This window comes from Taurulus bubalis (assembly GCF_910589615.1).
Source record: "Taurulus bubalis genome assembly, chromosome: 10".
Lineage (NCBI taxonomy): Eukaryota > Metazoa > Chordata > Actinopteri > Perciformes > Cottidae > Taurulus > Taurulus bubalis.
Window position 1 is genome coordinate 19299512 of NC_136598.1, and position 144179 is coordinate 19443690.

Genomic DNA, 144179 nt, shown 5'->3' on the forward strand with positions numbered 1-144179 from the left:
CCACAAATGTTGTTTCATACACGTTTCTCCTTTCCTCTTTTTGCTCAGGATATGTGTGGGTCCCTGGTTGCTGTTTTGCTGGTATGTGCCTGCACTGCGTAGTGAAAAAGGGGTGCTGTCAGTTGTCAGTGTACATAGGTGTGTCTGTGTACATGCTGGTGGTATATGTGTGTTCAATGGGAAACAGAGAGAATGCAAGACGGACAGATAAACTAACAAACAGACATAGTATATGTCATTGAGATGGCTACATTGCTGCCATGTATTTCTGTTCTCTTGTTTTTCTCTGCTCTATCAGTGTGTGTTTGTTGATGGAGAGTCTTAATTAGCTAAGACATGATTTGAAATGGCACGGCATGAATAGCAAGAAAAATAAAAACAAATGGAGAAAAAGACATCAGTTTGAGAGCAATCTTGATAGGAGGGCGAGCACAGACAAGCGGCTTAGGGAAGGGTGAGATAACATGAGTTGTCAGTAGAGGATTGTGAAGGATGTGCCACTTAGAGAAAGTAGGGTTTTTTGTGCTCTTTTGTCAGTGAAAGAATCCATAATTGTCCAATTAACCAAACTGAGAGTCCAAAACCGAGAGAGCGAGAGCATGTTATGAAGGCACTAAGAGAGGATTGTGACCATTATATTTGCCATCATATGTACTCATGCATGTGTGTAGCTGGGGTGTATGCTTTCTCCGTTTGGGAAAGAGGGAATTATCTCCAGTGTGCTGAAAAAGCCAATCTGTCTCTGGCCATGGTGCTGAAGTTGCAGTATACTGCAGGTGCTGCACACAGAAAGGCACGTTCCACTTTGTGTGCATGTGTGTATGTGTGTGTGTGTGTGTGTGTGTGTGTGTGTGTGTGTGTGTGTGTGTGTGTGTGTGTGTGTGTTGGGAAACAGGGGAAAGGCCTGTGTGTGTGTGTGTGTGTGTGTGTGTGTGTGTGTGTGTGTGTGTGTGTGTGTGTGTGTGTGTGTCTGCATAAGAGCTTATTTGTGTTTTGTGTGATTATGCTGATGGTTCAACTAACTTTTGGTTTTCTTTGCGGTGTCATAAAGTGCTGTGTGTATCTTGCGCAAAGACAGGAGGGTGCAGTTTTTCTGTTAAATGCAGGCACCACATTTGCTATTGGTGCTGTACTGAATACTGCATCAATTTGACAACTTGGACTGTGTCAACTGGGTTAATCCTCAGAGGACTCACCGTCACTTGACAGATTTGCCACACTTAAGCCTAGGTGTTACTAAAATTATGCTGCAATCAATTAAAACAGGCACAAATGGTACATTACAGCCTGCGCATGTGGAAAAATCCCTCAAAGAGACGAGAACCACTCCAACTGGTACATTTTGAGTTTGTCATGAGATCATGAAAAAGCCTTCAACACATCACTCGACAGTGCTGCAGTGCAGGAGCTCGACTGACCCAGTATGTTGAAAAGGAGAGTTGAGGGAGAGGAGAAAGAGAGAGAAAGGGGGGTGCAGAGGGAGAGCTAAAGTGAGAGTGAAAGAGAGAAAGGGAGATTCTCAACCCTCTGCTACTTCTGCCTCCGCCTGCGCTTTAAAGCTCTGCATTCGTATTGTTTGCCTCGCGGATTTTGGTTCCCTGGAGATCGTGGCCCTCTCTCCGATCTAAAAAATACTGCAAGTTTGGGAAAAGTTGCAGTTATTTTGTGCTGCTCAGCAGTACGCTACAGACCTTGCTCTTGTATATAAGAAAGATTAGCAATTTGTGTCATTATCACTCATTTAGTAAAGGGGGGGTGGGGGAAAAGGAGTAAAAAATAAATAATAATATGGAGCATTGTGTCACTTGCTAGTGTTCTGAATGGACCATCTCTGTCTTTGTTCCACAGTGTGGGCCTTACTTTGTGCTTTAGGATGGCCAGAAGTTAATTTTATAAGGACTGTCTACTGTCCTACTTATCATTCCATTTCTTCTTCTGTGTCTTTTTTTCTTTGCCAATGATTATTATTTTCACATTAGCACAAAGTAAATCATCTATATCCTCCCTTAACTCCTAGCCTCATGTTTTTCTCAGTTTTATTCTTCTTCTTTTCTACCTTCACACTTGTTTGTCTTTCTCCCTCCATTATTCTGCTCTGATCTACATCAGTACATCGTCCCATCCATGTATCTCTAATTGAGTACACTTCTATCTCTGCTAGTCTCTGTGTGGTCGGCGGAGTAATATCCCACTGACACCGTTTTAGTTCATGTACTAGTGCTTTGCTTGAGCTTACATGCTACAACTGCTTTTGCAGCTATCTTCAGGAAGGCGAACGTACTGTATGATGTGTGTATGTGTGTGTCCATCTGTCTGTGTGTTACCCAGTTGCGTTGCTTTTTAGAAAGTGCTCAATGACATCTTCAAGTGACCGGAGAGAATGAGCAAAACTGGTTGGAATAACAGGACATGTGTTTATTCTGTTATTCAGTTATGAGACTGTTTTTGTATTTACTTATAAGATATCGAGTCCCTGCTGTTAAAAGGCGTCTCTGCTGGCAACACCATTGACAGACAAAAAAGGACCGCTTTGAGGATAAGCATATTGACTAGTTAAACTGATTGCTTCACAGTTTCTAGATACAGGCTTAAATATTTTAACTGCTCTTGAGGTCGTATTTAGAGAAAATTAAGCTCAAGACAAAAGAGGCCGATGTCTCTTTTGTGTCTGCGTGTCGTGGTTTGACTTTCAGCTGCTCTGCTCAGATTGCAAATGGTGTAGTTGGCCAAGGCCATCTGCTGGTGGCTGGTGTAGCTTATGTGCCTGCTTGTATAATGCCTCTTATGTATATATATATATAAAAAAAAAACGCTTTCAGGGGGTTCAGTTCAGTGATGTTGCAGATTTAGGAACGTTTGGTATTCAGAGATTTAGTGAAAGCAAGATCAAGCTTTCGATTTAGATATAAAAGCATGTTAATGTTTATGCCAGCTCTGAATGGCCTAGTGCGGACTGCTGTGCCAGCACACTCTACACATGAGTGACATTGAAATTGTGAATGGAGAGGAAAGATTAAAAAAAAGAGGGAAGCAGAAGAAAAGACAACAAAGAGAGAAAGAGAAAAGATGAAAGAGAAAAGATGAAAGAGAAAGATGCACACCAATGCTTAAAAAAATGCAGCACAGACTATAGCAAGGTGTATTAGCATGTGAAATAAATTATTCATGTTTCAACAGGGTCATCATGATACAAAGCTGAATTTATGAGGTCAAGTGAGGTGTCACATCAAATTGTATCTTGAGCTATATACATCTTGCTTTCACGCATGGTTGTACATATGAATAAAATATATGGCATTTGCTTACACACAAACACTTCTCATCCACAGGAAAAACAACAGGGTTTTAGACTTAGTAGACCTGATTCTTTTTGCAAAAAAAAAAAGTGCGTATCACCTCTCTATATGTGTGTGTGTGTGTGTGTGTGTGTGTGTGTGTGTGTGTGTGTGTGTGTGTGTGTGTGTGTGTGTGTGTGTGTGTGTGTGTGTGTGTGTGTGAGAGAGAGTGTGTGGCTGGTTCTGGCTGTTCGATCAGCTTGCTGACTTCCATTAGCCCCCGGCTACGGCACGAAGAGAGGTCAGGTTGAGCAGGAGGAAGCAACTGAGGAGAAAGAAGCAGGGAGGAGTGATTAAGGACATACGGTAAAAGACAGAGAGGACGAAGGTGCAATTAACCGGGCCGCATTGGAGAGATTACATTACAGTACACAACACTGACCAGATTATTGCTTGGAATTTCAATTGACATTCTTCAGGTTTTCGTCCTCATCTATGCATTTATTTTTAGTGAAGCTTTATATTTGTTTTCGACCCAGTTTTAGTTCAGATGAAATTTTTCATTGGTCCTTCATGCTCTTGTTGTTTAAACCCTGTTGCGGCTGATATTGTTTCCCTTTGAGTGTCATCGTAGTAAAATGCGATTCTGGAGAAGCCTTTAGCAGGAACAACCACAGAGGCAGTATCTTTGCCAGGTATCTGGACAGATTTCGTCAATACAATACTGCAAGATGCAGTCACGAAACTATACAGGAGTGTAGTTGAAATCAAAATGAAGGCCAGGTTAAAACATTTGCATGATCTGCACCAGGGCGCATTAAGTAGAGGGGTGACGGTAAAGATTGGGAGCATTTATATTGCCTATTGACACCTCTAAACATAGCGAAATCGAGACATAGCAGCTCATAGCTAACGCTGCTAACAGTGTAAGAGTGACTCAATTCTTTGCTCAGGTAGACATTACTCCACCATATCTTCACATAACCAATAGTTGTTTACTGCTATATTTATTTTCAGAAATCTTAAAGTGTGTGTGTGTGTGTGTGTGTGTGTGTGTGTGTGTGTGTGTGCGTGCGCGTGTGCGTGCGCGTCGGCAGTTGTGGCCTATCAGCCCACCAAGACAAACCAGTGCCATGTCCTCGTCCACTAACACTGACCTGAAGTTATTTCTGCTTAGTTAGTACGTGTAATGATGCACAATGTGTGTCTATACTGTATGTGTGTATGGCCGTGACTGTGTTTATGTGTGCGTGTGTTTATGTTAAGTGTGAGTAATGATGCGGATCCTTTCACGCTAGTGAGAGTGCTCTGTAACTACTACTACAGCAGAGAGGGGCAAATATTTTACGGAGGTTTTTGCCTAATGAGCAGGGATCACTTGCATTGTTAGCACTAGTACCGAACGATACAGGGATTAGCTTAATTAAGGCCTGACTGCTTTTCGAGGATCAGCACTCACACACAGAGGTGCACACACAAACACATGCCTCTGCATTTCTACCCTGTAGGTAATGAGTATCTTAACAGTCACAAAAAATCCACAGCTACCTCATAATTTCTATTGCCAAACATTTACGAAAAAAGGAATTACTTTAAAATGTAATTTTTCTTTAATTGGTCATATACATAGTTTCTCGATTAAGTGGTGTTAGACTGTGATGTGTAAACATCCTGAATGTATCACATAGGACTACGTACAGATGAAACCTGTTATAATAGATACGACCATGACTGTCGCCATGTAATCTGCAATACCATGAACACACTTTGTTTGTAATTTATAGAGCTCTTCCTGCAACAGTGAACGTAGGAAGAGCATGTGCTTCTTCTTGCCACAGCTATGCGATTGCATAATTTCTGGAGCGGTGTTAAATAACAGTCTCACCAACGGGGATAAATTGACGTTAAGTACCTGTTTTTTGTTATTTAAAAGATGTCTTACTGGTGTCTGTTGGTGGACTAGCTACGGCTGTTTGTGCGCATATTTGTTTGTTTCTCGGAACAATGTCTAGAGAGTACGTGGGTTGTGGAGTGAATCCATAATGCAGCCCTATAATTCAGACAGAATGCTGATTCACAGCCACCGGCAGGACAAAAGCAGCAGGTTTGCTTTAGCACACTGCATGGGTGGAGGCTTGTTTTGCAAATCAGCATGTGCCTTACATGTCGGCATTGCTGGAAAGTGTTTATTTTATGTTTGATGATATTTTCTGTCAGTGTCTATTTCTGTGTTTCCCTGCAGGCGTATGTGAGTATTTGTATGTAGACAGGCATGCATGCGAGTGTGTGAGCAGCACGTATAGCGAATGTCAGGCAGCACCAGGCAGATCTCAGCTGTGTATGAGTGAAGCTGAGAACTAGACAAGGAAGAACAGAGATCCCTGCAGTGTGTATGTATGTGTGCGTGTGCGTGGGGGGGGGGGGGGGGGGGGGGGGGGGGGGGGGGGGGCGAAATGAGTAAAAGGAAGGGAGAGCTAGTTGGATAGTGAGGTATAGAACCCGGGAGGGGAAACAGCCCCCACCCATTTCCCCGTAAACTGCTGTCACTCTCCTCTCCACTATCTCCTCTTCCACCCTGGTCTTTTCCTTCTCCCGCTCTCTCCATCTTGCCCGGAGAGGAGAGGGCAGAGTGTGATAAGGAACCAGGAGGGAAGTCTGATGAGATGGAGAGCTGAAGAGAAGAGAGGATGGGAGATAAACAGTATAGACACGGCAGACAAGTGAAATTATAGAAACCTAAAGAGACGACTAGAAAATGAACGGGGAGAAGGGAGGGAGAGGAGACAGTGCGGTAAAGGGGTAGGAACTATTTTTAAATGTCTGATGTATGAGCATGTTTAACTGCTTCGACTGAGTAATTTTCCGGGGTCCGTGAATAATGCAGTTTGGAGAATGACAGAGCGGTGAAGAGGAGAGTGGAGCAGGTGATGGACAGGCGAGTGAAGAGGATGGACTGTAAAATGTAACGCTGTAACACTGTGCCTCCTATCAACAGCGAGTCAGGCAGTCATTTGGACTGGCACTCAAGGCAAAAGCCAGGGGGACTAATCATCATTTTCACTGGTCATTACAACAAATTATTTTTGTCCTAAAAAAAGACGTCACAGAGGATTTGCACTGAGAGATTGCTGCTTTGTTTAATTGCTGCATTTAGCATATTTTGCGAGCATCAGTTGCATCCGAGTGCGTAAAGAAATGGAGGAAGATCAGTAGTCCGGGAGATGGAAGGAGGAGGAAGGGTAATAGTGAGAGTGGGAGAGAGATCCCACGGAGCCTCTGTCAGTTCCTCCATGGTTTCAGAGGCAAAAAGTAACCCAACCTACGGCCCACATAATATTTTGTTGCATCGGAGGTGGTGTCGCGCTTTCTGAACAGGGTCACTCATTCACTCTCTTCTTTCTCTCCTTCTCCTCCCCTCCCCTCCCCCAGCAGCAGCACCAGCAGCAGTTGATGGATCGTTCAGGTCGAAAGGGTTGACAGGCAGGTTGATGTAAGAGACAGAGAGACTGAAAGACGCAGAGTGCAAACGTGTGTGTTAAAAAAAGAAAGAAAGAAAGAAATAGAGGGAAAGAGTTACCCTCACCCTCTCTTTGCCCTCCCGTGTTGCCCCCATCCTTTGAACTTCCACAATCATCTGCTGATACTTTGACCGCGTCTATTGTTCCCATCCCTCTCCCTCCTTCTGTATCATGTCATGGATTTACTGCGGTGTTTAGGAGCAGCAGTAGCCTCGAGGCTGGAGTAGCACAAGCTGGAATTGCTGATACAAATCTTTGGGCAGGCAGGGAAAACATTAGTGCAATGTGAATGAGAAACATATGTACTCACTAATTACACATAGGTTAACATAGAAAGGACGGGAAATGCCCTTATTCGCTTCATCACACAGATAAGATTGATACCACTCTCATGTTTGCATATAATTGGTTAGGGACACACAAATATTTAAAACGGGGTAAAACGGATAGTTTGGCAAAATGTAAAATAAAAGAAATATACCTGCCATCCTTTCTAAAGCTCTCAAATGAATATGTGAAGTTTGTTGTAGTTAAACAGGGGTTTATGTGCTGGAATATTTCTGGCAAGCCGCAGTTACAAGGGGAGGCTATAGAATGCTATGTATAGAGGTATATGGTCCCCAGCTTGATTAACTCTTTATATGACTCATTGACAAGTCCAGTGTCCCATGTTGTATGTTCTCAGCAATGTATGTTTCTCATACATTTCACATGCAAGAAAGTTTTCTTTTTTTTTAATTCCAGGCATTGATATGTCATCAAAGGTTGTCACCATTTTCAAATAGCTTGAATAGTGCTTTCAATTTCGACCATTGAGGTGAAAAGCAGGATCAGGAGGATATTTCTCTCCACCGCCACTCCTTGTGCGTGTCGGAAAGGGAAAACACCAACTTCACAGCGTAGGTTACCATGTAGCCTGCAGCGGAACTTGGAGACTTCATGCCCACTGCCAACGTCGAGATGACGGACAAACAATCCTCCTGCTTCCCTGAAGTCACTAGCGTGGCATCGTTTTGACTTTCTCGAGAGATATGTGAAAAAGAACACGCAGAAGAAATACAGTTTGTCGGCTGCATACGATTTTCAGACTGCAGCAACCAATGGATCCGAGAGAGAGGCGATCGTTAATCGCCTCTAGGGATACTTATGTCCAGGTTTTCGGACCTGAAAGAGAAAATAGATCTTTCACTTCATAGAATACTCTAGCTTCTCAAGTTCATATATTCAGTTTGTCCTAATATATCACAGCCCATCACGCATGAGAGAAATTATCCCGAGTGTGGAGAGGGCAGAAGTCCCAGGACAAACAAATTAATAATATGTTTTTATGCATGTTGAACTTTTAACTGGATGAATAAACTCAAGCAATGAATGAGTAAACAAAAGCCAGGGTCATCAAGAGGTTGGAGAGGACTGACATTGAGGTTGTTGCCAAAAGCTGGAGGCCATCTATAGCAGGCAGAGGGAAAGTACAAGCCATGCTACAGTGGGTCAGAGAACAACACATTTGCTTTGCATCTGTTATTCCTCTATTTAAAACAAAAGAAAATGTAAAATCACATGACGGGGCTCAAAAGTCCCCGAATCAACGTCAATTCAGTGTGCTTTAATGTCATCATTGCACCCAATTTGAAGATAAGACACAATACATAATATGATAACAATGAGTTTACCTTGGAGCTGAGACTCAGCGGATCCAACTCGGTGTCACACATGATTGCATGCATTTTTATATCATAGTTGATTCTCAATCCTGGATTAAAGGACTGGGAGGGTATATGTGTGGAGGTAATAAGTCTAAACTGTAAAGGGACTGTCTGAGAGTCACTCAGTCATGAAATGTGCAGACCTTGGTGATTGGAAATGGCGGTTTCTCAGGTTTCAGCAAAGTACTGATTTGGGACCACGGTTTGTGATTTTCTGTTTATACTTGGCAGTGTGCCAGCAAACTAAGTTATTGCCAGTGTTCTCAGAGGGTGTTGGAACTAAAGAGGCTTTGTATTGTCCATACACTTTTAACGTTGTAGTTATCTTAACACTGCTCAAGTGGTTTTGCATGATTGCATTTAAAAAAAGAAAAAAAAATATATATACAGTATATATATATTATTTCCCCTCATTCTCAAGTTTCATCTCTGGCCTCCTCCGTTCATGTTTTGCCAAATTAATTGAAATGAAAAGATTCCTCCTCCTAAGAAGAACAATTGGATCAAGTTATTTTGTGACAGTTTGGCTCACAAAAATGAAACAAAGAAAGTCACTGAATAAAAAAGAAAAAGGTGAAGAATGCTCAATACTGTCGCATTGCTCTTGTGTGTGTGTGTGTGTGTGTGTGTGTGTGTGTGTGTGTGTGTGTGTGTGTGTGTGTGTGTGTGTGTGTGTGTGTGTGTGTGCATGTTGTGGGTCTCAGATTAGATTGGTCTTGGGGGACCTGATTGGACCACTTCTCTGGATTGAACCAGACATCAGTAAAGCCTGACATAGCAAAGGGCTACTGCTGAGCTCGCACTGCTTTATTTATCACCCCGGAGTGAGTGAGCTTGTGTGTATGCATGTGTTCACATATTTGGGGCTCTCACAAGCGTGTCTGCGTTTCAGTGTGTGTGCGTGCGCGCATGTGTGTGAATCAAAGAAAGTAAGAGAGGGGGAGGAAAGCGTGTCCACGCACACGTGGGTTTCGGAATCTGGACTTGGTCCAAGTTTTGCGTTTTCCTCCTTCTCTTTTTTTATACATGATATTTATACCTCCAGGACAGCGATGGAGTCAGGAACGGAATTTCGATGAAGTATGCATGTTTATTTGACTTTGTGTGTGTGTGTGTGTGTGTGTGTGTGTGTGTGTGTGTGTGTGTGTGTGTGTGTGTGTGTGAGGGTGTGTGTGTGTGCGTGTACGTATTTATAACACAAGGACAGTGATGCAGAGAAGAGCTGCATACTGATTAAGTGAAGTTGAAGAGAGAGCCTCTGTGTTGGCAAGCAGAGCCACACAGCAACAACAAGTCATTCACCTAATTTAGGACACACACACACACACACACACACACACAGAGAGAGACACACACGTTCTGATAACTCTGCATGCAGAAGCTGCGCCACAAGATGTTTTGATCGGAACATTTTTGTCTTCAGCTGCCGTGCTGTATGCGGTTTAACTTTCACTGGAGACTAATAGTATTTTCTAATTATCGTTATATAGAAATAAAGATATGCCATAACTCTTCATGGCCTCTGATTCAGCAGAAAGGTCATTAGGGATGGAGGGAGGAGGGAAAAGGAAAGAGCAGAATGAAGGGAGGATAATGGATAGAGGGAGCGGTAAGAGACAGAGTGAGAGTGGACAGGGAAGATCAATACAGTCTGTACTTTGAGAGCTGAGCATCTGCATATCATGGAACAGGGCGAGGGAGGAGAGTAGGTGTGGAGAAAGTACACTGCAACTTTTCATGTTGTGTGTCCTTGTGTTCGGAAGGGAGAGAGACATGGGAGCAAGTGAGGGCAGAAGGGGGATGACAAAAGTTGTGGAGTCCCTTTTAGTCATTTTAAGTGATCAGGAGAAGTGTGCAACAATGATGTTTCTGAAGCAATTATTATGGAAGATACAGAGATTGAAGATGAGAAAAAAAGAAAGAAAGAAAGAAAGAAAGAGTCACGCTGCTGGAGGAGTGAGAGTGACAGACCGAAAGGGGATTTGCAGTCTTTCTCAAAGATAAGCACACTGTTGTCTTTCTATCCTGCTAACCCTCACACACACACACACACACACACACACACACACACACACACACACACACACACACACACACACACACACACACACACACACACACACACACACACACAATCAACACTATTCCATTGCAGCAAGCTCTTGGCACCTGACAAAAGATCACCCGCGCAGAGTTGCCATGGCAACGGGGAAATTCGTTGTTGCTACCCGTACAGCCTGATTCACAGCTTGATGAGAGAAGAGCGGATAGCGGATGTGAGTGTGTGAGTTTGTGTGTGTGTTTGTGGGGGAGGGAGGGGTGAGGGGGGCCTGGAGGGGGGAATAAAACAACTAATTTGACTTTAAATGAGGACGTTAATTAATTTCATGGTACAAAAACTTCATATTTATTTGTTGAGTGGTTTTTATTTCATGTTTGACCAACATGCTGATATTTTTGCAACATCAATATACACAGCAGTATGTTCCTGTTAGTCAGAACCATTCATTATTTATTAGACTATTGTGGTGCAGTGGAAACAGAGGTAATACCAATGCAATCCATCATTTTAATAATCAGTTATATATTTGAAGTATGTTTAATAGTACAATTGCAATACTAATACTGTAATAAAGTAAACACATATGTATGTAAGATGATTCTTTTGAAGTCAAGTTATCCTATTAGTAGTTATAAAATAGGTTAGACATCCCTGTGTAATGAAGTTAGAGTTGATGAATAATCTAAAACGTCATATTCACATTTTCCAAGTATGTGTAGATTGTCTGAGAAAACCTTCAAGAGACACACCTCCTATAAAAACACACATGCAACCAGAGTGATTCTGTCTCAGCAACTCGTCTAAACACCAAGATACGAGGTGAAGCTTTTAGTTTTTTCTTTTTTCTTTTTTCGTCTTTGAGTTTGCTTGACAGGCAGAAACATAATGAGTGAATACAGTGACTGTGAACGATCCACCGGGATGCAACTGCAAAATGAAGCAATGCAACAAAAACATCAACTACTACAAGATCTTATGCGCGCACACACGCACACACGCACACACGCACACACGCACATCTCCATGTACAAGGAAACAACATGGGAGAAGACATAAAGTTGCCTGCACAACCATCACCAGAGGAAGGTACTGTCTCCGGGCCGGCTGGAGGAGCGGATGAGCTGCACAACAGCACCTCTGGAGGGAAGACTTCTGACTGCCAGCCTGTCACACGGCTAAATGCAGGTACATCAATCATTACACAAAAACAAGCCTCGTCCATTAGTGCCCCGTCAATTATGGCTAATGTTACCTTCCATACCTTTGCCAACAAAAGGTCAGTTTACTTTTACAAAAAAACTCAGCACCTCTCATTGCTCCACATGAAGAGGAATGTTGAAGAGTTGATCAGTGTTTCTTATAGACCTCTTTCTGAATGATTGCAATGTATGTCATGTTGCATTGGGGATATAGGGGAAGAAAAAGTGCAAAGCTAACAATGAAACAATCATCTATAAATGACTGTGAATTGTGTTGGTGCAGTGTTTATCCTTCAGTGGCATGCCATCTTCTGCACACTCAAATTAAGATAATTAACTGTCAGATCATATTATCTTTGTAATCTGTATATGGAATCTGAAAGAATGGGCTAAAGTGAGTAGTCAGTCTTTTTTTATATATCTGCACATACACAGAGAGAGAGAGAAAGAGAAAGAGAGAGAGAGAGAGAGAGAGAGAGAGAGAGAATGTGCTCCTGTTCGCACACATATGATATACTGAAATATTGATACTCCACAGACCTTGAGACCTCAACACAAAAAAGAAGAGCGAGAAGATTCATTTCATTTTTTCTTGTTTTCTCCTTTTCAGATTCACGTGCAATACTCTCATTACAACTCCCGTCTGGGCTTCACAAGGTCACTGCCAGGTTTCGCAACACAGCTGATGTAAAACAATGAGAAGGAGCCAAAAAAAAAAAAAAAAAACATACTTTGACCTTCTTTCGAAAGATAGTAGCGACTGGATGAGCTTTGCACCGAGCCTGAATAACAGCACACGCAAATAAATAGTGGTTAATCATCAAATCGGATTTAGCACACAGTGCATTGAAAGCAACTATGAAAGCTTAAAACTGACAGTTGTTAGCTTACTCTCATTATTTAGAGTGCGTCTGTGTGTGCACATGCTTATGCGACTGTGTATGTGAGTCTATGTATTTCAAAACATGCAGAGAGTAGCAGCGGGGATAGATGATATTTCCTTTAGAAATTATGCAGACTACGGTGTGTGTGTTTGTGTGTGTGTGTGTGTGTGTGTGTGTGTGTGTGTGTGTGTGTGTGTGTGTGTGTGTGTGTGTGTGTGTAAAGTTGTGCATATGCAATCCCCTCTTCATTCAATATGCTGTTTCTCCCCCATAGGGGTCTAACATCTGTGCCATGCTTTTTGGGAATGCTGCATAATGGGAACACTGAGATAGGCCACCTGCATATTATGGCTTGTGCAGTCATTGGTGATCTAACAGATACAAACGTGCACACAATCACACAGAGTGAACAACTGCAATAACCCAAACTAATTGCTCGATGAATTTGTCTCCTAGGAGGTTGAATGGTGATATCAACATGGACAGTTCATTGTTATGTTGCCATTTCCTGAGCTTGATTTCTGTGAGGCTGAAGGCAAAGATAATCATTTTTCCACCACTAAACTTAATTGCGTGGCAGCAGTTTAATATAAAGGAAGGGGTTATCCCTTTGCTCATCTCAAGCAATATTACAACGTGTGGGTGATGCAGTCGGAACCACCCCAGCACAATTTAATGGAAATCAAATGCCAATAAAAGCTCAATTTAGCAACGCTAATAACTTTATTTATTATTCTCCAAAATTGGGAATGTATAGATTTCATCCATACTCTTCTACCAAGCTTACGCACCAACCTTCTTTTGTTTGACATACAAAAGCCTAGGACACCATAGTTGCAGTAGCAGATCACCTAAAGCGGTTACTGTATGTAATAATACAATGATGTATATGGAAAACAAAGTGGGCTGGTGTGCACAGGACTCTACAGATGAACTGTAGAGGTCCAGAACCGTTTGAGATGAAACTCCAATGTGAAAATGTGAAAAAATGAAACAAAAGGAGAGGCTGGAGATCAAACACATTAAGAGGAGCACTGAACCAGAAGCTAAAACTATCTAAAAGAATGATAAGTTCTGTGCATGAATTGTGTCATGAATCAGGCAATTCTGTGAAGAAACTGAAAGAACAGAATATGTTGTACGACATACCGCTGTGAAAGGGTTAACTGCCTAAACTCATAGTACTGTATTGCATCGCAGTCTAATTTAAACTCAATGTGTCTGATCATCTACATCTTCCTCGACTTCCCAACTTTCAGCGTTTATTCCTCACTGTTTTGCATAGCAGCGTTTGGGCACTTTAGCCAGCACAGAGCAAACAGTGAGTGTGGGAGAAAAATGTCTATTTAAAAATGTATGAGAAGGAGAGTACAGGGGGGACATGTTCAAATTGATTGAATCCAATAACTATAATTATTAGGTTGTGGAAATTGAATCAGGAATTTTAAGGTACCTCTACATTTAAACACAGCTGCAGGCCAGCCGCTAACACTCTGAGATTTTGAAACAACCACAAAAACCTTTAACTTCTGTTTCTGCTCAGACAATTTGACAGTACTAATTTGTGTGAGTGGGGGGGCTAAGTAATTTAGCAGTTCGAGGGTAGTAATTACTGAATCTTGCAAATTAATCATTACAAAATCTGCCCTTATACATGACAGAAAAGCAAAGAGTTTTCAATTCCGTGTAGCGTTGTTGCTGGAAGCAGATTTGTTATTATTTCTCATATCCACACAAATTAAATGATTAAGTTCTTCATAAATGAAATATTTATTGGACTAACGACATAAGTAAACAGAAAATAAATGAATAAACGATCAAATAAACAAAATGAAGGCAATGAATAAAGAATTAGATGAAGAGTACAATGAATAACAATGAACCACAACAATTGAAAAACATTGCATGTCACCAAGTAGAATCAGTGACTCACATCATTGATTAATGTATATCAATTACATTTGTTTATTGGTGTTTTACATACAGCTTTGTTCAAATTATATGTAGATCTATAGGTGTAAGATATTTTTAATGAAATATTGCTATATTATTATCTAGCTTAAATATATTTGTACTGGGAATATCAAACTAAATGTACATCTGTAAATGGTATTGTTTCACCCGACGGCTCTAATGGGAGATGGAAGTTAAGATGTATGCAGTCATGGCTGTCCCTCTGTGGCATCTTGCATGATTAGTGTCATAACTTGTAGAGAGATTTATTTGGATAAATGTTTATTTAGAAGCTGGAAATGGCATGACTGACTGTGTGACAAAAAATAATAATAATGTACCTCATGGAAATGTGTCCTGTCTCAAGCATTAGGCTGGGAGTCTGCATTAGTAAGGTAGTCTTCCTGTTTGAAGATTTGCTGTACCTCCATATGGTCAATTATTAATAGACCTGGTATTTATCACTGGAGAGAACAATTTAGTTTACAGGCACATTTACAGACAGAAGGCCAAGGCCAGATAAAGATCAGTATAAACACCTTAAGAGAGGGAATGTAGATACACAAACGTCATAAAATGTAATCAAAAAGAACCATATGATCCGGCATTTAAGTCTAAAAGTATCTTAAATAACTCTGGTTTATGCAGATCTGATATCAGGTAGACAATCCAGGCATTGATTCTCCAGGATCCTGGTGAGGGTTCCCAGTCATACCCACACACAGAAACACACTCGAATGAACACACATATATAATCATGGTTGGTTGGCAGCTCTCAATGTTGAGTGCCTAGTCTTAAAGTGACTGGATCGATACAGGAGAGTGAATTGCCAATTTCAGTTTGTTCTATTGAAATCGGCTGGCGCTGCATTCGAGAGGGAGAGCACCTGGAATTGGCAGCGGCGGAGTGGAATTGGATGTGTAAGGAGTGAAAAGGAGTGAGCAGAATGATCAGAGACCGACTTGGACGCCTACATCTCCACGCTCTTATACACACACACACACACACACACACACACACACACATACAAGACGTTCTTCAGTCATCGTTGCACACATGGTATCTGAGACTGGTTGCCGTTATGAAAGCCTGTTATTGTCTCACCTACATGGACCCACTCACACTAGACAAAAGGTCATATTGGCTTTTTAAATCGTATAGTCCATGGCAATCAAGCTCTGTGTTAAAGGAGCCGGTGATTGGGTCTTTAGATAGTGAATAACTCACTTGGTTGATCCTCTTCATTCTGATTATTTGGATTGCATGGACTAAAGCCATCACCAAACTATAGAGTGCATTGGCATGGATGGATCTCTGGCCAAAGCAACAGTAAAACATTTAATCCATAGCTTTGCAGTCCTTTACATTACATTTCAAGCAAGACAAACAAAATCAACACTGGGCACTTCACATACTAGACCCAGGAAACGTCATGCTTGTGGCATCATGTTCTGAGGAAAACCCCCTTTGAAACAAAGGGAGATTGCATCCCGTACAATTAAATCTCTGTTAGCGAAGGCTAACAGTGGAACCATTTGCTTCGAGGCAGAAAGTCAACCGCACGCTGTGGTTTTCTGTGGATCCCTATACGACTCCCACATGTGTGATGGCCAGAGAGGAGGTGAGTGTTGTTCTTCTTTGCTGCTGACCTGCTACATGATGATGATTGCGGTATTGTCTAAATGTCACAGCAGAGGGTGCAGTCATCTGTCTGCAGCCCTCGAAGCCTGGGGAGCATTGTTACAAGACAAAGGTGGTGGTTACACATTGCGACTCTAGTTCTGTGATTTAAAGCACTGTAGCTCAGTAATTTTGTACTTCATTCCCTTTAAAGCTCAAAGAATGATTTAACAGAGAGTTAATACTGAATTACTGTGATAACTCATTCATTGTTTGTAATATTTCTAGGAAAAATGACAAAAAGGAATTGGTTCCAGCTACTCAAGTGTTAGGATTGTCTACCTTTCTTCATTTGATGTAACTGTCAACTAAATATTGTCGGGTTTCGGACTGTTGGTCGGACAAAACAAGACATTTGACAGACATTTGACAGCACACTTTGGGCTTCAAGAAATTGTGTCAATTGACATTTTAAAGGCCACACTCAAAGGTGAGTTGACAACCAGGTCTTTATAGGCACCATGTACACTTCAAGTATCTTCTCTAGATAATCCACGTACAATCTAAATGAGATTTGAGACACTTTCATTGAGCCATAAATTTGCCAGATGAAAGATCGAATTGCAGCCAGTGTTGCAGCCTGGCTACATGCAAAGCAGGGTCTGCCCTTTGTAACACACCTATAGCTGCTCAGTAACTGCCAAAATGCCGGAAGTAGAGTAACCTCTGCACTTAACAGTTTAGATAAGAACCATCCAGTATTACACAAACTTTATGGACTCTAATTCACACTTGAATTCAATGGTGGAACTGATCAGGGCATACTTTCTGTTCGATCAAATGAATAAAGGTTGCTGGAGCAGTTTTTTTTTCTGCCGGTTTGAATGGGACACAAACAATGTCAATTTCAGTGCAGTTTTAGTGTAACTATGGTTGACTGAGGTCACAGACCATGTATGTAATCAGACAATGAAGCGATGATTGGCTATTTCCAAACAGGCATAATTACAGACGGGAGGTTGAACGGCTGGTCCCCTGGTGTGGTGAGAACAACCTGGAGCTGAACAAGCCCAAAACTATAGAGATGATAGTGGACTTCAGGAGGAGCCCCCAACACTAAAATGTATTTTAAATGTTTTAACATATGGCTGAGGTGCAGCATGACAGTTCCAGTAGGTGATCTGCATGTAATCACACATTTTACAGGCTAAACGGTGGCCTCATATAATAATACAGAGAGTCCAGTATCATTTGTGTTATGCTCCTGTTGTATGAAAATACAACAATACCTGTTCAGCTTTGATCACAGTTGATTCATTAGACTGAATAAACACCATATTATGCATAATATATAGTATGATTACTCTACTGAGTTGCTTGTATCGACCGCAACCTGTTAACTAAATACTGCCAAGTGTGTGTGAGTGTGTGTGCACAGACGTGTAGAAGTGTGGTGATAGCAGTGGGGTAAAGATTACCTGTCCTGAGTCACAGCTTATATAAAACAAAAATACACAATCGTTGGGTGAATTACAAACATCCACACAAGCACACACACACACACACACACACACACACACACACACACACACACACACACACACACACACACACACACACACACTCGGTGGAATTAAACATGATTGTGGGATTGATTGTAACAAGCTGATTTGGGGATTTTAGGCTGCAGTTGTTTTCTCACTCGAGACGGTTATCTAACTTTTTATAGCTTTGGGGTCTGCATGCTCAGACTGTAAAACACACACACACACACACACACACACACACACACACACACACACACACACACACACACACACACACACCGCAGTAAAGGAGTGGTGAGCCCCTATGACCACAATACATCTTGTGGATTATAAGGTGCTATCTCACTTGAACTCAAAAGCACTTTGCCCTGAACATTGGAGAGCGCCGAGGTAAGACTGCAGCTGCAGGCTGTCTACCTGTTCAACTCAAAAACTAATCTTTATTTTATATTACACTTCTGGCATTTGTTGATGATACACCACAGTTTAAAATATGATAGTGGGATTATTACTGTGACGCTAGTGTGATTCAATTTCAACAACATCGTCGTATTAATATGATGAATAAATAAAACCTAATGCATTAGAAATCCTTCTTGTTACATATACAGACTCTCTTTCAACCTTCTGTAGCTTGCAGATGTTTTTTTTATTATGCAGTAGTATCCACATTCCTGTGGATAGACTGAACACATTTATAAATGATAATGTTGGTTTTGTGTAGCTCTACAGTTTTTTAATCCAATCTAAATAATCCAATGCATATTGCAATGCAGCCCTGTGGAACATATTTCTATGGAGGGGTTGGAATACTGATGTGTCGACAGATTCTTTTATTCAGATGTACACTGCACTGATCCACTTTTTTTTATGTCAGTCTTGAACATAATTACAGGTGGCAAACCTCCTCTTGGGCTGACATTAACTTTTAAAGATGTGTCTTAAAGTAACCAGTGAACTAAAAGTAAAAGTTCAAAACGCAATATCAGATTATACTCTAAACTGCCTGCACTCATGGAGACCCAAACACTGGAGCCAAAAAGTGACACTGCTTCTTTTTTTTTTTGGAGTGTGTGTGTATCTGCACCTATCAGAGTGTCTGTGAGTTGGGAGAAGTAAAGTGATATGCTGTTATGGGTGGAAGCTATTTTTAGGCACTTAGTGGAAGCTAAAGGGAAGAAGAGAGAGGCTAAAAGGTTTGTACTGAATGAATGTGTTTGCTGGTGTGCCTCTGTGTTGCATTGCATGTTTGCAGGTGATTGTCGGTGCTTCTGTATGGTGGGCAGGGGGGCATGCACACGTTTGACTCTCTGTCTCTCTCTTTGCCCTCGCCTGCTCTTCACAGTACATTAAACAAGAGGGCTATGAGCCTCTCATTCACGCAAATAGACACATACCCACACACATTCACCTTGTTTTTGTGTCTAAGAGTACATTGGAGTGAAGCCTCATCGCTTGAATGATATGATGGGTGCCTTTGCAAGATTAGGCCCAGCTTGTCGGGCAGTTGTGTCGACTCCCTGTTTCTCTTTTTTTTTATTATCTTAATTTATTTTTCCCGCTTTATTGTGTTTTTTCAACTTCACGAAGCTATCACTAAGTCCAAGGTTAATACAATGTATGTGTGTGTTTACTATAGTTTGATTGTTTTGTGCATGTGTGTGAGTGTGTGTCCTGCCAATGGGCCTCATTAGGCAGGGAAGTTTGAGACCTTCGAGACCTTGCCTTTAGTAAACTTGGTGTCATTATTGGGTGTTAATGATGTTGGCCTTTGTAATCACTCTCTGTGTATGTGTGCATTTGTGTTAGATGGGGAGAAGGTGGTTCTCAGGTTTGGAGGTGGCCCTAATGGTCATGTTCGCATTGATGTCTGTGACAGCCATCGCTCTTATAGTTCTGTTCGCCACCGGAGAACCTGGGGTCGTTGAAGACGGTAGGTGAACATGCTTACACATACATGAAGATGCATCAGTCAAATTTAACACAACTAAAAAACATGAGCCCAAAGCAATCACCATGTTGGTAGATACCCCTATATTTGTAAACAGTTGATGCTAGATAGCGTCTGGAAGCATAGACAATCATGCCAACGTGGATTTATGCAGGCTAAGTACCACCAATATATCCTGGAATCACTTGAGTCATCTTCAGAGTAGAGACTGTGAGGACAGGACTGTTGCCATGTGGTCTCCTGCATAGTTATGGAACCAAGAGAGGCTTGAGTTTATAAAAATCTATCTTTCCTCGAAAACCAAAGCTCATTAAAAGACGTATTTTAAGCCTTAGTTCAAGAAAAAAAGTGCCCTTACGTTTTTAATTATTTTTTATTTGACAAAATGTTCCTAATTATATTCACTTGGTTATGGTCAGGTAGTACCTAGGGTTGAAATGAGAAAAGAACAATGGTGCCCCGTTCAATGTTAGAGTTTTTGACCCATTGACCTGCACAGGATGTTGTTCTATCATAACATTACCCCACTTCCTCCTTTTCTCCAATCATAACTACTACTGCCTAGGTGTCAAACTCATTCGGCACCCCACGTCATTTTATATGGCCCACGACATCTTAAAACGCATAGGATAATTAAACATTAAAAAGGCGACGCTGCTTTGACCATAGACTACATCTCCCACAATGCATGTTGATTTTGTGACCCGCGAATGACCCGCGAGAAAGCAGTGTTTCCATATCGGCGTTTAACTTAACTAAAGATTAACGTTACGTTGAAAATATAATACTCCCAAAATGTCCAAAAAGAGAAAGATTGACGCGGAGGGAAGGCCATTTAAAGAAGATAGGAAAGCGAATACATGTTTGTGCTTCAAGGAGACAAACCGGTAGATCTTATGTGTTATGAGGCAGTGTCGATGATGAAGGACTACAATTCACGTCAGCGTTTTGACGCCAAACACGGAGCCAAGTACGCTAAATTTAGCCTCCAAGAAAAACATTAAACTGTCCAAGAATTAATAGACATACTGCAGTCTCAGCAGAATATATTCACAAAAGCTACAGCCAAAAAGGGTGCCGCTGTGAAAGCTAGCTTTTTGCTGGCTGAAGAAATCGCACGAGCTTCCAAGCAGCGCATGCTAGTGCGCTGCAGGTATGTGAGCAGGTGTGCCCATGACCACATCTGTCACACATGTTCTTAGCAGCTCACGGTTATTTGTTGTACCAGAGTTATGTTCTTCTCAACTGTGACAAAAAAAAGCTTTGAACAAAGTTAAGGTAATAGCGTGTGTTTGATCTTTGTCTTTGTTATTTTCTTCTTTTTGTTTGATAGAGTAATGTGGGTTTCTTAACCCTACATTAAATGGGTTTATGTTATAACAAGAGAGAAATTTGCTGACATACATTTTTACATTTATATAAGTTTATGTACACAAAAGTCCAGAAACTAATTTGTGACGCCACAACAACTATATCCACTTCCTATACACAGTCTATGTTCCAAGCAGATAGTTTGTCATAGTAAAAATAAAGAGCAGCTGCATTTATTAACATAAAGGATGGCTGCATTCTACTCGGGTCGTCCTGGTATTGCACATGAAGGCTGACAGGAATAATAATGAACACATAATGGAACCGAGCCATCGCTAATGTAATCAGTTTCACCTGTGCTTTTCAAACTATGACATGTCAAAATGTCTGCTGTGAAAAAGGTCTACTGGTGAGTGCCATCATCAGCCCATTGCTCAAATGACTATACATTAATAAGCAGCTTAGTTGGCGCATTTCATTTTTGTTTCAAGTAAACATTTCATCTTTTGGCAGAAACTACTGAAGTATTCGTTCCTCAGTGTCCCACAATTTCTCTGGCTGAACGAGTTGACTGTTTCCCTGATGCTGGAGCCTCAAAGGTATGAGTCACTTCCATTTCCAAAAATGCAAAGTAATGTTAACCCCCTTAATGAATGGTTTCCTTACAACTCAATTCCTACTCGAACCATTGCCACAATTGAAACGGTGTTGTTCATGATGATTTCTGTTACCCTGGTTATGATGCTTACTAGAACAACGGCAATTATGGTGGTAATACGACACACATTGTTTAAAGTAGCAGCAATGACACTGCGTATGATGATAATGATAACAGCATAGACCCCCCTCCTACTTGAACAGCTGCGATGTGAGCAGCGTGGATGTTGCTGGAAACCACTGGACGAGAAACTTGTTCCCTGGTGTTACTTCTCAACCAACCATGGATACACAGTGGAATCGGAGGATCCACCGGATCCTTATGGTAAATCCCCATTTCCCCTCTCTCTATCCTGCTCTTCCACTCATGTGGTCTCAAAGCGATGGAAATATTTGGCTTTCTATTTAGCTTATTTTCAAATTCTAAATGCTCCACATTCCTTCAATTTGTCCGTCTGTCTTCCTCACATCGTTTTTTCCTTTTTCACTGCCTTCGCCTCAGGCAAGCTTTTCTGTGAAATATGACATGGATGGCATATCAGAAAACATGATTGACTTTGCAGCATGTAGGTTTTTCCATTTTCTGCTTGATTTCACTGCCTTATGTTAACTCAGTTATTGTGTAAAAGCAGGAAGAAACATTTTACATGTTATATCAATATTTCTGGTGACATCATTTGAATAGCAGAAGAACATCTTATGAAAAGAAAAATATATATATGTTCCCAATATTCTTTTTTTCTTTTTAACAGAAGTTGGTTAGATTGAAAAATGGCAAACGCTTATATAGACTTAGAGAAACATTATCCAAAACAATAATGTATCTTGCTCTGCCTGAGTGTTTTATTGTTATTCAACAGGGACTTTAACCGTTACAGAAACAATGAAAGCATTCCTTCTTATATACGTTTAACGGTCTTCTCATATTGTTACATTCTTCATATAAAGCATACTGCACCCTTTGATCAAACTGGTAAATGTATAACCAGGGAATACATCAGTGTTTGAATATATTCTTTTCCAAGCTCACCTGATGAGTTTTATGAGTGCAAAAACTGAGGACTATTGCAGTTTATTCTCATTGTTGCAGTTCACTCATCACTGTAGGGAATGATATGTTATTTTATGATGGATGGGGCACACCTCATCCAACAATTGTTCCCTAGAGCTAAGATGCCAGAAGGGCGTTTTGTGGCTCACGTTGGCTTTATATTTACTGGACAGACATGTGAGTGGTATCAGTCTTCACACCCTTCTCAGCAAGAACGTGAACATTATGATTTCTAACTTTCCTAACTTGTTTGTGCTTTGATTGAAATAATAGCTGTAAATACAACCACTAGAGTTCCACAATGAGAGTACTATGTTTGTGTAATTCCATCTATATTAGAAGTTAAATGTGATAGATTTCCTAATATAAATAATTTTAACTGTACTATAACCCTTCCCCTCCTTTCCCCATGTGGTTCATTTTGCAGTGATGAACGCCCGACTGAAGCGAATGGCTTCTCCTTCCTTATTTGGGGCTGATATACAAGAGCTGTCATTTCACGCAGAAATGCAGTCAAACAATCGACTCCGATTTATGGTACACAGCATTAGACACCACCTCTGTTAAACACCTTTTTACTTGCACACCATCTCACACTACATTCTCATACACACACACACACTCACACACTTAGACAGCAACAGAGGGAATTGTGAGATAAATCTAGTTTAGTCGAATTCATTTATAGTTTTCATCAAAGCATGTTAAACATAAATGCTGTTCAGAACAAAAAGAGGACAAAAATAGCGATGTACACAACAAAGTATGAACATGACCGTGAAATATGAGGCCACCCTCACACTCCCTGTATTGTTGTTTCTCTTCTCTCTCTCTCTCCTCAGATCAAGGATGCCCACAGGGAGAGGTTTGAAGTCCCCCATGAGCACATCAGCAACCTCACCAGTGACCGCTCCAGCCCCATCATTAACACACTGGAGATGACACACAAACCCTTTGGTATTACTGTACGCAGGAAGGAGAACAAAAAAGTCCTGTGAGTGCTCCGTAATCCTACAATATCACATTGTTTTCCATCTGGACTGTGAAGGAAATACAATAAACAGCAGAACACACACACACACACACACACACACACACACACACACACACACACACACACACACACACACACACACACACACACACACACTGTGCATATTTAACATGATGTGTATCCAGGCACGTACTATATTACTCTGCTATTTGTTATAATGTAGTCTATTACATATACTGTGTGTGGAGATATATACAGTACTACTGTATGGCTGTAGCTGTCGAGAGGACTGATGGTTGAAATATTTATGGTAGCAGGGGATTGTTATGGGGAGATGTATTAAGAGGATACTGCAAGCCATGTTCACAGTTGACTGTGTGGATATATTTCTGGGGACAAAACACAGCCTGTGCCTGTGTCCAAAATGTTACTAGAAGACGAACTGAGCTGTTGAATATTTTATTCAGTGTCAAAGTTTAATTGTATTGCCTGGATTTTTTGACTGACCTTGAATTGTAGGAAAATTATTTCAGACAATTATTTGCTCCACTGCAGTTTTTGCATCACTTTGATCCAATGGTTTTGTTTTGTTTCTTCTTTGGCGGCTGTTATCATTATTAAAAGTTATTAAAATATTTGTATAACCATTTGATAATCAATTCATAATCACCTGAGCACTGCATGACCACCATCATAAAGCGATAACAAGGTTCATAAATCACGTACAATAAAGTCATCTTTTAAATGTTTATTTAGGTCTCATTTCTCCAGAGTTCCAAAAAAAGAAAAAGATAGCAAGCTCAGTATTTTAACTACCAGTGTTTGTCTTGTTTTAAAGGCAAGAGAGATGCGACCCAGAGGGCTTATTAGAGCTTGATGGGATGGTCTTTCTTTCCATTTTCTCTCAACTTTTCAACACGTCCTGGTCTTGTTCCCACTCCCATTCTCTCGTATCACTGCATCTCACTCTCACTTTCTTCTTGCGTCTTTGTCTCTCACATTTTCTCTCACCTATGCTTTTTTTTTCACACATTCCTTTGCTCTCTGTCTGCCCTCTCACTTCCCTGTGGTGACCAGTTATTTTGTTTGTCTATCGTTTTCCTCTCTTTTGTTCACACACATTCAGGTTTGACACTACAATGGCTCCACTGGTGTTTGCAGACCAGTACCTACAGATATCTGCTAAGCTTCCATCCCATAATATTTATGGTTTGGGAGAGCATGTGCATCAACAGTATCAGCACAACACAAACTGGAAAACCTGGCCCATCTTCAGCAGAGATGGTTTCCCGAATGGGGTGAGAATAAACAAGATATTAAATCAGCAAATCACTTTTAATGCCACTGAACTTGACGTTATGCATGGTTTAAAATGCACTTGTGCATGCATACAATATGTATATACAACACATTTGAGATACAGTATGTTTAACCCTATAATGTGTTTTTTTTTGGTTGCTGCATCAGACAGTTTGTTATCTAAAAGGCTTGCACAGGTCTACCAAGGGTGTGTGTGTGTGTGTGTGTGTGTGTGTGTGTGTGTGTGTGTGTGTGTGTGTGTGTGTGCGCGTGTGCGCGTGTGCGCGCATGTGTTCAAGTGTCATGTTAACGTGTGTTCCTGACGTGTATGTTTTTGAATGCCTTGTAAGTCGATTAGGCAGTGAATTCGCCCCCTCAGTTTCAATGAGTCTCCCACTTCCCACCTCTTTCCTGTCTCTCGTCATCCGCCTTTCCCTCTGTCTCCCCCACAGGGAACACATAACCTCTATGGACACTATCCCTTCTTCCTCTGTCTTGAAGATGCAAGTGGACAGTCATTCGGGGTCTTTCTCTTGAACAGCAATGCTATGGGTGAAGATGCGCACACGCACACAGCAATGCAATGACACTGTCCTCAGGGAAGTTGACAGACTCAAAAACATAAACACAAAAAGAACATATAGTGTAATACACGCACACAGGCAGACAAAACATTGGGAAATGAGAGCCATTTGAAAATGGTTCAATGGTTCAAGGGCATGAACCATCAGTTATGCCTCACCCTACTAACAAAAATGGATTTACTGTTGCCTCAATCAAAAAATTGTGCTGACGAATCAAAGAGAATATTACATGACTCTTTATTATATAAAGGAGATAACTGAAAGTGATGGTAATGCCCGCTGACATGTTTCTCTTGCTCATGTCTATAGCCTCCTGATATACAAACTCTTTTTTGCTTCTCATGGATTGTCATGACAGATTTTTGTATCTCAAAACAGAGGTATAGCCAGTTCACACTAGCTTGAGAAGCCATGTTTAGGGTTATGATTTATAGTTAACTTAAGAAGGTAATAGGAATTAGTTTGTAACATTTCCATTTTTTCACTTTTTTCCAGAGGTGACTTTGCAGCCGGCCCCTGCTGTGACTTACAGGACAATTGGAGGAGTCCTTGACTTCTACATTCTCTTTGGAGATACGCCAGAACAAGTGGTCCAGGAGTTTACAAAGGTATACACTGTACATAGGAATATACAGGCACAGTCTGTTGTGCAAAAGAAGTGTTTGAGTTGACTGGGAACATTAATTGCAATAACATGTCCAACTTCTGTTGTCCAGCTCATTGGCAGGCCTGTCATTCCTCCCTACTGGTCCCTGGGCTTCCAGCTTTCTCGGTGGAACTATGGCAACCTGACTGAGGTCAAGAATACCGTGGAGAGGAATCGGAACGTGTCCCTCCCATATGTAAGATCCTGTCTGCTTGTTTTTCTTCCTTTTTTCAGTTCATTTTTTTAGGCTGTCTATATGTAGTATGGATTTCAGGTGCATACATTTACACTTTCACACTCAATGTTCTCAGCTTTATGCTGTACATCTCCAGCATAAACATTCTTGTCACATTTTGTTTGCACAGTGTTAATCATCACATATTCCTATCAGGCTAGGTGTAAGGTGAGGGCGCTCAAAGAGGAATCAGTAATCTGTTAGAAAACTACGTGACAAAATCCAACCAAAGTATGAGAAGCATGCAATGATTATCAATCAATGACATGAAAACAAAGCAAAGAATGCAAATTGGGGATACAAATGTTCGCAACTCTTTGAATTTGACCTCAGATGACAACATGTTGAGATATTTAAAAAGGAAGCTGCTGATTCTTCTTTTCTTGACTGTCTGAAGTCATGTTGTGACAATGCATACATGGTTTTAGATGCTAGCACAGTATAGCTTTTGGGATGGTGGGGGAGGAAAATCGATACTTCACCTTAAGCACCCCTTGTTAAATTTGAACCGCTCATGCACTACTGTGTGGTTCCAGAGGCAAGAGCCTCAACCACTACACTATATGTGAAGACGTGATATGAAGGTTGAAGCAGGAGTTCGACAGACAGTCAGAGTGATAGGGATGGCCTTTAGTTTAGACGGGGTAATCCAGCTTTCTGTCAAATAATGGAGAGTCTAGGTTCAATCCCAGGACGACTATTTTTCGAGCGTCACTGAATGTTAGCGCTGATCAAAGATCAATCGACCAAGTTCCTTTCATTATCTCATTCATCCTGATCTGAATGTTAAAACTACTCCAACACCTGAGACATTTGATAAATACCAGCTCTGGTTGACATTTTCTTGGGAATGAGTCTTACTGCTTATCTTCGCCTGAGCTTGCGAATAGTAACTCTATGAAGTCCTTTCCACACAGCGCACTGTTGTTTTATGCAATTTCTTTTCCTTAATTACGAAGGTTAATTTCTAATCCAAATCTTTATATGTCCCCATAAAACACTTCAACTGTATCACAACTCAGCAACGACTGCACCAATCAAGGACACAGTTTGAACTCTTATTTTAGGATGAAATGCAAACAAATTTCTAACCTGTCTCAATCTTTAATCTCTATTTCATATCCGAAGACATTAGCATGCAGCTGCTTCCTCTCCTGCTGTACTCAGGGACATATTTGATAACCATTAGATAGACCACAGAGGGCATTATCACATTCTCCCTAATATGTCTGGAGCTGATTACCATTAGAGAAAGGATCTGGCAGAACGTTCCAAACCATCTGCTCTATCGATATGAAGTAGATTTTGGCAGACAACAGAGCGACCGAGCAAGCATGAAGTCACACCCTGGAAAAAAATAAAAATAATGGGCATTCCCATTGTCCTCTCAAGGTTTAGCAGCACATTAGCCAAGTTGTTAGCACTCACGTCAGGTCTACAAAATAAAATCTAGCATAGGTAGGTCAGGCAAGATAGCAGTGAAAATGTGTTTTTTTTTAATTAATTTTTACAGTACTAATGGTTTTGTATTTACTATCCATGCTTAAATGGTAATATAGAGTGTAAGGAAGACCTGTCTAAGTAATATTGAAGATGTTGAATGTGTTCAATTTATGCACAGAAGTGGAGGCATGAGTGGGTAAATGTAAGAAGCATTAGGAGTCATTTTTAATTCATTACATTAATGCAAGATGCAAATATTATTTTATTACATGGAATTCATGCCATCATTTTAGCATTTCCAATTAAGCTTTGACTATCTAATGACATCTAACCTATTTGAAGTAAACTTATCAAGGTATTCAGAAAACATGCAGATTTATTTTTTTATATATTTAGATTTAATTTTTCATGAACTGCATATTAATAAGTTATTGCCTGTACCTGAAGTGCGCATACACTAAGCATGTCTTATTCTACCCATGCAGGACATTCAGTACACTGACATTGACTACATGGAGGATAAGAAAGATTTCACATATGACAAAGTCAAGTTCAGCGAGCTGCCTCAGTTTGCCGACTACCTTCATGCGAAGGGACAGAAATACATCCTCATCCTGGTAAGAAGCACTTTGTGTGAGTGATGAAAACTGTGGATACGTACATTACCAGTAAATGTAGCCTGTACACATCTCTGTCCAAATAATGAAATTGTTTTCCTTCCATTTCTGGGTCCTTTATGGTTTGGTAGTACTGTCTGTCTTGTATTACTGGCCAAATATTGGCAGCTGCGACGTCAGGTTGATTTAATCTAGCTGTAATATGTATGTGTGCATATATATATATATATATATATATATATATATATATATATATATATATATATATATATATATATGTATATATATATATATATATATATATATATATATATATATATATATATATATATATATATATATATATATATATATATAACATGAGTCTGCAACACGTTAACACTTATTTTCAAAAGGCATTTGTGTTATGTCCTATTCTCAAGTCTATTCCACTGCTCCTAGGACCCTGCAATAGCTACCAGTAAAAGGGTAGGGAATACTCCATACGACGCCTTTGACCGGGGGACTGAGAAGAACGCCTGGGTCACCGATTCTGATGGGACAACTCCCCTGTTAGGAGCGGTAAGCTGCATTTTGGTGAAATAAATAAATTAAGCATTCATAGAGATGAGGCTATACTCTTAGTGGCTTTTAAATAGATACTCCAAGATTGACATCCTCCTGATGTGAATGCCTCTTCAACACTCAGCTTCTATAACATGTGTGTACAATGTCTGCAGCTTGTGGACAAGACTCATCACAGTGATATTCTAACACATTCCCATGCCAATGCATCAAATGACGCAGCTTGGTCAGTGCTCTTCATAACCTTCCTGAGTCAGTTTAGGTCTTGTGAGTGATTACATGAAGCTAGTTACATGCATTGTGTATTTTCACAATAAACTGCTGTCTTCAGTTAGGTCAAGGCACCAAAACCACTTAGGTAAGGCTAAGGTTTAGGAAAAGAGGGTGGTTGATTTGATTACATACGTGACTACTGCATGCGAGTCAACTCATGTGACAAAATGTCAACTTCACTATTAAAATTGGAAGCAAACCGAGGTTTCCTGGATGGAAGTCCATCGTTTGTTTGACCTATCCATCTCCCCTTCTACTCGCACATTTTGGATTTAAACTACATCAGCAAAAGGTACACAAGTTTGAGAGGTTCACTTTCTGTTCTACTTAGCATTACAATTGACAACATACATGATATAAACAACCTTATCATGGCATTATTGTTGCCAGAAGTCTGTCATTTCAAGAACTGCCAAACTGTTGTGAATGGCGTATACTACAGCATATGGATTTTACTCAGAATAACGTAGTTAACAAAAAACACATTCAGTCAGCTGAAGTCCCAAAACAATAGTCTTAAAACAGCTTGTGCTGAGACTAAGTAAAAAATAAATGGAAAAAAAAAACAATAATCAGACTGAACATGGATGTAGGTACATTTTTCAAGATTACATTACATTAAATTCATTAATATTGACTAACTAGTCTATGCAATATGTGGTTGCATGGCAACTACAACATGGTGTTTGAAGACCAATGTCGAGGTTAAGGAAAAATTATGACTGGGCTTCTTTGTGTAAATTATATAACAGTGGTATATAGATGGTCTAAGTAGGGAAGGAGCATCACTAATCCATGCTTCCATTCCACTTTACATCAGTTGTAAAGGCAGGTAAAAGTGTTGAATTAGTATGTGAAGTGTTTTGTGGCTCATGTTTGCACCTGAGTACCAATTGAACCTTATATTGTCCAATCTTGTTCTTGTGGTATACGGTTCAAGTATAGTTTTTTTTTTTATTAATACTCAAGATGATTCCAGGAATATAATATTAACCTTAATCTGAGACCCCAGAGGTATACTTACCATCTCACAGGTGCTTTATTCTACATTCAAATGTTTCATGACTTTGGCAATCAAACAAAAGAAATAGGCAGTAGTGTCAGCCAAAGAATCCATGTTCAGAAGGTGTTTCTTTACAGCCGGCACACATGGCTCATCATCTGATGATGCACAGCCTGAAAAACAAAGCAACAGGACCCAGACCCCTAGTGGAAGAGAGGGGTCGTCACAGAGGCAGATGCAGAGATGTCCTCAAACATCCCATGTGCAAATCAAGAGAGGAACAATTCATAATCCGTAGCGGAATCAAGAGTGCAAATTGAAGTTTGCAGTTTTTGACCATTTGAGGCTCCATACCAGCCAGTGAGGAGTCAATGGAGGTATAAACATACCTGCAAACTTGTCACCTTTTAGCGAAATTCACCGTTTTGAAATCAAAATATGTCATCCACGTGAATCATGTAGATCCGAAGAGTTTTTGTTTTTGGGAGGGGGGTCAACTGGTCGCCCAGCGTTTCTGAGATTGGAGTGAGACACGGAAAAAAAAAGCTGAGGTTGTGATCTTCGCAAATAGAACATCTCTGATGTGTCGAGTCTTGGCCAATCAGCGTTAAGATGTCTACAGCAGCTTCATTTCCCTCCCACCAGTTTTTCAATGGCAAGCTAGTCAGCTTGCTAACACGTTAGCTAACGTTGTTGGAGAGACAGCGAGTGAGATTACTGGCAGCGGCGAGTCCGCGGCAGCGTGTGGCGTCAGACAGGAGAGCGGCGAGTCAGCGGCGCTGCAGTTCTACCTACCGACACCTCACTACATATAAGGAGAGGACAATGGAGATTTTATCCAACTTGTATTTTAATTAAAAAAAAAAAAAAAGTTTCCTCCGTAGGGTGGCCGGGCTCCTGTTCATAGTTATGCGGTTATAATCACTGTCACACTGGAGAGAGGTGTGCATGTTTACCTGGTTAGGTTTACCTGGTGGAAAGATTATTCCAGACTAACAGTGACATCTCCTCAAAGTAAAGTGGTATAACAGGATGACATAATATGGTCAAATAAAATAAAAAGGCTGGTACATTATACATATTATGGCATATAAGTGTAATACTATGAAGTGAAATGTAGTAGTAGCAAAACAATATTCAGTATAGTACAGCAGTATTGTAAGTATTAAGTCTACAAAATACATTTTGTAAAAGGTCCATTTTGCCATTTAGTATTTGAGCCTTTGCATTATGCAATATTGCATGCAACATAAGCATAGATATATGCATTTGCTGTGTGTATGCAAGCACATGTTTAACTGGTTCTCTACAATTCCCTAATGGCAGTTCAAGCCTCCCGTCTGTTATTTTTGTATCCTTCTCCCCACAGAGCACATGTTTAAAAAGCTCTCCCTTGCAGAGACAGGTGGAGGTGGGAGGTTGAAGTCTGCGGCTCCTATGCTTTTATAGTGTTGCTTTTGATTATGCACACGATTAGGCCCAGTCCCTCGGCTAATCACCTTTTCATGCCGTTTATAACAGGTCAAACATATGCATTGATTCCGCATTAGTGTTTTATCTTAAAATGTTCCGCATCGACGCACCACAGATTAGGTGTGCAAGTGTGTGTGGAAGAGATGAAGAGGGAAGGAAAAAGTCAGTCTGTGTGTACATTTATGTGTATCAATTTCTCTAAACAAGACGCTATTCTTGCTCGTTTGTGCTTTATTTGTATGTGTAGGATTATAATTGATTCTAATTTATTTCCATATGAAGTATGTGTCCTGGTTCTAACAAAAGGTGGGGTCTTTGCAAAGTGACCTCTGCGATAGATGTGTCAGTGACGAAGGAGATACAGAGACAGGCTGTTATTTATTTTGCTCTTAGGACGGCTAATTGCTCGCAAAAGGATAAAAGCTTTTTCTGGTGGCCCATATGTTTCAGTGTGCGAGTAAAATCACAGCAGGACCTAGCTCACACAATAAACAAAGCAGCAAGGAGACAAAAGAGTCTACGTGGGTTCAAATGTAGGAATGACAGACAGTAACATGGGCTGAGAAAAAGGCGGGTGCAGGAAAACGGACACAGTCACGAATACTAGATTAGAGAGTAATGTACAGAGATACAGACTGGCTGTCTTTCTGAGTGCTGAAGTGACACGGAGGTACACTGGAAGTCAGTCACTTGAGAGACAAGAGGCAAAAAGAGATTACCGGGTAAACACAAAAAAGGGACAGACTGGATGGACGTCTTTCCACTTCCCATCTTGTCTGTCCCTTTTTTGGAGCAGATGCAGGCAGAGGGACAGATAGAAAACAAGAGAGACAGGTAATGATGACATAGATTTGCAGACTGGAGAGCAATAAAACTGATACAGATATACAAAAACTAGAGTGAGATATGCTGCGATAAAAGCCAGCAGGTCTGTTAAAAGTGGGCTGTAAGCGGCTAAGGGTCAGAAATCTAGAGATAAAAGAAGGAAGTACTAATTGGAAAAGGTTAGATTGCAACTGTGAGGCACTATCAATAAGATCTGACCTTGGAGTTCTGACCACCTGCCAAAAACAGCTGCCTATAAATCTGTGTGTGTGAGAGCATACATAAGCGTGATTCATGTCTTTGCTACAAACTGGGTTGTAAAGTCATTGGCAGTGGAAGGAAAAAGTAGAAAGATCGCTAGCGTGGAGCAACCTTGAGATTTAATATCTACTGTGCTTTACAGAAAGGTTTCACACACGGAAATACACTCACTCACACACACACTCGCGAAATCTCTGCCTTTCTCTGTTGATTAATCATTTTTCTCAAAACATGTCATTAAGGACGACTTCTAATACACAGTCACGTCTAGAGATTTCTATTGCATTATCGATTCCTCCTCTCCACTGGTCTCTTCTTCAACTCTCCTGTCTCTCTATCCCCGTTCTCCATTTCCATCTCTCGCTCTCTCTCTCTCTCATCAATTCCTTCACCTCCCGTACTTCAGCTCTATTCTGATCTTTAGTCTTTGCCACTTCCACATATTTAAGCTGTTTCTCAGACATTTCCATGGGCCTAGTTTTTGCTTCAGGGGAGCTCTCCACACCTACGCCATCGTGCTCGTGCTCCTTCATATTGTTTACCTGTACGATATTGTGGAGGCTCGCTTCTCACTTAATTAAAGACATGTTGCGGGTGCTTTTTGAAATGGATTAAAAAAGGAGAGCAAGAAAAAATGATATTGTCCCGTCAAAAAATGTACAGCATTGTGCTTTTGCAAAACAAAATCTGCAGTAGGTACCACCAGTAGGGGAGCTCACATGCCAAACCAATGTTCTCAGGGTTTTGCTCCAAAACTCTTAAAGTGTGCTTGTAAACACACCTCTCACGTTCTCTCCCTCTCAGGTGTGGCCAGGAGAGACAGTATTTCCAGACTACACCAGCCCAAACTGCATCGACTGGTGGGTTGATGAGTATGAGCGATTCTCCAAGGAGATCAAACATGACGCACTCTGGATCGTAAGTCAATGTTAAATACATACACTGAAAGTGTGTTTCCACTGATTAGATGTCCGCCAACCCAAAATCTTGACACTGACATTTTACTGCAGCCAATTACACACACACAGACACACACACACACACACACACACACACACACACACACACACACACACACACACACACACACACACACACACACACACACACACACACACATATGTGTTATATTAATATATTCATGTCGTTCATTTACGCTGAAAGTCGCTCAAAATATAAGCAGGCGTACGCTATCTATAAATATATATATAGAGTATATCTATAAATGTTTATTCTTTTAATCAAACTATTGTCTCTAATTAATTTGTGTCAAGGTATACTGTATGCTTTGGAATTCTCATTGTTAGTTTAAATACTACATCTTCTCACTTTTTCATGTATACACTGAGATTTCACAAAATGTTTGATCATGGAAATTTGGTTTAAAGTCATGGAAAAGTCATGGAAATCTATTGGTCAAAATGGGTATGAACCCTGCATTATGTTGTTAAAGGGTCTGCAGCTTTAGTAATTCATTCATTACTACTTATGATTGCTGCAACACACTGACTTCAAACACTATAGCACATCCTAGGTCCCTTTGTCTATCCAAGAGGTGAAATGTTTGTTCTTTTTTTTTTTTACATACAGAAAATATTCTCCTTTTTTAGTATATGATGATCACCTAAATGGAAGCATGTTGCAAATAATTCAAACTATAGGTTAAAATGATTTGAATTGTACTTTATGAAACCATGTCCTCTGATGCGCTTGCAGGACATGAATGAGGTGGCTAATTTTGAGAAAGGATCAACAAAGGGCTGTGATGATAACAACCTCAACTACCCTCCCTACACTCCAAGTAAGACACTTTTCTTTATATGTTCCGCTGCCATAATAGTACTATGTATTTTCTTTTCTTGCACAGTTTTGATATCCACGTCTATGCTCCATTAGAGACGTGGTTGAGTCTCAAAGCTTTGTCATGGCTGCATTGTTTGCAAGTTGGCCTTTGTGTACAGTCGTAAATCTACATATCTGCAAAGATACAGAGGATGTCACAGGCTTGCATTTGAAGCCCAGCTGGTGTGCACAAGTTGATAAATCCGTCACAATAGCTCATAAAGTAAGTTCAGGTCCAGAGGAAAACTCATCTAAAATAGCGGGTCCCTAGTGAGGGATTTTGAAAATGACTCTTCTGCCATGTCTTTTATTCCGACTGTGTCCCAGACAGGATGATCATAACTGGAAAAGGCAGGCTCCCCTGATGCCACCTTTTTATTGCACTCCTCCTTAGTCATCCTGTTCCTCCATTGCTCTGGCTGTCTCTCATTTCCTCATTGTTCCCAGTTCCTATTGCTGTATATATCAATGTCTCTCTTTCTTCTGTGCCCGTTTTCCTTCTTTCCTCTTCCATCATCACTGCATCCTCTATTTTGTATTCATGCCGTGCCTCTGCTCACCTTACTCCAATCTCTTTACCTCTCCATCTTGTCTCTCCCCACAGAGATTCTGGATGAGGTGATGTACAGTAAGACTCTGTGTATGGATGCCAAGCAGTTCTGGGGGAACCACTATGATGTCCACAGTCTGTATGGCTACTCTATGGTGCTGGCTACTGAAAAGTAAGTGCATTCACAAGGAGTTTGGACGCCAACTTGCTGCCACCCCTCCAGAGCAATGAGGCCATTGGCAAACTCAAAGTGTGTTGTGTAATGTCAAAACAGTGCGACACACGGGATCTTTAGCGTTAAGTGCAGTAGAATCAGTGGCTGTTGAGAAATGGCAACATAGTAATGGAGCTGAAATGGAAAAAGAAGAAGGTGCAACGAAGAAATCTGTCAGTTCAGCGCAGCCCAGTGAATTATGCCCTCGGCTAAATCAATGGCTGTGACTCTTGCAGACCATTTCAAGTTGTATCCCATGTGATAAGTGCAGAAATATGTTTTAATGAGCTTGAATCCCAGGGTGAGGGAATGAATTTCTCATCTGGGTCTGGCGCTGAAACTGTTTTTAAAGGGCCCATTACTACAGAGAGGCATCAATGAGATTATCGCATATAGTAATAATAATTATTATTATTGAAATATGGAAATTGATGGAGCTTTAGGCAGGTTAAAGTTGAGTTATGCTTTATTTATAGATATAGATGCAGGACACTCATTAGTCAGTATTATTATAGTCAATTTACATTTGATAGTTTACGGCGCACGCTAATTTGAGTACAACCACCAGTTTGTGTATATCCTGCAATCAAGTTATGCAAATGCATGTAAAGACCATTTAGCTAAATAAAGTATGCTGCCTAAAGTTCACCATGCCTCTGAAACTGTGCTTTGATGCCAAATTATATTGAGATGAGTCAGGTGTGCCTAAAATGCAGCTAATCTCTTTTTGTTTCCATCATGAAAACAAGCACAGAGCAATTTGAAAATAAGAGTAGCAGAGGAGGTTCACAAGAGCTCATCAGGTTCATAATCCAAAATACTATGAAAATTGTACAATCATGGAAGTCAGCCTGGCACATGAGCAAGTGCTGCACAAAACACAAACCACTTAAATGTCACAGAGGTATAAAGGCTGCAGTCACATTTATCTTGGTACAGGAATTTATTTAGTCTCCAAGCCCCCAGCTAGTCATTTCACACAAGGATAAAGTTGGCTTCAGTTGCCGGAATCCTAATATGCACTAATGGTGATGGTATGGGAAATTGCATCAATTAGAACGCAGCACACACCTGCACTAATGGCTTTTTCTGCTGATGGAAAATAACACCCTAAAACACTAAACAAATACAGCTATTGATGCAGAAATATATCATATACTGTATGTTGAGGTCAAAAAGTAGCAAGGAAGTGTTAACATGTCTCACGTCAGTGCTACAAGGGTTCCCTCACCTTTTCCCTCCACTTACTGAGATTTTCTGCCGATTCATCACTGCTACACACTTTCAGATGACAAAAATGAAATACTACTCACTGCATTTGATTAAATGCTACTGTAATGTTTCAGGTGTTACTGTTTTCCTTACCACGTCGGCAGAGGAAAAGTATTGTATTGTATTTCACAATACAATTATTATGGCACAGCATTCAGTATAATATTTAAAGTTCTTTGGGACATCTTTAAAGGGAGAGGATATAGGATTTGGTGGCCTCTAGCAGTGTGGTTGCAGATTGCAACCATCTGAATGCCCATTTGCAAACTCTTACTCTTAGATATTCGGGGGCCTTCAGGTAATGTAAAAATGCAAAAGGCTCTCGTTAGAGGCCGTTTGGTTTGTCCATTCTGGGCCACTGTAGAAACAAAGTGAAGCAACATGGCAGACATAGTGAAGCGGAACCGCTTCCTATTTAGATACAAAATGGCTCATTCTAAGCTAACAAAAACACACCAATTTCTAGTTGTAGAAAATGTAGTTACACACTGGCCCTTTAAAAGGTTGTTGTGATATTTGAATGAGAGAGTGAAACGGTTTTCACATTCACATTTGGCTCTCACATAAAGACATTCATTGCACATTAACAGGAAGGGAAAATGTGTGTAGTCTACATTAACGGACCTTACATTGTTGGGGCTTCCTCTTGCTGCTATTTTAAGCGTTTAAGAGTTCCCTAGGTATAGAAAATAGCATTCACTGCAGCCCACTTGGTAAAGAAAATTGAACTGAACGAAAAATAAATAAATTGGAACAGTATAACCCTTCACAACCACACAGAGGCCTCTCTCATGTCCCAATTTGGACATCGTCGATTCCCTTTCCTCACCTCCTCTCATCATGTCTTGGTCTCACCCGGAGATGCGAACGGAAGTGGTGAGGGAGAGAGGCATTTAACAAATTAGAAAATCCTCGCCTCGGAGCCGTTATTTTAAACCGACAGATGAGCATAACAGTGTTTGTGACATCTTATATATTTACTATGAATTCAATGCACAATCAAGGCATAATATGACAAGACTGTAGAACATAAACTCCACAAAGTGAAGGGCAGATCATTTGACTGCGCATTTGATCATTTTACAATTACAACTTGTGAATACAAAAAGAACACATTCGTAGAGTCCCGCCACGGTTTGAGATTATTCCAGCTGTGTGTCACGGCTCTTTCACATGCCACTGGTGACGAACAGAATACGCCGGTGTTTCCGCGTTCATAGCTCCTGCGGCAAGCCTTACACGCTCCTCGCTCTTCAAGCTGCATTTCAGGAATTGTGACGTCCTTCAAGATGGAGCGCCAAGATTGATTTCTGGGTCACAAGCCGGAGTAGTGAGCAGGCAAATATCGAGAAATGAGAAAGGCCCAGTAAACACAGCTGCACAAATACACACACATTGTATGCATTAAGGGGAACATAATACTACCACACACATGGTAAACACATACAAACATAAGGGAACATACACGTTAGCCGGAGACCATGAACTGCAAGCCCTCTGGAGAGCAGTTGCTGACTCACTCCTTTGGTATTGACGCTAGCTCATCTTTGCTTTGTCCACTTCCTACTTCTTTTCCTCCCTCTGTCCACACATTAAAATGTAGTATTGGCAAGAGACACATTTCATAAACATCATCAGGGTTCCATATTTTCATGGAAATCAATGTGGCTTTGATTTCCCTTTGCAAACTATAATAATAATCATGTACAATGGGGAAGTAAAGTACAACTAGCCCTGGCTTTGTCCCAAACTAATCTCTTTCATACTACCCGTGAGCATGTGTGTGTGCATAATATTAGTCTCTTCCTTGTGCTGTTGGAGTCATTCGGTGCCAATGTAACCATGTCTTTTTTATCTTAACAACCTCTCTTTCTCTTTCTTTCTCCGACTTCCCCCCCCCCCGCAGAGCTCTGCAGCGTGTGTTTGGAGGAAACCGTACTCTGATGTTGACCCGCTCCTCCTTCCCAGGTGTGGGAAAATATTCGGGTCACTGGCTGGGGGACAATGCTGCCAACTGGAACGACATCAAATGGGCCATCCCTGGAATGCTAGAGTTTGGGCTCTTCGGGATTCCCTATGTGAGTAGTACACCTCCACAAGGGCAAATACTGTTCATATTATGCTCAAGGTAAGTGAGTTTGACAGGAAAAACACTTTCTACCTGGATGCCATGACAGGGCTTAACAGGACTGCACAGAGTAATCCCTCTTCAGCTTTTCACTTGGGCTACAGATTTAGGCATTACGTCATACCAGTTTAATGTGGACCTCGTTTCAAGCCTTTTTACTTCTATTGTCACCACACACTCGCAGAAGAAAAAGTCTTGTTTGATTGATTTGATGCGAGTAAAAGAAAAACTCGAGGCAACCAAGAGCTCCTTGCAGTCGGTTCATTTTTAGCAAATATCCATTAATGCAGGAACATTTCACTTGAGGCTCAGACTCCCTTCCGATAGTATTAATGAAAGACAGAAACGCTGTTCAGTATGTAGAGCACTTGTATCATACAAAAAGGCCTTGTAGCAAATCAATTTGGCTTGAGCCAGTCGTAGGTCTTATTACGCGTTTCAGTTTAGTTAACATGTAGTTCTGGCATTAGGAACTTTCCCTCTCTTGCCTTTTTCAAAAGAGGATTCAGCAGCTAATTGAGATCCATGTTCAGGCGTAAGCACAAAGACAGGAGGGCAGGCAAGAAAAAGTGTGTCTGGAATGAGATCCATTAAAATGTGGAAGAACACCGGTTCCCTTTGTGGGAACACCACGTTGAAAAGACAAAAAAAGAATAGAAAACACACCACTAGTCAGTACCCATGTGCGCTCTATGTACTTGCATGCAGTGCAAACACAGGTAAGAAAACAGCAAAGAGTCGAACGCACACACAAACGCATACATGCACGCACACACACCTCCAGCTGTGCACATCAGGTGGTCTTATAGATGCCAACTACATCCAGGTGGGACTGTGTCAGGCAGATTACACACACACACTCACTCACACACAGTTTGGATCGATTGCCTCCCGTTGAGTCCGTTGTAAATGTGGCCAGTAGTAAACAAAAGAAAAGCAAGCAGTCTCTGTGGACTGGCCTTTGACGGAAGTCTCATTCTTGGCCTCCATTGTGCAATTAATGCAAATAAAGATCACTGCCCACATCTACTGTCTGCCAGTACATCTTGACTATATTGAGCGGACGTCAAGAAAGCCATTTTAAAAGACAAATATGTGTTCCGCTATCACATAAGTGCCCCTTTTTCACAACTGCGGGAGATTTGTTGACCTCGGATGCAGTTTATTTTCTTCTCTAAAGGCGCCTGGATTGACATTTATAATAAAAACAGAGCTACTATATTTTATTTTCAGTTCCAATACACATTCTTCTACTGGAATCCAGAGCATCATCTTCTTCTGAGTTTGACAACTGCAGCATTCAAATACACTGAATGTAACATTTAAGACATTAATAGAACTATAGTGTAGGTTCTGGCTGAATGTCAAGCTGTCGTCCCTCCTGTGTTTCAGATCGGGGCTGACATCTGTGGATTCTTTGACGACTGCAGTGAAGAGTTATGTCGTCGCTGGATGCAGGTGGGAGCTTTCTATCCCTTCAGCCGGAACCACAACGCTGAGGGCTACAAGGTACTGTGAAGGCATTTTGTTCTGCAATTCTTCGATTAGACTGTCAATTTTAGACGTGTGTATCACACGGCCATTGTTTGGTCTAAAGTGCTGCAGGGTATACCCTTCATTTCATAGCATTGCATGAAAGGTGCTATAAAATGCCAAGTGGTTAAAAATATAAACTTATTTCAGTATCCATGGTGATTGTCATCATACCAGCACTGGTACAGCTGTGCAGTGGGACCACTGATTTTGGGTTTAACACCAGGGATGTTATTTATTGAAAATCCATTATAGCTGCAGGTACTCGAACATCTGAGCCTGAAGTAAAACAAAGCCTGGTTGGTCCATACAAGGCAGATACTGCAAGACTTTAGTTACAAAATAACATGATGTGCCATGTGGCGGATACATGGCCAATGTTTTGTAAAATGGCAATTTCAGCTTAGGTGGCCCCAGTAGGCATCAGGGCAGTGTAGTCACTCTCCACTCATACACAGCGCCACCTCCTTCAACTCCGGCCTTGGGTCTTGGTGTATGTGTAGTAGGGCAGTGCGATAATAACACATTAATGCATATTGTACATTTATTTTATTCTGTTATTGTAATTTTCTCATATTCTACTTTATATTTCTTGATTGTCTTACTTTTTTTTATTTTATTTCAAACCCCAAACTTTGAAAACTACTTGGCAATAATAACACTAATACTAATCATGGAAATCAAAATGAGGATAGAGTGATATTTACGTTTATCTTTAGGAAGCACACTATAAATGTAAATGTCAGATTTAAAATGTCACAGAGAGACACAGGATAAGCACCCACTGAGCCCATAGTGTTTATATTGATCACACATACTGAGCTAGACGAACAAATAACCCGGGCGACAAAGTCAATCTGCAGCATTGAATAGCGTGAAAATGTATCCTCTGACAACATTCTTCAAGTGACATTTCAATGCTCATCACCGCTGCAAAAATAGCACAGCATAGATGAAGGAAGGGAGGGGGTTTATATGCTGGAGGACAGAGACATGATGATGATGATGAATCTGAAGTACGATTTCCACTAAACGAGACAGCTAATGTGTGACCTTTGCTTTGCCCTAATCATGGCTCTCAACACATGGCCATGCAGGCCAGTCCCCCCACACACACACACACACACACACACACACACACACACACACACACACACACACACACAATCCTCATCACACTCTCAGAGGTGCCGAGGGCATAAATGATTAGCCAGATGAGGGGAGCACGGCCTGTTAGCAGCTAATCACCCTCTCACTCTCCACTATCATCGGAATTAAATCATACTTCTGTTTCTTTCTCACACACTTTTTCTCCTTTTATATCTTTTTCTCAAGTTTTCTTTTGCTCATTCACTTTGCAAACGCTGCTTTTAGATTAGTCCTATGTAAAGTTAATTTCCATTTTGATCTGTGTAATTAGTTAATGTCCACTTACTCATGAATGATTTGGCGACGTAAAACGAATATAGTTCATTGTTTTTCTTCTTTACCTTTCTCCCGTCACACCTTTCTGTCCTCTTACTCCAAATCCGTCTCTCCATTTCCCTTATCTCCCCTCCAACGTATTTCTTTTCTCATTCAAACAAGCTCTCTTTTCCATCTCCCCATCTCTTTCTCTTTTTCCTGTGTGGATAAAAGACAAATCTTTATTTCCCATTTGCCCTTCTTCTCTCCCGTTCATCAACCCCATCCCATTAATCCATCTGTCTGTCTCAAGCCCCAGGATCCAGCTGCCTTTGGTCCCAACTCAACACTGGTGAACAGCTCTAAACATTACTTGACGATACGTTACACACTTCTGCCTTACCTCTACACACTCTTCTACAAAGCCCACACTACAGGGGAGACTGTTGTACGTCCCGTCATGCACGAGTAAGTAATTTAAAAATATTGTATCTACACAGTCCTCATGATATCAGACAGGGACACTCAAGGAATTGAACATCCATAGGAAATGGTTATACATTTAGGTGGAAACAGCTCTGTTGTTTGAGGGAGTTATCACAGATTTGGTTAAGTGACAAGGAGTCTGCTGATGGAGCTAATAATGCTAATGTGACCATCAATCTTAGTTAAGTCAACAATATCACATGTGAGGAGTTTGGGGTGGTGGAGTTAGCTGTGGCAGTAAATTACTTTGGGAAGACAGGCCTCCTCTCCACACAAACCAAATTAGCATGTAGCAGGACTTTAGCTTTATATGCCATTATGGTATGAATGACCATAAAATTATATTTGATAACGTATTCTCTAGTGAACATTCATTTAGCATGCATGAGGAAAAGCACCGTCAAACTGCCGGGGGAAAACGTGCCCAAAACCAATTCAGCTCATACAGAAGTTATATTCACATTATCATTTTGGACAACATCTCCAAACAACCACAAGACATTTACTCAACTGCTATATGAACTTCTTGTTTTAAGGGAAGGTGTAGACATACATAACAAATGAACACACAAAGATGCCAGCTGAAACCGCACATATTCAGCAGCATAGCAGATGTCAAACTGCCAGCTGCAAAACATCCCTTGCAAACACACAGAGGCTATAAATGCCAATAATTCATTCACATCATGAATTGAATCATAAACAGCAACAGCAGTGCAGCAAATCTGAACCCAGAAATAACCCACAACAATGCAGCCACGGCCAGCTACTGGCACTGCCAAGCAAACACAACCATGAAGCAAACAGCAGTACAGCAGCATGCTTACCTTTGACCCTGGTATAGTGGCGAGACGAAATCCGGTGAGTAGTCATCCATAAGGACACGAATAGACTAAGGTAAACGCATTGACATGAGCATAATGAATAGTTAATGCCTTAATGTCCACACAAAAGACCTACATGACTATGAATGGACGTCACTGGACACGGTTGGGAATGAGTCCTTCTTTGTAGTACATCACAAACCATTGAAGTCAATCAGCCAACACAACTAGAACTTGGGTGCTTTGCTTGAACTGACTTTATGCTCAATGTAGCACTTCTGAATTATATTAGACTAAGAAGAAAGATTGTTTCATTTATTATTATTATTTTCCATTATTTTATTTTTTTACAATAAGTAATTTACAACAGGATTGTTTATCTGTTAGGCATTGGAGAAAATATATTTTGTGCATATTTAAATGTAGGAGTCATCTGAGAGATGTAATCCCCTGAATAAACACATGCATGTATATTAATCGTAGTTAAATCAGCAATATAACATACATTTAAGGAGGTTGGAGGGGAGGAGATAGCTGTTAAAGGAAACAGTGTTGTCAAGCCAGGCCTCCTCTCCTCTTCACACAAAGCACATTAGCGATCAGAAGGAGTTTATTGTCCAACCACAGCATTCTCTAGTAATCTTTTTTTTTTACACAATTTTTTCAAACATGTCCAAACGTGTTTTTTGTCACATGTTTGGGCATGTTTTCACACGAAAACATGCCAAGTTGCCTATTCTTCTTATCATCTTGAACATTAGCGCCAAGGCAAGCCTTTGAACTTCATGTTACACATCCATTGCAAATGAACACACAGATTTGAATGAAAACGCACATCCTAAGCAGCATTGCAGATTGCAAATAGCCAGCATCACAACATCACGTGCAGGCAAGCACAGGCCATGAACGGCAGTAAGGAACAACAACAGCAGAGCGACAAAGCTGAAACCTGAACTAGCCGAAAACAAAACAGCCAAATCTAGTTTACTGGCATTGTCAAGCGAGCGCAATTCGAAGCAACCATAAAGCCAAAAGCAGCTCACATTTGACCGCAGTATAGTGGCAAGTAGAAATCCGGTGACTGGTGGGAAACAGGAATACTCAGCTTCCCGGCATCTGAAGTGACAGCTGTCTGACAACCAGCTGAGCGTGTGCAGAGAGCGGCAGCAGAAGACACGCAGTGCACCGCCATTATTTACTCATTAAAACAGTCTTCCAAGTGGAGAAGCAGGGACTGTGAGAGGTAAACTGTGTGGCAGCAAACGCATCAATGTGGGAATAATGAGAAGACCAGTGACAGGTTGTAATGCCCGCACTGTACACCTGCATGCATATTGAGTGGACGTTTTAGCTGGAAATGAGCCAATCAAAGTACAGTACAAACAGCTGATGCCAATCAGACAGTAGAAGGGCGATTTCTGTGCTCTGCCTGAACAAACTTCACAACCTAAACTATCTTTATTTAGCACTTTTTTTTCAGTAGCGTGTTAATGAAGGACTATATTAGTCTAATTAAAAACGTTAATTCTCTCACCTCATATACAAAGGTAAACCGGTACTTGATAAGATACATCATGTCTTTACACAATGACTTTAGTCTAAAATGTGTTTTTATTTGCAGAAACAGGATTACAAATATATCTAATTGATTCTATACTCTTCTTTGTCACTCCCAAGATTCTACTCCGACAGACTCACCTGGAAAGTGGACCAACAGTTCCTCTGGGGAAAGCATCTGCTCATCACACCTGTACTACACCCGGTCAGCAAAGACACCCAAATACAAGACATAAACATGCTTTGGTCCTTCAAATGCATGTGCTCACTTTCATGACTGTACTATATCACATCTGGACATAACCTACCACCAAATACAGCTACAGTAAATATGGAAATGTACATGTCAAACATATAGAAATGTGTCTCACAGATGATGCAGATGAGATGATCAGTCACACACACTCTCACACACACACACACACACACACACACACACACACACACACACACACACACACACACAGTGACCTCCGCTGGGAAAACATGACATGGGATTTTCTTTGTTGCCATCCCCTCCTCTCATCCCTCTTTCTTCTCTCTTTCATATCCTCCCTCTTTTCTCTCAACTCTAATGAGAGCACTGACCTCATTACCAGCAGATTAGAAGTGTAGATAGAAGTGTGTGTTTGTGCATGTTTCTCTCAGTGTGTGTGTGTTTGTGTCTGCACCTGTGTGTACTAGGAAATGTGCGTGGCTGTATGTGCATGTGTATGCGTGCATACACAGTGATTGCGGTCATGTCAAAGTGGCCTGATTAATAAGCAATTTAGCATGGCCTCTTGTGAATTACAGAATAGTGGAAAGCAAATTGGATTCATAGTGGGGCCAGGGATAAAGTAACTTCAATCAGTGTGATTGTGGAAAAGTTTCTCATGCAAAAAGTGGAGGGTTTATGCTTGCAGGGCCTCATGGCTCGAGTTGGTCTGAGGGGAAGGGACAAGGAAGGGCCACAAGGTGACTACATAGGTTATAATTTGAATTTGGAGCCAAATGCAGACAGCCACGGGGGACGGAGAGGGATTTCAAACTGTGATTTAATAAAGAAACATCCAAAATAAAAACTTGTGTCCAAAAGGGAGTAACTCAAAATCCAATAACTAGAACGGTCAAAAAAATAAATCAGGCCGCTCAAACAACTGCACAAGGACTACAAACAGGAGACATAGCAGATGAACGGACAACAGACAGGACGATAAATACACAAGAAACTAATCAGACAACAGGACACAGGCGGGCAGACATGAGGACAGGCTGACAGGTGGAAGAAACATAAGGGAACAGAGGAAGGCTGACGAGACAAATCCAACACAGGTGATTTATAGAAAAAGGATAAACACAAAGACAGGAAGTTAAATAAACACAGGACAAGAGGCAGAAAACTTCAAAATATAACTGGAAACCAACTACACCAAAACCAAGATCAGTGACTGATAATTCAATAGAGATAAATGCCTTATATAAAAATTAATCTCCGTGGAGGAAATGTGTGACCTTGCTTGTAATGGTGCAGAAATGTCACGGATGAATTCACTGTGGAACATTATGAGTGACATTCTAAGCAACTGCATGGTTTGTTTATAGGGAGGCATAATATTGCAAGTCCCCGCCATGTACAGATGACGCATTCAGGCCTACAATTCTCACTTAATGCATCATGACACATTTGGACAGCTCTGCGTTTGAGACCAGTCGTTCACACCACAGCACACGTGTTCAGTGTACAGAAAAAAGTTTTGTTTTCTCTGCTTGAGGGTGTTCACTATTCAAATCAATTTGTCCAACATATCCTAGACAAATGTTCCACCAGTGTTTGTAAGCTTTTGAGTAACATTTGTTCAAGTGCCCAGAATTTGCGTTGAACCAAACCCAAGCAAAACACCAAAGATGCTCCTTGCTGCTCGATCCACTCTTACGATCAATACTTACAAGACCTCATGTGAATCTCCCCTCCCACTTATGCATACTGAAGTTCATGGCAGGCAGAAAAATACCAAACAGGTCCAAGGTAGCAAGCAGAAAAAACTGGATCTGACAAAAATGCAACATGAATGGCATAATGAAGCCAATATGGTCACAATGGCCCCAAGGAACCCATTGCCAATTAGTGTGAATGTGGCTTTGAGCATTTTTGACACCATTTTTTCAAATATTGTTGTTATTTTTACCAGAGAGTAACTTTAATTATTATTTTCGTCTCCGATGTATTACGTTTTTTAATTATATATTCATCTCTTGTAGAACAATAACAGCAGCACTGTGTAGTGCAGTGGCATATGCTTTAGAAACACTTCAGGCCTTGGTCAGTGCCACTTTAAAAGGACCTCGGTCAGCGCTACTTTAAAAGGACTGTCAGATCCGGTGGGGCTGAATATTCATCTTTTTCCGGTGACAGTGTGCTGCTGAGCCTGCTGTGGTTTAAGACCGGGTAAGGGCAGGCATTAAGAACAGAGCGCCAACTATCAGTTTCAGATGCATCAGGCTGTGAAAGGGCCACATGAACAGATCGTGTCAGCCACTTGAGTGAGGTCACAAGCCGATCTCTAACAACCCTTCACATTCTGCCATCACTTTTCTTTTTTCATTATTCTCATATCTCTCTGTCTCTTTCTATTTATCGCTCCGTCCGCCTGCCTCTCCTTTTCTCTAATGATGCTCTTGCTCCATCATTCAGATCAGTCGATGCTTTAACCTTGATCTCTGTGATAAACTCGGGAGATCTCCTGCTCTCTCTCTCTCTGTCATCCCCTCTAGTCTTCATCCATGCTTCCAGTCTCGCCCATTGCTCCCTTTACTTTTTTAGCTCATCATTTCATCAAGCATTGGCTCCCTTATCTCATCCGCATTCTCTTAATCAGCTGCTGTCAACTCATCCTTATGATCCCATTTCATTTCATCCCATCTCTCTTTCCTCCCCTCTCTCACTCTCACTTCCTCTCTCATCTACCTCAGCTACCATCTGATCATTCTGCCAGTATGAATCTTTAGCCCACCTGATCAAATCTTACCCCATGGCTAACTGAGCTTTAGTACTCCAAATGAGGATACAGGCCTCATGCCTTGTCCTTCTCAATCGCAGTTAGCAGCCATGCTAGGTCCTGCAGTCTCTACCCATTAGTCAGCGTGGTGATTGATAGGCGCCGCGAGCAAATCAGACACCAGAAAAAGAGGTATAGGGGGAGCATCCATTTCCCCAGGCTGTCGCCCCACAGGCTGTCGCCCCACAGGATGTCACCCAACATGCTGTCACCCCACAGGCTGTGTAGCAGTTGTGACAGTTGATCTGCCCCAAACTGCAATTGTGGACCCCAGAGAGGAACATGAAGTCATTTAATATGATTGAATTATACATTTATTGCAATATCTTTCTATTTTATTTTGTTATTTCATTTGAGTTCCACATGTACTTGGGGGTGTTATGCATTTAAAATGATTTGCTTCTGTTTATTTATCCTTTGTTCCGCATCTTCTTCCCTGTTTGTTCTTCCTTGGCTTCCTGTCAACCCTCTTTCTGGTTCATTAACAGGCCTCAGAGGGCCATGCTTTCTTTCACTAAAAAGAAAAGCGAGTTAGAGAGAGGTGCCATCCGTGCCTTTGACAGACGGTCTAGGCCTACACAGCTGACATGGTGTATTTCACAAGTTGGTGTGTTTTGAAAAGGACCGAGTTCGCTCTTTCTTTCGCTGCGCTCTCGGTGTTTATCTCTCCCCCTCTCTGTCCTGCCCTGTCAGAAAGAGCAGAGAAGTGACAAAGCTATCAAAGGCTTGGTGCTCTTCTATTGATTGCTCCTGTCTGTCCACCACCTTAAGCTATCAAAGGCTGTTACCTATCAGTCGTCCCTTGATGCCGTCTTTTCCATCATCTGTTGCATTATAGCACTGTAGACTGAAATGTCACAAGGATTTTGCGGATACTTTATATCAGATGGTAGGCAGTTTTGAAATAACTCTCCTTGATAGAAACATTTTATCTTCTTCTTTATAATTAAGTTGCAGTGATTTATAGCAGCAAGAAATATCCATGCTTCCGTTGTTGTTTATTGTGGCTTCTATACGGTTTAGGCCTGTATGAGATTAGTGTCAGGAGCAGAAGCAGGTGTTACTGGCTGCAAACACAGGCATGCTTTCACACAGAACACAAAGCTGACACCTTTTTATGTCTACATAACAAATCAGAGGTATATAATGTTGTATTCAACGAACATTTAGATTTGTTCAAATACACACAAATGTGATGACATATTTTGTTCTTGTTTTCCGCAGGGTGTGGACAACGTGCGGGCATATGTCCCGGATGCTGTGTGGTATGACTATGAGACGGTAAGACAACAATCTGCTCTTGCTAAAAAAAGTTTCCTCAAAAGCATGAGAAATGGGCAAAAGTTGTTCGACATGTAAATTACATTAAAAATACTTGCAGCAGATATTGCAAACACCACTTCTTTCAGCTGAAATTGTTGCGGAAATAAATAAAAAATGTAGGTGAAAAAGGAACTTTACCTGCAGTGCACAACGTCTCAGTGAAGTGCACATGGCATTCATTTATTAGTTATTATGGCCATACAATTATATACTTAAAATACTTAAAAATACTTAAAAATAAAATATGTGAGAGGAATTTGATCCATGCTTTAACTAGACATTACGTGTGGGTGTCCCCCATGTTTTTCCTATCCAATTTGCAAACAAGAAGACAGAATATACAAAACACCTTTCACTAAAATGCAATCAGACTTGAAAGTGATTTTTATATATATATATATATATATATATATATATATATATATATATATATATATATATATATATATATATATATATATATATATGTAACAGAAGGGCACAGAGGACACCAGAGTTAGGGCAGCGCAGCAATCACAGGCAGAGTCAGTTCTGCCGGTTTCAAAAGGATTTTAATTAAACAAACATAAAACAACTCAAAACGTAGCTCGGTCCAGAGCTGTATCAGTTATCTACTGAACTACCGTCTCTTAGCCGGGCCGCTAGTCGACTTACCGGCTCAATTCTCAACCTTCACAAAGAGGCGACGCCTCTCTTCTCCTCTCGTCGCATGTCCTCCTGCTCCGTTCCTCTCCTTGGCTTTTGTAAGCTTCCTTGACGAGGGGGATCTGGATCAGGTGTGTCTCGTCCCACACCTGATCCCAATGCTCTCCTGACGAGTGGGTGGAGCCTTCTGGCTGCAATGTAGATTCCATCCACCACACCTCCCCTCAGGCCCTTACTATATATATATATATATATATATATATATGTATATATATATATATATATATATATATATATATATACATATATATATATATATATATATATATATATATATATATATATATATATATATATATATATATATACATATATAGTATATACAGTCTTAAGAAACTGAACATCATAAGCTTTCAAAATATGTTAAACAGAAAAATGTATGACAAAGAGGCTAAACAGGATTAATTGAAGGGTTAAATAACCCTTCTATTAATCCATTGATTATGCATCCATGCATTATTTTTTACAGGTGGACCTGATTAACTGGTAACATAACTGTGCTCTCTGAAATTAAGTGCTCTCTGAAAATGATTGCAAAATGGCTTATAATCATTATGTGGAATTAACACAAACATGTATCGCATGAAAGTTTTTGCCTCAAGATCTTTATTTTATACCGAGAGATGAGAGGGACAAGACATAGTGAGGACAAAGATAGAGTGAAAGAGGGGACAGCGAAGAGAGGAGAGAGACTATCTCCCTGACAAAGAGATAAAAGAGGTGTTGAGCTCCTTTGGGACCTTATTTGAGCGTCACAGTGGCGATGTAAAGTGCCCACTGATCAGATGAACGATTAGATTGGCGGTCTTGCTGCCGGCCCCTTGTCCTGGTTGGTCCCCTGTGATTATCTGGGCAGGAGGATGGAAGGGTTCGTGGGGGAGTATTGATGTAGTGAAAATGACCATGAAAAACAACTTATGGAGGTAAGAAATAATGGAAAAAAAAGGGACGCAGGAACAAAAACACACAGGATGTGAGATGAACTTAGAGAAAGCAAGTAAAAAAGAAAGAACAGTATGTGACATGAAGCCAGAGGAAAAGCAGGGACAAGAGAAAAGATGAGAAGAAGAGAGGGATGACAATCCTAGTTTGTAGAGAAGCTGGAAGATGTGAGGACGGGCCTGCAGGAATAAGGAGAAGAAGAGAAGACAAGGCGAGAGAAGACCTCCTTAAGGCAGACAATAAAGGGGTGATACGATCTGAAATTGGTTGTAGACGCTCCACTAACTCCAGCCCACACACTCTCCAATACTCCACTGTACTGCATAAGAATGTACACACACACACACACACACACACACACACACACAAACACACACACACACAAACACACCCACACACACACACACACACACACCTCCATGGGAATGGAAGAAAATGGGATAGAAAAGAAAAAAGAATTAGAGCACCACAAGAGAGAATAGCATGACGTGGAGAAGGAAGTAGGTAGAGGAGATGGAGAGAAGAGAGCTTAAAATTGTTTTAGGCTGTGCTGATAATTCAGTCCTCAGGAGATCAGAAATTAACTGTGCTCTAGCTGGACCCTCAGAGAAATGAGTGGAGGGGGAGAGTGAGAGAGACTCAGGGATGGAGAGATAATGTGTTTCCTCGTCTGAAATAAATCCTTCTAAGCTGAACAGAACAATCATTATAATATTAATAATAATAACATATTTGACATTGTCCTCAACTGACTCAGTCACTGCATTTCCTAAACTTTATTTTATACAATTTAATTTTGATCCAGCTCATTTTCCAAAATGAGTCTTAATTTGATAATTATGAGCTATAGTTACATGCAGTATTTAACTGTTTAATCAATTACTTATATTAAAATGGTCAATTCACCCAAATAAAAAAAATACATACTTTATTACTTACTTAGTTGTTCTTACTTCGTTATATAGCCATGTACTGTAGATGGATTTAGCTTTTATTCACTTGGTTTTCAGATACTTACTCAGATAGATTTCTGCCGCAACTGCAAAACAATGGCGGTGAATGGAATTTAATTTGTGGAGCTCACAGGTTGAAAAGTAACAATAGAGCATAATCCACAGATATCATAAGCACCATTTTTTTCTGTAGAAAGTAGCTCCATTGAAAATAGTCCACATTGATGTCTATGGATTATCCAGAGTAAACACAACAAAGTCTATCCGCATAGCTTGATACCCGAGGGTGAGAATATATTTATTTATACACTTTTTTTTGGTAATACAATCCTTCAAAGCATTTCTTTATTATGAACTGTTCTGTAACAACTGATGAAATCAGCTTCAAGTATCTCAAGTATTTCAAAGAGTGTTTCCGTGTCAGTGTTAAAGGGGCCTCAGAAAAGGTTAATTCTAGGGACGCCAATATCACACCAGCCCAAAGCCAGTATTTTGCAACCCGGACTTGTGTGCAAATGTATGGCCACTGTTGTGACTTTGAAAGGGACCACAAGTAGGTTTTCTTGCACACAGAGCATCACAGATATTTAGGTCAGTTTTTTGTTTGTTTTACCAATCAGATGGAGCAACTGGCAGACCGCAGAACTTATGTTAATATGCATCTTCCAGCTGACAAGCTTGGTTTACACATCAGAGGTGGTGCGATCCTCCCAACTCAAAGGCCTGATGTCACCACTACATACAGGTACACACACACACACACACACACACACACACACACACACACACACACACACACACACACACACACGATGTTGAAGGATTATCACACAAAACAGTGGGAAAAAAATGTGTTGTACATGAATAGTCAATCATGCACATACTCACAGAAGCTCATACTCATATCAATCAACATATGTTCACATCATGATCATAATTGCATCAAATGGTGCTATATTGGATTAATGTGCACTTGCTTGATTCATTGAATTGTGATATCGTAACATGCGCATGGTGTATAGCGTTTGTTTATGTGTACGTCTTTAGTCGGCGTCACCCCATGGGTTTGATCGTCGCTCTCGATGACAACAACCAGGCAGCTGGGGAGCTATTCTGGGATGATGGAGATTCCAGAGGTATTGTGTGCAAATGTGCTGATGTGTGCGTCAGACAGGATCATCCGCATCTTGTTATTACCACTCATTACAGGCATTTAAAAAATAAATGTATGAGCATCCAATTGAAGCTCTTATCTTGTTAAGTACAAAGCATCACATGAGTCAGGGTGACTGTTCAAACACTGTCAGTCAGCTCACACACATAAACAAATGAAGGTCAGTTATCTTATCTACAAAACATTAACATCTGCTGTTTTTTTTGTGTTTTTTTTTTACAGAAACGGTTCAATCAGGCAATTACATCCACTACAATTTATCCGCTATCGATGTAAGTTTCTCGCATCTATGTCATCTTCTAAATCTGGCCCACATATTCCCTCTGATCTGAACATAAGTTTATAGTTCAAAACCACTAGAGACTTTAGATTCCCCAAGTCCACAACACAAAGCATAATCAATCCATGTTATGCCGCTGAGGCTTTGTTGGACCAACTACCCCGTGTTCCTGCTTTACAAGGCAGTGAGAATTGCCTTGCATGTATAATGTATGACGGTGATGTTCTTCCTGTATGTTGGCATTACTTTGAGCTAGCAGGGTTTACAGGCAGGAAATCGATCGGATTAGCTGTTTGACACAAGAGTTTGGGGAGTTTATAAGATGGTGGTTTAACCAGTAAATGTGATATAAGGAAGTGCTGCATGCTGGGAAAATACACTATCAAGATTGTTCAAAACAGAATTAAAAGCAAAAACTTTCAGAATGAAAGTTATATGTTTCTAAATAATCAACATTTTGAGTTTGAGAGCATGTAATGAATGTAATGAGTTCAAATAAGGCATACAATTGTGTGTCTTCTGCCTTATAGAGAATGCTGACGATGCAGGTGACACGTGCCGACTATAAGGACCCAAACGTTCTTAAGTTTGAGAACATTACTGTCCTCGGCTTACCTCATCTTCCCATCTCCGTCTCTGTGACTCACGTTATCAGCGCAACAGAGCGTAACACATCCACCCTGCCGACCTCCAACATACAGTACGATGAAGCAAAGAAGGTAAACACACGTAGACATTGTCATGCTATGTGAAAATTACCCTGAAGGAAAAGACATTCAATTGTTATACACAATGTAACAATACGTACGATTTAAAAAAACAAAATGAGCAGAGCCAAGTAGACAAGTTATTTCCCTCAGGAGTTGATAGAGACGAGATCAAAGATAAACAGTAGGTGAATATTGGACTATCAGGTACTTAATGTATAAATAGGTCACCATTTGCTGACAAGTTTGCCATATCAACTTCATACTAAGATAATATAAAAAAAAAATGCTGGAAAAAATAATTGCTACAATTAAATAATAATGTCTATATAATATTTATAATACTAGATATATGGCAAATTGCATATAACTACAAAGCAAGGAATCTCTGACTCTTTGTGAGTCAAGAACCATTCGTCAGACCTACCTTACACTTCATGTCAAATTTGACACCTAACACATTCAATAATAGCCGGATAAACATTGAATATACAAGCCAACGCAGCCATGTGCAGCAGTGGGTGCGGAGCTTCAGGGCTCTGCATAGCTGAGCATGTCGTCTGCAGCGAGCCTTTGCAGACAGCAGCCCATTGACTGGAGTTCAGCTGCTGAATATACTGGTTGTAACATCAATATACTGATGTTTCAACCAAACTCTTCCTCACTGGAGTCGATGGGCGATTAGTTGTTGTCGACGATCTGCCTTGTGGCAGATACAGGGTTGCTGAGGACTACCGTAGTTACTCTTGCAGGTGCCCACTATTTGTTTCAATAAGACCAGGGATGAAACCATTACTGTAAATTTCAAGGTTAACCTCTAAGTGTAAGAAATGATAACAATTTACATTAGGTGAGGATCATTGAAGCTTTTGCCTGAGTGTGTGTCAAAAGGGGTGAAAAGTAATGACTGAGTAATGGTCCTACAGTAAGTGCTCAGGGTTATAAGCAACTGGCTAGAGTCTGTAAAGTGTCAAGAGGTTCAGTTAAGTATTACTATAGAGATTTGCTTTGACACACACACACACACACACACACACACACACACACACACACACACACACACACACTTATCTGTGTGTGGCTAGGAGCTATGCTTGTGTAAATCCTCAAGGACTCTCTGGTCACACACACAAGCAAGCCTTTATCAAATGACTCTTAGTGGTAATAATTTCCTGGGGGTGAAGGGCAAACATACTGTTAAACCTAAACTTTGGCTTGTCATGTCCATCGGTCTTTGTACGCCTAGTCGGACTGGGCCTTGAACGTAGCTCACAGTTGCCTAGCATCATTAGTTCCACATGTGCTTGAATAGAACATAACTTTACAACGTTGGCTCCCTGTATTATATTTAGTTTTTTTACTTGATTGCCTTGTGATTTTTTTTATTTAAACCATGTCCTGCCTGCTGTATAGCCTGACTGCCTTTTGCTTTGTTCACAGTGTCTATCCATGTGCCTGCTTTGTCTCTTTTCTTCTTGCTAAACTAAGACAAGAAGTACATTATTGTGTACTTGTATGTCCTGTGAGATGCAAGTTTCACAATTGAATTGCTGAAGCATGATTCCAAAATAAATTGATACAATGAAGGCAGACTGATAAAGATCCCGGAAGTCACCTAACCAGCAGAGGATGTATCAGATGGTGACTAGTGACTAGCGTGAAAGGGTCTCCCCGAGATGTGTTGTGAGAATGACTCATAATTCCCGACAGAGGCTGTTGAAACAGCGAGGGAAATTAACAGCTGTGTCTTAATTGATAGCACACGCAACGTCAAGCACACATTCTGTCTCAAGGAGGCCTGTCTGGGCATGTGCTTACTCTGGCATCCTTGGATTTATTAATCACTACTTTCTCCCATCTTCATGCTCCCCTTCACTTCATCGCACACGCACATATAGGTTATGTTCCTGAAAGGCCTCTCCCTCACACTCGGGGAGAGCTATCTGGTGCAATGGGAACTGGAGCTGGAAGTGAATCGACGCTTTGACTGCCATCCAGAGGAGAATGCAGATAAGGCTAAGTGCAAGGCCAGAGGCTGCATCTGGGAGGTGAGGGGTGACACAGATGAGAATAAAATGCATTTATATATATATATATATATATATATATATCATTTCTGTATTATATTGCTAAACAACTAGAAAGGAAAAGTTTTGTTTTCAAACAGCTGCAAAATTCTGATATGCTTTCTGTCCCCATTCAGACAAGGACCAATGAACGTGCTCCATGTTGCTTCTATCCACAAGACTTTGGCTACACGGTTACAGAATTAAACGACAGCATCTCAGTCATGAGACGTGCTATCACTCGGAACAAGAAGTACAGGAGCAGTGGTCGCCCAGATTCACCAGACATTGACACTCTCCATGTTGAGATCCGTTTCCACAGCAGTGACATGCTGCAGTTCAAGGTGTTTCTTTTTGGTGATGCTTTCTCTTGCATATCATGTCATATCATTTCAATATTTTTCTTTATTTCAAACACCAATATGCATTCCCTCCCTGTTCAGATCTGGGACCCGACCATGGAACGTTATGAGGTTCCAGTGCCATTGTCGGTTCCCCTTACTCCGGACACTGTTGAGATGAAGAGGCTCTACAAGGTCGAAGTTACCGACAACCCATTCGGCATCCAGGTCATAAGGAAAAGCACAGGAACCAAGATGTGAGTATTTCAGTTGTATAGGTGGTTCAGTTGGGATAACGTTGCTGTTATGTGTTCTCAATGTTTTATTTGGTTTTATGAGTTGTGGGTTCTTACTATTGGTTTTGGGTACCTTTCAACTGCCTTTCTAAAAAAATATAGTCTTCCAGAAGTTTGCTTTTCATGTCCTTAAATTGCATTCCACTGCAGTATTTGCTATTAGAATGTCAAACCCTCTCTATTTTAACCAATTAAAACCTACAGCTCTCCAAAATATTTACCACCGCAGAAATTCATGAATTCCCTCAATTTCATAGTATCTTTATCTATACTGTTACATTAACAAGCTTGTTCAACTTAAAATGTTTAGTCACCTGGCGGCCTTAAAATGTTGAGTTAGGCAAGCTAAGAAACTTTAGTTCCTTAAACTTAGAATAGTAGTTGAGGTGATAAAGGTGAAGCTGGCAAAAATAGTTCCATCAACTTTGTACTTTCAATTTAATCAACACGTTTTTTTTTGACAAAGGTCAATGCAAAGTTGTCTTACATCGGCAACAGACCTTTGAAGTTCCAGTACAAATAGAAAAGAAGGAAACTCATATTTTTCATTAATTCTGATGTGTCTATTTAATATTGTTAGCCTCATGTAACTCCTCGTTATTGCTGTCTACCTTGGCCAAGAAGCTCTTATAAAAAAGAGGATTTTAGTAAATAAATAAATGATATACTGCCTTTGTAAAGGTAAATGAATATGCATTGCATGCATTTTGTTTCCACAATCCCTTCCTGTTGTCCCTCAAATTGACCCCTTTCCGGTGGAGATTCATCGGGCAATTTTGAGCAATATAGATGCTCCCATTAACAAATAATAAGGTAAGACATGGGGTGAGAATTCCAATCAACTATTTCCAGGCAAGAAAGTTCCTTTGTTTCCCTGTGAGATTAAAGTAACAATGCTGAGTCAACTCTGCTGGCGCTGTTACCCAATCAGATATGCTCAGGAAAGTTGCCCAGTGTATCAGCGCCTAAAGTAGTTTCCTCTTGTTCAGCAGTCGAGATGATGTCACATGAAGCAGGCGAGAGTTGGAGAGTCTTTTCAAAGCATATCTCCAAGCAAGGGTGACATTATTTTATAGTTAAGCCTTCCGTGTCAGTTGAAATTTTACTAATTAAAATGTATGAACTATGTTGAAGGGATGCCTGCTGTTCCTGCGGGTTATTATGCTTATTTGTGTCAAACAGATTGTGAATAACTCCCTCTGACAATAATTCCCTGTCCCCCTCTCCCTCCATCTCTCATTGATTTAATCCTCTGTCATTTTCTCAGTTGGGACTCCTCTGTGCCAGGTTTTACGTTCTCAGACATGTTCATACAAGTGTCTACTCGACTGCCATCAGAGTTTGTCTACGGCTTTGGAGAGACGGAGCATCCCACCTATAAACACAACCTCAACTATCATACTTGGGGTATGTTCTCCAAGGACCAGCCTCCTGGTGTAAGTATCACACTGAAGCACACATATGCACACGCTAATCAACAAATGTAGCACTTGTTGTAGCTGTTATTTCACCATGCTGTTGATGCATGGCATCTGCTTGAAAGAATGTTTGACTGGTAAGGATTTAGATGAAAAAAATGTCAAATTGAACTAGCAATATTTTTCTCCTCTTTTTTAAAGCATTCATGTTCCATCAAAACCAATTTTGCTTGTCACGGCATAATAACAGAGCACCCTGCACTGAATGTCTTTAACACCCCACCCTATGATTGCAGAGGTGACTTGAAATCAACCTTCCTGCACAGTATGTAAACTTGTCTTCCTCACATTCGTGTCACTTTGATGCAGTGCTGTTGATATGTGTGGCGGTTATAGAGTGTCATTATGTTTTCCCCCTGGTGTCAAGGTCAGACAGGATGAGGTTTCCACCTGCATCAGCATTATCAAGCCTAATTGCTGAGCTGTCAATACAGCTCCACAGGGTTCAGACAAATGTTATGGGGCCCCTTGGAGAGCAAGGGAATTAGAGTTGGGCCGGGGGTGGGCAGATGAAATGAGAATAAAATACAGAGCAGACAGGGTGACATGGACCCTGTCTTTAATATACTAATATTAAATGGGATAAGGCAACCTTTTTAAGGAATGTACCAGAATAAAATATAATTCAATACAGTATCATAAATACATTTTTTATTAGCTTCATCTAAATTTATAGATGGAGTTCGTCATAGCAACATTAACACATAGAGCAATAACCTTTAGTCACATAACTTAAAGAATAGCAAAATTCACTTTTTTGAATAAGTAATTTCTGTGTAAAGTTACTACAAGACAAGAAAGAAAAAACATGGAAAGAGTGTGCAACTGAGACAAGTAGTTATACAGATACTACTTATACTACTACTGAGCTAAGCTAGTAGTGGTGATCAGTTTTAGTGTCCGGGACACTCACTCACCCTCCAATAGACTGACATTTCTCAGCCATTTTTCTCGGTCTGCAGCTTCAGGGCCTTTCCTTGGCATGAAAGCCTCTTTGCACTTAGCTGAATCTGCTCACCTTGGGCCGCACGTGGGATGGTCTTGGGGGGGTCTTAGCCGAGGCAGGCTGGTGGCTGCTCAACACCTTTCTCCACCTGCTCCCTGCCAAACACTCAAAGCAGGCGTCAGAACAGGCGTCCAACAGAGGGTGGAGCCTGTGAGAGTTCAAACCAAGTTGCATAGATCATTTAAAAGGAGCAGACAAAAAAAAGAGACGCAGAGAATATCATCTGCTTCTCCCTCATGGGTCTTTTTTGTTAAAAATGTGCACAGACATAGCCACAAGGATACACAACTGCAGCAACATGAACGAGAGATATGTTTTGAGGTTGAATACGTGATAGTTGAGGGAAACTCTGAAGGGATGTACTCTGGAGGGTATATCTCCACTCATTAACTAGGGTGTTTGCCATAGAAAATAAAGGAGAATGTAAATATTAGGTTATTAAGGCACGAAGGAAATTGCCTATTTAATTTCCTCTCTATTTCGAAGAACATCCATAGTTCCCATTAAAATGTACCATTAAAAGTACACAGCGTGTGTCCAAACATTTTCATTGTCAGAGAGAAGTCAAGAAAAGGTCCAAAAAAACATTGTTAGCTGTCCCTCTTTGTTATCGAACAAGTTAATGACCTGTCTTCTTCCTGAGTCAGGCCATGATCACACCATGAAGCAGGGCTACACTGAAACAAGGACACAAGTAGCAAGAAAAGCACACATCCAGACAAAGATGACAGAGACAGTCCTAAGAGCCATTCTATTACAGCTTAATAACGTCTTATGAACCAGAAGTGCAGGAGGCTGATGGAGTGTGACGCTCCCATGAGTCTTAGTTGCAGGATGGTGACATCTGTAAGTGGCAGATGTCCTATCCCAAGCCACCTTTCTATCTGTTCTTCTTAGTCCGGTCTGTCTACTTCCATTATTGTCTAAACACTGAAGACAACAGTGGGACCCCCACAGTAGTAACAGAAGAAACACACTCTAAAACTCAATTATTCCCACTAGAACAATATATTGCGATGCACATTTACTGCACACTGCAGTGCATGTGTGTGGAAAACAAATGCAAGCGACTGCAAAACATGTTATATATAAATTATCACAGGAAAAAGAAGAATAGTATATGTCTGCCAACCACCAAGCTACAGCTTTGTGATTCATTTTTAATAATCTGTATGCTACATTTAGGACTTCCTTATTTTTTTTATAGCACCCCACAGTAAATGAAATCCCCAAATAACATCCCAGTTGTTCATTGATGTTATTAAACTCAAGCAAGATGAATTTGGAGTATTATTGGGTGCTATAACACATAACGTTTATATTTAAATTTCTGTTCAGTTTACTTTAATTTCTTTAGAGGATGGCTGATAACTTTCTTTCGCTACTTTTGGAAATGCCGTAGCCCATTACCCATTATTGTTGTCGTATATACAATGAGAAATGCCCTGTCAGGTGTTAAGGAAAATGGTCTTGAATAAATAAAGAGACGCAGACGCATTAGCACACGCAACAAAACAGACCAATTATTTCTCCAACATTCACCTATTTCACACGTTCTCCTTCATTCTTTCTTTCTGTCGCTCTGCTTCAGTACAAGATGAATTGCTATGGAGTGCATCCTTTCTACATGGGCCTTGAGACCACTGCTGATGCTCACGGTGTGCTGCTACTAAACAGCAATGCTATGGGTGAGAGAAATGCACACAAACACACCTGCACAAATCAATTGGCAGTACATGCACATACACCACATGCTAATGCGACCAACTGACCTCCCGTGCACTTGATCACACTCAATTACATATGCAAGGAGAATGTATGTATTAATGAGTGAGGCAGTTCCTCATGTCTTAAGCACATGTCCATTGAAGAGGAGTCTTATGTAAGGCCGAAACTGCAAAATAAGCACTTTCTTCTCATGTCTACTTTTGTATATTTGCATACTGAACAGTAATTCACACTTACACACATGTACTTCTCTATCCATTTTTCACTTTGCAAGAGCTAGTCATTAATTCTGCACCGATGTCCTTCTCAAGGCATTTCATACTGTTCTGTCTTCTTGAACAGGTAAAAAAAATACCTACTTTTCAATATATTACAACCAGTTTATATGAAGAGTCTCAAACTGCATACAATATGTGGTACAAACTGTTTCAGTTGTTTCTTGTTCTCCCATGCTTTTCTTCCATTCCTGCACTGTTTCCTAAAGTACTGAAACATGCATAAGCCACACACATTAAGTGAGCAGGGACACATACTGAACACACACACACACACACGTACTTCCTCTACATTTTTAAGAGACATAAATGTTTTTATTTCCAGATGTGACTTTCCAGCCAACTCCAGCTTTAACCTACCGTACTATTGGAGGCATCCTGGATTTCTATATGGTCCTGGGACCGACGCCTGAAATGGTGGTGCAGCAGTACACCGCAGTAAGTCTTCTTGGACTTCTTGTCTGCTTTGTGCGTATCTGTGTGCATGTTTGTGTGCTTTTACACCTATGTGTGTGTGTGTGTGTTTTGTGTCTGGCCCTGGGCCGCTGTTGATGGACTGCAGCAGCTGGGAGTTCCTCGCTTCATTGCGCTCTCTCATTTAGCCTATCTAAACACACACACACACACACACACACACACACACACACACACACACACACACACACACACACACACAATCAAATAAACACTTTATGGACGCCATCCCGTTTTCCTGCAAAACAACTTTTTCTGTGCTGAACTGTTTTGACTTCCTTGTTTGTTTTTCTTCTCAACAGCTGATTGGACGACCTGTTCTACCTGCCTATTGGTCCCTTGGGTTCCAACTTTGCCGCTATGGTTACGCCAATGATACGGAGATAGCAGATCTATACAAAGACATGAGGGCAGCGGGTATACCCTATGTAAGTTCCCAAGATAATGGCAGGAAATAATATTGTCAACATTTTATTTTTTAATATAAGAAAATATGTACTTTATATATGATGAAAACAATATCAAAGCTCATGTATCATAACTTCAGAAATGTAATTTAAAGACAGAATGTCAGACTACACAATGCTGATGTTGCTCACATATATCGTATCCAATCACAGTTCCAGTATGTTTGCCTGCCTCTGCCAAAACATTGATTTCATTCAATCAGTGTCTTAACTCAAGGATTCATTGTATCGCCCTCAAAAAAACAAATGCAATCTGAAAGCTTCTTCTTGTCTTCTGGGTTGTACAGTACAGTGTACAAGCACTCAGTGTAATGCACTAAGCTCAATCCAATACAGTACCTACCCATGTTTTACAATAGGATTTACTGTGCGCATGCAATAACATCACAAAGCGTAATAAATTATTAGTTTGAAGCACAATGGAGACGGTGACTTTATGGATTACATCAGGTATATGCAGTTTAACCTAATGAAACGTGACCTCTATATTTATTTGAAATCCATTACATTGTAGATTTCACAGCCTCTACATGTTTCCAGTTTTTACCAATACCAGTAATTGTCTCTGATAATGAAATCTGGGGATCACATTGGACTAAACATAATAAGGAATGCTCAACTGCGAGAGCACTGTGTTTGAATGTGGCAAGATGTGCCACGTGAAAACAGGCCAGGATCCAATCCTCTTCATCATGATCGAACAGAACACAAGAGTTTGCATAAATAATCAAGTGATCCCCTGAATATAATTTCACAAAGCCAAGTTGCTGACGCTAGCCAAAAATAATCCTCCATCAATTGAAATGAAAGAGGACGAAAGCACAGCTACTACATTGACTAGCTTTACAGACAAACCAACCATAAACTGACACTGACACACCAAGCAACCAACGCAGATTAAGTGTTATTCACATTTTAAAAGTGTGACCCTTCCTTTTGCTCATATCTCAGGTGTTGCATGCCATATGTTAAGACAGATTTCCATATGTATTTAGTCAGAATCCCAACATTTCACACTACTGTTGCAAAATGTGTAATTCCTTTTTGCTCACCTGATGACAAGAGCGTTGCTTTTTTATAAAATGGATGTTATTGTTATTTATGTATTCATTCAAACTTGAATTACATTCACATAGTGTACCAGCTCTTAATGGGGAGTTTGAATATGCAAACAAATAAACAGTTGAATAGCGCTGGAATGCATTCTCTAAACTTAAAATTAGCTATGTATTTTGCCGTGATTGTGTCATGCTCACAATAAAAGACCTGAATGTAATACAGGGAAATATTGTTCTTTAAATTACTGTGTTGTTTGTTGTTTTAATTTCTGGTGTCTGGTTCTGATATCTTTAATGAGAACCAAGTTTAACTTCAGTTAATGTAAGCTTTAATTAAAGTTTCTCGAAACAATATTCAGAGCATCAAATGACTATTTGCTATATAAAGATAGTAATGTCTAGCTAATGTTATAGCAATATGAAGAGTAATGTCTCAACTGAGCAGAGAATGAAGGCATACTCACTTTTTGTGTGTTGTAATGTGAATTTCTCAATGCTTTGTTTCCATTACCAGCCAGGTACACGTGCCTTTTAATGCCTTCTATACTGCGCTCATGCACATGGCTAATGTATTAACTAATTAATAAATTACCATGTTGAGAGTTGTGCGGATACAAAGATATGCTCTGAATTCTCGAATTTAGCAGCTTTCATTTCTGTCTGCTGCAGGATGTGCAGTATGCAGACATTGACTACATGGACCGTCAACTGGACTTTGTTCTGGACCCAGAGTTTAAAGGACTGCCTGCCCTGGTTGACAACATGAGGGGAGAGGGCATGAGGTTCATCTTTATTCTGGTAATGCCATTTTATCATAAAGTATTGATAATGTACAAGTTTGGCCCTCCACCAATCAACAATCCATAAGGCATGTGCACATATTATATACAGCATGTTATATGTATGAATCACTAACCTCTGCTCTGCTAAATACACAATAATGGTGTGTATTTAATTCCAGGATCCAGCCATTTCTGGAAATGAGACAGTATACCCTGCTTTTTCGAGAGGTGAAGCAGCAGATGTTTTCATCAAATGGCCCAAAAACATCAGTGATGAAATTGTGTGGGGGAAGGTAAGAGGGAACGAAAGGCCAAACAAACAAGTGGGAAATCACACAAGCATGTATTAATAAAGAGAGTTCGAAACCAACAGACATGTTCATGTTTTTGAAAGGTCTGGCCAGATTATCCCAATGTCACAGTAAATGAATCTGAGGACTGGGATACCCAAATAAAGGTACACTATTTTTCGTATATTTATCCCTCTGAAACATATCACTTTTAGCTTCCAACATTTGTATAATATTTGTAATATTTAATATATTTAATTTCCTGTCTCATTACCAGAAATACAGGGCATTCACCGCATTCCCCGACTTCTTCCGCGCTGTAACAGCAGCATGGTGGCAGCAAGAAATACAGGATTTCTATAATGAAATGAAGTTTGATGGCCTCTGGATTGTGAGTGAGCCAAAAATAAGACGTTTTAATAAAATCACCTTATTCCCTCATGAGGCCTGATTTTCTAACCTTCACTTCCTGCACACTGTCTTCATCTGCAGGACATGAATGAGCCTGCCAGTTTTGTCCACGGCACAGTTGGTGAACATTGTCTTGGTAATCCACTTCTAGAGAACCCTCCATATATGCCACGTAAGCCACACCTGATTCTATTTTTATTGTATTCCTCCCTATGAAGTCAACATTAGGAGTATGCTTTTAACACATTATTTGTGTTTGTTTTTATTTTTTTCTCTACAAAAGCACTGGAGTCTAAACATCGAGGCTTAAACCACAAGACTCTGTGCATGAACAGCGAGCAGATACTCAGTAATGGAAAAAAGGTCAGGCACTATGACGTCCACAACCTCTACGGCTGGTCCCACACAGAGCCCACCTATAAGTAAGTGATGTATTTATATGTGTTTGTTTTTGTGGATGCAGGCCAACTTCTATATTTCTGGGGGGTCAAAATAGTAGTACATGTATCACCTGAAAGAGTGAAGATTAAATATATTATTGAGGAAAAAGTATGAAACAAAATGCCCATATGAACACAGATGACAGTAAATAGTTGTTTGGGATATTTTAAACACCGCAAATAGGAAAGATTGTCTGGGAATTGCTCATGATTCCAAAGATATTTCTATGTATTGCCGACCAAACCAGACTACATTTTGAAGTATGCAAATTCACATAATTATCCCAATTGTACATAATCTGAACACGGTTAATTCAGATGTAAGTGAAGAGAAAAGGGGACAGGAAGAGCAGAAACTGAAATTGCAAACACATTTCAGAAGAAAATGCAGCCACAAGGGAAATGCAAAACTGCATTTCTTCCAGCTATCTGCAGAATTACAGTCGAATCAAATGTTCATTACAATAATCACCTATGTGAAACTTCATTGGTCAATCTGGAGGGAGTCCAGTTCGCAAAATTGGCCACAGAAGGGCCTGGAGGTGCTCGGCACCACTGCCCAGATGCTTTAGCGTAGGAATTAGCTTGTGTTTAGCCCCGCGCTGAATTCAACAATAACAATTAATTGGCTAATTTACTTCCAGAATGAATGTTCATTACTTAAGGGGAAGAAACTTTTACATTGTATTTGTTGCTTGTTTATGTATGTAAAAGAAATCCCTGAGCCCGACTTCTCTGTGCAGAGCCCTGCTGAACGTGACGAATAAACGAGGCATCGTGGTGACCAGGGCCACTTACCCCTCCAGTGGAAAATGGGCTGGACATTGGCTGGGAGACAACTTTGCGAGCTGGGACCAGCTACCCAAATCCATCATAGGTGCATAAAGACATACTGTCAATACCTTTTTTGGATAAAACTTCAGTAATCTTACACTATTAGAGTTTTGCACACTTAGATGTAGATGTGATTGATCCCGCCGGTTGCAAACTGTGAACCTTAGAGAAGGGAATTTCATTGTCTGTAACTTCCCATTTCTCATTGTTCTACAGGCATGATGGAGTTCAGTCTCTTTGGCATCCCTTACGTAAGTATCTTGGTTTTGACAAGACATAATCTTATTGATGTGACCTTGTCCTCTCTAAATAGATTAGAGCAGCCTGAGTGATGTTATTTTGCTTGCCAGACCCTTTCATCAAAGGATATCTGGAGATAAAATGTGAAGCATGCCATTACAAGCCCCACCCCAACCAAGAAGCCAAACGCTATTCCGTCATGACCTATAAAAACTTAAATCAAACTTTAAAACATCCTTACAATCTTGTCCTGCTCTGACTTTGTATGTTTGCCCCGCTGTCTTTTTGTGTTTACTTCTGCCTCTCTCTCTCTCCATCAAACGCTGTCCTTCTATTGTCTCTCATCTCTTCAGTGCATCTAATAATAATTGTAATCTGACACCTCATCGATCCCAATATGGTAAATCATTTGCATGCCCCAGTCAGCCAGAGGGTCAGATAGACAACATCGCTCACTCTTGCGGTGTCGCACTCAAGGACATATAAGAAATGTGATGCGTGCAACAAAAGTAGAGTGACCAGGGGCATAAATATAGACAGTGCAGGATGTGCTGTTGCACTGGGGCCTGTGGGGTGGGGCCCCGCAAATAAAGCAGGCCCTCAAACAATGTGTTAGTACCTTGGAAATAGCCTGTGTACAAATAAGAATTCCTCTTAAATGCCAATTAGTAAAATAGTAGCAATCTATAACATAGTAATATTCTTATTCTTCATAAACTCTAAGTTGATTATCAATTCAATAATCTTTATGGTCACATCTGCACCCTGGTCCCCATCGTTCTGTCCATCTGTCTCTCCTCACACACATACACATACATACCAACACTTTTTGTCTGTCCCTCTCTTTCAGACTGGTGCAGACATATGTGGGTTCTTCAATGCCGCTGAGTATGAGATGTGTCTTCGCTGGATGCAGCTGGGTGCCTTCTATCCATACTCGCGCAACCACAATGGCAAGGGTAACGAGGTGGGCAAGATAAACACTCACAATTTAGATGCACGCAACTGTAAACTCACTTAAATTAAGCTTTCTACCCTAAAAATACTTATATTTGCTCTTATTTGTGGTTGCTTGTTTCAACCATGGAGCCATATCTTAAATATTGTTGCACGGGTGCAACTACAACTAGTGTGTTTTCTAGGGTTTTCTAGGGTTTACTATAATGCTGGCAATTGGTATCTTGAAAATGCCGGAGTCTTCAAACTATAGAGCAATATACCACAATGTCTGCATGCCAGTTCACACAGAACAATGAAAACCGAGAATGGGATGATGTCACTATATGATCTCCATTGTGTTCTCTCTACCTCAAAGATAGAGCACTTTTAAGTCAATTTATTCTGATGACAATAATCTAATGAATATGAAAAAAAACACACCAGATAAGTAAAAATAAAGATCATCACAAATTATGCAACACAGAACACTCGTTGCATTCCAAGTGTGCATTATCTGCTTTACAAATGCTTTCACAAGGTATGAGAGCTGATTTCACTCCTAACTGATAGAGTTGACCGTAACTCTGCTCTAGCTAGCATGTTATTGTGCTATGCAAATAGAGGCTCAAGCTTTATGAATGTAGTATACAAAAGAAAACACATTCATCATCAGTCTTATTGTCTGTAAAAAAAAACAGGTGTCTTTCTCAACCCAACTCTCTCTTAATCTGCGTCTGACATACACAAACACACACAAAGATAGACCTGTTTGGTGGTGTAGTGTCGGTGGCATTCATTCTAGCGGTAACCTTTAGCGTTGGAACACATCTGAAAAATCCAATAACGGCCGTCCGGAGATCAATCCCACCGGGCGAACTTTCTCTGCACCGGAGTCTGCAATACCAGACAGGACACAGTTTGTGTGTGTGTGTGTGTGTGTGTGTGCGTGCGTGCGTGTGTGTGTGTCAGTTCCTGTGCTTTTTAACAGCATGGGGTAGAGATATAATTGAATTCTCAAGGTGATCTGGGCATCACTGCACACCACCTAACCTCCACTCCATACACACACATACGCCCTGTGATTCCAATCATTTAATAATGGCTTGCAAATAGGTGTTTAAACATGGAGAAAATTGACGGGAAAAAACGCACACACACACACACACAGATACACATGGTAGCCGAGGGCTGCACATGACAATTTGAAAAAAGTATGACAGATGGAGAGAATTGGTGGAAGAAAAGTGTAGGTACTGTATATACACAAAAAACAATAGGATCAAAAGGTGAAATACTGACAAGAAAATACAGATAAAGAAATAGGGAGTGCTTGAAAAGTTCAGAGAGGGAGAAAGAAAAGAAAAGAATTGAGGGATAAAATTGGCGGAGAGTGAAACAAGATGGCAATTTAGCAACAAGTTAAATGGTGGAGACAAAGGGTAGTGACAAGGAAATGAAAGCTGGGACCAAGCTGAATAAACAATTTGCACATTTTGAAACACCTGTGATCAAGGGAGAAAAGGAATGTGAGCGAGGAGGATGCTTGGCAATGGGAGAAAAACCAATACACAAACCAGGACAATGGAATCAAGGTCAAAACTATTTCTGTAGTCTACTGTAAAACCTGTATTGTTTTTCAGGTCCGCCACATAAAATCCCAAATCACCAGGCAGTTAGTGACTGTAACCCTCCGCAGCTGCTTAACAAGGCATTTGACAGCAAAGTATTACCACCACAAACCAGACCGGAGGGCACACAAGGTCAGAGACGGTGGAGAGAGAAAGAGGGAGGATATTTTTTTGCAGAGTCATTCCCAGAGCTCTGTCGCGGGTAGTGTCTCTTTGCCCTCAGACAACTTTCAATGTTGACCTTGAGATAATTTCACTGCACTAGCATAATATGCTGCCGTGTCCACAGTCGTATCAGAACAATGCTAAGTTAATTAAACAAGATATATATTCCCAGATATTCTCAGCAGTGTAGTCATATTTGAGCCGTACATATTGTTATTCTCCCAAAGGGACATATTATTGTTTGTCTAAATATTCTCTTTTTAAGATGTGTGCTCTGCAATGCAAAATAGAAACTCAAAAGGTTTATGAGGTGGGGTGAGAGACTAGATTCCAGACAGATAAATGAAGAGAAAAACCATGCAGAGGAGAGAAAAAATGTGAACGGCTGACACGGCCAGATAACCTCATTTTTCCTCGATGCCGTGCGCGCACACACACACATGCATATCTGTCTACAATCGGTGTGTGTCACAGGGCCTTTTGCCACTATCAATGTGACCATAAATTAGGTGAATTCATAAGATGGATTCTCTGTCTGCTTCTTACTCCTCAGCACTCCCCACTCTCATCTTTTCATCAATCCCTTCTCTGGTTTTCCACTAATGAAAAGTCTACCTTGAGGGCCCAAGAGACAGTGGTGTAACTGCCAAGTCATGTAAGATTTGTGTGACTGAATGTTAAAAAGTGTCAAAGTCTTCGGGAGATTATCCTGTTGGTGAGCGCACTTCCTACATGATGACAGCAACTACACCGATATGTATCTTAATGAGATGATACGATGATATCAACGATGAGGGCAGAACTAGAGTACAGGGCTCAGGATGGACATATACAGTAGGAGAGCAGGGTACTGGTCACTCATTTTAATTCTGAGCAGGAAATCCAAAATATGAGGCAACACACGTTTTTTTTTCTTCTTTTTTTACAAATCTACAGACTGCCTTGATTGAATGTTAGGGGGGAACACAAACTCAAATGGCTTTGTATCGCTGCAATGTGGATGGTATGTGCGAATAAACAATGTTCGGCAGCGTGTATTCGGGGGTCCCCCTTTTAAACCAATAGCCCAAATCTCTATCAGGCGATACCTTGAGTAAATGTCCACATCCACCAACTCGAGGACACTCTTGATAGTATGTCCGTTGCCTTGAGAATTTATTAACGACGTGGATGAGTTTACATTGGAGGGACTTGAAAGTCCGGTGCTTCTCATACAGACACTAAAGGATGCCCTGTGTGTCAGTATCAAGAGGTTTCAGGCCACTTCCCATCCATCGGTATTTCTCGCCCTGGGAGTGGGACCAGGATGAATTTCCAATATGTCGCTAAATAGATAATGTGTTTTCTTGCTATGTCAGAGTAACACTGGAATCTCGACACTGCTCTTAGCCAGTGGCATAATTATCAGTTGTCACTATAAGGTTAGACTGTTTCCATAATGCATTGTCCGACACCGAATGATTGAGTGTTTTAAGATGTCTTTCTTCCAGTACTGATTAGCTTTACAGGCTAATTCAATGCTACACTCAGTCTCTCTTCCTACCTCCCACCGGGTATTGCACATCTACTTGCAACACATGACACACATTGAGATGATGATTGGAGTTGAGATGAGAGAAAAAAAGAGCGGAATGTCTTAATGAATTACACTTGAAAATAACCCAACCTGACTTGAGCCTGAAGCTTTACACAGCAAAACCGTCCCAAAGGCGGTCCTGGTACTTTGTTTGGACTCATCCGGCTCGGGTGGAGATGCTAAAGTGTATATACTTTGCATCAACTGTATCTGTCCTCTCTCTAATTAAAATAAGATCTTACTCACTCATTTTGATTAATTCGAACCTACAATGATAATTACTTCCCGGTGAACACATTTTATTATCATACATGGGGGCGCAAAGGAGGGTTGGTGAAAAGGGAGACCGGTAGAATAACTCCTGGGTTTCCAGATAATTACAATCTTGTAAATGTTCTCAGAAAATGAAACGATAATCTGGTAAACTCCTTGGGTCATAAAATGGAAATCCTCTGTATTTAATCGTGTGCTGTTAGGCTTATACTTAGTAACCACTGGGCTACAGTTAATAACTATTATCAAATCTGACCCAGTGATATTGCAGCAGGGAGAAAAATCTTCACTTTTATTGCTCGCTGTGATATTTTTTTTCTAAAAATATCTTACGATTATTGTACTTTTTAAAGACAGGAGACACATATGCACAGATTTACACTTAACTGCATAACACACTGAGAAGCCCATACGCACACGGTGGTATGCATATAAAGTAGCCACCAAGACACACACACACACACAGTATCATGGTGTGAGAAGCATATGCTGATGACACGCTTCAGTGTCCTCCACTGTGTGTGTGTGTGTGTGTGTGTGTGTGTGTGTGTGTGTGTGTGTGTGTGTGTGTGTGTGTGTGTGTGTGTGTGTGTGTGTGTGTGTGTGTGTGTGTGTGTGTGCTTGACCAGATTGATGATGGTCCTCACTACAACTCCAGAAAATGAGCCAATACATTTAGATTGGCCCATATCTATAAAATGACAGAACACCGTGTCCTCTGTTTCTGTCCTTGTCTCTTAAGGGGACGTTACACTTGTTGGCAATTAAAAATGAGGTAAATGCCAGTACAGTGTGGGGCAGAATAGTTTGGGCATCATTTATCAGTATAACTGCACGCAGGCCATTTGAGTATTTCTGGCATGCTACAAACTATCGAGTTTTCCGGTCAGTCTCTCTTCCCCTTGTATCATTTTAAAGATAATAATTTTCAGCATGTTGTGAAATCCAAACAGGAAAGAGTCAACACTTGAAACCCGGCAGCAAGATAAGAAAGACGCAGCTGTGTGCAATGAACATTTATTACATGGACACGTTTGAAATGAATATGTACACTGCTGGCTTTTTCCTGTATCTGTGCTGTGTAACTGAGAGGAATGATACACAGGCAGAGCTTCTGAAATGTATATCTATAGAAGCAGTGAATCCGTTTGAGCGCTTTTCTCTTGCTGCACGTAAACAAACTGAGTCAGAGGATCTTGAACAGGTATTTTAACATTTTTGCATTTGGCACACCATAAAACAGATTGTCTCAACTAGGGCAGTGTTTCTCAAATGGAGGTACTTGTACCCCAGGGGTTCTTGGAAGTACTGCAGGGGATACTTGCAGTTATTATTTATATTTATTAAAAAATATATATATATATTTAGCTTAATTAATAACATAAATATAGGTTACCTTAATTCATTCAATAAAATGTATATTTATGTTTGGTAAACCATATTTATATCAGATTTTATATGTAATCTTTAACTGCCGTAGACATCTGTCGCAACAAATACAATCACGTTGAAGATAACATTTGTTCAGTGTGACCAGGAAGACCATTTGGATATTGAGTGATAGATATTGAATCAAGATAAATGATTCGTGGTTGATTTGTGACTAAAATGTAACATCAATGCAACTTTTTTTAACTACAATGACGTCTTATTCGTATTGCACGATGATATAGAATGTTTGTTTTTTGTTACATGGTTGTTGTTGTTTAGTAAATCACACAATGATGGTGCAACGCTGTGGTGTACCTCTTTATATCGGATCTTATTCCTACCAAAAAGGTGTTTACGCACGGTAGGGGATACGTGGCTGAAAAAATATTTCAAAGGGTTTACATTGGAGAAAGAAAGTTTAAGAGCCACTGAATTAGGGGATCCCCTGAAGAGCCACTGAATTAGGGGATCGCCTGATCCCCTAATTCAGTGGCTCTTAAACCGAATGATTCAGGGAATGTCACTTTATCGGATTTGGGGTTTTGCAGACTAGAAACAAACAGCCATTGTTTCCATTCATTTTGGTTAACCTGTCTTTAATCACCATGTACATTATTTTTCTCTCAGAGACAAGATCCTGTTGCCTGGAATTCCACATTTGCTGAGGCATCCCGGGACGTCTTGAACATCCGTTACACCCTCCTGCCTTACCTGTACACACTGATGTATGAGGCTCATGCCAACGGAAACACAGTAGTCAGACCGCTCTTGCACGAGTAAGCACGGACTCATGGCCCACATGGGTCTTATCTTTTCTTCTTACATCGGGGCTCAAGCATGTAATCACTTCACCAAATCATGAAGTCACAAAAAAAAACAGTGCCAACACGTTTTCAGAAGAACTGTTTAAATTCTCAATTAATTTTCAACCAGGAAGTATCTTTCCTGCCACATAAGCTGCCATTAAACGGCCCTTGAGCAAGGCACTTTCTATTTCAATTCTCGTGAGACAGTTAACCATAGAGTGTGGCTATACTTTGCAGCTCCTGTGTGTGTGAATGTGTGGAACTGTATGACAAGAAAAACATATTTATTCATTTTAAGAGACTCTTATACAGTCACAGATGGTATTTAAGGAGCTGGCAGGGTGAGTCTGGCAGGGATATTTGGCTTAATTCTTCAAACCATTGAAATTTGAATGAGTACTTGAGCAGTCGTCTGGGCTGACGGCACAGGAGAAAGTGCTCGTAATATTTTTTCCAAGTCAAGCTCATTGGCATCTGTGCTGGTGTGTCACAGGTTTGTGAATGATAATACCACATGGGACATCTACAAGCAGTTCCTCTGGGGACCTGCCCTGCTCATCACCCCTGCTCTCGATCCGGTAAACACACATACGCACACAGTTTCTTCTTTTGTTCCCTTCTCTTTTGTTTTTATCGCTTTGCATTAATACATATATCACACATGCAACTTTTTAATAATTTCAGGGATATAATCAGTCTATTTCCTCTGCCTGTGTTTCTCTATGATTTGGTGGGATTTGTTCTTTTGATTGACTAACTTTGTGATTGACAGGGAGCCAGGAGTGTGGATGGCTACTTTCCCAATGCACGCTGGTATGACTTCCACACGGTGAGTCCCAGTAGCAGCCAGAAAACAAAGTCTATTGTCTAATGCATTGCAACAATCCTGCAGATGAAAATGAAGCACTCCTGTTACACTTGCTGCAACAATACAGCATAATGCTGAACAGTAATTACAGCGTGTATTATGGAAATAGATCTGACTGGCTGATTAGTGTAGATGCAATAACAATGCATACCATGTGACAATTGGCGCGTGCATAATATCGTTTGTCTAGCTGGAAGATGCTCAGCACTGCATCAATGCTTTATGTCTAAAAAACTATTTTTACAAAAACAAATATGTCGGCAAACCAAGTCAGAAGAAGATACCGAGAGCACAAAAACCCAAATGACATCTTTGACAACATTATTACAGACGTGCAGCTCAACAACGGCAGAAGGCGCCTTGATGACAAAAACAACATCCAGTCACTTCGTCTCTTTGTAGCAAGGGGACTCCCCATCTGTTAGACGGCATCATAAAGCCACACGAAACTTGAGAAACAATTTAAACTGGGGCATGGGATGGTGGGGAGGAGTGATTACCTCCATTAAACTTGTCCATTAAGCACATTAAACACGCTGTAAGAGAAGGGACTGGGGACCAGGAGGAAAATACTGGAAGAAAGAAGTTTGCAAAGAATTATTTTGGCATGTAATAAATTACTGAAATGTTTCAGATGTAGCCTTTATAGATGTCACATATTTTACTGCGTGCTTTGTGATTTACCGGCGCACAAATGCCAATTTCCCACAAAGGAACTGTTGAATAAAATGAATCAAAGTTAAATTACTAATCCTATTTATAGTATTTTAATGGCATGGAATTATTGCTGCTTTCATCAGGGCAAAGAACTTGAAGTGCGCGGCCAAATGCATAACATGGTCACACCCATGGACCATATTAACCTTCATATCCGAGGTGGATACATTGTACCCTGGCAGAAACCAGAGAACAATACATATTACAGGTAAGCGTGGACACATCATGGCTAGTGTGAAGTGTGTCTTCCATCTGTTTGCGTGTAAATGCCTGTACAGAGCTTTAGGGGGCCTGGGGAAGGGTAATACACGTGTGTGTGTGTGTGTGTGTTTTTGTATGACCAACAATCATCAAATTGAATGCCATCTGTGATTGGTAGCATGTGTTGAAAAAGGGAGGTGGGAATGAGAGTGAGCGAAAGTTAGTGGGTGATGAATGCTCCGGCAGAGGTGAGATCAGGTGGATCTCCCAGCAGAAATGTTAATGTGTTTGTCCTCAGCAGCAGGTATAAATAGATGCCGTCCTGTAGCAATCTGCTCTCACCCTCTCTGCCCATTTTGTGTCAGTCGGAAGAATCCTTTAGGACTGATTGTTGCCCTGAGCGACAACGGGACTGCTAAAGGATCGTTCTTCTGGGATGATGGAGAAGGGATAAGTAAGTGAAAGGTCACCCTCGAGCACCCATACAGAGAGAGAGATAGAAACAGAGCGAATAGCATGTTTTATGTTCATAGATATGTATTAATGGACTGATTATTCGTGATAGTTACTGTGTTTTATGTGTCTTTCTGTTGACCTTTTGTGTCTCTTCTGTCATTTGAAGTCTCTTTGTGGTTGTTTTGTGTCTGTTTGTTTTTTGCCCCGTTTCAGAGCCATTTGTCAGTCTGTTTGCATATGTTATGCATGTCTTTGTTGTTTTTGTGTGTGTTTTGAGTCTCGTGTTGTTGGTACGTGTCTCTTTAAGTAACGTTTGTAGGTCAAGGCTAGAGGGGGGCCTGACACTCGGGCCCCTCGGCCTCTGCCCAGTAGGCCTGTTGGGTAATTAAATAAAAAAATAAGGATAGTCACATTGTATTAGCTGATTCCAGTTTACATAGAATTTTAATTGAATGTTTTCAGGAGCCCATTGTGATAGACTTAATTACTGAAAATGGTGAATGCTCATGTGAGGAAAGATTTGACTAAGTACCATGATTTAGTTGACCTTGAAAAGTAGCTGGTAACATATCACACAAACCCTGTAGAAGTTAATTCAGCAAAAGCAATAACACAAAAAAAAAAAAAATCATGTTTAAATTGTTCAGTTAGTAATTGCATTTATGTTTCTAAAACGCATATACAGTTTGCGAAAGCACATGGAGTTATTTTTACTGAATGTGAATACACACAAACAACTACAACATATTCTCCCTCCACTTTCTCTCTTGTCTTCACACACACACACACACACACACACACACACACGCACGCACGCACACACACACACACACACACACACACACACACACACACACACACACACACACACACACACACACACACACATACACTGGGAGAAGTTCACTCCTCTGTGAAGGGCGTGTTTGTGTTGGGACAAAGAAAAGAGGGAGAGATAAAGAGAACGAGGGATGACAGAGAAGGGGACTGACAGAAACTATTACAGTAATTCCCCGTGTCGCTGCCTGCAGATATGCTCTCCATCATTCCTCGTGTATCTGCTCCCTCGCTCCTCTCTTCTGTGTCTCCCTGTCTGTCTGCAGTGTAGCCCGCCGATGTCTTTCTAGTTTTCTCTGCTTCTCGCTGTAGCGTCTGCTTACCTGTGTTATCTCTGCTCTTCTTGAATCCTGCATGTTAGTTTCACTTCCGAGGGATGAGCTATTCACTCCACTGTCAATTCAGGCTGACTCGTCTGCATTAGTTACAGCAGCAGCTTCGTCCAAACAGTCCAACGTTTACTCATTCATCCAACCAATGAATTATTCAGCCTCTTATACAGCTAAGCAGCATAGCTTCTACTGCCCTAATTATATTATTTCCTCATTTAATCAACCAGTAATGCTTTGTGATGAGTATATTAATGAGTAAGTACTCCATGTTAACTCATCCATCCAGTCACTTGGCCAGTTTTTTTATTTATTTTATTTTATCCATTCATGATGCTGCTAAGTGTTTTATTCACTCCTGAATGCAACCCTTCACTACAAGACACACTCATTCAAGGTGATTATACGTAGTATTTGTCCATCCAGTTAGTCAGATGAATACAAACTCAGTCTTGTGGTCATTATAAATGCTCCCCTTTCCACACAGTTTCTCATCTCTCTCTCCTATCATTCATTCAGGTAGCCGCACTTCTACTTTCTCTGTCCCTCCATCGTCGCCATGTGGTTCTGTGTGTAACTCACTCTTATTCTCTCTCTCTTCAGACACAGTTCAGAAAAAACAATATCTGCTGACCTCCATCACAGCAGAATCGGTGAGTTCAAGGGCCAACTGCATGTCACGTCTCTTTTTGTCTTCATCAGTTTAGCTATTTATACAGAGAGACTGGACAATGAGCCCATGCTTCGCCATGCAACAGGGCCGTGGTAGCTGGATGTCAAAGGTTAACTGTTGGAAACCATTAGTGCAGAATTCATGTCGAACTCAAAGGTGGTGATTTAAATGTAGCCTTTGAGAAAAAGTTCTCATTGTAAAAGTTCTTTTGACACATCTAACTATGTAATAGCATACATATACTTTAGTCAATGAATCACTTCATACCAGCATATAATCATCTAAAAGTATACAGTAGATTCAATTTCATTTCAACTTTAGTCACAATATATACAAACTTTAACAATGAAGATTCTACAGTCTTTAATATAACTCAAATGATGAGGTAGGGGAGAGGAATACTATAATTGTATTGTCGTGTTCTCCGTGTTGCTTTTGATGTACAATTTAGCATGTCAGGCTGAAATTACAATAATTTTACAATTCTTAGAAGGTGGAATAAATTCTTAGAAGGTGGAATAAAAAAATAGATACTGTTAAATGAACATAGTATACAGAGTCCATTTTTGAAAATTTTATACGGAAGGTTGATGTTTCAAAGGTAATAGGTAAGAGTGTTGCCCCATCAGCAAGCTGACATCCTTAATGAAGTCACAATGTCATCTTCATCAGATGAAAGGCTTTTGTTGTGCACACACCTGGATTTTTCAAAAAGATGCGTGTTTGTGCAGAGCTGGTTGGAGTGGAGCAGCTGTGGTTGTGTTTATGCAGATCACAGTGTGTTTCTGGTCCTTGTTTTGGCATGAAATTGCACTTACATGTCTGCCTGCACAGGAAACCTCTTATCACAAACACAAAGAGTAATTGTGTGGCTTCAGTTTCAAAGTAAGAAAAAAAAAAATATATATATATATATAATAATCTTGTCTTGTATGTTGCACTTGCCTTTTTTTCACTTTATACAGATTGATGGGTGTATCAAAGTACAACTTTCAGTGTGATGAAAGCAGACTCGGTTCTGTTCATATTAATGAGTGATTGTTTTCAACAGATGCTTCCCATATGCGCCTTAAGTGGAGCCATGACATTACCAATCAGTTGAACAAATGCATATTTATAGATGGACAATAAATATGAAAGTATGTCTTTGTTTGCACCAAAGAGTTTGTTTTGTATGTGCACAAGTCAAGGCTAATTTCTGCAAGAGGAGAGTGGCCGCAGTTTGATCACATTTAGAGTCAGACATGACAGAAACCCCCTAATCACTGGGACTAATGGGGCTAACCAAGCTAGGCAAAGGCACACAATCACACACAGACACACATTAACGAGCACACGCTTAACCACAAACGCACAAATATACATATACGCACACATCTACAGTATACACATACCCACATGGAGCTACCATGGCCAAACATCTGTGGCTGTCCTCTGCCTACCATCAGGCTCATTCCAAAGCAATTTCACACAGCGATAAAACAGCCACACTGTCTGACAGCCAAAGGGGGGAGAGAGGGAGTAAGTGTGTGCGTGTGTATGTGCGTGTGTTTTTGTATTTGAATGTGCGTGTGTGTGTGTGTGTGTCTGTAAAGAGGCAGATGTGAGAAGATGAGGATAAGTTGGGCAATGAGGCCAGTGCTGCCTGGCAGATTAGTAGATCGTATGCCATTTTGGATGTGTGTGTGTGTGTGTGTGTGTGTGTGTGTGTGTGTGTGTGTGTGTGTGTGTGTGTGTGTCCCTATGAGTTCTGGACCTTTAGTGTGAGGCCATTATTTACAAAGTAAGAACATCTTAGCCTTCTTTAATTTGAAGTAGCCACACTTAACCCGGGACATTCAACGTGTGTGTGCCCAAACACATGTGTCCCTCACAGTGTGAGCATAATAAAGGCACACATGTAAAACAATCCGAAGATTATCTACTCAAAGCAAAGCAGAGAGTACACATTATAATATGGTGGATATAAAACCAATGACGTGGAGAAAGATACCCAAATATTAAATCACTCTCGGTAAAGAGATGAAGCATGGCGGAGAATATATTTCACTTAATATGAATCAAGTGCATGATTTTCTTTTTATCTATTTGTAATAACCCTGTGTCTTTGTTCCTCCCGTCTCCGACACTTTCACTTACAGGAAACCTTGTCAAGTCAGGTCGTCCACAGCGGTCTGAGCCCTGCTGACTTCCTGACCCTGGGTGAGGTGAAGCTTTGGGGAACAGGAAGTGGTACGATGACAAACGTAGCCCTGACAAATGCGGCTGGAACGACATACCCGCTGATCCCGGAGATCGACCCCGACACTCTGGTCAGTAAATGTAGTCAGAGTACATTTCATGAAATATCTATCGAAATAGCTATCTGTATTACATTGCAAGGTACGGTGGTATAGTGCAAGTGGGATCAGTTATAACACATAGTGCCTTCTTTTGCCCAGGTTTTAAAAAAGGCTTAAAATGATGTGTTCTGCCATTGTGCAGCTTCATCATGATTAACATCATCAACATAGGACATGGTGCTGTGACCTGCAAGTGCAATTTATGGTTATTTCTGTGGACATCGTTGCAGACAGAAACTGAATGGTATATCCTGTTTATTTGTTTTGTTGATATTTTTCATTTAATGGACAAACCACATTATACTGCAGCTTCAAAGCCGCAGGAAAACCATTTAAGAAGACAGAAAAATGTTTTTAGTTTCCAATTCACCGTGAATTGCCTCGCAGCATTAGCTTGAAATCACCTGTTTGTTTTATTTTTTTTTTACAAAGTCTCATTCACTGATCATTAGGAACATAACTATTAGACTGAGGCACCCCCTAGCAGCGATTGGAAACTTTGTTGTTAATGGAACACTATTAACGGATGTGTATACAAGCACACATATTCCATTGCATCCCACAAATGCGTTCACCCTCACTAATGCTCTATTAACCTCAAAATAAACATATTAATCACTGTCCAACATGCAAACAATCAGTGTCATTGCATTTCATAGTTCACTTTGAGCATTACTACACTGGGCTCAGTGAGCCTCCTTCATCATTACGTGCACAAGCCTTCAAGTTGATTGATCATTTTCCCCTGCCAGTCAAAAGCTGTCACGACAGCAAATAGGAAACAACCGTCAGGTGCACAACCCCCTGCTGTGCCGCACCATGTGACCTGATAGCTATAATCAACGCTGCATTCCCCACCTGACACTGTTGTTTTGTAATGAATACAGAGCTCAAAATTTGACTGAGGACAGCAATGTTAAAGCCGCTCGTGTAAAATGATTGTCACTTCCTCTCGCCCACTCCATCATCTACTCCAATGGTTGAGCGGAAAGAACTGTGATAAAGAATCAGGCCGTAGAGCCAGTTACAGTACTTCAAATGTGGTGATGAATGAGTCACATCTTTAGTGGGCACTGTGAGAACACTTGCATTTTGTCAGTTGTTTTACATCAAAGGAAATTCCTTCAGTGTTTTGTGTGTGAATCTCCTCTGTAGTCCTCAATAGAGAGATCAGAGGGTGAAGGTCGATTACAACATTCAGCTGGAGCTACAAGGTGTCACTTTAATCAAGGTTATTCAACTAAAGGACACCGTCTTTAATCACGAGAAGAGTTTAGAGGAGACACTGTAAAGGAGGGGAGGGAGAGTATAGGGCCACATTACAGTGTCATTTGAGGTGGAGGATGGGTGATGTAGACATTTACTGCTCCAAGAGTGTGAAGCAGTAGAAAACGAAAACCAAGGCCAAGTTTGAGAAGATGGCATGTGTTTCCTCTCGTCATTTGGTCCGTGATAAAATATTCCTGTCGAGGTTGTGTACTGTACTCAGTGCACTTATCGGACGATGGAAATGATAGCTACAGCAGCTCCATAAATAATCGTAGATGGAAAAAGCCCGGAAGCCTTTGATTTATACTGTTCTTGGAGAAGACGGACAGCAAAGAGCGAGAAGAGACGGCAAGAATTGCAAATGAAGAAAGTCAGAATGACAGAGGGATTTTGTGCGTGTCTGTCTGTCTGTGTGTGTGTGTGAGGGATGCAGGGATGGGTAGAGAATGATGAAAAGTCAGTCCGTCTTTAAAAAGGAGAGAGGGAAGGAAGGACAGACAGCGCTGGAAAGAGAGAGAGAATGCATCACAATAAACAGATGGAGAGAGGAGAGGTGAAGGAGATAAACAGGAAGAATGAAAGATGGGCCGAGGGAAGGAGGAAGGACAGAGAGGATGGAGAGAGAGGGAATGAGGATGACACAGTATGCGTATGGTAATAAGTGTTTTTTCAGTGCAAGACAATCCATTCATCTCCTTAAGTATTGTCTGATAGGGTAACAACTTGAAAGAAACAGTAAGCAGCTGGCGCTGTGTCATTTAAATACAGTGAGGTGGGAAAGCTATTCTGGTACAGGACGTTTTATTATGAATCATGTTAGGCCTATTCCTACTGTCATTTACAATATATGATTACATGTACAAGCCCAGGCTTGTTTACCTCCACAGGGGACCTATTTTGTTTTAATATGACATGAACCAAATGGGATTATTTTCCTTTTAAATCAGATACAAGCTACAGGACAGGGGGAATGTAGCGTCCATTTTCACACGTGTCACATTTAGCAGACTTAACTTCTCAAGGGCAAGTTCCATTTATCTATCAATTATCTGTACTCTCTTTTGCTGTGCAGGGTTGCTAGGGAGCTTATCTTATGCAGAATGCATTGGGCGAGAGGCAGACTACAACCTGTACAAGCCACAAGTCTAACGGGTCAAATGTGTAGACAGGCAATTATTCACTCTCATGTCAGGATATTGTATACTTCTCTTGCACGTACATTATTTACATCCATTGCTTATAACATGCCTTTACAACAGCATAACATCAGCTAACACAGAATATCATCTGAACATACGATGGACTGACACGTCCCAGTTTAAACCTAGACTGCAGCACTGTTGTGGTTCAATAATGATCGAGGGTCACTTCTGCGTGTCTGGAGCGGAAAACAAATAACAAATTAATAAATTACTATTTGACAGGAAAACTACATCCACTAATGAATAACATCCTATAGCTGTACGCGCTTGTCCTTTACAAGGTCGTAACAATCATAATGTGTTAAAGAAATATGTTAAAGAAAGAAGAGAATATATTAGACGAATAATAAATGAAGACATCATGGAGTCATTTGTTGTTTGGTTTAACAACAACATAAAATGAAGTATTTTTTTTTTATTGTGTCTATAGGAGGTGATAATAGATGCTACTTCAACGTTTGTTCGTGTGGATCAGAATTTTACCATCACGTGGAAGATGAGCTTCTAATCAACAAGTACAGTTTGTGTTTTAATCGATAATAAATACACCTGATCCATTGTCATGAATTATGATGCAAAGTAAATACAGTGGGTTTTTTTTTAACATGAAATCACATAAATGTACTCATTGATGAGACTTTTGTACATTACTGTACAAAACATTAAAAAATGACACTGTTTTACAATAAATAACTGTCTTGTATCTCATTACCCTCAAAACAGAACCATGAATTATTAAAGTGCAAGTGTAATGTCAAAATAAATGTTGATTTCTTTTTACAAATGACATGAAAGGTTCCTCAATCGTTGGCCTCTAGTAGCGCTTTGGAGCTCTGCAATAAGAGGTACACATGGGTGATGTGAGACACAGTCCTGCCAATGGTTTCACAATAATCCAGTAATCCACTGTGATTTAATGTGCCAAGAATAGTTGGACTGCGCCCAACAAAATCAGGAAAGCCGCTTGCAAGCTAGTTAGCATGCACATAAACAGGATTATAAACGTTCGACTTACAAAAACTTTATGAGGAAGGAAATCCTCTTCATCAACTAAAACGTTTAAATTCCAACCTGCATGTTGCACTTAATCGTGTTGTGCTTATTCTATTTGACTAAATGCAGTTCTTTTTGTTATGATGGACACAAGGACATATTATCTAATTTCAGTTATTGTCACATTATTCATTTAATAGAGCAGGAAAGACACGTTAACCTGATTTGTGTCCCCAACACATGCAGAGGGAGTCATTTTATGAAATTGTGTTATTTCACCACATAGAAACATCAGTAGGCAACCAACTGCTGGGCAAAAGAAGTCAACGGGTGTTTACGATTAAATGAAATGAAAGACAGAGTTAATGACCAGTGGAAGGAAATGCAACATCTCAACAAGTCTGCTTTAGATTGGCCTAATTGGAAATGCTTAGATCAAGAGATGGATACTGCTGTGATTGATTCCCTGCAGCACTGCAGTCACCAACAGAGTGACAATGACTGAAGTAGAATTATTACATGCAGCTTGAACTGCCAAGTTTTGGTATGCATGGGCACCTGCGTGATCCTATAGTAGTAATTATGAATGCATCATGTACATGTATGGGCGTGCCAGGAACGAGACACTAATTATAGCTCTCACCTGTGGCGAGCTGTCTACCTGTGCTTTGCCTCGTCCCATTACTTTCCCATATAATGATACAGTCATCCATTATTCAGCCTGCAGTAAACATAATGATATCAATTTAACCATGGGCACCAGAAATTGATTTCCACTCTGATCGCCACTACAAAGGGGTTCACTGCTGAATGCTGGATATGAGTGTGTGTGTGTGTGTGTGTGTGTGTGTGTGTGTGTGTGTGTGTGTGTGTGTGTGTGTGTGTGTGTGTGTGTGTGTGTGTGTCTCAGTGGGTTTCTTGTCCAAAAATATTGTGATGAATTATTTCCAGTTCTTCTCCTCAGGTCAAATGTGATTTTGAAGAGAACATTTCATGGGGTTATCTTTTGAAAACAAAGCCAGCCACCCACGAGTGCCAGCAGGGCTAATTGAGCAGGTGATCTGTCTATTTATTCTTCCTGGATTCAGACAAAGTTTTAACAGAGAGAAAAAACAACAACTCTGAAACAATCTTTTTATCTGTCCCCTCACATTCATACACTTGTGGTTAACTGTTTTTTATCAGTTGTTATAAAAACAACTAAACTAGACACAACAAAAAAAAAACTTACATCTCCGATTTTGCTGGAGAAAGAAACTTAATAATGAATGCCCCCTGACATTATTATCATCATCAGAATTTGATTTCTCTTTTCTTTCCTGCCAAAAACAAACTACCTCGACAGACTCACCAAGAGGGAGTCAAATCTGGCTTACTTCTTAGACACTAAGAGGATTTCACATCTATTTGTGTCTGTAGAGTATCACAAAATGAACCCGCCTCAGTTTTATAATTGGTATATGGCATCTAGAAAAACACAGGGCATATATATATACCTATGATGCAAATGCTATGTTTACATGTACATTGTTTACAGAAAGTATTCATGGCATTAAATCATTTTCTTCTCTGCAATGCATACACACACAAAAGTTCCCTTCTTCCAACACAATAAAATAATGTGGCCCAACACTTTTACAGACTCATTTATATCCCATTGTCCACAGATCAATGTGTTTTTCACTGACTTTTGAAAACGTCTTACCAGCCGACATGCTTTTAAATGAGCTGCGGTAACAATGTGTCTTTGTTACCGGGGTGACTGACAGATACAAGTGTGTCACAGATGAAGGGGGAAACAAAAAAATCAAACAACATGCAAGAAAGTAGGAAAACACTTTGACAACTTCAAAGACTATCAGATGTGACGGGTCTGTGTGAGCGTGTGTCTGTGTGAGTGAGTGTGTGTTTGTGTTAACATTTGTTAATGTGTTGATATACTTATATATGCTTGTGCATATTAGTGTGTATGCAGTATTTGCTGTCTTTGTGCATTAGAGTGTGGCAATAAATCCAAATTATTCAGTTTCTTCTGTCGTGAATTCCAAACGGCTCCCATCCCTGAAACACAATACATACAGGTCAGAATTAAATCAAGGGATTACAGAATATACACATCTCGTCTGACTTTTTCCATTTCTTTGCACTCTTACATACTCCTTCTCACACGTCGTTTTTCGTCAATTTTGTGAGCATATAGCAACTGTGCCGACACCCCGGTAGCACCATACCTGACCACATCCTCACAGTCAAGTAATTTTCACCAGTTGACACACTCCCACACTATCACTCACACAAGAGACACAGGGCAAAAATGTCCCCTGTTAGTCATGAGCTGTTTCATGTCTGTTGACACCATGCCTCCGCTATGCAATTTTCCTTTCACCTTCACTAATCTCCCGCTCACGGGGCAGTGATGCACACTGACAAGTCATACATATCTGCCTGCTGCGAGCCTTCTATGCTAATTGTGCCGCACTGCATTAAAGGTGGTTCCTGACCAAGAATAAAATGAAAATATTCCTCAGATGGTAAATAGATCAGAAATAAGAAGAAACCCCAGGAGAGGCAATGCAAAGAGAAATGCTCCCTCCCCTGACAGCTGGTGGTGCAAAAGGTGAAACGGAAAAAAAAATACCATTTCAAAGAAGTCTTAACATTTTTTGAACTTATTTCACCCTCTTTACTGATTCATGTCTGCCATTCTTTAACATTGTCATCCAATTCTTTCATTTCATCCTTATTTGTCAGCATGCCCTTGAAGTAAATACGATGGGTATGTGTTGCCTCTTCCTTTTGAACCTCCACTTTTCTCTTTTGTTGAAAGATACTAGGTGAATATCGTGTACAGAAATGTTAAGTTGATGACACGATAACAACTACTGCATCTGTTTTTGTTTGCACTTTTCCACTCCACTGCTGAATGTGATGCTATAGTTGAAGCACATTGAGATTAATGATATTCCACATGGGCAGGCTGCTAGCGGGTTGGGATGGTATCATACATAAATTATTGACATTAACAACCCAACACACTGATAACATGATTGACTGTATAAACTGAGAGCAACAATGCAGAGACAATTGTGCATCAGATGTAGTCAATTAAAAACATGACAGTGAACATCTAAGGATAACTTTTAAGATGAAGGGTAGTATGACAGTGTTCATTCAGATCAGCAAAATAAACAGATAAATCTGCAGAGAGCACTAGACAGAAGGTTTTTTTTTTCTTCTTTTTTTAGAGTGAATGACTATAATTAATAAATGCCATTAAAACACATCTGTCGACACTAGCGCTACCCCTTCAGGTGGCATGGCAATCATAATTGCCACAATCACCATCATCATCATCATGATCATAACTGTCATCACTCTTAAAACGCCTCAGTCAAGAATAGAACCATCATTTCTCTCACATGGAAAAAGCAAAAGTAAAAGAACATTTATTTAATAAAGTTGTATTAAATGTTGATAGGCACTGGGGTTAAACAGACATTGTGCGCTGTGTTTGGTCTTTGACCTTGTTCTATCTATCTACCGACCAAATACATGCTTTTAACTGACTGGCTTGCTGAACGTTCGTATTTCTGGCTGGAACTGACTGGTGGGTCAAGAAGAGACCAACTGTTTCTGTTTGCTTTGAAATGACTTGCAAACCAATTAGTCAAGAAGCTGACAATACGCTTTAGGTGTCAAATAAACACAATTATGGATAACATTTTGTTTACGTTTTTTTTTCCTTTACGGCAAAGGATGGCGAAACTGCAAGACTACTTAGGAGTCTGCAAATTGAGAAATAAAATATATTTTTTTTTCCCGGATAAAGCACTGAGGGGGAAAAAAATAAATTTCTTCCTGGCAGACGACAGATTGTGGATTAAGCACCGAAGGATGGCCACACGCACACATCTACCACACAAAATCACATCAAATGGCACAACGGCACACCCACGCACTTACACACTCACACAAACATTCCTTACAAATCAAATCAAAAACAGGGCACGCACGGAGGAAGAGCAATTTGCCAATTGGCCAGACCGTCCACGCAGAAAAGGATTTAAATATCACTGGAAATGGGGCCAGTGTGATTGCATCACTTCCGGTTCAGCAGAGCTAGTTAAATGCCTCTGGTGGCCAAGCAATCCAATACTCCAGATAGCATGTGTAATTTCAAACTGAAGATTCGGATCAAGCTAGCCCAATAGTGTCGTCGAGGGCATATGCAATTATACTAAACGCACTCTGCCCTTTAGTGTTTTGACTGTACCAAAACACCAGCTTCATTACATATGAACTATATGAAAGGTCAAACGTACTGCCCTGAACTCCTGAATAAATGTGGTGTCTGAGCTTGCCTCATCTGAATATGAGAGACAACATGTGACAGCTGCTCCCAGTAGCTGTCAGCTGATAAAACGGGGACAAGAAAAAAGACCAATAAATAAATGCATAATCCCTGCTAATTATATATGCAGAGAGTGGGGGGAAATTTCTCTGTTTATTTTGGGTTTGCCTCCGTTTATTTCTTTTTTTTTTCTCCCCCTTTCGGTCACACAGCACCGCCATAGAAACAAGGGGACCGAAGCATCTACCTCTTGCTTCACTGCAGATTACAATCACCCCCAGAAAATGACACATACATGATTCATTCACACACTTCACACACTTGTGTGTGGGCTCGGGTACGTTTGTGGGAAATGCATGTTGTATTTTCAGCACAAGTCTGAAAGTGGAGCAAAGGCTGACAGTCGTGATGTATTGTAGTAATTGCAAAGCTAAAACTGGAAAGGGTTTTATTTAGTTTGTGGATGAATGTTGCTATGACAACACACATTACGCCTGACATTTATAAAGGACACGCTCAGATTGCTCTCCTTTTATTTTAAGTCGTGCGACGTATACGTGAATTTATAGTGCAATTACAGGGTAAATATGTAAGTGTGAACATTGATTAGTATTTGCTCGACGTGTTACTCCTTGTATGTATAGCCACATTTTCTAATGCCAAAAGTCAATGTTACGTATTTAATATAAGTGCACCTGTGAAAGAGTAATAATGTACTAATGGTATAGATGAAACATCAACACTGTACTGGTCTATACTATAAATGTATAGAAATGCAAACACAACATGACCTTTGAATGTAACAGCAACCACGCTCCTGGGATGCACAGGGAGCCTACTGTTTACCAACTGTGGCAGCAGAGAGAATATTACACTTTGATTTCCATTCCAGCAAAAAACAATGACAAGAGAAGAGAAGTAACCTATAAAAAAAAAAAATCAAAACAGTAATCTTACTTTCCCTGAACGTTATCTTGCCCTATAGGTTTGGTTCTGAACTGCTCTGGGGTTTTATTTGAGTGGTTGTCACTGTTGTTAGCATGAGACTCACTATCCAAGTCTAACAAAGCTAGCTAAGTTGAGGAGTTTGGTAGATGACTCATTGGGGATTCCCAGCGGTGTGCAGTGTTCCTCAATCATTGACAGTAAAACAAGCAAACTGAAAAGTGTTAAGTTTGTCAAGTGCTTGTCCACGTTAGCTTTTGGTTTGAGCTGCAGTGCTACGGTATTAGCATTTGTCACAGTTTAACAAGCTAACAGGCAATATTTGTTGAGGATTTTCCAGTGTTGTGCAGTAGGCCATACGTTGACAGCAAGACTGTACGTTTTATATTCACAAAAAGTCACTTTACACCTGCAATTCCATCACATTAAACTGAAAGCATAATGGAAAGAAACCATAGGACGCTACTGTCTGACTCTTACACTACATGGCCCTCATCTTGTACTTTTACATATTATTTTGTAATTGATTCAATTACTTTAATTCCACAATTCCAGCAATTCTGCATACATATGTGTTTAAAAGAATATCCTGAAAAGTAGCGAACTTCCTTGAACACAGCTGCATTTGAGAAGCCTCCGGAAGGACAGATTACCATCCCAGAACAATAGAGCCGATGATGACAAATTGGGAGTGATCACTGTGAGTGGATGGGGAGATGAGAAATTAGAGTAGAGAGAGGCACGATGAGAGAGGGGGAGACACTGACATGCTGAGGGAGCAGGTCAGGGAGAATAAAGGATGGTGGATAAGAGTCAGGAATATACTGAGCAGCAGGGATGGATGGACGGAAACAGAGAGCAGGAGAGCGTCCTCTTGGTAGAATAGTTCTGATTGAGGTCAGTTTTCCCACCAGATGAGACTCCACTTTAATCACCCTCTGTCATTCTCATCGGCATGGAAGGGCTGGCCTCATCAGGGAGAGAGGAGAGTCAGTGCTAGGGGAGAGAGGGAGACATATCGACAAGAGAAGTAAAATTACGACGAGAGAGGCACATGCAAAATGCGAGTGGGGTATGCTCAATAAGAGAGTAAGGGCGGCAGATCTACGATGAGAGAAATGAGAAGCAAAGGACAAAGTGACAAAGAAATAAAAAAAATTCATGCATTTCAATCCAACTGAATGAAAAATAAAGACATGAATAAAGCCAGTGATACACAAGGAAAAGATTAATAGTTTGTGTATCAAGAGGAAAAAGATTAAGAGAAGGAGAAAAAGAGAGACTAGCTGGAAGGAATACTGAGAAGCAGAGACTGTTTGAATTCAAACCCAAGTGCATTAGTCTGCTACCCCCATAACCCTGCTGGCCGGCTTTCACACATTATTACTGTTGTTCTGATGATGATAGGTTTATGTGATACATAATATGTTTGCAGATAACTTTCCTTCTCAAATTGCAGCTGTGTACTACCATTGCTAGGAAGTGATGCTAGGACTGAAAAGTACTAGGAATTATACTTATTTTAAGCTAGTTGTACTTACTTACTGTAAGTATATGTATTTTATATTACTTTAATATGTCATGTTATTCTCTAATGATCCACAGTGAGACATTAGATAGATATATACTTTTTTCATCCCCAGGGGAAAATGTGTTTGTAGCAGCAGCAAGCAAATGTACAGAGTAAACGTAGCAGTGTTATGTATGGAAAATACTCAATATACACAATACAATAAAATAGTAGAGGGGAACAAATTGCATTTAAGAAAATGCAAAGTATATACAGTATATATAAAGTATATACCATACAGTGAAATAGAAGTATATAAAGTGCATTATAATACGGGTAGATCAAATCAAGCATTCTGATTGATTGAGAGTGAGTCACGGGGTGTACTTTATTCAGCCATAAAGTACTGTACTTTACTGTAGATACAGTACTGCCTCGAGTACAGGTACTTGAGGCAGTACTGTATCTACAATAATGTACAGTTCAAGGGTTTGCCGGCTCTCTGCTGCGTGTCGGGTCTAACAACACCCTTGAACAGTACATTATTGACGATACAGTTCTGCCTCTCGCACCTTATTATAATAATTATAAGCAAATTATAAGCAAAGCAGAGCACACTTTATTGATATGCAATGTATTTAGAGAGGCCTAATTGCGCTCACGTAAAGAAATGGTTATCTCCCCTTTTTAGTTACTAAGTAAAGCAAAGAATGCCACTATGAATGTTATCATGGTATCAGCACACAACGCATAATGGTACAAATTGTGTTCTAAATGCACATAAACTGCACTTCAATGTGACTGTAACCAATCTCAGACAGCTTCATTGAAGATTGGTGGATTTCTTTCTGCTCTGGAAAAAGTATTCATTCCATCTAATTACGTTTTTAGGTATTTTAGGTGTAGGGAACCCCCACTGCATTCGTCCAAAATTGACAGAGTAAAAGCCCACTGAGTGAAGAGACAGCCTGCACTGAGGCAAGGATAAAAATGGAAATAGGCAAACAGAGAGAGATAAGAGAGAAATAGATGAGAAGATTCTGGTTGCAGCATGGGGTCTCCCATCTGTCTGCAGCCAGAGTGACACCTACTTAGCTTTAATTCAAAAATACACACTGTGCTTTAACAGGCAGCTCTCATTTTGAACAAAAGGCCGTGTAATTTCAAAAATAGTTAGGCACTGTTTCTTTTTACAAATGTTTCGTAAAAGGCGCATTTGCTGCCCAAGTGAGTTATTTCGGCAGAAGGATGGCGTATGTAGGATCGCTTTGATATAAACTACACAGTCTAAAACTACAGTGTGGTTCATTGGTGTCTTTTTAATAGTTTTTTTAACCTTTGTATGTTACGTAACTATGAACATAGTAACAATATAGGAAATAGGAGTAAATATTTGTCAATCACTAAAGACAAAGTAGGATGAATGCTCTCCAGGATGTTTTTTTTGTCCTCTGCAAATATCCTGTTTTCCCTGAATGATGTAAAGATTTGTCAGCTATATTCAATTGCTTTAAAAATAGTCCATATAGCGCTCGTAAATAGGAAACAACATCTGCCCCTAGACACCCCTAGGTTTAGGTTGAGCCCTGAATGTTTGCAAAGTCTGCCTCTGCTCCTTATCAGGTGCACCAGCTGCAGCCTAAAAGTCTAACTGCAAAGTCTAATGAATGAAACATTACTCGGGCAGCAACGTCATCATTGACCCCTGCAGAAACACAGGGTTGCATGTGGCCCTTGTTCGGGGATTGAGGCCATCAAGGGTTCTCATCCTTGTCACCATACGAGGGACTCTAACCAGATGGCAGGGGCACCTACACAATGGAGGGTGGCACATGGGGGAAAAATGAACCGGAAACTTCAAGCATCAAGCCCTCCTTGTAAATCTCATGCTTGGCTAGAAGCGGATTGTGACTTACCATAAGTCATGGAGGTATGTGGCTCTCTGCTGCTCTTACCAACAGCAGAATAGCAGAGCCAAGAGGACATTCATATCACACAAATCATCACCGCCAGCAAGCACATGGTGGCCCTTCCTCCTTATCGCCTGTGTGTGTACATTACATAAGAGAGCTTTGCCTTCAGTGCTATTCTTGGAATTGAACCCCAGCAGGATCTGTTGTCCTATACCGCCATACCCTCCAACGGGCAGTCTAATAACATTCTCATCAAATAAACCTCCTCTGCCTCGGATCCTGATGAAAGTAATAGCCGCAGTAACAAAGGTGGGGATGATAACCAAATCCTTCCTAAATGTCACCGTGACGTCACAGGACAGACAATTAGAACAAGTGCTTGTTGTGGATTAAGAACACAGACTTTCCAGACCTTGTTAAAGAGGTCACACGTTCAGCAAAAGGGAATATTTTTGTCAATTTGTTTCTGCTGACCTTGAATTGCTGTCCTTGATCATACAATGTGCAACAGTGTAAGGGGATGTTGTTATTATTATTATTACAATGGTAAAGCCAGCAGCTAATTGTAATTTCAAAAACACCTAAATATTAAATCATGAAAAGGCGATGGAGAAAGTAAATGAATCATCCGATTAGACAGTACTATAGAATGTTGATGTTTGACTGGCCATTAAAATATTGGTTTGAGTGTATAGTGTTATATGGGTTTTTACTATATGACAAAGGACATCCTTGTATGTTTATGGGAAGCTGTCTGCATGTTTATGCGATTTCATGCATGGTTTATAATGCTAGTGGAAGTGGGCTATGCTTCTATATATGGCTGTGTGTACGTGTGTCATTAGTTATTAAGTTAACAATTTAACAATATGACAGTGTTTATAGGAAAATACATAGCATAGAGTTTTGTTCAACCCAATGATATCTTGAGTTTTCAAATCCCAAAACATTGTACAATTCATACACTTTAATGTGTGTGCAGATCTGTTTAGTGTGAGTGTGCTCTTGCATGTAAATGTAAGTGTGTGTGTGGCCTGTGTGTGACCCTGGTTTAACCTTGGGGCTGGTGTCATCCAAGAGATAGATCTGTTTGGGAGGAATTGCAGGCCCCGCAGACACATTAAGGGAGTGCAGCTTCACTGAAGGATTACTCTGCACAGCCGGACCCGGCCTTTAAATGTCTTAGCATAATGCTGGAGACAGCCAGGGAGAGAGGAGAAGCCGAAAGAAGACCAGAGAAGCACAGACAAAGAACCAGAGAGAGGGAAAAGGGGAGTGAGATTGACAAAAAAAGTCCACAAAATGTAATGATACAAAATATAATCTTGTCCATATGGGGACAAGGTCATACATTACGCCATATTAGACAAATACAAAAAAAAGTAATTTGGGTCGTAATTGTAAGAGCCTTCTTCAGAGCTCTTGTCTAAACAATAAAGCATTAGCCTATAATTCTCTCACAATTACCTTAAGGAGAAAATTACATGCAAGGTTTATTCATGTGCTCTTTTAAGTCCTCCTAATCGTCTTCATAGAATACTCTTCACTTTGTTTCCAAGGGTTATTACTTTGATAATATGCACACAAAAAAAGTAGTTTGACCTAAAACACAATTATTTTTTATGTTTTAAAAATGACTCATTGGTTAAGGTATGTTATGCCTCTGCAATTAGTTTGTTAACCATAGGGGACAAGATATATATATATATATATATATATATATATATATATATATATATATATATATATATATATATATATGTATACATATATATATATATATATACATATATATATATATATATATATATGTATATATATATATATATATATATATATATATATATATATATATATATATATATATATATATATATATATACATATATATATATATATATATAAATAATGGAAATGTATTTGTTTAATGGAAATCTGACAACAATTGCTGAACAGTTAGAAAACTTTCTTCATTCTCCCTCTTATGTGCTTGTGTGCACACACACCATGGCACATTGTTATAATGGAAGTATAATGACTATTTAGTGTCTTACAATTTGGCACAACTGTCATATTTACAATATCAAAGCCTATTTTCCATTGTTTACTTTTCTGGTGTTAATATTACTCATCATGGGTTTTACCATCTGCCCAACATCCTTGATGTTTGTTAGTGCAAATGAGGCATGGAAATTCAGTGAACTCTTTTCATATGTTTTAGACTGAGTGAACAGTGTTTTGCTTTATGGAGCATTAATTAGCTGCAGGGTGAAGAACTGGTGGTGGAGGCTTCCATATTATTGTTGATGTGACAAAAAGTTTGAGCATATGTTACTGCACTTAGAATCTAAATGAGAAACACTTGTGTGTGAACTAATGGAAACCTCAGTGCCAACAGGGTGGCAAACTGGGGAATAAAAATTAATGTGTCACGAGCAATCTTATGTGAAATTTAGCTGTGCATGCAACTGTTGTTTAGGTGAGAGAGGAACTAATGTGTTCAGTGTTATTACATTTTTAAAGAGAAGGTGAACAGTTAAAGAAAATACCATTTTTGAATCTGGATCCAGAGCAGGAAAGATGAACTCCACCCACATTAATAAAACATACTTAATAAGGGTATAATAACGCAAAAAGGCAGACCATAAATCATTTGAAAAATGGAGATAGCCTTCTTGAAAATCTTAACATATTTAACTTTAATCAAGTTGAGGAAAGGCTCAGTAATGTTTTCCTTTTCAGGAAACGGCTGTTGCCCTCCATCACAGTGAATAATAGTATGAATGTAGAATGCAAACACAATTATTCAGGATAACATAATCGAAGCACGATACCGCCTGATCATGTACAATATGTTTGTCTTGTGTTGCAGTGGTGCGACCAATGGGTGAAAACATTGAACTATAAATCAAAACCTATCATACTGGACTGATATTAACCCTTGGTCATGTGTTATATTTGCAGTATCCAAAATGTAATTTTACATCACGCAGGAACCTCATAGAGCGAGGCACAATGCTCTTGCAGTGTAATATGTGTTGTTGAAAAATCACTTGTTTTGATACAAGCCCATCACAGCAGCGTATAGAAAAATTGGTTTGGTCTCTCACACACAGATACACAAACATGCACTTGCCCTGTAAGCTTTTGAATGAGTGCTGTCCAAGGTGCTGAGAGTTAAGCTCCTCTTGGCGTTGGCTGTATCACTGAGGCTGCCACTGGCCATGGCGCTGAAGTGGCAAGGTGCGCTTGTTCGATCGTGCGTGTGTGTGTGTGTGTGTGTGTGTGTGTGTGTGTGTATGTTGTGTGTTCTGACAACAGCTTTTGTAGGTATGTGCCGTTCCAGTGAGGTGGAGATTTCAGGTCTCTACTGGCTGTTTTTAGCATTGCCAATCCCAAACGGGTTCCCTCTCAAAGAGGCTCGGACTAGAAAGAAACAAGGACTTTTCCAACAGTTACACAAAGCCACTTGATGTGCAAAAATAAGAGCCATATATAAACGTCATATGCTGCCTTATCTGGGCCTCAACTGTACTGCCAGTCACCTGTTTAAAATGGCACACACGCCACAAGACAGGCATCTGGTGGAGAGAGAAAACTACACAAGATGCCCTAGCTCCCTGACCCTTGGCATTTCTTTCCTTTCATCTGCCCTTCCCCCATCCCATCAACCACACTCCATCATCTTTGGCTTCATTCAGGTGTTTGACAGCAAATCAGGATAAATAACAGACTTAGACTGTTCATCCACTTTCCAGTGGCCTTCAATAGTAATCTCAAGCTGGTAGAGGGAGGAGAAAAATGAAAGCTGCACATCTGAATAATGCAACAGGCTAGAGAGGGAGGGCAAGAAAGAGTTGGGAGTAAATCTGGAGACATATAGGGAGATGATTGACAGAGGGAGGGGAACGATAGAAACAGAGCAGAAGGCAGAATACGTTGAAAGCAGGGTTGGAGCGGGATAGAGACAAATGAAAGGAAGAACAGAGGATGGAAATAGAGATAATAAGGAAAGTGGGAGAGGAAAAGGGAGGATATGTGGCAGATACGGGAAAGGAGGAACACAGAGTTGAAAATGGGGTGTAAAGAAGCAAGATAAATGGAAGGAATAAGAGCAAGCGGGAGAAAGTAAGACTAATGGTGGAAGTGGAAAACAGAGGTGCAGGCAGAGAATCTAAGAGGCAACAATTCTGTTCCACTTTTGGCAACAAGACTGCCGAGCAGAGAACGAAAAGAAGACAACATTGATATTCCCTTCTTCTGTCTGCCACGTTCTCTTCTTTTCTCATTGTAGCTTGTTGTCATTCTTGATGTGCCCTGCTTTTTTGTGGTTTTTCTATTGTTTGTGGAGTTTCAATCACACCTATTTCAATACCCTGCTCTCTTTTTGCATTTATTATCCTGCGAGCTGCCTTTGGACCTCGCTGACTCCACATCTCTTGTCTCTGTCTAAGTGCCCCTTCTCCATCGTCATCCTGCAGTGCATTCCTACTCCTCACATGCACTGTTTTGTCTGGCAGATGCACAGCGATGACACAAATGCTAGATATCTATTGATACAGTGTGTCGGTACACTGTTTAAGAACTGTTTTGATGAAGTGTGTGTGTGTGTGTGTGTGTGTGTGTGTGTGTGTGTGTGTGTGTGTGTGTGTGTGTATCAAAGAGGGTCAGAAAATAAGAGAGCATGACTGTGTCAGAAATTTTCTTTTACATGTAAGAGCATATATATGCCTCTTTTTTATCTCCGCCAGACGGAAGCCGCGGAAGAGGTTACGTGTTCTGTCATGTGTGTGTGTGTGTGTGTGTCCGGGACTGAGTGAGTGTGCACCTCTGTGGTGGTCCACGGTTAATCTTGCATTCTGCTTTCTTTGGTGCCCAGTTATAGCTGCATGTGCTGCACCAACAAACCACAGCAGACTGAGGATGGATTTATTTTAAGAAACCATTAAGTTGTAATGTTCAAGAATTAATAATAAATAAAAAATAGTCAGCTCGTCTTCAGTGACGATTTAGCATAGCCACAATTGCTCCTGTGATTCTTAAATCATCAATTAAATGGGGAAATGAAATGTCAGTGTCTGTACAAATAAAAAATAAAGTGCATATCGTATATAAAATAATGGGATAGCTACAAGTGAATTGCATACACATAAATATGATGTGTGCCACACATGCTTTTATACTGCTGACTCCTCATGAGGCTGGTTAAGAGTGGTTGTATCATCACTCTCAATATCATGCTTGATATTACTTATATTGTATTCTCTATTATACACTGGTGTTAGTACTTCTATGTCTATGTTGCCTGAACAACAGACGATGAAGTGTCTACTGTCATGAAGATGTTTTACACAAGTGACCCCTGTAATGTAAGTTGCGTCTGGACCGAGTGTTTTGTTCTGAGCCTGTAACACAACCGTCAGCTCTCTTTTTTTCTGCTTTGTTTTATGTTCCGTGTCTTCTGGAGAATAATTTCTGGAAGTCTGCCAGTCTCCTCACTATCCTGTTTCAAATCACCACGCCTCACTCTAAATTAAGAGTTAACAATCTTTGATGTTTTATGCTAAAATATGAGAAAAGAGAGACTGAGAAGGACCAGAGGGGATGTGGATTGGGGGGACACCACGTTGAATAATGCAATAACAAGCCGTTAGCAACTTGTTGTCATTATTTATTTATTTATTCTCTGGAAGAGCAGTTCATCCATTCCTCTTCTCAGGCAATTACTTTTAATTGGATAACCTTTTCAATTGCAGAAGAGCACTATTTTTAACTTAGAAAGCGCAAGGTGTTGAAGCGCCATGCTTTCCCACAGGAATAGCTCACTACACAGATAGGTAGACTGGAGAAGGGAGTCTCTGGTAATATGGAAGTGAGATGCAAGAAGTGGGAGGGAGATAGAGGGAAGCACACACATCAAACAGATGGAAATTCCTTGTTTAGGGCAAATTCATATGGAAAAAATAGGAGAGGAAAGTTTGAAGGAAAGAGATAACAAAAACATTCACTCTTAATTCATATGGAGCAACACCACCTCAATGATTAAAAAGTAGGAAGTCATAAATCACCATAGTTTTGTGATTCATGATAGGCAGTGATATTATCAGCAACTGTAGTCTGAGGAATTCCTTATACCTTGAAGGACTGACTGTGATAAGAGTCCTTCTTTTCAAGTCTCTCATGGATGTTTTTGAATTTGACATTATCTGCTAGAGAGATAAAAACAAAATTAAAAGTTAACTCATGGGTAACAGCTCCAGTATGTTGCCAATTATATTTCATGTAATTTTGTATCACATTTAATACGTGCAAACGTGTCTGAATACAGGCCTAGTGTACTGCAAGTCTTACATTATGTTTGCACAGTAAAAAAAAAAAAAAAAAAGGAATTTAAGGAATTAGTGACTGTATACTTGAGCATAGCATGAAAATCCAGTGGACACAACTTTGACATTTGATGCTGTAGCAATCATTATGTACATCTTAGTTATATGCGTCTCTGAAAAGAAAGCAAGGGAGACAGATCAATGGGAGATGTTCAACACTGAATATTTGCTATTCGCCATGAAGGAGCTGAACTGGACTGTTGAGTCTGTTTGTACACTGTGTGTCATTTCACATGATTTGGTGCAACCTAGGTTTAGATCTTTGTGCCTAAAGTTTCATTTTTGCTCCATACTATTGCTTTTGTAAAGAATAAAAAAGAAGCGATAGTTAAAAAGGTACAGTTAGCACACTACAGTTCAAGGGCCAAAATCCCAAATCCCCCTAAACCAGTTTCTACAGAAGTCACTCACACCAATAGATGACTGAGATTTTCTTGGTTTTCTTTAGGGATATTTGTCAAAGCCTCAGAGCCAATAGCAAACATAGGGGTCAGGAGTTCTTCAAAGTGGAGAAGAATGAAGAGATGTGCACAACAAAAGCAGTTGAGATTACAACATGCATTTATTTAAGGTTTACGATATATTGCAGATAAAACAGCCTTATATTGAAGTGGACTGGCAGTGTGCCATTAAGTAGGAAACAGTCCAAGTGCAACCAAAAGAACAGATTGTTATGTTTTGGGCAACCCCAGGAGTAGTTGACAAGGCATGAAATCAGAGAAAAAGGGCTATAAAATACTAAGCTGTTGTGATCGTGTTCTCTGGACTGCCTTCAGTGTATTTTCAGGATTATACTATCTTTCTACAGCACTCTCCAAACTGTTAATGCTTTTTTTCTTCTTTTTTTTGTTTTAGCACTGGAATTGATATTGAATAAACACATTCAAGAGCACTAACAATACATTTGTAATGTGTGGTACCTGACTCAATGTTTCAAACAGCAGTGCAATAGTATGATGAATATATTAGTATGTTTATCGGGAATTCCTAACCTTGCATGATGATTATTTGGAGGATGATTGCTCGACTGACTTCATCATCTGGCCTGTCATGGGTAGGGATACATATTTGAACCATCCAGTCATCCAACTGAATTTCATTTTCTGTCAAGACCGGGGGTGGTGCGCAGAGACTCAGGCGCAGAGGACAAATACGGGAGGCACTTTCGGGGAAAAATCCAAAACGCTCTTTAATTGGTAAAACTTCGAAAAAACTAAACAAAACTAGATACTTGAAAAAAGGTGGCACATGACGTGGACCACACCAGGGAACAAGGGAAAGCGGGGGAGTATATATAGGAGAGGGGAAACACAGGTGTAGGGAATCACAATCAGGGGACACACAGGGGGATGGCTGAGGGCAGGTGAAGGGAATGAATCAAGAGACACACAACCAATGAACCGGCAGGGCACTACATTCTCATGTGGTTATGAAGAACATATTTACATTATTACACTATAATAAGTTGTCAGTGCAGTATAATTCTAAAAAGAATAGGTGATCTGTAATTCAGAGTTTTATTGCCTTGCATGGCAGCTGGATTCTCACAAAGTCACAAGATCATGCAAGAATCTCAGAATCGTATATTAAACAAAAATCCATCTTGTGAGGCCTCAAGTAAAGTGTTTGCATCCAGGAAGCCGGATCGTGGACCAATCCGCCCCCTGTGAGGAGCTACTCGCGGATGCAAGCGTGCCTCGGGTGGGTGCAAGACGACACAGAGATTGCACAGTTTGTACCAAACAACAATTGCGGCTCCTAAAGGGGAGAGCCTAGATGCTGCAATGGCATCAGTTATGTCAGAACTGGAGAATGTGTTGTTATTGAAAACGCAGCAAAGAACATCACTGAAGGATTTTCTAAATGGAAAATATGTTTTCACTCTTCTCCCGACTGACTTTGTCCAGAGTTTAATTGACAGTTAGTTCATCTTGCCAAGGATTTTCTGAAAGTGCCCGGCCTTTTCCAAACACTTTCCAAAGATGGTTCTGTATAACAAACCATCTGGTGGGTCAGGTTAGAGTATTGATGCCTGTTTACCGTTTCCCAAAGTTAACGGGTAAGAAGTTGTTTCCAAACCTTTTGAGAAAACGTTTTCCACGTCTTTGAGTTTTTCTGTGTATGTGTTTGTGTCTGTGCGGATGTGGTTAATGCATAAGATTGCAAATTGTAAAACATAACACATTAATCGATCATATGAATAGGTTTGGTGAACTGGCTGCCCGCTGAGTTGATTGCATGCAGGTTTATTTAATCAATCAATTGTTAAGAAGATAGACAGTCAAATACAATGGCAACTGAAGTGCAGCTCAAACACAAATATATTGATTGACATTTCTAAAACATTGTTTTAAAATAAAGAATGCATTTTACACTTTGTTTTTAATCTACCTGACAATTTATCTTGCAATTGATAGATCTGCCATTTTAGCAATGGCAGATCAGAAACCCATTTCATGAATGTAGTAATAATATAGTAATGGCTACAATTAAAGGCCAAATAATCTTCTTTTTTTTGTGTGAAGATAAGGTCTTAATGCTGGCTTCATTTTTGTCACTTACAGCGTCACTGGCAAAGTCAGTGATGTTGCAATTATTCATTTGTGAAATTTCTGACTGCATTGCTTAGGAACGCCCAACTAGTAGCAAAGGGCCATGCTCATAAATGAATATCCAGTCGGGTCAATGCACTCAGCTGGTTGGCCATTTGTTAGCCTCAAGGTGGCATTTATCAAGTTGAAGTAATGTTAGTTAATTGCTCAGCCTTGTACCTTCTATCTGTTTCTTTCTGCATTTTGTTTTACTCTCTCCACTGCAGGCTAGCTGATGATAGGCTGAGAGACCTGATCTGAGAAATATATGACATATTCCCTGAGCCAACACATTCTTACTCCCAACAATCAAATAATGCAGCCTGGTCAGCGGCCCTACGCTTTAAACTATGACGCTCTAGGTAACCATCGAGCAACAAAGGTTGTGTTTGATTAAAAGAAGTATGTTTTTATTACATAACTGGTGTTAAGTGACAAACCTCTTAAAAAATAAGTCTACGTCAACGTGCTTTCACATGAGACACGAACATTTCTCTCCTGGATGAAAGCCCTGTGTTAGTTTGTTACTTCCAATATCGCCTCCCACCTGCCCTCTGCAGACTTCCTGACCCTTCATACTATGTCAGTCATGCTGCCCCTGTAATACTAACTCGGGTGGGTTTATATTGGAGTTAGTCGAAAGCCTAAAGTGTCTTATCCAGACGCTAAAGGGTGCCTCGGCAGAATGAGATATCACGGCGCACTGACCAAGCTGAGGTAGTTAAAGACTTGGGAGAGAGGACGTGTTGCTTGAGCAGATGCGCACATTATATGATCCGACTGTATTATCTTATGTGTGTGTGTGTGTTTGGGGGGGGGGGGGGGGGGGGGGGGGGGGGGGAGTGGATGGGGAGAAGACCTATGTTTGTGATGGCCTGCCTGCCATGTGAAATGTATATTTCCCTTTGTTTGCTAGTGCACTTGAGCACTTGAGAAGGTGCTCTTTTAGCAAAGCCTTTGATCATAATCCAACTGCTGCTCTCTCTCATGATCGTGTGATCCTTAATGAACTAAGAGTACAGATTGGTGGTGCCCACTGCAGTACCTGTATTTTATTGTCTGTGAACTTGTTTCAATTGATTCGCAAAAGCGTATACATACAGTTAATGATCGTACATTAAGTCAGACCAAGAACTGCAATACATAAATGGCAGAGAGTATATTCCTTTCATTCCAGAGGCATAAGAAACAATGGGCTCCATGCAAAAGCCACTCATACGAACAGATACATTCTTAAATGGCTTGAAGGAGTGATTTACGAGAACTTTTGATAACTTATTTTTGTTTGTTTGTGTGTTTTATTCAGTCAATCATTCCAATACAATGCAAAATTCTATATAATATACAAAACAGACTTACACGTATTACAATTCTTTATGTTCACATAACTTGTTTGACTCTGCAATTAAAATGATAATGTAATTCTAAATGTATTCACATAGCCTAATAATATCATCATTCATTTAAATTGACTTTTGGTGCTATTGTATAAAACTACAATATCAATGTGACCATCTCAAACGGCACAACTACTTAAAATCATTTGACTCCCTCCCATTTGAGGCATTGATCTCCTCTCTATGGTTGGACGTTTTTTATACTAAACCATTTCTTCTTTATTTCAGTAACACTACGACCCTTGGTTGACGCGGCATTAACAACACTCGTTGATTTCCCTCATTCATTAACTTTAGCAGGTCACTTCAATTTACTGTTCAAAATGATAAACTATCCGTATTGAACCTCGGAAAGCCGATCTCTAAGCTGATCTCTGACGAGCCCAAGTGCGAGAAAGTTAAGCTAAGAATATGAAAATATTCTTGCATGCACGCATAGAAGACTCTACAGATTGGGGTCTATATGCCTCTCTTTTTCTATTCCATACAGGCTAGTCCCTCTTAGAGGCCTTTACACTGTGAATCAAAACTGTGAAAATGTGTATGTATATGACCAACCAATCAGAGCCTATGGGAGTTGTCCGTACAAAATGGAAAAGGTCAACCCATTCCTCATTCACTTTCCTTCAGTAACAGCAAATGACAATATAACTGAAAATGGTTGTTCTTTTATGTGCGTCAGTGCTTAGCAACCTTAGCGTCTTAGGACCGTCGAAACTGTACTTGTTAGCAGCGGTGGGTCTTTTTCCAGTAATCTCCACAAATTGCAGTGTGCATGCCGCTGCTTTAGGCCCACACTACGTACTCCTCTGGAATGTGATTGTCATACCTGCGTCATTGTGACAACATTGTACCTTCACCAAACAAGCATATTCCTTCTGTTTTACAAGTGTGTGTGTATTGACGCCCATAGTAGGACTGGGAGACAGCAGTCTCTCTTGGCCTATTGACTCGGCGCTATATGTATAGGCGCCTATGTGTGTTGAAGCAACCAAGAATAAATGTATCTCAGTAATGTATCAAAATCAATTTCTAATGTACATGTTTGCCTTGCTTTCCTATACTTCATATTTTATTATTACATATTAAATGGATGTGTATGCAAAATGACTTAAAACCAACCAACCAGTAACATTAAAGCAAAATCTGAATTGTCGGGCCTCTTTTCCTTTTCCAATTATTATCAAAGGAGTGCACTTTGTTTCTAAGTCTTTTTCCTTTTTGTGATTTCGTTTGTTCTTTTCTCTACTTACGCCTTGCAACTTTGACATCTATTGGTTTTCTTACTGTAAGAACAAGGTTAATGCGTGTGTGTGTTCTTTTTTTTGTAAATTTCTCAATTATGAATTTATAATAACATTTAACACTGGTTCAGTGGTTATATGAGTCCCTTTGTCTGAATACATAGCTGTGTTCAATTAGATTCTTAATGGAAGTGAGGAAAATATATGTGCTTTGTGAGAGCTGGAATGTGCAGAACACTTAAAAAAATTATGATAATGATATTCATCTAAAGCTGTGAGACAGGTCAGAGTGACATGCCTCGCAGAGTTTTCTTCATAACGTTCAATTTCACTATGAAAGGTCAAAGCAAACACTTACACAAAGCATCGCTAATTGATGTAAACTATAAAAAGGCATTAGAGATACTAAACAGGATGGAGATTGTGTGTGAGTGTGTCGGTGTGCAACTCTGTGATTGTCAAAGTGTGTGTCCATGCCATGTATTTGTGTGTCGGTGTGTGTAATTGGCCTGACGTGGTTTGTGTATTTCAGCCCAGGGGAGGCAAGTTATTGGAATGACCTCTGTAGTGTGACAACAGTAGAGTCTGAAGCAATCTAAAGGCCCAAACATCAGCAACCACCAGCAACCAAAACACATTAAAGATGAAGGCAGTCGCTCAGAACAAAGCCACTGGTGTGTGGTTTGTTAAAAGCGGACTTTGTGTGTGTCGTCGGTTCCGTTGAGGCTCTGCGTGTTTGTGTATTTAGGAATCTGAGTCACTGTGTTTGTTACTGTGGATATTTCTGATTGTTGCTGAATCCATGGTGGCCACTTTGAGAGCTACTTATAAAAAGCCTGGTGTGTGTGTGTGTGTGTGTGTGTGTGTGTGTGTGTGTGTGTGTGTGTGTGTGTGTGTGTGTGTGTCTATGTTGTTATTCAGATGGAAACATTCAGTGTTCTAGAGTCTAGACAGTGTGGTATGCTTCGAAAATGTACCCTACATACTGTTCTGTTATACCTGATACATTCTTCAGTTAGAGACATTATGATGGCCACAATAACTGATGAGGAGTGTGTGTATATGTGTGTGTAAATCAGGGAGGAGAGGACATTGGCAGGGTTGCAGGCAGATAACACCTCCTTGTTAACTTAGAATATGTCCCCTTGTTAACAACATCTTCAGAGGAAAGGTGACTAAAACAACCTTGTGGTCTTGCTTGTTAAGATTTAATTTAATAGCACATGTATATGTGTCTGTTGAATGTGTGTGCTGTTGGCCATGATCTGTGAGTGCATATCTAAGTTTCTGTATTGTAGTTGCATAATGTGACAGAAGGCAATGTCTCCTTTTGAGAAAAAAGTCAAAGTCAACTTGAAAGTAAAACAAGGAGGGCCAAAATGTGATGTGAGTGACAGGGGAAGAGAAAAAGGGAAAGACTGAAGCAAGTGGAGTATAATAAGATAAGAAACAGACAGAATGTCAAAGAGACTGCAAGGGCAATCAAAACAGATAAAGGAACAGAACTGGCCAGATGTACCTGTAACTAAAGACATGGGAGGGAATACTGAATGACTCAATTACAGCTAACTCACTTAGGCATAGAATAAAATAATCCCCCTTTTAATACTGACCTTAAATATAACAAAAATAAAGCATGTAGTAAATAGTTAATATTTTCATGATCAAGTGTTACATCTTCATTTTGGATTCAATATGATATTAGCTTGACAGGAAATTACATGAATGCTATACATATATTGTTATTTTCTTTTGATGAATAATCTATTATGCATTGCCGTCTATCATGCAGTATCATGTAGTAGTTGTTATTCTGCTCAACTTGTCCTCTTCAGACCAACTTTTGTTTTGAAAAGGGGCAGTCTGCCTCAAGATAAATCACTGCAGATAGACATTTTGGAACATATAAATCTTCAAGATTTCACCATACCTCACCATACCTCATACTCACTTCTCTCCTCCCTCTAACCTCTCATCCTCCCATCAACTGTATTAAGTTGTAACGGATTCTAACATCACACTAATGGGGCTTTGGATGGGAAGAGAGGGTAACTCATAACCTCATATATACAGTATATATATATATATATATATATATATATATATATATATATATATATATATATATATATATATATATATATATATATATATATATATATGTATATATATATATATATATATATATATATATACATATATATATATATATATATATATATATATATATATATATATATACTGTATATATATACTGTATATATATATATATATATATATATATATATATATATATATATATATATATATATATATATATATATACATATATATATACTGTATATATATACTGTATATATGAGGTTATGAGTTACAGCAAATAGATGAGTTATATATATATATATATATATATATATATATATATATATATATATATATATATATATATATATATATATATATATATATATATATATAACTCATCTATTTGCTGTTCCCTCTCTTCCCATCCAAAGCCCCATTAGTGTGATGTTAGAATCCGTTACAACTTAATAAAGTTGATGGGAGGATGAGAGGTTAGAGGGAGGAGAGAAGTGAGTATGAGGTATGGTGAGGTATGGTGAAATCTTGAAGATTTATATGTTCCAAAATGTCTATCTGCAGTGATTTATCTTGAGGCAGACTGTGATCTACTGCCGCTTTTCCCTCCAACCTAACCTCATATATACAGTATATATATATATATACATATATATATATATATATATATATATATATATATATATATATATATATATATATATATATATATATACTGTATATATGAGGTTAGGTTGGAGGGAAAAGCGGCAATATATATATATATATATATATATATATATATATATATATATATACTGTATATATGAGGTTAGGTTGGAGGGAAAAGCGGCAGTAGATCATAATGAATGCAGGGAGATGAAAAGAGGGATGCATGTAGGTTAAATGATTCAGAGAGGTAGTCGTCACCTTTAGCAACCAGAGGCACACTGATCAATACAAATAATTTGTCTGCAAGTTCATCCACCTATACTTACAATATTACTTTAAAATTCCCAGACCTCTTCCTACAGTGTCGGTCTGCCTTGCAACCTCTTTTATTATGTACTGACTGCCTATCCTGCTCTCTGTGTGTGTGTGTGTGTGTGTGTGTGTGTGTGTGTGTGTGTGTGTGTGTGTGTGTGTGCGTGTGTGTGTGAGTGTGTGTGTGTGTGTGTGTGTGTGTGTGTTAGGATGTGTGCTACAGTTATAGATTTGTGAAAGTTATTAATAAAATATTCTAGGTGAACTACACTTTGCAAAAAAAAAGATGGCGTAAGAGCTGCGAGTTATCGTATTAAAATAATTGAAGAGAAAATTGAACGGGAGGTTTCCTGGGTCCATTTATCAGGTTTGAATTCGCTATTAGGTTAATCTCCACGAACATGCAGTCTGTAAGATTTAATTAGCGCTCTGGTGCTCTGTACACACTTGTAATATATAATCGTGCAACCATAGTTCTGTTCCCATTCTTACTCTTCAGAGTCAAGCATTGAAATTCATTACATCCAAAAAGCTGTATTGACGCCCTCCACACCGGGTTAGCTAGTGGCTAGGCGCTGGACTAAAAGGCATCGTGATGCTGAAAACAACCTGCACCTGCTCGTAGCCTCTTAGACGTCTATCAGCAATAGCCGCTGGCCAGACGTCCTTCCCAGTGGCCTGTCCTTCACAGAGACGGCATTTTCAGACCCTGGAAAACTACACCTCCGTCTAATCAGGACCATGTTCATACTGTCCTCGCTGACCACTCGAACCAGTGTGCCACTAAGGTGGCTGCAGCACATGACAACATCTCACTGTCTTATGCTTTCTTCACCATGGCCACTTTAGCCTGGAGCTCTGTCCACAGAGCAGGCCGTGAACATTGGGAAGGCTAGGACTGCCGTCCTGACCCTTCTGACGGCTACGAGGATGGATCAGATCAGAGGGGAGCAGCTGCTGTGATCCCATAATCCCCAATAGGCTCTTTGGACCACTCCTGCAGCAGGCCATGTCTCATCTGCACAAAGCAGCCGAGGGAGCGGATAGGGTCAGGAAATAAAGCTGCACCTCAGCCGCAGGACTACAGATGCCAAGACACTCACTCGAAGTTGAGGCCCTCCGGCTGCTGCTGCCATTATTCAGTCTTGTCCGCACTGATACACGCTCACCCCACAAATTAAAGGCTTGATGCTTCTCACAAGTCACAATGCAGCAGGCGCCGACAGCCCAGTCACTTCCTCAAGTTTTTACCAGTAACAAATCCTTGTCTAAAATTTGCTGAACATAAAGAATTATCAAACACATCCCACCCATTGGGGGAAGTTACTGGTGATATCCCAGCATGTCTGCAGTCAGGTTTTGTACACATCGCTTGGAACACTGACGGTGGCAGAGAAGGCCACAAGCTGGCTGCAAATACTGTGGCAAAAGAACAGACATGTGTGTGCCTGCTAACAGATCACAGCTCAGTGCAGCAAAGCCTGCTATCCAGAAATGCATGTTGTCAAAGCTTATTTCGAAGGGCAGTACAATCCATCCCAAAATGAGCGGAAACTGAGTCCCTCACTCTTTCAGATGTTGTGGGACAGTTTTGGGAAATCAAAGATGGATTTATTTTCCTCACCAGTGAATACGCAATGCACACTGTTAGCACACAGGACCACCTTCCAGTAGGAGTGAATGTGTTATCTAACTAACCGTAGCCCAGAGCTCTCCTTGATGCATTTCCCCAAGTGTGTCATGGTTCCTGACCATGGTACAGCTGCTGGTGGACAACCTATGACAGCTCCCATGGTGCTGACATGCACTGTCACAGCTGGACAGTGCAATCCCCCACTTCCTGGAGATAGGCCGGTAAATGAGGGCCTGGTTTTGAATGGGAGCGTTTAGAAAGGTTAGGGCTGTCCCGTGCAGTGGGGAACATTATCCAGGGCGCTACAGCCCCATCTGCTAAGGAGTGTTATGCAAGTAGGTGATCTGCTTTTCAGCGTTAGTGTGTGGAGAGAGGCTTAGTTCCCAAGTCATGTCCCATTGCTTCTCCTGTTAACTTAACTGTTATCTTCAGCCGTTGGTAGAAAACAACTTGGATCCATCAGCTAAAAAATAAGCTGCAGCCAGTTTGTTCCGTCACAGAGGGTATGGAGTGAGGTTGTTATATGAGCATACCTTGGTGAAGCAACTGTTGAAGTGAGTTTGATGACAGAAACATCAATAGTAGCATTGCTCTGAAACCCATTATTTCCAATGGCTCGCACAGCACCAGAGATTGTCTTTCAACCAGTTGAAACCAGGCAGCATTATGTACTGAATCCAGCAGCAAGCGCAATGCAAACTGTGTCCATCATAAGAGGCCCACGAGGGACCTGTACACACTGTCTGTCTTAGTGCCCTGCTGTTCTATTTGAGAAGAGGGATGCACAGTAACTTTACAGCCAGATCTCTTATTTGCACAAAGTCTTTCTCTCCTCCTTTTGTTCGAGAATAATTTATCCTGAACGGTTCTCGCTTCCACCTTCCACAGAATAAGTACCTAGCCGGTGCGTGCTTTTATTTTAGTAGTTAGTTGTACGCACAGCAATAGGCAGACACAGCTGCTGATAATTAATAACAAAGAAGTGTTTCTGTCATAACAGCATTTGTCTCACTGGCAGTGTGAAGCTGAAAGTGAAGCAACATTCAAACCTCTGCCCAGACACACTCCCCACTCTTAGATAACTCTCTTCTGTGGCCCTCCGCAGAAGGAGCAAGATGCAGACATATGTGCAGCAGCATCCTGGGCTTCTCCGTACCCCTTTCACCTTTTTCTACGAGACCTTAGCCTTCCTGACTCATTCAGTTATAAATGAGCCAGACAGCAGATGCACAATCTTGCACCTTTACTCACGCGTCTAACGGTCTGCATATTATCTGGTCATCACTGATTAGTGGGCTGTGTGGGGACTGTTATCATAGACAATCTTTCTCCCTTTCCTCTGCAGCAACAGTTCAACAGTGTGTAAAGTGAAACATTTTTCAGGTTGACGCCTACCTGCAATATTACGCATTGCTTTAATGGTTGTAAACTGGTGTATATTGTCTTCTTGTAGAACTTGGTGTCACAGAGGGATATAGATGACATCAACTTCACCCTTTACCAAATAGTGACCCCTCTTAGAGGGCGAGAGGTGGGGAGCGCGCCGAACAGCATCCCGTTTATTCCCATATGTATGTATACGATGTCAGACAAGCAGGGCTAGGTAAAAAATGCACGGCCCGCCACTGATACTCATCGAACATAAAGTTGCAATATGTAGATAATATTCTTGGCCAGGTTGTCTCTTGTTAAACAAACAACATATTAGCAGTACAAATGCTCTCATCAATGTAAACTGAAAACAAAATTAAACATATTTGTATTAGCTGTTACGGGCAGGCAAGTTTTGTTTGGATAAGCTTGCACCATATTGACTGTTCATGCTTGGCTGCGGTTTGGCTTCAGGGCTTCTTCTACCGAACTTCAGACAGGTGTGTGTGTCCATGTGTTTGTCAGTCTTTGTGATTGTGGGAGAGGAAGAAATGGCGAGCTCAGAAAATTGATTTCTATATGAATGCAGGGGATTGATTTGTGTGTCTTTGTTTAAAATGCCTCTGTGTGAAAAACGTCTGCAAATCCATATAAAAAACTCAGATATTCCATATTTAATAGCTGCTGGGTGTGTGTTCATGTCCTTGAGATGCACGTCTGAGTGTCTATGCTCTTTCCTATTCTCTCTCAGTCCCACACTTCCTGATTCCTGCACACACAAACACACACATACACGCACACGTGCAAACAAACGCAAAACTGTTCACACACACACAAAGTCTCCGGAGCTCTATGCCAGCAGATCGTGGGCAACTGCTCTTGTTTACGCTGGAGATGATACGATAGATCGTTGCTCAACTTGCCTAAATAGTTCCCCAAACACCCATACAGGTGGTCTGCATATGTGTGTTTAGGGCATGTGTGCATATGTGTGTGTACATGGTGGGTGGTTGGAGATAGTGTGTGCTTGCATGTATTGGTTGTATCAAATATCTAGTGGCATGTTTGTTTTTACTCCCATCCCCATCGATTTCCCTCTTTTCTTTAGATTTTTTCCTCTTTCTTACCTTCTCCACTGCTTTTTTTCCTCTTTGAAGACGCACAATTCTTTATTTGAAAACAAAACCGAGGTATGCCAAACTTAGTAATATCCTTAAGAAGCATGTCAAATATTCACTCTGAGTACAAATTTAAATGCGGCCCCTATAAAATCACTTTAATTGCAAGTGGTTAGCTAACATGCTGATGGTGCTGATGGACAGAGGGCGAGACAACTGCTCATTTGCAGTCTGGAGAGGAAAGCAGAATATTTGTATTTCTTCAAATACACAGAATATTTAAACTGGAAAAAGAAGCAGTCTCCCATGTCCCTCGACATGATAACGAGGGGTTATATTCACACTATTTTTGGACAAAAGCAGGATGAGGCTGATTTTGAATGAGGCGGATGTGTTGGAATGTGTGAACGACATGAAGGATACATAGATAGATGGACTCATACATAAGACACATGATTCAGTTTAACATCTTAGATGCAGTTTACAAAATGAAAAGCACAAGCCCAAATAATGCAACAAAAGTAATTGTACTTCAGAAACACTTATACTGCATTGATTGGCATTTGAAACACACACAAGGAAAAAAATCAATGGAGATCTATCCTTTGTTTTTAATTGTTTGATTCAAAACCCTCGGGACTAAAGTAACTTGTTGACGTATTTTGACATATTGTATGTATTAAAGTGTTCAACATTTGCCTGAGAGTTTAGTATGATAAACGCTTTGTTAAGATGTATTTTATATGGGCCAAAATGTGCTATTAACCTCCACATGCCAGGCTTAAACATCCTTACAAATCATTAAAGACCTATTTGATCACAGACAACCACAAGATGAGAATCTTGAGTCACATAAACGTAAGTGAAAAATATATGACATAAGAGCAATGTTCCCTCTAATTTTTTTCAGCACTGAGCAATTTTTTTTTTTTCTGAGCGCACATTTCAGCACTGTGAGCAATTTGCAACCACGCGACCTGCCGAAAATGACCACAAGCCTGCGTTAGCCAGAGGGGATAAAAAGAGATGACAGCAAATGCATCAATATGTATACAAGGTTGATATTTATTCAATATCCTTTATAATGGCTGGACTTTGGGAACATTTTAATGATGGTGTTTTACCAGTCAGTTTAGTTGAACTTAAAGGATCTTTGTTGAACTTCAATAAGGGGAGGTTATGACTGCTTCACTGGTTATGACTGATAATGATATATATATAAACAATAAAAGTATCAAAGATGTTTAGTCATTTCTCAGCAGGTACAACATTTAAGTGGAACTTCATTGAAACAAAAATGCTAATGCAGTGCTTAACAATAATTATAGGCCGATTAAATTGACATGGTGTCATTTTTCCTAAAGGTAGCCTATATAAACAATTTAATAACTTCATATTCTTCATATTTAAATATGTCTGAAAGTTTCATCCTACCTGTGTCAGTTTGGACTATTTCATCTAGCCACTCATGTTTGAACGTTAGGCAGACCTTTTTCTGGGGCACCTGCTCTGCCTTTCTTTTCGCCATGGTAGCCTATAACTGCTGGAGCAAGGCCCGCCGAGAGGAGCCTAAACAGCGCCGGCCCGAGCTCATGTGGCGCTCTGGGCGAGCTTCGCTCTTGGCGCCCGGAGGAGGACAGCGGGGGTGGGGGGCGCTAACGGAGTCAGAGCGCTAGCAGAGGTACAGAGAGCGCATGTCGAGAAACGGGACGCTGATTGGCCAAGAAGACTCGACACGGCACATCAAAAATCGTATTATTGTGGACATGGCTCACTCCTATCTCAGAAACACTGGCGCAAAAAAGGCGCCATTTTTAACCCCTGAAAAAAAATCGTTTGTGCGGTCTGAAAAATGTGCGCGGTCTGAAAAATCTATTGCGCGGCCACTTCGACTGGCCTGCGCGGCTGCGCACGCGCGCAGCTTAGAGGGAACACTGCATAAGAGTTTTAGTTCATTTCCTGAACTCATCTGTGCACTTAAGTCTCATGACACATTATCAGAGTGGCGGGCCATCAGAGCCTGCTAAGCCTTCTCTGCTGGCCTAAACAGAATCACAAAGTTATAGCTATTTTATAATAGCCGCGCCCAGCTGTTAAACAGCTGATCGCAACTATGACTCCGACGACACTGAAAGCGCAGGTAGAAAATTCACGGCCCGCCACTGCATTACCAACATTACACAGTACTGTCCCAAAAACTACATTAATAGGCTGCGTTTAGAGCACATCCTAGGGGTGACTCTATTTGTGTGAATCTCTGTGTATCTGCAGGTGTGTGTGTGAGTAAATATCATTACTGTACGGTATTTTTGAAAGAGTGTATATATGTGTGCAACCCTGGAAGGAGCAGAAAGCAGGTTGTCTTCCTGGCTGTCAGTCCTTTTTACCATTCATGAAATATTCACACCAATTACAATGAAACTTCATCAACTATTTACAGAAAACCTGCGCACACCTCAGAGTACTGAGACGTGTGATGTTAAATTAATACGTAAAGGAATACTGTAACATATTTTTTTAGAATATCAATAATGCAGTTGGTGACATTTTGTATTTAACAATGCAGGAAGGATGTAATGTCAAGTGGTAATAATAATTTCCATTCAGAATATGTCAAGAAAGTGTCCTTAAGGTAGTACACAGTCTTTATACCTTCATTATTCGAAATGCTTCTGAGACAACCAGACCCCCTGCTGCTCAAGTGAGTTTCAAAGTGTGCTGTTGAAAACATATTTTGTGCTACAGTAATGCTTTTGAAACTATTGCTATGTCATTACTTTCTTCAACTCGAGGGCCTGGAATTCAAGCAACTGTGACTGCAAGCATCCTCCCGCCCTGCGTGTCCTCAAGGAATTCTCAATGAACTGCCGAAAGGCTGTTTTGAAACAAAATCTTACATTTGACCCCTATCTGGGATCTGTCGGTATTTGTATGTGTGTGTGTGTGTGTGTGTGTGTGTGTGTGTGTGTGTGTGTGTGTGTGTGTGTGTGTGTGTGTGTGTGTGTCAACCCGGTGATGCAATGGCTAACTGGTCCAGGGTGTACTTTACCTCTCACATGCAGGGATAGGTTCCCCTTCCACAACGCTGTTGAAGAAAAGTAGACTTATAGTGGTTGAATACAATATAACATAAGATGGAATTGTTGAAAAAAAGGCAAAGAAATAATTTTCTTAGGTACTCATTTCGGTTGGCTGGATTGAGCAAAAAACAATCCAAGTCATTTTCAGCTCCTTCAAAGACTTTCAGACTTCTGTGCTCTTTTCCAAAGAGTCAGGGAGTTTCATATGTTCCTTTTGGCAAAATTATACAAATTATTCGACAACTACAGCAGTGGTGTCTTTTAAAGCTACGATGAAAACTGGGCCATAGGCAGTAAAAGACAAACAGATACGGTCTGAAATGAAGAGTGAAATAAGGTGGCACAGCAGACAAAAAGACAGAAAAAGTGAGAAAGTCAGAGGGAAGAAAGAGAAAAAGAGTGGAATTGAGTATGTGCGAGGCAAGACTGGCGCCATTACACGCAGAGAGAGCAGTGTAAGCGGCAACAGTGATATCAGTTACTTGAGTTTGAGTACAGAGCAAGATGATAATGTTATTAAAAACCCTTTGTTTCTATTTATTGTAATAGAGCTCACTGTTGCCTGTTTCCAATCTCATCCATTCAGCCATGTATAAGTACACATCTTAAATGCCACAGAGTTACTTTTGCACACACATAATATTACACTGCAGGCACACTGATTTATATAATGATAGTTTTCTGGACACACACACACACACACACACACACACACACACACACACACACACACACACACACACACACACAAGCTTACAAGTGCTTACACACAGCAGCAGACGCAGATACTTATTCACTTCCTCAAATGCTGCCTCGATCTTTGACATACAGCTGCACCCCAGCCAGGCCGCACGCTGTTGTATGTGTCCATCTGCAGTGAACATTTATGACAGATAAGAGACACTTTGAAGAGCCATTGGCCATTACACTTCCCAAAGGAGCAACTACCTGGAACGACAAATCACTCCTCTGTTCATTTCTCCTCTTTCCCTTTTTCCTTCCTTCTCCACAGGCTCCTGCAACAGCAGGGGAGAGATTTAACGCGACACACCGCTGTAAATGACAAAACCGTCAGGCACATGAGAAGAAAATAAACTGGAGGCAAGCGGATGGGGAAGAGGGAACTGTGGAGGGCTTCAGATATATTGGCAGATGAGGCAGACAGAGGGAAAATAGAAAGTGAGTGAAAGCGAGAGTAAGACGTCAAACCAAAGATAAGTACAGTGTGTGCATTATGTGAAAAGGCTCGGGCGCAGCTTTTGAAAATTAATAAAAGCACAAGATAGCGGAAAGAACCAGGGAAGAAAATATAAAAAAAGGAATGGAAAACATGGAAAAAGAAGGGAGAGGTAAAAAAATTAAAATAATGATTATCCTAATGCCTGCAACTGATAACATATGGTATACTTGGGGTTTTGCAACAGCAACGTGTGAGTGTGAAAAGGTCCATCCTGAAAAAAGAAAGCATTGGTCTCTGGGAAGCTTCCATTTAAAAAATAAAGGTTAAAAAGCAGCATTTTCATTTCTATGAAGTCACTGCATCAAAAGGAGGGCTGGTGGCAGTCAAATTCAGCAGTATTCAGTCAGAAATGACTGTAACGGTGCCGTCTGTATGTGCTATGTGTGGCCTTCAAAGAGAACTGCATGCAAAGTCAACCAAACCCCTTCAAAAGCTTAGACACTCCTTGTGATATGATTAAAAGTCTATGATATGATATGATTTGATACAGTATGAGTTGCTCAAGCCAGAAATAATGAACAATAATAATTTTTAAAAAAATCAAATGATTACAACGATCTAAACTTTACTTAATGTCACAGAAACTCAAGGTTTTACTCTATATAAAATGTCCCCTGGACAACAATTCAGGAAGAAGGTGCTTCCCATCTAGATTTTGGAATATCAAATTGATTATAGGTAATGGTTACAAGTTTTTCTCACATAATTGAACATATAAGTGAACACTGTCCTACCTACCCCGTAAAGGCTCAATGCTTTATGAGCTCTTCTTGATAAATGGCACAGATGGTTGGATTATTAAAGGTCATGGTAATCTCTTCAATTGACCTTTCCACCGGCCCTGTTATTGAAAAAACAGGCACATTGTGTATATGTGATTGAATCAGTGGTCAGAATTAGATTTACGTTGTGCATAGGTTAACGATAAGCAAATTGATACAACGCCTTCACTAGCCAAGTGATTCCTTAACAGTTTGAGTATGTGAGTATAATGATGTGAAAGCATGTGTCAGAGAGAAAGCAATGGTTGAGGGGTGAAGATGGCCAAAGAGACAGAGACAGATAGAGATTTCAAAAGGCTACCATCTTTTATCAGCAAAGGTCACTCAAGCAATTACGTGACACATTGATTTATATCCCCTGAGGCTAACACACCACAAAAGCAAGCACAACACACACTTACACACAGAGACCCGGTATCAATCTGCTGTCCACGCCTAATTATTATTGTTTTCTGTGGAAGTCTTGTGGTTGGCTCAGATCATTAAGGTCTTGGCCACTGGGATGGGGCTGTTTGTAGTATATCCACTAGGTCTTCTCCAAATCCTGGCAAGGCAGTCAATTCATCACATAAAACATCCGTCAGTCACTTGTTACAGCCAGCAGCTCTCCCGTAGTAGTCTAAATATCTCTAGTATAAATATATGGGCCCGTCTGGGAGTCTGTCACGGAGCTACAGCCAATGAGAGTGAAAGGGGGAGGGTCCCCTGTATCTGTCTATGCATGCCATTACCCATACTCCATCTGGGATGTCCATCTGCATCAGGTTGTATTTGGCTGTATGCAAGTCAACATGCTTTTCTGGCTATTCTTACCCACAATCCTATGAGCAAGAGGGCCAAAGTTCAAGATGCAACGTTATGAGAAAGTAAAAAAGAAACAAGTATGGAATTTGGAACGCAGCTCCTCTGTTCTGTGTATTGCATTTACATGGACCGAAGTTGTTGTCGGCCAAGAGGAAAATAGGGTGATAGACAAAAAGGCATGTAGAAACAGGCTATTTTATGTGCCAACAGCAACATCCATAAACATGATAACTTGCAAGGTATTTAAAATGTACCATGTATCCTATCCAGTGGCGGGCCGTCAGGGGCTAAGCCTTCTCTGCTGGCCGAAACAGAACCACAAAGTTATATCCATTTTATAATGTACCGTAATTGTTTTTCACAAATACACGACATGTATTATAATTATTTTTCCCTATTAGCTTATTTTCTCATTGCACAGCTCCTGTCTTGTATGTGCCTCTTGCCTGTCTGTCTGCTTCTGGCCAGCCAGCTGGTGGTGCAGCGTGGCACCACCTCTGTTTCTCTCTATGGTAGAGAAGCCGGTTAAATTACATAGTGACAGGCCCAGTTAGAAAATCCACGGCCTGCCACTGATCCTATCCTGGTGTTTTCAAGACCAGACATAGTTATCTGGGATTCCTTCTGGTGAAAGATCTTGAACTGTGTGAAACCCTGCCGGTTGGTCATGTATTGTGGAAACCACAGTGACTTCAAGATTCCCAATTACAAGACAGGAGGGATCTGACAACTTTGAAAGTTGTGTAGCGTAAACTCTGATTTTTTTCCCTCAGTCAAATGTAAGTGTGTGTTTGTCCAAGTATTTTGGTAACAGATGTTTAACGTGGCTAAATGAAGGCTGATAAGATCACATGCTCTAGTTAAATTGGATTAAAGGGAACTTTCTCTCACATTAGACTTGCATCAGAACACATTAGTCTTAGTAATCAAATACAAAGAGCATATATTATCTTTTTTTTTGTGGTAATTCATTTAAAGAGAGAGCTTAGCTTTGAAGCAAAATTGTCAATGTGCTAGTCAGACCATCATTTCAACAACCTCACCAATGGTCACAAACAAAAAACGACATTTGGGGCACATTCCGTCTGATTTAAGCTACGGCCCCCATCATTAGTTGTGTCACTGCATAGGGCTGCAGCACAATAAAGCCTGGCAAATAAGTTGAACCTGGCTCATCCACCATGATGTCTCGTTGCAGTGGCCAATCACTACATGCAACCAAACATTCTTTGTGAACCACTTTATAAGGCTTCAGCAGAAGTTCAGTCAGGAAGACTCTCTTTGCACTCATTTTCATTAATAATCTCTCAGAGTAATCACAGGGAGAAATAGTGACTATCAGCTGATTGTGGGCGTTCACTTTAAATTAACCAACCAGATTCTGCAGTTTCCTTAAACCCATCACATTGTTGCTGTCAAACTTTAAAAATAATGTAATCCTCCACTTATAAAACAGAGACAGCTTGATGTCCTTGCAGGAAAGGTGTATTGCTTAAACTGACAACAACAGTGAAGAGGTTAACGTGAAGGTTTGCATAAAGTTTCATCAACAAGTTTCTCTCTTGGTTCCGGTCTAACTAACTTAACTTGCTGCCAAAAAAACCCATAGTCAAAAGTAAACACAAAAGGATAGCAAAAGTTTCATGTCATCATTTAATTAAGTCAGGAAGTCTTGTTGATGTTTGCAGTAGGCTCTCAGGTTGTTGCTCCAAAATGCCAAGTCAAAAGCCTGTCATCCTGTACCATTAGCTTCATATGGCACAACAGCACAAAACCCCGAGTACTACCAAGTCCTACCTTCGCTCCGATTTAATCAAACCATTTTCTACCACATTTCTATGCTGCCCTCCCAGGGGCAAAGTGTGTGTACTCACCAGGAGGCAAAGTAATTCTGCTTTGCCACCAAGCCAAAACCCATCCTGGAAAATGAACACACCCTAAACTCTGTGTGTGCGTGTGTGTGTGCTAGCTTGCGTACACATGCCAGCCAAATGGTTCATTAAACATCGCTATCTCCTGCAGTGAGCCCTGGTTTTCCATGGCGTCTGTTCTTCTTGGCACTCGGCACACAGCTAGCACACAGGAGACTTTAGAAACACACATATGCAGTCATCATTGGATACCAAAAAAGCACACAAACACATAGCTTGAGAAGATTTATATTATTATTGAGTAGTAAAGTAGCCCACCTGCAAGCAGCCATTCCCCGTCAAACAGGTTCTGACATCTCCGACCCACCTGACACACAGTCACTTCAGATGACATTGACTGTATTTCATATGGCATAATTACCTGAGGCAGTGTTAAACAATTACTGAGCCTTTGAATGGATTTAATTGACTTGTGGAGAGGGCACTTTACTTTCAACTGATTCATTAGGCAAAAACAATGGACAACTAATTGAATTTGAGCCCTAAATGCAAATAGGTGAAAAAGCAATAAGTATCCGTACTCTGTAAACTTTGCACACACACATAAACACACACAAATTGATTGGAATAGTCATGGGGGGTTGTATATGTACAGAAAATCACAAGTCAAATTTGTCATGCCCATTTCCCCTCACGATCTGCATGTACTTTGCCATTCAAATAACAACTGGATACTTCTTTCAGGCATATTCTGAAAAAAAGCAGGGGCCAGTAGGGTACAGATCAGTGGTGGTGGAATTTGTTTGATATAACCAAATAATAATTGAATGTCCCAATGCTCCAAAGAAGTACTCATTAATTAAAAAAAAAAAAAAAAAACGTCTAAAACCTCAGCTCCTCTGGAGAATCAAAATCTGTGTAATGTACTGGTATTATTACTGAGACAAGGTTAATCTAAACTAAAAAAAAGTTAGAGACAATGAAAGACAACTAACAAGATGCAGAAAACAATTAATCGACTGAAAAACTGCATTGAAGTCACCACACTGGATGAGAAAGCTGAGAATGAGTCAGACAGAGCTGTCCAAGGCAGAGCAGCGTGGGTTCTGCAGTAGTTAGAGGATAGATGGTGTTGATACAGCTCATTTCTCACTATTAAATAAAGCAAAAGCAGCCAAATGCACAAAATGAATGTCTTAACAAAAAAATGTGAATGTGAGTAATGATTACACAGTTCATTGAACACTAAATTCACGTTTAATGAACAAAAGAACTCTCTTTCCCATCTTAGTTCCTAATGTATATTTCTTTCACTGCTTGTTACTTTCTAAGAATATTGTTGGACTCTGTCCAAATGCAAGTCAACAGTTATGGTATAATTCTCTGCCAAGGAATACAAAGGTTTTCTCCAGACCTTGTTACTTGCTCTACAATGAGAGAAGAGGTGCAATAGGGTACCGTAGGGGGAATTCTGGCCATCTTCCTCCCTGGTCCAGGTCAACAGTGCACTACAACATCACCCATATAACATATATAACTCATACATAATAAAAAAAATTCCAAAGAAGCAGACACTTTGATAAATGTCCATAGTCAAAGCATCATTACAAACCACATCAGATTCACACTCGATCCACTGGTCATGTTGATTAACCACATGTGGTTATATAATAAACACATACATGTTGAAGCACATCACACATGTTGGTTATGGCTTCTTAATTGATGCGACTGAACAGAAGTGTTGGAGATGGCGACATCCTGTAAACATTTTAGAAATAATTACACTCCCATTCTGGATTCTGCTTGTGACACACATGGCTGAGCTTAGTATTCTACAGTGAAATACAATATATACATGTACCGTATATACAAATAAAACCCATATACATTTGTGAAGTATTTTCTGAAAGAAATACAACTGATGTGTTTCCTCATTTGCGATGCTGCGCTTTACTAGTTAATTTCTGCAGCAGGTCTGAGAAACACATCAAATCGGTCCATGGAATTGGATTCTAAGTTCAATTTGCTCTGTAAAATTACTGTTTGCCATCTCAGCTGGGTGGGATTCTTGCCATGAGACCCCCTCCCCATTGTGTTGTAATAGAGTTGTCAAAGGGGAGAGTGGGGTTTGGTGGCAGCGTCCTACGTACACACTGTTCTACTGTCTGGTAAACTTGGGAATTGTAAATATGTGGTGATACTTTTTAACATTGCTTTCCCATTTTGGGGGAATAAAAAAGAACGCTGGATAGACTGTGATAAATATTACCAAATTGTAAAGAGCCCTGAGAGATTTAAAGGTTGCCTCCATGTTGCATAATTCTTACGATTTGTCCATACCATTATGCTCATCAGTTCTTGTATTTTCATAATATGATCATTATTATGGTCATTGACCAACATACTGAAAAGGAGCAACAAGGTGCCAACCAATTGTGATAAAAATGGAAATAAATAAAGAGGATTCCTTAACTCAAAAATAAGCATAAAACAATGATATAATGCTAATAAAAATACACATTTTTTGTAAAGTGCTTTACAAGATTCCCAAAGGGATTTTAAGGACTGGGGTGATCTATGGTGTGGCCGTGGTTGAGCACTGAGTTTTGGATTAATTGTAATTTGTTGATGATTTTGGTGGATGTGCTGTACAGGATGCTATTGCAGTAGATGAGTCGTAAGGTGATAAAGTGTTTCAGCGGCTGGGTCGGCTAGGGAAGGGAAAAGATGATCAATGTTTTTGAGATGAAAGACAATGTTTTTTGTAATGTGGTTGACGTGGCGTTCGAAGGAGCGAGTTTGATCAAAGATGAAACCAAGTATACAGATGTGTTTGGAAGCAGCAACATTGGAGCCATTGATGCAGGGGTGTGGGCGCATTTGGCTGTAGTCCAAGTGGGTTTTGAGTTGGGAGGCAATATTTTAGACAGAAAGGGGAGATTGGAGTTGTCAAGGATGCCAGGCTTTTTCAGGATAGGTGTGACAGGGGCCAGTTTGAGGGCGGAAGGACCCGAGTCCGTGTACAGGGAGGAGTTGATGACATGGGGATGGGGTCCAGGGTGCAGGTCGAAGTCTTCAAGCCCGACAGTTATTTATTGAGTTCTAAAGGGGAGATTAGGGAGGATTGGGAGAGTGACCAGTTAGTTAGTTAAGGAGTGACAGATTAAGGGTTGAGAGAAAATGGGTTGGAAGTGGCTAGCCAGTAGCCAATGGATGTAGATGGTGTCAATTTTTGCTTTTTTTAGAACGAGTTACATTTATCAAAGATGTTTGTCATAATTTTTTATCAAATGTATCATAGTTTATGAAAGAATGGGAGAGATTGTCCATAGGTTTGAGAATTTTATTTATTTTGGAGAAGTGGACCTTGGGTTTAGCATACCCAGAGTAGAGGAGGCCAGTTGAGCATGCATTATTGAGATAATCTTTGTATTGCTGCATGTATTCTCATATGCCAGGGTCGGTCCTGTGAGGCCAGTTTTATTGGAGAGTCGCTCTAGTTGGCGTTTCCAGGATTTCATTAGACTGAGTTCAGGGGTGAAAGAGACACTTCTGGTTTTTGGAGGGACAAGCTGATCCAGACATAAGTACATAAGTATTTTAGAGGTTGACCAGGGGCTCAAGGAGGGGTAGAGGGTTTTCATTCATCATACATTTTTCAGTTAGACAGGCTGACAGGGATGAAGGACAGATGGACTTAATATTAAAGAGAGTGATGGTACGTGTGTGTTTGGGTTCTGAGATGGCAATTTTGATGTCAATGATGATGGCTTGGTTGTCGGAGATGGTAAGGTCAGAGTCAGAGAGGTTGTTGATGGAACAGACAAAGTCAAGGATGTGCCCATAGTTTTTGGGTCGGGAAGTTGATGTGTTGGTTGAAGTTAAAGCAATTAAGCAGGTCCATAAATTATATTTGTTATTTGCATTTTAAAATTGTATAAGTCGGAGAGGAAGGCAGGGTTAAGTTTGGTTAATATCCATTAGGGGTATTTTGGATGAGTGAGATTTAGGCTAGGGATTTTTAACAAGTTTAAGTGAGTGAATATCAATGTTATTGTCAGTATCAAAACATTGAGAATAAGAGTTGTGTTGACCAGGTGTTGAACACAGAAAGTTTCTAACAGTGTGTGCTGATTGCTTGGGAGGATTTGGGTAAAGTTCTGAAGTTTTCTGCATTCACATGATGTTTGCTGCGATAAAGTAATGAGGAAGTGAATGTGTGCCGGTGCTGCATTCACAGGTTCACTGCTAAGGGGGTTAATGACTAAAGGGGGAGTAATCAAAACATTCCAATAATAGTCAACCAGAATGATGTATATTGACAAAAAAAAAGAATTATGTTATCACCTCACTTTCCTGGGAAAGTCTAAATGCAACTATGTTTTACTGGGCACATGCATGTGTATCTGTTGTACAACGTATCATATGTGCTAGCATATGATCTGTTGAGTGGAGTAATTGATATTGCATGATTTACTGATGTAATTGCTGCCTGTCATTGTTGATTGCTACACCAGAAGTTACGTTTGATTGCCCACCCTGTGAGAGGAAAATCGCCTTGCTATGTATGCGTACGTTCACATCTGCAAGCAGAAATAACATCACTTCTGAGTAATATAAATTCAGGAGCAATGTGAAATATGAGAGTGAAATAAATGATATTTGATATATCCATCATAACCAGGAATTGACTAAATAAGTGAGAAGGAAGGCAGTGTGATGCATGGATGAGCAAGGACTTTTTCATTTTATTTTCCGTGCTGTAATTTTCATTGCTCTACATTCTTTATGGACATTTCACTGACGGTGCAAGCCATCGTGAGGCCATGCATCAAATAAGGGATCCACTTTTCAATAAAGCCAAATCAATGTTCACTTGGGTATGAATTCAAAGAAGTGAGTTTATTGAAAAGCAATAGCGCATACAGGAAGGTTCTCATGCATAGTGCAAAATAAAATGGGCCAATAAAGTACCACAATGGGCAAAGTAAGGGATTTTGGAGCTGCACACTTTACTCATTGGGCACTTTTATATTCTTAAGCTTTTAAGACATACTTAGCAGATTATGTAAGCCTGAGAAAAAAGTCAGTGAAAAAGCACTGTATTGATGTTTGGATTATGTTATATGCAGAGTATAAGTGAAATAATAGTTTAGTGGAACGACTTTGATGCACATCCTTTGATTGTCATAAAACATTCAGTCCTGTATCCCTGACAATTACATTTATAATGGATGTGAGACCAATGCCCATGTTCAACATTCAGAAATTAATGTGCTTTTTATGTAGTGAAGTGTGAAAACACAGTGTTTCATTGGGGGGGTCAGAGAAATAGGCTGATAGGGATCAGGTCTATCTGGAAGGATACAGCACTGTGTTGACTTGACAACAAGTGAAAAACACAACAAACAAACACACTTAATTTATGCTGCCTCTTCTAAACACAACTCAGTTTATTCTTCATTGGATAATACAATATGTGTGGCCACCTTGTGAAAGCAGTGCTGCAATTGCGTTATGACCATGGACTGTACCTTTTGATAAGCTTGTTCATAGCTTTATATTTGTAAGGACATGTTTTGCCCATGAGAAAAAGTTGGAAAAACTTACCACTAAACTAATATACTGTACAAACATTACAATGTGTTTACAGTGTAGGCAATGAAACACAACAGAAGAGCTCTAGGAGTATTAGCTTTGAACTGGTCTTTTTATATTTGTCTTATTTACAGAAGGCTTGCCTATTCTCTTTTACAGATGCTACCTACATTTACACAATTCAATCACTGTGCATGTATTCACCATATTAGCTTCTTCAAAGAGGTTCTGTTTCAGTCCTGTATGTTTGTTTGTTTGAAAGCAGGAACATTAAAGTGATATATGATATAAAGTGTGACCATGTGATTGAAACAATGTGATCATTGACAAACAAAAACGTTGCACAATTCATTCTATTTCAAATAGCATACAGTATGTCTTAATTAGCTTAGAAGATCTTCTGGTAATAAAAAAGGTTAAGAGAAATGTTGGACAAAAACATTTTGAATTGTAAGAGATTTCACCAGGACTTTTGTTTTGTTCAAAATGTTATTACTGGTTCACAGAATTTCAACATGGAGTATGGACATGGACAAATGTAAAACTGAAATGGGAAGTAGAACTGAACATTAAACTGTTGAAGAGTGATTGGCATTCCATGTGTAGAACACAACAAACTTCGACTAGTTCTAGAAGATGGAGGGAATTTGGTTGGATGAATTTAATCCGCTTTTTCATTACACCCCACACAAAATATAAACATTTAGGTAAAGAACAGCCATGCTGGAGAGAGTGTGGGCAGATGAATGCCAAGCACTCACTCATTTTTGGGACATGTATACAAATTCAAACATTCTGGGACAGAGTTATTCAGACTCTGGAGAAGATCTTATGCTACAAGATCCCCAGGGACCCACGGACTGTTTATCTGGGATGATAACTGTCGATATAATTTAGAAGAAGGACATCTACCTCTTTAAAATTCTGACACTCATGTAAAAAGGCCATCACAAGGAGCTGGCTGAAAAGTGATCCTCCAAGCACAAGACAGTGGCTGGACATTGTACAGGAGATATACTACATGGTAAAACTGACTTATTTTTTAAGGATGAAAGCAGGGACCTATGAACAACGCTGGGTAACATGGACATCATTCAGGGAAAAGATGAGTAATGTTCTCAGCTGACCTGTAAAGAATGGACCAAACATTATAATGAATGATTGGTGACCCCCTATTAATTTAATTAATTTAATTTACTTTATTTACTTATTCATTTATTTTGTCCACTGTTTTGTCATTTACAATGTTTTGTCGCGTTTTTTGTTAACTGAAAAAATAAATAAATAAAAAGTTTTTAAAAAAAAGACTGCGATCCAGTCTGTGATACAGGCTATGCAAACAGTATGTGAGACGGCCAATGCTCGGCTGGGCGTGTGGTGTTCAATGTACGGCTCAAGGAGGTCTCGTTAATAAATGATTACTTGTCGGCAGAATCGATTGCGCCGCATACAGGAAGTCATCATGACGTGAGAACGGATCTTGGCGATCTCGAAGAACTCTCTTCCTATTAAACTAATCGAACTAATATCACTCCTTCATCAATGAGGAAGGGAGCTGCCTTTTTTGTCCGGTGGGAGTGGCCAATTTATCCAGTGAATTGAAGTAAGCCTGCGCTGGAGCAGGTTAGGGATTTGGATGTGTTGCTATGGTGATTTTTCCAAACTTGCTTTGTGGAACCCGAAAAGCCTGACCTACGTCATCTTATCCTGAAAAGTATCCAGCTAACTCAGTAAGCCAGGTACAAGGAATAGGGCCCAGAACTATGACACGAACACAACTAATAAAAACAATATTATTATTATTGAATATAGCAGGTTTGTACTGTGAAAATAGCACAGTGAGCATTAAGCTTTTGTCAGGGAACATAAATCCTTTCAGACACTGCGGGGAAATGAAAGAAGCTGATCTGTATAAAAGGTGATTATGCATTTCATATTGAACAACGGTTCTGTAACACTTCAATAACAAAAGAAAAAAACATCAGTCATAAAGCTTAGACTACTTCAGAGCTTATTCAGTTTTAATCTTGATTCATGGCAGCCAAGAGCAACATAATACGGTAGGTGTAGTAGTGATTCTGTTGTGTACAGCTGTCAGTCATCACTGTAATTATCAGCAGCAATAGGGAACTGCCTACACACAACATGACACACACGCATAATCAATCATGTGTAATTATGGTGTATCGAGAAAAATAACTTGCAGTCAGTAACATTTCTGCATAGTGAGAGTCACACTATGACAAAAAGAATAACCATCATTAAGGTATAAAGATAGGTTTGTAGTTCTAACAAATCTTCCATCGTCAACTCAACTGTGTAGGTGTGGATAGTAATGTGCATATATATGTGTGTCTGTGCACTTGTTTGAGTGCATATAAGCTTGAAAGTTAGACTTTGAGATTCCATGATCTTGGTCCATGTTCATGTGGATTCCTCTGGGAACTAGCAGGAGCATGTATTAGTTGCTTCCTACTGTGCTTGTGTCCTGTGTTGGTTTCTGCTCAATAGAACTCAAGCCTGGTCAATTCCCTCTGATTATTAATCAAGTAGTGGAAAAAGAACATTATCATATCACACAAGAATATGATGAGCCCGGTTGAACATGTTTACAAATACTGGAACAGATCACAATGAGTAATAATTCATATAAATAATAGTGTAATTATAAAAGTGTATATTTGTGTGTATGTTCACAGAGTTTACTTTTATGCTAATGTTACTTATTTGGATGTCTCATCGTGCATGTGTGTGTGTCTGTGATTTTCCCTTTGTTGGACATGAAGGGTAATTGCAGCTTTTGTTGACTGTTGGAGGCAGGTGGTGGGCCATCTGGTGACGGCAGGTAAGAGAGAAAGATGGAGGGGCTTTGGGGACAGAGTAGTGCTGAGTGGTGGAGGAAGGGAAGGATGCACTCCTCCATCAATCACACATGGATGAACAGCAGGCACAGGGGCAATGGGAGGGAGTGGAGGATGGGGCGAGGATAGAGGAGAGAATATGAGATAGAGATAAAAGAGGTGTTGAGTTACTTCGAGAGTTGTCTGATCAGTACGTGTGGACATGTGTGTGTGTGTGTGGTGTGTGTGTGTGTGTGTGTGTGTGTGTGTGTGTGTGTGTGTGTGTGTGTGTGTGTGTGTGTGTGTGTGTCTGTGGCTGTGTGGCTGTGTGGCTGTGTACCTGCTTCTGTGACAATCAAGGAATAATGAGATAGAAAAAAAAACAAAGGTATTGACAGAACAGACAACTTATATTCATAAATACTGTTACTATAAGGTTACATATTGTAATCGTAGTTCTATGAACAGGAAGAGCACTATTGTTTTCATTCACACAATCAGGATTGGGAACTCATTTTGCTGGTTAGAGGTTAGCTGGTCAGAAACCTATACTCCTAACGGCTACATTGTCTGATGGGCTTTATAGGCCCACTTGCTCCACCAGTTCTGCAACTTGACTGATGGCAATGAGAAAATAAATCAGGCCAGAAACGTCCCAATTGTCCAGCCTTGAAAAGAAGATAATAAAATGTCCCTGCTGGTGTCTGAAAAGACAGAAACGTTTGTTGCCTAATCTACTAGTGACTTCTCAGTGAAAAATACACACCAAGACAAACCTATCTTAATCAAGTCCTGTCCCACAAAGTCATCAATAAATAAGATCATGTGTAAGGAAAGCCTGCTTGAAATCTTTAATCTGCAGTTTATTGACATACCAGCATGCCCCTAAAACTGTAGCAAATCCACTATATTAACATATTAATAATGGCTTACAGCCACTGATGAAGGCTAGTCGTTGATATGACACTCTATTAGGTGCAGCAGGTAAAGAGTATGGCAATAAATAGAGCAGCCTACAGTAGACTGAAAGGAGCTAAAGATTGAGCATTTCTTTCAGCAGGGTGCTTTGGTTGTGTCTGGTTGCTACAATATATATCTGCTCTGGATGAAGCACTGTATGTGGCTAATGAGATTTTGTGGGTGAGGAAATATCTCGGCTAGTAACATCATTTTGTACAGAGTCAGATCAACTTCTTGGCGACCAGAGAAAACTGCCAAAAATGCTACGCTCAGCACACGCTTCTGCCATTTGTAGCATAGCATAAGGACACAGCGCTCCATTTGTAAATCATTTATTTTGAAAAATACACTGGCCTCAGCAAAGTGTCCTTTTGGCTTGTGTGGATTTGCATGCATTGATGTGCTGAATGTATTAACACAGTATGTGCCTGTGAATATCTGCATTTGTGGTTGAATGTGTGCAAAGTCAGACTACCATGTTACTGTCACAATCCTTCAGTAATTGGGGATAAGGGTTCCTTAACTAGACACAGTTGACCCAGTTAAATACATCTCATTGTAAGATAGGGGAGTGAAAAAACTGCCACAAAGATATGCATCAGTGAGGAGTTATGAAATAAAATGAGTTTTAAAAAGCTCAATTAGCCATTGTGCTTTGACTGGTGAGCACACTAGTGCAGAATTTCTCCAATAATTTTAATTAGATTTTCATTCTTTCACAGACACATACAGAAATATGCACACATACTACAAGGATGTGTGATCCAGCCCATAGTTTGCATATATGATACAGTACCAATCACATTGAAGCACTTAATATATAAATAACTCAAAATGTAGGCCATGCATGTTCCCTTTACTCTAGATATACTGGGATGATAGTAGTCAATTGATATTACATTGAAACATTTTGAAAAGCTATATCAGCAGAGCATGCAATGTCTACTGTGAGAAGTTAACCTTCCAAACTTAATGTAAGGTGCTATTGTATCCTATACATCTATGTATTTCCAAATGTATTCAATTCATCCTAACTCCTGAAGTATACAAACCTAAATAGTTTTAAAGTATGCGCACTGTTCTTTGGAATAGTATCAAAAGTCTTACATAAACTCCATGTTATTTCCAAAATTGAGTGAGATGTCACCAATCAGCTATGTGTTGACAGCAGATATTATTTCTGGCTATATGCAAATGCAGCCCGGTAATGTTTGGCTATTAGCAGTATTTCACACTTTGCATGGCAGGTCTTTGATTGGCAGGTCAGTTATGAATCGATGTGCACAAAACAAATTAAGGTAGTGAGATAAATGGGCAGAAAAAAACATTGAAGGGAATAAAGAGAGGAAAGGAAAGTAGAAGGCAGGGACGCAGGAAATGTATTGCTAAGTACTATAAGACACGTAATGTGATAATTTCTGTTGCTATGTTGTCAGTTTAACATTTTTTTGTGCTGATCGTTATTTGTATTTTTCATTTAAGTTACAGCCCAGCCAACGGTTCATCAGTCTTATTTGTTCAAAGTGCAACATTGTAATTAAATAATTAAATGTATCTGTGCTCATTAGAAGTAAAAGTCCTGGTTATGTGCCTCCATAAGCACTTTCATTGCCATGATTTTTTATCCATACCCACATATGCATCCGCCAGTACATATACAGTAAGTCTTTACTTCTCTTCTTTGCTGCTTCAGCATTGGGAACATGATTCAGTATATTCTGTAGCTTTGATGTGCCAAGGGGTATCCAGAACAGACAGCTCCCATATGCATAGCCTGATAGTTATGTATCCCCAGCTTCGATACAGCTGTCCCATGGTACAGATGAGAGAGACAAGACAAGCCATATGGGAAAAGTTATGACACAAGTCATCATCAAGCAACTGACTGGCTGTATGAATGCCTGTCCGTATATATCTGTCACGGTTTTTCTATCTGTCTTCTTCTTTGTCTCTCTCTCGCTCGGAGTCATTTAGTTAAGCTGTCTGTTTGTATGTACGGTATGTATGTATGTGTTGTGACAGTGATGCCTTGCACAGCACAGTACCATCGATGTGCCTGCGTTACTACTGCAGCACCAAGCACAAGGCACACTCAAACCAAAGGCTCATGGCACACGAGAGAAAAAAGCAACTGTCATGACTAGCAGCTTATCAGGTCACGCAGCCAACAGCAATCCCTTGTCAGAGCTTTTACAGAAGATCACCTACTTCAACATCAGGGGAGTCTGGACTACAAATTCACAATTTACCATTCGTGTCCTCTCTGCACAACCACTTTCACCTCTGGGCTGCTCCGTATAGAAATGAATAACAAGGCCCTGGATTGGCATTACTTTTCATTTTTACCAATCATTTTTACTAATCTTCCCTTTATTGATTTATTATCATAGTAAATTAGAAAGTTTGCTGAATTGTTTAATACTTTGCCATCATTTATGTCAATGGGAATGAGGAAATATAAAACATTCCTATCAGCATAATGCGATAAACACCAACACAAGCCTATTTTATTAAGTTTTCTTTGACAGTTGTTCAGTTGAGGGCTTCCTGCTCTGTTCATCCCACAGTTGCTCGATGGGGGAGGTCGAAGGAACACACAGTGAATGGCATGTTGCCTCTAGCCCCAGGCTCTCCTGCCAGCTATCTGAACGTTCACAACATTTATGTGGTAGACATAAAGTGTCTCTTCAGCTAACAGAGGGGAACGCCTGTGTGGTCCCTTACTTTGTGATATTCAAACTCTATCTCACAGTATGTCACACACTTTCAAATATGTTTACAAATTGAAGACTATATCTCTGAATGCCTTAGGATGTGTGCTGCAAAATTACAAAACAAAACCCAGAAGAAACAGGTTTAAATAATTTTGCACATTATAATTATCAAAGAGGATTTCTTACACATGTGTTTACCAGCAAGGGACGGAAAGGGCTCTAGAAACAGAGCAACATGAGCATTTATTTGGACTTCTAACCACCTGACAAACGTAAGTATTTCCTCTATTTTGTCTCTACGTCCACAAGCTACTTTGCAACTTAAATAATGTGTTGTCTTTCAGGTTAGAAGTACACATCTTCAGTGTTTACATGCAATCACAGTGACGAAATAAACACATCATTTGACTCAATAGTCAAATTAATAAAACTATTTGCTTCAATCTCAACGGTGAACGCAATAACTTGACAATGCAGTTTTTAAGACTTGCAAGGTTCACACGCGGAAGCACACAAACTCATACCCACACTCAGGTCAAGGTAGTTAATGAATAGAGTTGGGGTTGATGGTGGCAGTCAGTGTATGTGTAGCTGTCACACAGCGTTAAGTGTTAGCACCGGGGTCAAGCATAGCCAGAATGAGCCCTGACTTCCTCTGAGTTAACACCAGCTCATTAGTCAAGTAGAGCAGGGCAGTCACACCTCAACACACTCACTAATTCCTTCTGTCTCTTTCCCTGCCCCTCGCTCCCTGTCTGTCTTACCATGTCTGCTTGTGACTCTCTCTCTCTCTCTCTCTTTCTCTCTCTCTCTCTCTCCCTCTCTCTCTCTCTCTCTCTCTCTCTCTCACACACACACACTCACACACCAATGAAGGCTCTCACAATTTTTAAACAGATGAAGTTTGTTTATCAAGCATAAGTAATGCATTGCAACCATTAAGTAATACTCAAATGAGATGGAAACTGAAAGTACTGGATTTATGTAACTACTCATACAGGACTTAAAATTCAATTAACCCACGCTGTCTCTTTCAATAGGGGCCTTGAACGATGCAATTGCATCATTCCTCCATACCCCATGATCCATGGTCTAATGCACATATGATTATTCTCTATCAGCATAATGCATTTCTCTATGGTTTCACCTAACCATTCTCTCCATTAGCCAAACGTGTCTTTGTCATAGGGTCCCCCCCCCCATCATTAAACCAAGTTAATTTCTCTCTTTCATCAAAGACAGATCCAAATCAATCATAGCATTCTCGACATAAACTGTATACAGGTGCACCGTTTATGATTATTATAATATTGCCTTTCATTATGCTTCAATGTTCCCCCATTCCTCTATGCACCATTACCAGCATCACAGGTTTCATTGCCTATCCCCAAGCGTACTGTCTCACCTTCAAGAGCTTACTAATAGCAATACTCAATCACTTAACATGAAATATTTGAGGCTGTGCCAAATTACTAAATAGCAAATAAACAAATAAGTAATATAACTTGAATCATCTTCTCTGTCTTTATTTGATACACAGGCAGTAGCATCGATAGTTAGTGCTGGCCAGTTGGTGTGTTATTTCTGCACTCCCTGAATGCAAAAATAGCTTTAAATCTCTGACTTTCACTTATAATTATCTTTATATTCCTCTTCTTGTCTCTTTCTCTCCTACATCTCACCACATTCCCCTCGTTTTATGTGTGCTATGTCTCTTCTGCTCTTTCTTTTTTTCTGTCTCTATCACTTTCCTCTCCCAGTGACTTTGTCCATGCTAATCCAAATAGGTAGTTAATTATAGACTGCAGGTCTAATGGCATGAAGTAATTATAGAGCTCCAATGAGAATTCACTCGTAACCTCCACATTCTCCCTGCAAAATATCCACATACATTATGCTCTCTTTCACTCCTCACTTCTACTTCTTTTCTTCCATATCCTTCTTTGCATTCAAATATCTTTACATGAATCTCTTCCATTTTTGTATTAAGTACAAATATAGACTATAAATGTCAGTATCAGAGGCATTTGGCAAATGTGGTAGAGTGATGATAAATTGCAATATTTTTTGTATTTATTTACTTATGACTTGGGGCTTTATATGGGCGCATTGAAGGCATCTCAGGCGTGTTTGTACTTCCTTTCGTCTATTTCAGTCAAAGTAACCCGGTGTGATTGACATTTAATGCCAGTACAGCAATGTCTTGAAGTGTTTAAAATGGAAAGGGTTCATTCACCATTGGGAAGCATCAATGTGTTCAAAACCAATTTAATTTCATAGGCATTCACAGACAAGTAGACATTTTGTAGTACTTAACAGAAAAGGTCGTGTCAAAACAAAAACAAAATTATTCCACGAAGGATAATGTTTGCAGAAAATAGTCAGGAGATGTAGAGAAGTGCTCTGGATCAGAGTTGTATGTACAATTGTTTCACACAATGAAACGTTTGGTACCTTAAATATCACAAACATTCTGATGACCCTGAATTGTCTGTCATCTTATATTGTTACACCACTTCTATGGCACAGGTGAAGCCCTCTGGTGGACTCTGTGGGCTATTCTCTCCTCCTATCACAAGCATGCATTCACCTACAGAAAATGTGTATTTGTGCAGACGGTCAATCAGGACATGCCTATCCAAACACGTGCGATTCACACAATACACCCAGCAGCATAGGCGAGCAGTGGTGAGCAGAATACCTTTGTTTATGGAAATAACAGGTCTGGTGTTTTATCTAAACAGTCCATTAGTGCCTGCATTTGATTCAGATTTACTAATACGTAATGCATAATGCTTGAAGAAGGGCTGTCCAGTCTTCATAATCTGACTTTCATAAGCAAACACAAACTGATACTCTCGTGAGAGTCAGTCATTCAATCAGTTTGCCCAAGCCCCTGTGATGTTTAGGCAAAAAAACTACTTTTTCCTCGTCAGATAGCTGGGGTTTTCTTAAAGGAGGGCTGAAAAGGGATTGATTTAGGTTTGGCTGAATAGAAATTGCACTGACAATTGTATGTTCCTAGTATTCATTTAATTTGCACCGCAAAATAATGCTTGTTAAAATTATTCGCTGGAGGCACGAATCAGTTTCATGAAGCTGTTGATTGAGATTTGCGAGACCTACCCTGGGTTAAGTGGGATGTCTGCTTCCTTTCCCTGTGGGGTGAAGTTTAATAAATGATGCTCAACAGTGGAAGCTCTTAGTACTTTAAAAGTCTGTGTGTGTGTCTGTGTGCATGCAGCATACCCAGGATGGAGTCAGATGGAAATTACTTGAATTTGATCTGACAGCACACTTTTGGAGACTTGGTTATGTGGTTTGTTTGACTGAAGGGAATTCTCATGCACCTCTAGCTGCCTGCCTACACTGCTTAGGGTGCAATACAACAGAAAATATACAGTGGCAGTCCTTTTAGAATTGATGTTTATTAAACTGCATCATTTTCTTTGTAATCAGTCTTTTTGTGGGAGCATCGCTGTAGCAGAACTCTACATCTGCAGATAAGAAAACTATTTTCCAAAATGTCACCTTTTTTAAAGAGTTTCCATCAATTAATCAACCTGGGGAGTTATATCTCACGACCTTTACAGTTAAGGCCAATTAAAATGATGAAGGCATGATAGATTTCCCCGTACCTCATACCTCATACAGCAGCAAGCTGATCATTTATTTATCCTTGATACTTCTCATTGAAACAGATGTGAAAATTGGCTACTTTACCAGTATGCTGAGCTTCATTGCATGACATATGACAGAGACATATTTGTAGAATGTTAGTATGTTACCTCTATCATGAACTGCTTTTTACATCATGTTTCACTCATCTTAAGCATATGTTGGCTTGGGATGGGAATAGACAAGCCTAGGATAAGCATCCTACCGACACTCGTAAGTTATTGGTTACATGACAATAAGCAAATTATGTAAATAAATAGCCAAATGATTAAATGAACATAGCCTAAAACTAGCCTCTGATATAAAGAGAAATATGCCAGCAGCTGGTGTACGTTCCATAGCATTCTATCTTGGTATGTGAAGCCAGCCAGTCTAGGAGGGCCAATGTTATAGTGGATGTTAATTATTTATCAATAAAGATAGGTATTAATTGGAATGTGTCTATAACTTTTACATTGCCATACTTTTTGACCATTTTATAAAGCTTTGTGTCAGGCCGAACAAGGCTCCTTAGTTGTGATATAATCACAACATACCATGGTGATCGTGATTTTTGCTTCAATATGACCCTGCGATCAGATGTTTCCTGTCACTTGGTGGCGTGCTCATCATAGTCCCATCTTGTTGGAATTTGACAGGAATGGATCCATTGTATTCTTTAGTGTCCACTGAGTGCAGGGCTGTCTTGGTGCAGATGTATCTTATCTTGTGATTTTTACAATTACAAGTACAGCTAATTACTTTTTTGAGTCACTTCTTCAGCCTTTTAGCACCCAATGTATCAGACTTGTGAGCCAACCAAAAGTCCTGATACATATCACGTGTGTACTGCCCTTAAACATAGATAACTCTGTCTCTACAACACACATACTAAATGCGAGTGCACAGACGAATGCATACACAAACTGTGTCCGTGAATACATGTTCATCACACAAATACAACACATAGCGTGGAAGATTAAGGTCCAGCATGTGGAGTCCTAGGATTACACACAAAAGATGGTTTGATAAGAGATATCAGACATCAGTAGCATTAAACAAACATACTGTATTCCTCTTTCGACATGTATTTCTCTCACGGATATGTATTGTGTTTACCCTTCACACAAATGCACACGTTAAACCTCCATCCTTCTTAGCCCACTTCCTCCTCCCTACAGCCCAGATTTGTGTGGTATCCCTCTATAATTCCCATTATGGTGGTGTCAGGTTTGGTGCTGAAGCATCTGAGTGGCTTAGCTGTCTTAGCGGCAGCATTCCAACCCAGCTTTACTGTTCCTCTCCTAGGGCCGTCCCATTCCAAACCGAGACTTTGTCTTGTACACCACTGGTAGTACCACCCACAGTTCAACACCAGCCTTTCAGCTATAACTGAGGAAGTTGGGTTTGGAAATACATTGCGATATGATCAATTTACATGATAGAAGCGTATTGTTTTAATTGCTAAATGTTTTGATCTCAGTGTTGTATTTGACACGGTTGACCATAACAAAACTAACTGGGAAACTGTGTGGGACTTCCTGGGTGGGTAAGCGTACAAAAATGACATGGGGGTGAAATATTGTTGTAGTCAGGGACTTATCTGGAACAAATAACCAAATAACTTGAGCTTCATAGAAATCAGGGTTTAAAATGTCTGTTAGCCACTGCATCTTCAGGTGTTGCATTGCATTGTAGTGGAACTACAATTTGTGTCTTTTACCTTACCTGTATCTTCTATTTTACTTTTTCTACACCGTGTTTTTTTAACAGTGTGTTCTTATATTACCTGGTGCTTGTTGTGTATGTTGTTTACTGGCTGTTATGACTTAAGTAAATAACGTTGTATGACCTTGTTGCTGAAAGGTGCTGTACACATAACTTGTCTTTTAGCCCATAAAAAGGGGTAAAATAATGCACAAGGATGTTCAATTTCTTTTAGAATTTGACAACTTGATAATTTTTTGAATAAACATTGCACATTTACTCACCATTATTTGACTGTAATGTTTATTCATTAATTAATAGGGTACATTAGTAGCTCTTCTACAGCTTTTGACGCAGTCTCACATCAGTTTGTGAAATGCAATCTATTGGTTTTGTGTACAAGGACACATATTGTCAATTTTTTTGTGTCACTTGGCATGTCTTCTTTTTCGGAACAACAATATGCTACAATATGAAATTGTGTTTTGTAATAACTAGTACAGTGAGGTTTCTAAGTAACAAAATGAACATTAGGGTTAGGTCACAAAACGACTCAGTTAGGTTTTGGTAAACCAAAGCAAACTTTAGATTAAGGCAACAAAACCATAAGAACAGTTTGGACACGGGTAAAAGTACTATCTTTGTTTGACCCATCCACCTCCCCTCTCATGCCAATAAATTACTTTTCATCATTATTTCATGAGCTGGCATGATACCGGGCTGCATCAGCAGACTCCAGAACAGTTTCTGAGTGGACCTTGTGGTGTGAATGTTTTGACTACTGCTGTTCAAGGTCAAGAATGAACTTTCAATCTATATTTTTAGGGCAACATGTCAGAAAATCTCTTTAAGTGAGCAGAATAATGAATATTTCAACATCTACATTTCCATGGTGACTGGGCAGCACCATCTGATTAACTCCAGAGCAGCTACTCATTTGGTCTTGTGGTGAGATTGTTTGTAAAGCGTGTCAGTGATGACTTAAGCTTTCATTAGTTACTGCCCTTGCTCCTCTTGTATGGTAACTGACCCTAATGACCAGATATATTAAATAGACTGCAAGGCTCTGCCCTTAGGAACACAACAACTCCTTCCAACCTCACAGAGCACCAGTCTAAGTCAGTATATTGTGTGCCGAGAGCATTCTCAGGCCCAGCGCTCCCACCGTCCAGGATGTGTTGCTGCTGCAGTTTGCACCTTGAAGAGAACGCTTCCACCAGAAATATATTTTCTCACTCTTTTTTGCTGAGACATCATGTACCTCAGTCACCTCAACACCCATTTTAGTGAGGCAACGTGAGAAGAATGAAAGACAGATGGTCTGTATTTCCAGTTTCTGTCTGAACGTTTGCAGCCCCGGTGTGGAGATAGAACAGATTGCTGTCAGTAACTTATCCTATCCTTTGACTTTACACACTGCAATGTGCAGTGCTGTGTGGTCTGGGAGTACAGGCATATAACTCTAGCTGACCTGCCTGGCAATTTAGTCTTCCTCTGAGTCTGCACTTAGGGCTGGTGAAAGGAAGTGGGAGAAAAAGATTCACTGTGTGGGATGCACTGTTACTGTTCCATATCAGCCAGATGGACATTTTGCTTTGAGATGATTGAACTTCGACTAATGCTTTTATTAAACACATCTAGTGATCTCAAAACTAAAGGTATAGTCTATTAACATTGCTAACAACATCATACTTGTAGTTTTAGCAGGAGTGAAAAAAGATAACATGTTTTAATTTAGATGCATCTTTTTATGAGCTTGATTATGCAATTCTTCAGCAAATTAATGATTAAAAGGATGTATGTGTTGATGATTTGTGACATGAAAAATCAAGCTGTATATATGAAATATAACTGTATCATGCAGTTAGTACAAGACTAATAATTCAGAGAAGAGTTTAATGTGTGTGTGTGTGTGTGTGTGTGTGTGTGTGTGTGTGTGTGTGTGTGTGTGTGTGTGTGTGTGTGTGTGTGTGTGTGTGTGTGTGAGACAGAGATGGATGGAGTTTCTGGAATAAAAACTAAAGTTAAATGTCACACCTGTCTGTCACAACACACCTGCTCTCACTGATGCGTCTGCTCTGACAGGCTGACATTTACACACCTCAGAAATCCAACACACACGTGTATTCACACACACATACACACACGTTTACACACATGCACAAATACATATATACTGTATGAATTTACAGGCAACATGGACACATCTTGAAATGTGAAATCTAAGCACCACATGTCAGTGTTTATGGCTCATTTCAGACCGTGCCAGGGATTTTATTTTGCTTTTCTCTAACCCACTTCAAATAGGTTTTATTCCTATGACCTTTTTGTTTAAGAGCTATTATACCCTTTTGCAGTGCTATCTACTATACACAACAATAACAGTCTGCTGGTTACCTCATATAATCATGTCAATAGCATCGTCACTTTAGCGTCTTTGACACTTTATGAGGGAAAGGCTCTGAGTCTGTACTACATTTGCCTTCAAGATTACATCATCATAACAATACATTATTGTTCGAGATTATTTACAAATGTTCTTGTAAAATCATTTAACAAAATACCTCAAACAAAGTTTGTTCTCAATGTTTCTGGCCACGCTGCTGCCTTTGTCCACATTTAGCAGTCTGTGCTGGCAGATTTGAACATTGCGCGCCAGCATGTCTTTTCCCGGGTCCCTTTTCCCTCTTTACGGCACATTATGGCAATATAATCACGTTTTGGAGATGTATTTATTTTAGCACGGTTCTCTTTTTGTTTGCCTTCTGAAATTTAGATGACATTTAGTATCGGCATGACCCCGAGGACTGCAATGTGCCAGAGATGCAAATAAAGTGTAGCTTAGACTACTTTCTATCACATTGAACTCCCCCGCTGCCCAGTATTGTTCCTTTGCTAACTCCATTGTTTCCTTGCAGTTGTAATATTCATTCAAGATTATGTAGCTATGTTCCTTCAGGGTATGGTGGTACCCTGTGGTTTACAACCTGCTAGTTTGCATTGACATTTTTACAATCAAAATCACAAATATGCTTCCCCAAGAACTGCATTTGGCACTGTATAACGGCTGATGTTTGCATTGATTAAAAATGTCAAGGGTGGCAGGTATGATTTCATATCTTGCTAGTACCCTTATACCCTTTGAGGAGTCAATATTGATTTAGTCACAAAAACCAAGAGAAGTAAATTCACTCAAATATGCACCCAGTCATATTCTATTTGTTATCTTAATAATGTGTCATGCCTTTCGGGTGTGTTTAGTAAAACAGCCAACACTGTCAGTTACTGTAAGAGGATATGACAGATGCCGCAATGTTTCAGTCTCTCCACCTTTCTGTCTCTTTCTCTTCTCAAACTATATTGTCCTTTGAACCCTTAAAGCTAAGGGATAAAGCAATACCAAACGATGAAATTCAAAGATGTGAGAACAGAAAAGGTTTTGATTGTCCTGTTCTGTGATCTGTGATTGGATCACATGGATGCGTTTACATTGCAGTCAGTACAGAGTACATGGCATGCAAAATGACAAAAAAAAAAAAAGCAAGAAAGGCGTTTAATTGAATAAAGAATGACTTAAAAATTGTAGTGTCCTAGTTAGATTAGGGATGAGAGCAGTGGTTCTCAACCAGAGGTTCTCAACCAGAGGTTCGAGAACCCCGAGTGGTCCTTGTTTTAATTGTCAGCGGTTTGTGAGATAATAAAGTATACATTAATAATACATTGTAATAAATGTGAACCATCGAATACAAATTTAGGCTCAAAGCTGACCGATATATAAAAAATAGATGTTTTTTATGCAAAACTGCATGGAATTAGAATAAAGTAGGCATGTATGTTAAGGGGAGAATCCTAGGGTACACAAATAAACCATTTTCATTCAGAAATCTTGAGGTCAGAAGGCAACGGACCCTTTTTTTAAATCACCACACCAGTTTTCCCTTGCCACGGTTTTGCTAAACTTTGGAGCGTTATTCAGTGCCCCTAATTTTATATGATACCAGTAAGGTGGCTCTCAAAGGGTCACAGCCTCTTAATACAAAGCTGTGCGGTGCACGGGCCATCAGCGTCCGTAACATACAATGTATGTACATGTTCATTGGCTCCTGGGGAAAGTGCTACGGAGACTATTTAAATTCTGAGAGCAGGTGAGGAATTTTCTCTCAGAGCACACCTCTAGCTGCCACCACACGTGTTTGGCACATCTGACCAACGCAGAATTGCAACTTCTTGACAAAACTGTTCCACAGATGTGCAACACATTTCAGCATCCATGAGGAAAACTGACCTCTGGTGTGAATCAGGGGGTGTCAGTACTTTCCCTTAGCTTTAGCACTTGAATAAACATTACAATCCTACTTCCCTGACAATGAGGATATGTGTGCTCAACATCAGCGGTCTCCAACCACCGGGCTGCGGCCCGGTACCGGTCCGTGGGTCCCTTGGTACCGGGCCGCACAGAAAGAATTTATGAAAAAGTTATATTTTGAAAAATGACCGGATATATCCGTCTGTGCATCTGAGCCTCTTGACACATGTCAAGAGGGTACGTGATACGTTACTCCAACGTAACGTTGTACCATTTTATTACGTCAAATTTATCATGTCATATTTATCGGCGTGAAAATATTGTCTTGCACAAAACCGGTCCGTGTCGCAAAAAAGGTTGGGGACCGCTGCTCTACATGACCGGATATGCCGAACATGCCCCACAGCATTGATACAGCATTAGAGCAACAGCATGGGAGAGTCACTGACCTGTCTTCAGAACCTGGCTCCAGGCTGTAATTGTCAAAGGCATTACTGACATTGTTTTGGTGCCATGTGGAGAAGGGGTAACAGGAGCTCGCATAGGAGGCGCTCCACCAGTCGCAGCCATTTAGGTCTACCTACTTGTGTGATGTCCCTTTCTCAGCTATGTGAAGGGTCCAGTGCGTGCAGGGGTCCAGTACCCAAATCCTGCAGCCTGTTGGCAGCTTCTCGCAGCTCTCAGGTGTCTGTCTGGCTGGACCAGCTGGGCCTCTGGCAGCACATGGTGAGGTTGAAAGGGGGCACTGGCTGGAGTTGGCTTCACAGAGGTCTCAGCTGGCAGTTAGCCGCTGCACCAACGCTCAGGGAGGTTCCCTCTTAGGATTGCACTGTTATTTTATGGTCTAATAAATGTGTTGATGGGACTGTCATCTTTTGATGAGCTGTAGAATAATGTTCATTAGCAGACATACATGCATTCATGTGATTTGATTTGAACCAGTTAAATATCCAGTTAACTTTCTTCAAAACTTAAATGTCTTATATTTCTTGCTTCCCAAATGTGTTTGTGATGTTTTCTTTCCCTCCGTTCTCAAGTTTTTTTTGGCTCAAGCACTTTCCTAACTGCTGTCTATCATTTGACTTTTCTGTCTCTTTCTCTCGCACCCTTGTACATTTAGTGGATGCTTTTATAATAGTAGCTTATTTCATTTGGTCTGGACCAAAGATAAATAATTATGTGAAATTGTATTTTTCTAATGAATAAATGAATTGCGAATGTAGCGGGTGTAGGCTACAAGCACAACACACCACCGTTTGAACTGCTTTTCGCCCAGGGAAAATCCCTGATTTGCATAAATATATAAGTTGCTTATACAAAGCAATGTAAGACCGCTTATGTATACATTTGTTTTAACTGGCCTGTCATGTCTTGGCAGTGACTGGAAAAGACAAAAAGAGATGTATTAATGGGATGAAACATTTATGGGAAAGCTTAAAAAACACAGCACAAATGCATTGAGTACATATGCAATCTTCATACTAGCTATATCCCCTAGCAACTAGCTTCACATATCTTCATCTACACCTCAGAAAGATCTACGACAAAAGACACCTTTAAAGTCAAGAATTATTTGTCAAAATCTACTATCACTTTCATTCTTTTGTCACAACAGTTGACTGACTGCCGCTGTTTTGGGGTCCATTGCTGGATAGAACAATCTTGTAAAGTGCAGTGTTTTAGTTTTAGACTTGTTAAGTGATCCTTCACAACAGTTGTGGTGTCATCCCGTCCTTTCAAGGGGAAATGGATTTGTGGAACTCTCAAAACGGATTGCTGCTTCCTCATGACTGCCCCCACCACAGCAGGCAAGCACAGCTGTTGCTGACTCTGCCCAGGTCAATAGTATAGGACTGGTAATCATTATCACAGCATCCTCCAGTGCAGCTTATGTTTTGGTTCCTAAAAGTGACGGGGTGGGGTACTTACCGTTCTCTTCCAATGCACACTAGCTAGCATTTGTGTTAGCCCACTCTTACAACTTACAAGACAACATTGTGGGGCTTCTGGAAGGGTTGCAAAGAAAGATTAATCAATTTGGCTCCTCAATCTTTCAGTCGGTCGGTCACACATACAGTATTTAGCACTGCATGCAACAGCCTTTTAACTTTTAACCACCAATTCACAGTGGTACAAACTGAACACTCTCACTGGTAATACGTCTATCTTTGACAACGTGATTGTGCCTGCCTCCAAATAGCAGTGCAACAGGAGATATACCCTCTCTCCCTTTCTATTTTGCTTGCAGCGCGAACAGAGCCGCAGAGATGTCTCTTGGCGTGAGTTTTATGATGTCCTTTTTAACCTCCATGTTGCTGCCTCCATCTTAATTCTGATGGAGACAGCAAAACCAAATCATCTGCAAAGAGCAATAATGTCATTTAATGTCACCGTGTTGTAAGTTGAGCCAAGTGGCCCTGGTCAATCATGTTAGCAAGTTTGTCGATGTAAATGTTCAAACACGTTGGACGGTGGCCCAGTATCACACAATGACCTTGACAGAAAAAAAAGTGATTCCTTTTTTTTTATCCTTCATAGTGGCCCTGCATTTATTATATTGTATTGATGGTTTTATGGGTATTAGACATACGGTTAACCTTAATTAACCTTGCTAGGTATAAGGTACTTAAATAGGTGGAAAACACACATGATCACACACTAGTGAGGTCGATGCAGCTGGAGTAGTGACAGTGTTGTCATTACAAATAATGATACTGTTGCAACAACAAGATCCCTTATGAGTAGCGACAACATGCCTTTTGTCACGGACAACACGGTAGTTCATGTTGCATGGGTTGATAACCATTGTTCTACATGAATAGCATATCTCTATTATTGACCAAAAAAATGTCAGATATGTTACAGTCAAATTTGTTCAGGTGTAAAATTGTTACCATTGTACAAATGTTTTTCTCCTGTCGTTTCTCACATGGTGTCTTCCAGGAAGTCTTATTCATTATTGATCACACACGGCAGGATAAAAGCCAGCTACTTTTTCTGACCCTCTCATTATATCAAATGGTAAAATTACTTTGCCTTCCCTGTCATGTATTCGCTTCATACTTGACAAATAGGTTACATACAACAACACATATTATGTTGGAAATCAGAATACCATAGAGTCACTTCATCTTTACAAATTAGACATATTTTTCTTGAATTGGGAATGTGCCATAGTCGTGGATTGTATCCCCCTAAAAACAGACACCGATCATGTATTATGTAAGAACGATGATGCAATTTCAGTATATTGTTTTTCTGAACAACAGCTAGTCTCTCACTGTCTCCATTTCCCCAGCAACTCTGTGAGACAACGATGTGCCCTCTCCGCCTTTCACCATACTTTTGCGTTCGGGTTGCAGGTTGCAAACTTCTCCCGTGTACCAAGCATGTAAGAGAACGACACTGGCGATGCGAAAAACACAAATGGTGCAGCAACGTGGGTGGATCCATAAAAAAATGACCATATATATAGATCTAAACAATTAATGAAAACATCAATTCTTTAATTCAGTTGCCCATGAATGTATGTGTTGTCATCCTGTTACATTGACCCATCTGTTTACGCTGCAGATCACAATGATCCATCTTCACTGACACCCGCAATAAAAGATGACTGGAAGACTGACATTGGCTGCTATCTATATAACCTGTACAGACGCGACGATCCTGATATAAGAATAGAGTATATCTGAATGACACGTCTTGGATCACAAAAGGACTTGGCGGCAACCTTGATGAAAAGAACATTGATTTTTTTTCCTCAGGTGATAAGGTTGCAGAACAACTTGTCTAAAACATGAATAAAGTTGAAGAAACTGATAAGGAAGCTAAAGTGGTATACTTTAGCTTAAAGGAGCTGTCTCATGAAGGTAAAACCAGGAACGCCTGGTGGGCTGACAGAACTTGAAGTCAAATCCGACAAAACTAGCACACGCTTTAAGTCAAATGAATGCCATGGCATAGAAACTAAATAACTATTATGACAAGTTTTAAAAAGCCTAATCTTGACTGAGTGGGGCTTCAACCACAGAACAATGGTCTAGGACTTCTGTTGTTCAGCCCTACATCCCAGCATTGTTAGTTGATAACCAGAACATCAAGTCATTAAACTCACCTTCAAAACCAATACTCAAAATGTCAGCAACAGCCACTTTTTCATCAGAAACTTCAGGAAGCTCTCCGAATCATTTCTCATCTCATCATAATACAGTAACATGGCCGGCACTGTGCAACTTCACATGCTGTCTTGATTATATATGTACATGCTTTATATATATTGTTATGCCTATTGAATTTGATGTGCCAAGTAAGCCTTAC

The 144179-nt window shown here is 40.2% G+C and overlaps 1 protein-coding gene across 1 annotated transcript; it reads left to right on the plus strand.

Moving 5' to 3' along the window:
- Window positions 1-19574: 19574 nt before the first annotated feature.
- si (sucrase-isomaltase) lies at window positions 19575-82484 on the plus strand (the record flags this gene model as incomplete). The annotated part of the gene is made up of 47 exons (XM_079224883.1): window positions 19575-19698; window positions 21541-21626; window positions 21889-22009; window positions 23163-23272; window positions 23578-23729; window positions 24856-25027; window positions 25481-25580; window positions 26108-26220; window positions 26329-26454; window positions 28422-28553; window positions 28995-29114; window positions 33757-33870; window positions 34669-34753; window positions 35399-35516; window positions 38737-38908; window positions 40351-40467; window positions 42209-42363; window positions 44883-44967; window positions 49025-49081; window positions 52344-52468; window positions 52771-52859; window positions 53120-53169; window positions 53708-53896; window positions 55783-55932; window positions 56088-56294; window positions 56394-56548; window positions 57855-58023; window positions 60663-60759; window positions 61400-61512; window positions 61851-61976; window positions 63743-63871; window positions 64035-64148; window positions 64250-64312; window positions 64423-64536; window positions 64638-64728; window positions 64840-64978; window positions 65740-65873; window positions 66047-66081; window positions 66921-67037; window positions 72710-72858; window positions 73382-73466; window positions 73661-73717; window positions 74557-74681; window positions 75040-75128; window positions 76900-76949; window positions 79111-79281; window positions 82213-82484. The coding sequence occupies 47 exons, from the start codon at window positions 19575-19577 to the stop codon at window positions 82288-82290; spliced, it is 5469 nt and encodes a 1822-aa protein (XP_079081009.1). The 3' UTR covers window positions 82291-82484.
- Between the last annotated feature and the right edge of the window lie 61695 nt (window positions 82485-144179).